General features: G+C 35.8%; 3 protein-coding genes and 1 long non-coding RNA gene across 6 annotated transcripts in view; 2 read left to right on the top strand and 2 right to left on the bottom strand.

Moving 5' to 3' along the window:
• The first annotated feature begins 28,427 nt into the window (after nucleotides 1-28,427).
• On the top strand, nucleotides 28,428-62,845 carry LOC129263620 (kinesin-like protein KIF21A). Of its 2 annotated transcripts, XM_064100636.1 has the most exons (22): nucleotides 28,428-28,610; nucleotides 29,255-29,480; nucleotides 30,466-30,525; nucleotides 31,995-32,087; nucleotides 33,123-33,248; nucleotides 33,581-33,757; nucleotides 36,112-36,227; nucleotides 36,888-37,083; nucleotides 37,932-38,124; nucleotides 40,696-40,765; nucleotides 43,108-43,254; nucleotides 43,889-44,014; nucleotides 44,762-44,946; nucleotides 45,961-46,155; nucleotides 46,618-46,820; nucleotides 51,483-51,659; nucleotides 53,299-53,538; nucleotides 55,047-55,310; nucleotides 58,969-59,070; nucleotides 60,042-60,207; nucleotides 60,446-60,494; nucleotides 62,711-62,845. In XM_064100636.1, the coding sequence occupies exons 1-22, from the start codon at nucleotides 28,528-28,530 to the stop codon at nucleotides 62,814-62,816; spliced, it is 3,300 nt and encodes a 1,099-aa protein (XP_063956706.1). In that variant the 5' UTR covers nucleotides 28,428-28,527; the 3' UTR covers nucleotides 62,817-62,845. The 2 variants fall into 2 exon arrangements, with proteins under 2 accessions (XP_063956706.1, XP_063956707.1); XM_064100637.1 differs by lacking the exons at nucleotides 28,428-28,610; nucleotides 29,255-29,480 and adding an exon at nucleotides 29,846-29,872 and having other exon boundaries at nucleotides 62,711-62,844.
• Nucleotides 62,846-68,133: 5,288 nt separating this feature from the next.
• Nucleotides 68,134-68,987, bottom strand: LOC135154379 (uncharacterized). The gene is made up of 2 exons (XR_010293778.1): nucleotides 68,718-68,987; nucleotides 68,134-68,331 (listed from the first exon to the last, which is right to left on the bottom strand). It is a non-coding gene; the product is annotated as an uncharacterized LOC135154379 (long non-coding RNA).
• Nucleotides 68,988-75,135: 6,148 nt separating this feature from the next.
• On the top strand, nucleotides 75,136-112,386 carry LOC135154463 (kinesin-like protein KIF21A). Its single transcript, XM_064100608.1, has 11 exons — nucleotides 75,136-75,318; nucleotides 76,593-76,777; nucleotides 81,744-81,818; nucleotides 86,000-86,110; nucleotides 87,365-87,501; nucleotides 87,818-87,998; nucleotides 92,430-92,591; nucleotides 93,895-94,012; nucleotides 94,817-94,987; nucleotides 103,082-103,281; nucleotides 109,352-112,386. Exons 1-11 carry the CDS (start codon nucleotides 75,136-75,138, stop codon nucleotides 109,401-109,403), a joined length of 1,575 nt encoding a protein of 524 aa, XP_063956678.1. The 3' UTR covers nucleotides 109,404-112,386.
• A 13,195-nt stretch (nucleotides 112,387-125,581) lies between these two features.
• The window catches only part of LOC129263072 (uncharacterized), a 12,481-nt gene continuing 3,241 nt past the window's right edge, over nucleotides 125,582-134,821 (bottom strand). The window contains exons 1-2 of one of the 2 annotated variants that reach the window (XM_064100634.1): nucleotides 132,530-133,107; nucleotides 125,582-129,939 (exon numbers count right to left, since the gene is read on the bottom strand). In XM_064100634.1, the coding sequence (XP_063956704.1) occupies nucleotides 127,000-129,732 (2,733 nt within the window). In that variant the 5' untranslated portion in view covers nucleotides 129,733-129,939; nucleotides 132,530-133,107 and the 3' untranslated portion in view covers nucleotides 125,582-126,999. Of the gene's footprint in view, nucleotides 129,940-132,529; nucleotides 133,108-134,821 lie in introns of those variants that run through there. The other variant, XM_054900999.2, reaches the window with a different exon arrangement.

Genomic DNA, 134,821 nt, shown 5'->3' with positions numbered 1-134,821 from the left:
GAAGGCTGGATCCGCCCCTGCATCGAATTAATTAAAATATATGAGCTAATAACGATTGCCCCTTTGAACCAAGAAAAAAGTATTCTAATTTTTATATGTTACTGTACATGACTTGTAGTTATGAAAGAAGAAAAAAAGTTTAAAAATAATCCTAAGTGCGTTAAGTTTCATGGGTCATGTGAATGGGGTAGATAAGCAGTGGTATACAGATGAGTGGGGGCTTGGGGGCTCTTGCCCCCGCCCTCCTACCTCCAAAAAATATCAAGACCAAAAAAGAGAAAAGGAAAGAAAGAAGGGTAAAATATGAAATTATTTTTTGAATAAATTATGTCAATATCTATCACAAATTTGATTTTTGTTGCCAATTTTTTTTTTATAGCGCGCTTGTAACTTCTTTTACTTGATATATACGACAAATCTAGCCCCCTCAAAATTTTTGGCTTATTATGCCACTGTAGATAAGTCTGCCGATAAGTCCTTTTTTTCTTTGTTTTTATATTGCCCTTTTCCTTGTGCCTCCTAAGCCCCCACCCATCTGTACGCCACTGCTTTTCTACCCCACTCACAAGACTCAAGAAACTTAAGGCACGAAGGATTATTCTTACAACTTGTTTTTTTTTTCCTTCATAAGTACATGTACAGCAACATAAAAATATTGTTTTCTTGAAAAGGCCGGGCAATCGTTAACACATAACACGGGTCCTCAGGTGAAAGGGCACAGAAAATGTTCGTAAGGGGCACTTTCTTGGGTAAAAAGGGGCACTGATTCGAGAAAGGGCACTAACAAGAAGGTATAAGGGGGCACTTGCTCACACATAAAACGGGTCCTTCTCAGGTGAAAGGGGTACAGATCACGTTCGTAGAAGGGGGGATTTGGGGTAAATAGTTGCACTCATAATGAGAAATGGCATTTGCTAACACATAAAACGGGTCATTATCAGGTCTAAGGGGTACAGAACATGTTCGAGAGGGGGCATTTTTTGGGTAAAAATTGGCACTTAAACGAGAAAGGGAACATGGTAACGCCTAAAACGGGTCCTCCTCAGGTGAAAGGAGCACATACATTCGTGTGGGGGCATTTTTCTTGCGCTAAAAGGGCACTTTTTCAGTGCTTCAAAAAGTGTGGGGACGGGGGGGGGGGCACTGTGCCACCAGCCCCCAGGATCCCTAACCTAACCCTAACCCTGCTGCAAATGAGTGAATCGTCGAATAAGCGCGGTTGTCATATCAAGAACCAATCTTGTCCAATTTTTCTGCGCAACCTGATTTTGACATTAAAATTTTAAACTCGTCTTGTTCAAGACGAGTATTTTCCTAACATACACAACCGTCATTTGCAGTTTATAATCATCTCTAATCACACTTTGATCAAATCGCTTCGACACAATATAAAAAACATACATAAGAACTGAAAATATTAAAGAAAGATACTAGGTTTCGGTGTTAAACCATCAACAAGGATCAGTGTGTTATGCGAATGAGCACACAGCGACAAAGTAAAGCAATTTGGACACTTCAAGGTAATCTTAGCATGAGTGGCGGCATCATGAGTTTTAAATTAAGGGGAAAGGCCCTCCCCCCACTTTTTTCCAAAACCGTGTACAAAAACGTACAAAAACGTACTGAAGCCCCCCAGCCCCCCCCCCCCGCTTCCGCGGCCCCTGAACATATCAGGATGCATAAAAAAAAATAATGATATCTCGAATTACGAGAAGAATTTTTTGTTGACTTGAAAACTGGATTTTCAAGCCCCATTTGAACAGATTATTTTTATTTATTATTCCAATCAACAGCATAGGCGGATCCAGGGGGGACAAAAAAGGAACAAAGGGGGGAAGAAAGAAAACAAAAGAAAACGAAGGGGAAATAGAGGAGAAAAAAGAAAGGGAAAAAAGAAGGGAAAGAGGAGGAAGGCGAGTGAATAAAATAAGATGAGATAAAGACTTTGGAAAATAATTATACAAAATATTTTTTTCATGTCACACTAGGTCCCTTTATGAAATTTTCGCTCGCGCTTCGCGCTCGCATTGCTTTTTAGGTGATTTACATATCTTGCTTAATATGGAGCTTAAAATATCAAATTTTGAAGTCAATATACAAAACATATTTCAGCTCGGAAATCGAGCTTTCATTGTTTTGTTTGATTCACAAATTGATTATTAAAAAGTGCTCTGTAAAAATCTATGGTTTATGGTCTGAATATTAACATTTTCTGCTCGCGCTGCGCGCTCGCAAAATTTCATTCGTCAGGTACCTATTAATTTCCTGTATTCCATAAAGTTCTAAAAATATCACTATTCAGGTCAGATTGCCAAAACGTATCAGCTAGCGGTGCACGTTCGCATTTTGTGAGTTATGTACATGTATATCTAAATATTATTTCTATTAACAAACTTAAAATTCCCATTTCATGACAGTTTGTCAAACATTTCGGCTCGCGATTTGCGCTCGCATTGATTGTTGAATTATATTCATGCAGCGCATCTTGTTCATATTTACAAAAGTGCATTAAATTTCCAGCTTTCAGGCCATAATATCAACAGATTTCTCGCTCTCATTAGGCTCATTATAGATTAGTAAATAAGATATTGATTGAGTAATCAAATTGTCCCTTTTTTCAGAATGGAATATCGACAAGATTCATCTCGCGCTTAGGTAAAGAAATAGGAAGATAGTCATCATTTTCATAAGATGGCATGTTCCGGTCCTATGTCAAAACTCAAAGTGATAATAATGAAATATATCATCTATATTTTAACTGTGATCCATACATCCAACTCACAATTTTCCTACAAAGTGCTTGAAATGCAGAGCTTAAATTGACTCTTTTCCAGATCGGAATAACAAATATTTTTAGATCGTGCTTCGCGCTCACTTTATTGAATTTCATGACAAAAAGGTATTTAGAATGCCCAGATTCTGGGTCAAAATCTGAAACACACGCGCGCATGTTTATTCAGATACGCAGCTTGTTCTCTATTTAAATCATTATCCAGTTTCAGATCACAATATAAAAAAAATTCTGCTCGCGCTTTGCGCTTGCATTCTAAGAAGATTTCCAATTACTCATCCTTTTCATGATAAAAAAAAAACTTATATAGAGTGTCCCATTTTAGGTGTAAATCTCGAATTTTCAGCTCGCGCTTCGCGCTCGCATCAATTATTTTAGTTATATACTTATCCTTTTTTTCACGATTAGAAAAAGCGTGCTTAGAATTTCAATTCTTCAGATAGAAATGTCAAAATTTTCAGCTCGTGCTTCGCTTTTGCATTATTTGATTGTTGAAATATTAAAAAATTTTCACGGCTAACTGCCTGAGCAGCTGTTAACAGATCATTTTTTTATCAGATCAAAACGTAATAAAAGAAATTTTGCTCGCGCTTCGTGCTCGCAGTAATTATTTAGTTGGATACACATATCGTTTAGGATCACAAACATTGCCCAGAATTTATAAATTTTAGGACAAAATACCTGAAATAAAAAATAGCACGCGCTTCGCGCTCGCACTATTTAAATAAGGCAAAAATCACATTCGAGCGGCCGATAGGGGAAATTTTTTTGTTTTGAATGATATTTTATTGTCTTCCTCTTTCAAATCAATAAGTTTACAATCACAATTCATATAAATACAGATTCTTTGCATGTATACAATCAATAAACAATCAAACAAATGAATATATCAATATCAATGAGATTACAAATATTTAAAAAATGATTACAAATGAAATTAAACTGCCAAATTTCTCTTCTATAACAATGTGAAAGCAGAGGGGAAAACCCCATATCAATCGACAAAAAAAAATACTTTGTAAAAGATGACTTTTTTCCTGAATAGAATAGAAATAATCTCTTTTGCACATATTAATTGTACAAGAGTAAAAAATAAGGATAAAAGATTATTTTAAAGGTTAGAGGAAAGTTATTATCCTAAAACGTCCCTACACACCCACCTTACCCCCGTACCCCCTCCCCCCTCATCTCTCTCCCCGGACACTCACACAAGCTCACTTCAACTCACCGCCACCCACAGCTTCAGAGTAACACTATCCAAAAGGCGCACACACCAAAATAACCATTCAATACGGCACAGAGTGGGGCCGAGGCCTTGAACTTTCTTTTCATTTGCATAATTTTCGAATATTGTGTGCTCACTGATGCATTAAACATCGGGATTCTCATAAAAATCAAATCAAATGAACTATGCAAGGAGGTTTTTTGACAGATATCCATAGTTACAAATTGCATTTTTTCCAATAACGTAAAAAAGTGCTAATTACATTCCACATGTTCATTCAAGCGTGAATGTTTAATTAAACGCCTTTGAATCATTGAAGCGTATTAATTGGTCATATGAAAATAACGAAAAAGTTGAGGAAAGATCATTTTCAGTTACCAAAATGAAACATTACATGCCTATGATATTTGAAAGTCGTATTTTTTGTTTCAATCAATGTTCATTGAACCGTGAAACGATGAATATTGTTGAAGATACTCTTCCCAAAAATAACTGTCATCATAATCTATCATTTTTATTGATAGAAATGTGTAAAAAATCCAATTATAGCAAATTTGGACTTGTGTTTATTCAACCCTGACATTTAGCCAAAAATGTTGTATCGTCTTTTAGAAAGTACCTTTTACAAGCCTTCTGACAATTTTTCATGATGAGAATGTGGAATTAGTTCCAATAAAATGGAATCAAAGTAATGATATTTGGCTTGTGACTTTTGAAAAGTGACATTTTTGCCTTTTGACGGTGCTCACTGAAGCATGACGTAAAATACGTCCATAACATTTTACTCAGAGGATAGCTTATAAAATTACCTACACGCTCATGTAAAAATATATTAAAAACTCGCATTGGTTCGGAAATTATTGATGTTTGTTTAGGGAGGACTTACTTTTTTTGTTGTGTATATATCAACTACTCAAGCCTCTTCAACCTTTTCTGGTTTACCGTCTTTTTCAGGACTACGCTCGATCATTTAAACAAAAAATTACTCGACTATCAACTGTCCACTTCATCCCCCTATCAATTTCACTTCTTCCTCTATATATCCACTTTTTCGAAAACTCCACATGATGTACCGTCAACCACATCCGCTATTGGAATGTATAATTGTTTTCTTCTAAATAATGTGACATAATGTACATTATGAACTGCGGTAGTTTGTTAATCAGTTCATGATTATTCACAAATGAATATTTCCTGGAATTTGATATTCATCATTTCCTAGTTATGGTCACATTTTCCCCAGAAAATATGTAAAGAAAAAAGAAGATTTTGAAGGAGTCATCCAAAAGTGCTTCCCAGCCATACAAAACATGCAAAAGAAAACACATAAATCGAGTAATGTTTTAAACTTTAATGATTTTCAGAAAAGTTTTAAATTGTTAGACAATTAAGCTTGTCATATTTCTTTTTCCTCCAGTTACAAAATATGAAACGTATTGCCCATGCATGGATAATCAGGGACTATCTCCAATGCTGATGTCAGAAATGATTTGCATAGAATGGGGATTGAAGTGCTTATCGACGTCTGCCACGTCAGAACAGTATGACATTTTGAATTTGAAAAGACATTCATTAGAATTTCTTTTGTTTCTGTTGTTACGCTTCTTCTGCTTAATACACTCTTGTTCTGACAGGAATTACTTGAAACTTATGATGATTGTGCTCTCTCGCGTCGTCCGTGTATGTAAATGTACCTAAATAAATGTTTATGAAAGAATATTGCATGAAAAATGTAATTTCTGGTATTTTGAGTCAATATAAGCGTAATACGTATTTTAATTGATCAGACATGAAAACCACATTCCGAAGCGATCGTTTTGCGCGTATTTCATAGGGCCTCATAAATTATGAGTATAGTCTTTCGTAGTGAATTCTATGTTTAATTCTCAAGAAATTTATTTTTGAATGCTCCTAGAAACGCAACTTTTATACTCCATTTTTACACAAAGTCCTTACCGTGGGGGTCCCACACCCTCTCCCGCTCGATCGCTTCGGTATCTCACGCTGTCAAAAACATTGTGCCCCCTTCGGGATTTTGCCCCCCCCCCTAAAACTGAAAGTGTTCCGGTGCGCCTGTGCAGTATAATTTCACAAAATTAAGGATGATTCGAATAATAGCCCTCTAGATTTGGATCTTGGGGTAACAGTCGATAACCAATTGAAATTTCATCAGCATGTGTCTCTAGCTGTTAATAAGGCATACCGACTACCATGGGCAGAAATCCCAGGGGGACAGGGGGGGGGGCGCGTCCCCCCTACCATTTTGGAAAGGGGGGACATAATATCAAATGTCCCCCCTGCTATTTGTGGTCTTTTATTATGGAAAAAATACATAATTTAAAATCGAAATTATACACATGTATCCTCGAATTTCGAAATATATATAAACAGATAGTTTTTGTTAAGAACTTGGATAGGAAAAGAAAGGCATATACCGACCCGACTATTCTCGAACTCGCATCTAGCCCTATATGCCAGCGAAAGAGTGATGACATTGATGACATCGATGACCATTATCAATTTCATTACTAATAAAATTGACGAAAAAAGAAAATCGCCTCTGGACACTTATAAGTAAATTTAGTGCATAGATGGTAAACGAGAATGTTCCATATATACCCCGTAAAACATACCTTTGTTAAACAAATTCATTTTCGTTTTATTCCAAATTTGCTTGGAATATAAGAATATTTTCATTGTTCGAGTACTCAGTAAAAAGAATAGTTTTCATGAGTTATGATTAATCTTTCTCAGTGAATTTTAACTATGTTTAATCCCCCAAAATTTGTTTTTAAATACTCTATTAACGAGACTTTTATATTCCATTTTTACACAAAATTCTTGTCGTGGGAGGGGTCATCATAGGTAGATCAAGGGGGCGAAGCGGCGGCGGCCCGCCCCCTATTGGCGGCGCAGAATAGGAAGGTGAGGAGAAAAATAACAAGAAAGATAGGACGATCGAGGAAGAAAATTAAATGATGGAAGGGGAGGGGAATAATTGAAAAAAAGAGAAAACTTTCAGGTCATAGTATGAAAATAAAAAATTCGCTCGCGCTTTGCATGAATGCACAGCCATCTCTTTATTTCAAAACGTGCTTAATTTTTATTTTCACTTTTTATATCGAAATATATAAAATCAAATCATTTATTTAGGAAGATATATATCTTTTTCATCATTTGTAGGTTTAAATCTTTAAAAAAAAATAGCTCGCGCTTTGCGCTCGCATTGCTTTTTGAGATAAACTGCTTGTTATTTATTTTCAAAAGTGCGTGAAAGATCCAGTTTTCAGATCTGAATATTAAAAAAAAAAAAATTTCGCGCTCGTATCAGTAATATGATTGAGTCAGATACGATCCTGTTAATTGCTATAAGGTGTAAAGAAGATGACTTTTTGGTTGGAAAAAAAAATCAGGATACGCATCGCGCTCACATTAAGTTCAAGTTCAAGTTTATTTAAACCAATAAAAACAAGAGACATATTACACAGTTTTACAAAAAAATGAGAATACATGATAGGTTTGGGACCCCATAGTCCATAGAAGCAGAGCTTGTAAGAGGGGCCCTTTTAACATTACAACAAGAATGAGATGAAAAAATATATACAATGATAATCTAGAGAGTACATAAGAAAAATACATTCAAAAATCCACACACACACACACACACATATGGTTTATCAAGAATCAATTTAAGATATTTTGTAATCTTTCATGAAATTTAGTTACATAGCTACCCTGTCCTTGATTTCAAAATATGCTAATAATACAAATTTTAAGGCCGGAAATGACAAATCTTCAGCACACACTTCGCGATCGAATCTAGTATTGTTTAGTAAGATTCCTATCCTGTTCATGATTTGAAAAAGTGTTACGATTGTCCAGTTTTTAGGTTAGAAAATACAAACTTTCAGCTCGTGCTTCGTGCCCGCATTAATTGTTTAGATTCCTATCCTGTTCATAATTTTTTTTAAAGTACTAAGAATGTCTAGTATGTATGTTGGAAAATCAAAAACTTTCAGCTCGCGCTCGCATTAATTGATTAGATTCCTATCCTGTTCATATTCTTTTTAAGGTGCTATGAATGTCCAGTTTTTAGGTTGGAAAATCAAAAACTTTCAGGTCGCGCTTCACGCTCGCATAGTCGCATTAATTGTTTAGATTCATATCCTGTTCATATTCTTTTTAAAGTGCTATCATGGTGCTATGAATGTCCAGTTTTTAGGGTGGAAAATCAAAAATTTTCAGCTCGCACTTACATCTATTATTTAGTTAAATTCCTATTCTGTTCATGATTTGAAAAAGTGTTACGAATGTCCAGTTTTTAGGTAATTCCTATCCTGTTCATGATTTGAAAAAGTGTAACGAATGTCTAGTTTTTAGGTTGGAAAATAAAAAAACTTTCAGCTCGCGCTTCGCACTCGCATTAATGGTTTTCAGGTCGCATGATGAAATATCAACATATCTTTAGTTAGGAATACCCCGTCTTCGAAATATGTATATATATATATATATATAAATATATTAGGTGTGTGTATAATGTATGTGTGTGTGTGTTTGAGTTAGTATTACTATTCTGTAGAACATAAAAATGGAAAACTCAATTGTGTCCCCTTTACCTTCAAGGAGAGATTTCCGCCCATGCCGACTGCTTGGAATTGTAAAGAGAACTTTCACTCAGCTAAACAAATCTACCTTGCCAATTCTCTTCATGACATTAATTAGGCCACATCTGGAATATGGAAGCGTCATCTAGAACGGTAGATTTATAGAACATGCCAAGAAGGTTGAGAGAGTACAGCTATATAGAGGCGAGCAACAAAACTAGTGAAGGATTGGAGAAACTTCCCATATGAAAGGAGACTCGGGGAACTTAACATGATTGTACTCACTCTATTACAGGAGGAGATCGAGATATGATAATGGTCCACCAGATTATGCATGGATTGGTCAACATTTCTCCAGACCATTTTTTTTCCAAGTCGGATAATAACTCTACAAGAGGTCACTCCATGAAATTATTGAAATCCCATAGCAAACTGGATGTGAGAAATAAGTCTTTCAGTAGAAGAGTAGGCCTAATCAATGACTGGAATAATCTTACAAATGCCAACAACAGACACATTTAAAAGAAATATTCATATATTTTGGCAAAATAAGCACTTTGAGCTTTGCAAGCTCATGAAGTACCCGGGGGGGGGGGGGGGAGTCAAATATATTGCTGTAAACATGCACGCGTGACCAAAAAACGCGTTTAAAGGGGTGTTTTTTCAGTTTTGGACGCGGTCCGCGCGTGGACTCGTTAAGGGTATAAAAAACACCGATTTTCAAGAAAAAGGGTGGTTTTGAAAGACTGGTCAATGGTCATTTGCGGGGTCAAACGTATTTAGGGTATGTTTTTTTTCCCCAAAGCTTTTTTTTTAAAGACTATATAGCCAAACGTGTTCAAGGTTTTTTCCCAAGCTTTTTCCCCGAGGTCATATTTTGGCGACAACTTGTTTAGGGGCCAAAATATGTAAATAAAGCCCGCGAAAAACTTGTTTAGGGGGTTATTTTGTGTTTGGAAATTCCTTGGTCACGCGTGTGTACAACAATATATTTGACTGCCCCCCCGGATAGTATAGTTTTCAGTGATCAATCCTACGAGAAGCGACCGGGAGTTAGAGGCTCGCACCTTTATCCCGTACCAGATGATGACTTCCTAGTCTGAAACGCACTGTATACACATGAAGAGTTTAGTTGTAAAATGGGTTAGGTCCACTTTGGACCATTCCGAGAAAAACCATCTTTTTTATTTTCACTTATACTGCATTATTCTTATGAGAAACTAAATTGTCATGATGTACTACCCTATCATGTGAACATAAAATTGGGTATAAAAGAAATCTACCTGTCGTCAATTTTTTTATATTTATTCTTAAAAAAATTATCATTGTGGACCTAACCCCTATTGCAAGTAAACTGAAATGAATCCAATCTATTTTGATTTAAAAAAGTGATTTTTGTCTCGCCTGCGTAGCGGAGCGAGACATAGGTATCACTATTCCCGGCGTCGTCGGCGTCGGCGTCGTCGTCGTCAACAATTGTGTTGTACATCCAATAACTTTCTATAGCTTCGAGGTGGGATCACCAAATTCATACCAGAGGTCCATCTCCTGAAGGACAGGTCAAGTTAATGTACAAGTTTATCAATAAACAATTACCGTTACCTTTTAATAACATGTTTGTAAAAAATGATACAATTCATAAGCACTTCACTCGCCAGGCGAGTTCCTTTCATTTACCTCTGAATAGAACATCGTTTGCACAGAAGACATTTGTTTTTACTGGTCCAAAATTATGGAATTCTTTTTCAAAGGATATTATACAATGTAATTCTATACAAAATTTCAAAGGAAAACTTAAAAAAAAAATCTTCTGAATTCATATTAGATTATCGTTTTTTTCCCAAAGTAATGTAATTCAGAACTTAATATGTAAATGTCTTTATTAATTTCTCTTTGTATATATGCTTAATCGCTTTACGATATCTGTATACAGTGTATACTGAATCATTTATTTTTATTTGTTTATTTTTTATTCATTATATATATATATATATATATATATATATAAATATTGTTTATTTCTTTATTTTATCTTATTTTTTATTCATAAAATTTACTTATAAAAGGGGGCCTTCACCTTACAAGCTCTGCTTTTTAGTTGGTCTCCTTCCCTTTCGATTTCATGGTATTATTATATTATAAAAAATGATTTAAATGTTATATTTTGTAAATATGTATATTGAACTATCATTGTAAATGTAAAAAGATTGAAAGAGAAAATAAATGAATTGAATCGAATTGATAGTTCGAATATGAGTCGAATTTGAATAAGGTCAAAGGTCAATGAACTTTCCATGACTGGCACTGTGCTGTGTTGTACACACAATAACTTTCTATAGCTTCGAGGTGAGATCGCCAAATTCATAACAGAGGTCCATCTCTTGAAGGTACAGGTCAAGTTCGAATATGAGTCGAATTTGAATAAGGTCAAAGGTCAAAGGTCAATGAACTTTCCATGACTGGCACTGTACTGTGTTGTACACACAATAACTTTCTATAGCTTCGAGGTGAGATCGCCAAATTCATAACAGAGGTCCATCTCTTGAAGGTGCAGGTCAAGTTCAAATGTGAGCCGAATTTGAATAAGGTCAAAGGTCAATGAACTTTCCATGACTGGCACTGTGCTGTGTTGTACACATAATACCTTTTTAAAGCTTCGAGGTAGCTGGGATTGCCAAATTCATACAAGAGGTCCATCTCTTGAAGGTGCAGGTCAAGTTCGAATGTGAGTTGAATTTGATTAAGGTCAAAGGTCAATGAACTTTCCATGACTGGCACTGTGCTGTGTTGTACACACAATAACTTTCTATAGCTTCGAGGTGGGATCGCCAAACTCGTGACAGAGGTCCATCTAAGTCATATAGCATAGTTTCTTTGCCACTTTTATTCACGTTTTCATGTGAATTTCAAATTTTCTTTGTTTTCATCAGAGCGACTAAAATTGTGAAGTTTTGAGACAGAAAACAATAAAATTTTATGAACAATGGACTTAACCCCTCAGTTTGGCAAATGAGCTTTTTTTTTTGTTTGCAAAAGGGATTAGGTCCAGTCAATCATTTTTTTTTGTTCTCCTATATTGCAATATTCTTATGCGAAACTAAATTTTCATGATACCCTACCATGAGAACATAAAATTGGGTATAATAGAAATCTACCTGTCTTCATATTTTTTGAAATATTGTTTTCCAAACAAAATTATGTGTGGACCTAACCCCTTTTGCAACTAAACTGAAATGGACCTAACCCCTTTTGAAAAAAAGTGATTTTTCTTTGCCATTTTAGATCCATTTTTAATGGGACTTTCAACTTTTCTTCGGTATCATCTTATAGGGCTACTAAAAATCTATACATTGAGACAAAAAAAAAAAATCAAATTTGATGAAAAATGGACCTAACCCCTTTTGCAAGTGAGCTCTTCACATTTAGCCCGCATGCACTATCGAAATATTTAGCTATATTGTGTGAAAAACTAAAATTATAAGAGCGCCATCTTGCGGTAGAAGCATATCAGTTCTAACAAGTGGTCTGCGCTAGCTAGCTAGCTAGCTAGCTGGCAAGCGCAAGTTGTTTGCAAGGAAACGGGAAATTTGGTTTATTCTTATTACCGTTCACTCCGTGTAAAAGCCGCCGCTGCCGTGTATAGGAGCTGTGACTCATAGGCAAAACGCTTGGCTGCTGTCGGGCAATCTGTATTCTATTGCCTTTCCGTATTTTATGCAAGTCAGTCTTCAAAACGTTTCGATCAATGAGTTTTTATGTTCATCAGCGGAGCACCATTGTTGAACCTGCTGGACGTAGGCTACCGGTACCTGGTTAGTTGGTCAGTCGCCTCTCCGCCCCCGCCGGCCCCGCAGTCAACCTACCTGCCGCAAGATTCAAGAAGCGTAACGTTATGTCAGTGTTCACAATCGAACAAGTGCGAAGAGATTGAATCGAATTGAGTCAATCTATTATCTGTAGTCATTCCCGTAACGAGCAGTTAACATGCCAGAGAAACAAGATGACACAAGTGTACGAGTGGCTGTTCGGTGAGTAGGCAACGGCCGACCCAGTCCCAGTCCCATGTCCCATGCCCATGCCATGGTTCAGTTCTTTTTTATATTTATTAGACCGGGGTACGTATAACGACATTGGACAAATGTTGAAATCTTTGCCTCAGAAAAATGTAGCCAGTGCTTTTCACTGACTAATTTGCTTTCGGCCAATCAGTTGCAAGATAACAATGCAATCAGTAGAGGTGCATGGCCAGTATTAACCCAGAGAGCTCCCGCCCGCTGCGCGGGCGGGAGCCCAGAAGCTTACCGTGTATTTTACCATTGTCACCGGACTAGGGTGATTTATGGTCTAAATATTTCTCCAAATGAATTGTGAAAACGGAAAGTATACAATTACCACGATTATATGGATGAAGGTCTAACGAGTGGCAGATTCCTGACATCTGGGCACAGTCTGGAACCTCAAAAAAACGAAAAGTTCTCTCCTTCTACCCCGTCTCGATCGGCCATTTTTGTTAAAAATCGTAACAAAATGGCCGATCGAGACTGGGTAGAAGGAGATAACTTTTCGTTTTTTTGAGGTTCCAGACTGTGCCCAGATGTCAGGAATCTGCCACTCGTTAGACCTTCATCCATATAATCGTGGTAATTGTATCCTTTCCGTTTTCACAATTCATTTGGAGAAATATTTAGACCATAAATCACCCTAGTCCGGTGACAATGGTAAAATACACGGTAAGCTTCTGGGCTCCCGCCCGCTGCGCGGGCGGGAGCTCTCTGGGTTAGGCCAGTATGGGAGACTGTCTCCCATGGCCATGTGGGAGACAGTCTCCAAATCCAATCAGAGACATTTTGTAAAGAATTTGGGTATCCACTTTCAGTTTCCAAGACAGTCTCCAAGACTCCAGTTTGGGAGACCAATTTCCTTTGTTCACATTTGCTGTAAAACGATTACCTAGACGGCAAATGGAAATGTGATAAGCAGAATCCTCATGAAAAATTACCCCTTTTCACCGTCTACTTTTAAAATTCCCCTTCTACCTTAGTTATGATAACAGATAAGGGTAAATTCTTGTCATCCACATACAAAACAAATGGGCTTCTGACCTCAGTGAGACAACATTTTGGATGGAAAAAATTATGTTCTTGTTAGTGTTTCTTTTCTCCTTTTGGCTTTGCAAACCTCAGATATGGGAGATTGTTTCCCATATTGGAGAGAGTCTCCCATATTGGCCGTGCGCCTCTGCTGATAGTGGTTGTATATAGTTGTGTATTTTTATTATTATATTAATAATAATATCAGTAGAGGCGCTGGTCAGAAAATTGGGATCGTCCCAGTTTAACAGAGACTCTCAGTTTTCAAAGATTTCTCCACACAAGAAATCAAGGAAAGTTCATTCACCTGTCGGGTGCCGACATCAGTCGAGCACGCTAGTCAATGTAACCATATCGGGTTTCATAATAAGATTATTGGAAGTTGGCAAGTCGTGAAAAAATAGATGGTGAAATGGGGGGAATTGAAGTCACTGTCACTGAATCTATTTTTAGCACTCCCAATCCCCGTAATTGCAGTCTATGTTCCGCAGGGGTAAGTGAAAAAACTCCCCATAAACAAGGACATTCTGAATTTATCAAGACATGGTTAGTTTGTCTTGGTTTATAATGACATCCTTGTTTTCTGGGATGATCCCTATTTTTTGACCAGCGCCTTGAATATGAAGCAACTTTGAAATTTAACGAGTGGTACAATTTTATGTCTTAATCTATGGTGACACAACATTTTCTCTGTTGACAAGTGCTCCGGGCTTTATTTTGTGTAAGATATAGGGTTAAGGTTGCAATAGGGTTTGTGTTTGGGTTTTTAAACCCTTAAAAGGGTTAGGATAGTGTATAGTGTTAAATCCAGGGTTAAGTTTAATAGTCCTTGAACCATAAATTAAGCACAATTCCTTGGGAGCGTTAAAGCACACCTCCTACATGTAGGGGAGCGTTAAAATACACTTTCTTGGGAGCGTTAAAGCACACTTCATAGGGGAGTGTTAAAGCACCCTTCATAGGGGAGCATTAAAGCACACTTCATAGGGAATGCTCCCTAGGAAGTGTGCTGGAATGCTCCCTAGAAAGTATGCTGGAATGCTCCCTAGGAAGTGTGCTGGAATGCTCCCTAGGAAGTGTGCTGGAATGCTCCTAGAAAGTGTGCTGGAATGCTCCCTAGGAAGTGTGCTGGAATGCTCCCTAGGAAGTGTGCTGGAATGCTCCCTAGGAAGTGTGCTGGAATGCTCCTAGAAAGTGTGCTGGAATGCTCCTAGAAAGTGTGCTGGAATGCTCCCTAGGAAGTGTGCTGGAATGCTCCCTAGAAAGTGTGCTGGAATGCTCCCTAGGAAGTGTGCTGGAATGCTCCCTAGGAAGTGTGCTGGAATGCTCCCTAGGAAGTGTGCTGGAATGCTCCTAGAAAGTGTGCTGGAATGCTCCCTAGGAAGTGTGCTGGAATGCTCCCTAGAAAGTGTGCTGGAATGCTCCCTAGGAAGTGTGCTGGAATGCTTCCTTAGGTAGTGTGCTGGAATGCTCCCTAGAAAGTATGCTGGAATGCTCCCTAGGAAGTGTGCTGGAATGCTCCCTAGAAAGTGTGCTGGAATGCTCCTAGAAAGTGTGCTGGAATGCTCCCTAGGAAGTGTGCTGGAATGCTCCCTAGGAAGTGTGCTGGAATGCTTCCTAGGAAGTGTGCTGGAATGCTCCCTAGGAAGTGTGCTGGAATGCTCCTAGAAAGTGTGCTGGAATGCTCCCTAGGAAGTGTGCTGGAATGCTTCCTTAGGTAGTGTGCTGGAATGCTCCCTAGGAAGTGTGCTGGAATGCTCCCTAGAAAGTGTGCTGGAATGCTCCTAGAAAGTGTGCTGGAATGCTCCCTAGGAAGTGTGCTGGAATGCTCCCTAGGAAGTGTGCTGGAATGCTCCCTAGGAAGTGTGCTGGAATGCTTCCTAGGAAGTGTGCTGGAATGCTTTCTAGGAAGTGTGCTGGAATGCTCCTAGAAAGTGTGCTGGAATGCTCCTAGAAAGTGTGCTGGAATGCTCCCTAGGAAGTGTGCTGGAATGCTCCTAGAAAGTGTGCTGGAATGCTCCCTAGGAAGTGTGCTGGAATGCTTCCTTAGGTAGTGTGCTGGAATGCTCCCTAGGAAGTGTGCTGGAATGCTCCCTAGGAAGTGTGCTGGAATGCTCCTAGAAAGTGTGCTGGAATGCTCCCTAGGAAGTGTGCTGGAATGCTTCCTTAGGTAGTGTGCTGGAATGCTCCCTAGGAAGTGTGCTGGAATGCTCCCTAGAAAGTGTGCTGGAATGCTCCCAGAAAGTGTGCTGGAATGCTCCCTAGGAAGTGTGCTGGAATGCTCCCTAGGAAGTGTGCTGGAATGCTCCCTAGGAAGTGTGCTGGAATGCTTCCTAGGAAGTGTGCTGGAATGCTCCCTAGGAAGTGTGCTGGAATGCTCCTAGAAAGTGTGCTGGAATGCTCCCTAGGAAGTGTGTTGGAATGCTTCCTTAGGTAGTGTGCTGGAATTCTTTCTAGGAAGTGTGCTGGAATGCTCCCTAGAAAGTGTGCTGGAATGCTCCTAGAAAGTGTGCTGGAATGCTCCCTAGGAAGTGTGCTGGAATGCTCCCTAGAAAATGTGCTGGAATGCTCCCTAGGAAGTGTGCTGGAATGCTCCCTAGGAAGTGTGCTGGAATGCTCCATAGGAAGTGTGCTGGAATGCTCCCTAGGAAGTGTGCTGGAATGCTCCCTAGGGAGTGTGCTGGAATGCTCCCTAGGAAGTGTGCTGGAAAGCTCCTAGAAAGTGTGCTGGAATGCTCCTAGAAAGTGTGCTGGAATGCTTCCTACTAAGTGTGCTGGAATGCTCCTTAGGAAGTGTGCTGGAATGCTCCCTAGGAAGTGTGCTGGAATGCTCCCTAGGAAGTGTGCTGGAATGCTCCCTAGGAAGTGTGCTGGAATGCTTCCTACCAAGTGTGCTGGAATGCTTCGTAAGGAAGTGTGCTGGAATGCTTCGTATGATGTGGAGAAAGTGCATGCATTGTGTTAAGGCAAACCAGAATCTTATGACTTGGGTAATGCTTTGATAGTTGTTCTGATCAAGCCAGTTATAATCAGATTGAGTGACATACAGTTGATGAAACAAGGAACCATCAGGCATTTTCTTCAATGGTGGGTTTTTCAGAGATCTGAATTTGCCTGACAAAAAGGTGTTTTTATGCTTTGAATAAAGGTGATATTAGAAAAAAAATATCAGAAAATTGAAAATGGTTTTACTGGTCCTTTTTCATATCAATTGACAAATCATTTCACACCTGATCATGAAAAGAAAAGAAAAATAAGTCATTAGGAACCATTAAAAATAAAATTCATGCATTTCATATTTACCGGGACATAACATTTGGGGCAGCTGCTCGTCTATGATGTCACAAATCCAAAACTTTAATTCTAATAAGTTTCTTAATCTTTATAATGGATTTTCCGCAAACCTTCACCAATATTTTTTTCATTTTTTTCTGCTATTTTTACAGCAAACTTTTCTTCAGGGTGAACTTCCCTTTAATGACTTTCTAATGAAATCATTGTTTGCTCCAACTACTTTCCTTTCTTAGTCAACTCTTTGAGTACACAGACTGATTCTCATTCACACAGGGGAAACAATCACCATACCCACAACCACAACAAATCAATCATTTCCTCCATACATGTATTAAAGGCAAGATCATCGTAATAGTGCACCCTGGAATACATTATACCCAGATAGATGGCGCTATAATGGGAAACGATCAGTCAGGCGGTCGCACAGTGTCCACTTCTGTATTGAGGATATGTTTCCATGAGTCTTCCTATTGGTTAGGAGGGCTACCACTCGGAACCAATTGTGATTTTTATTGGTTTGTCTGTAAAGAGATGGGCAGGAATTCACAGAGATACATACATGTACATAATACATGATAGGAAAAGATCTTTAGAATACCGATTTGTGACAATCATAGTAGGGGACACATCCGGGCGATTCTATACCTGTCGTACGGGACATTTCGACTTTAATTTTTACTCTCTAAACTGAATGCTTGAGCAATAAAATGTTCTTTTTTGTCAATGATAAAGACATAGTGGGTAGTTATGTGAAAAACTGATAACCAACAATTTTTTTTTGATTTTGGGTGAATTAAAAGTGAAAATGTTGTGTGCCGTACAGGACTCAGAAATGTCCCATACGACACGCAACATTTTCATATTCACCATTGAACAGGATATTTTTGTTGGTTGCCATTGTTTTACATGACAACCCAGTACTAGTACTTTATTATTACCACAAAAAAATTGAAGTTCCTCGTTTGTTTGGACAGCAGGTTGAAAAATGTTGTGAAAATGGCTGATTTTTCTAGCATGGAATCGCCCATCTACTAAAGAGAAATTACAAAATTGATGACAGTTTTCCAGAAAGCCACCCCTGGGCCCTGTCTTCCAATATGGCTGCTTGTGATGTCAGTGTGGGACCCCTCTCTTATAATGTAACATTTATTCATCAATAATTTTTTTTTCTTTTACCTAAATATATACTCAAACTTTATACTCACGTAGGCCTACTGTAAAATTTGCATCCCCCATGCCGCCAAGTGTAATGTTGTAACTTTCTTCAATGTTCATTATCCAATTCCAATGTCTTTATTCTCCATTCCATTTTACATACCTATTGTTATATGGGGATTGTTGGACAATTCTTAGAACAACATTTCACTTGTACTAAAATGTACAGTAACAACCATTTGACCTCTTTTAATTGACTGTTTGCAAAGCTCTTCTGATTCACCATTGTGTAGACTGCAATAAAGGAGGAATAGGAAAAGGAGACCAAATTAACATTAATTTCATGAATGATTTGTCTTCAGAGCTTCGACCCTGTTTATTTCAGTCTCAAGTCGTTTTCACTATGACTCATAATGTGTCCTCACACACTCACTGCTTAGGGCATTTATAATCAGGCATGTTCTCACTGCATAGGCATGTTCTCACTGCTGTGAGAACTAAGTATTTACTGTACATGCACATGTAGATTTCAGATCCTGTGCAAATGATTATACAGTGAAAAAAAAACCCCGTCCAATGAAAAGCAGCCATTTGCAGACCTTTCTTTGATCATAAACATGTCCTTTTTTTAGGTCTTCATTGAATTGAATTGAATTGTATATATGTACATGTATTGGAGTCCATGGTCCCAACAAAAAGTTCATTTGAATAAAAGGAGAAAAATCCAACAAGCATATAACACTCAAAATTTTATCAAAATCGGATATAAAATTAGAAAGTTATGACATTTTAAAGTTTCGCTTAATTTCACAAAACAGTTATACTTCTGTAAGTACATCCTGGCCGGTATGCAAATGAGGAGACTGATGATGTCATGCACTCACTATTTCTTTTGTATTTTATAAATATGAAAAATAAAATATTCAATTTTTCTCCTCATTGTCAAGTGAAACAACGATAAATTCCTCCCTGAACATGTGGAATTGGCATTGTTTGATACTACATGGTTCAGTCAAGTTGGTCCTTATTGTCAAATCTATAAAAAAATGAAATATTGTATAATTCAAACAATAAAAAACAGGACTGTCTCATTTGCATGTCACAGAGTTGTGCATATCACTGTTTTTTGAAAAAAAAAAAACTTCAAATTGTCATTACTTTCTTATTTTACATCCGATTTTGATGAAATTTTCAGCATTATGCTAGTTTGATTTTCTCTATAATTTATTCAAATCACAATTTTTCTGGGGTGGACTTGACCTTTAACATCAAAAGGAACATTGCCAGGTTGTGTGCTTATGGCTGACTGTACCCAGGTACAAAAACCATTTAAAGAGAAAGGTATGAACATGCCCTTGCAGCTGTGTGTGAGTGAAAATAGAATGGGATATCGATCACTTCTATCAAACCAGTAAAATACCACATGTTTGAAATAGGCACACAATGATAGAAGTCTTCCCAACCAATTTATGACTAGAATGGGCGAGTTACTGGACATTGCACGTGGGGTGAATTGCTGTGTTATTTTGTAAAGGTTATAAATATGAGGCTGTTCTCAATACGTTCCTTAAACTAGTTTACTGGAAACTAGTCTAGTGGAAACTAGTTTAACGCGTAGTGAGAACGGTCAAAGCGGCCTTGGAAGCGATCTTCCAAACCAGTTTGGAAAACCACCTCGCGATGTAGTTTTCAAGATCGCTTTGCCTCGCTAAACTGGTTTTAGCGTAAGTGAGGACACAACCGTTCTTCGGGAAGCGATCTTCGCACATTTTGAGCGCGCTACTCCACACGACAGGTGTAGAATGCCTATGCTGCGGTTTCGAATTTCGCGCGAAACGTGTCACCCCACTGAGAGCGTTTCCATAGCAACAAGAGCGCTTTACGTGAAGTGATTTTGAAAACCACTTTCGTGTGATCAAGTGTGAACGCTAGCAAAGCGATCTTCCAAACTGGCTTTTTGAACCGGTTCCCAGTAAACTAGTTTTAGGAACGTAGTGAGAACAGCCTCTAACTTGACTTTAGAGTGAATCTGAATGGCTTTACAATAGTTGGAGTACTTAGGAGGGGGCACTATAGATCCCTTTATTTCCCAGCCTCCATGAAAAGCATTTTAACTTTATATGATAATGCTAATTATTATAATAATGATAATAATAATAATAATAACAATAATGATAATGATAATAAAAACTCTAATAATAATAGTTACACTTGTAGGGCTTCATACTTTGGCTTCTAAGCGTTTTACATTGAAAGTATTATTATATACACCGGTCATAGGATCCGTCACTGTTCCACACATAAAGTGCACCATCTCCACTTCCCGGGGAGTATCCTGGCCATGCAACCGTTTATCAGTGCACACTGCCAATCTAATCGTATTGACTTTCACATCCTATCGGGTACCCATTTAACACCTGGGTAGAGAGTGACAAACATAGATAAGTGCCTTGCCAAAGGACATTAGCGACGGGTGGGATTCCAACCCACGACCCTTGGTTTAAGAGTCAAGTGACTGAACCACTATACCACGACACCTCCACATATGTAGGAGAGACTAAAAATGATGAAAATACAAAGTAATGTGAATGTTTGTTTAGTTGAGTTGTAACCTGGGTAGATAATTAGTGACAAGAGAGTTTGGTAAAATCCCGGGGGGGGGGGGGGTTACTTCCATTCACGAGTGGATACCATGCATGACCATGAGATCTCAAAAAGCACCCTAAACATGTATTTTCCATATATGCTGAAAATGCACCCCTTAACAAGTATTGGCGTGTGAAACCCTACCCTTAACAAGTATTGGAAACAAAACGATACTATTGGCAAGTATTTTCTGAATTGAACCCCTAAACAAGTACAGCGATATTTCAATGTTATGTGACGGACGTCAGTCGTCGGTTTTACCTTTACCTACATCATTGGGTTTAGTACAGCCCAACTCGCGCAAATCGTACTCTAAACACGTAGTGTTGACTTCTGGGGCAAAAAGTACATCCTTTTAATATAAAACATTTTAGTCTTGATTTTTTTATACCCTCGCAAATTTGACCCTAAACACGTAAATTTCCTAGCGAAATAGATACCCTTTTTTCATTATTTCAGTGTTTTTGACACCCTTATTATGTTACGTACGTAACATGCCCTTTCTTGAAAAAGACATCCTTTTTACGTGTTTTTTTGGTCGCGCATGGTATCCACTCGTCAATGTATTAAAGTGACCCCCCCCCCCCCCGGGTAAAATCACCTGAGGAATAATCCTATCTCTGGAAAATATTATCATTGTATCCATCCATGTAATGATATGAGGATGAGTGTATTGGCACCACTCCAATCATGTCTTGTTATTCAGGAAGTGATTATCCCTATATAGACATGCCATTCAATTAAAACTGAGACATGTTAACAGTCTCTGTTCATCACAAACCTTCTTCATACCGTTTCCAATGAAGGGTGGTTCTAAAGCAATTACAGTAGTAAGAGACACTGAATAGGTCTTTTCCCATTTGAAATGGGATTTTTGATACATGTTACTGGCCCTCTACACTCACCTGATCATGGCGTGTATTCAGGGGAGTGTTAACTAATTGACAAAACTGCTCTGAGCCAATCAGAGGCAAGGATTTCAGTAACTTATAACTAAGTAAGTTCAAAATCACTTTGATCCATGAAATGCTCCCATGGATGTAACTTTCTTTACATTTTGAATCTATTAAGGTGTGTTTATACAGGCTCTAATAGAAAGCAACCCAGGAAGTGATTTATCACCGACATTCAACCCCCCCCCCACCACCACCACCACCCAGTCGAGTACTTTCAGTTTCCTTATTAATTAGCAACAAGCTCAATCCAGCTCACTACAAAAGGATCTGTGAACTGAAGCAAAATGTTAATCTGGGCTCCGTCTCGCAAAGAGTCGCGATTGATCTGATCAAGCGCAACTACAGAGAGCCAGCAATGCCAACATCTAAAATGCATGTTTGTTCTAAAACCTCACCATAAGGAGGCGCGATAGCTCAGTCGGTAGAGCGGGGGACTCGTATTCCGGTGACCCGGGTTCGATTCCCACTTGGTGCGCTAGTGCCCTTTGGTAAGGCATTAATCCTCAGTACCAGGTCCTTCGGAGGGGACCTTAAGCCGTCGGTCCTCTGGTTGCTTGCTTATAAGCATTCATGCTTTCTTAGCAATCAGGTAAAAAATCACCACCAAAAACCTCACCATTGTAATCTTGAAAGTGTGCTTCCTCTTTGTTTACAAAGGACATTGTGCAGATTTCTGGTAGGAAAATGATGGCGATGATTGATTTCTATGTATAGTTGATGTTGATTGGATTAATCACAACTAAAGACTGGTACAGAGGATCAGTCTTGTGTGAATTGATCCTGAGTGTGAATGGGGTCATTCCTCTTGATACAAGTACTGGTACATATGTTACATAAGATCAGTCATTAAATTGCTCCAACCACCACTATCTGAGAGTTATGGACTTGGAAGTTACATGTAATTATGTTACTCTGTAGTCTGCTGTGCAAACCCTTCAATAAGGGTCTGAATGTGTAGCCTACATATCCTTGTGTGCTGAATTCCCCTGAAACAGCAATACATGTACACATGTGCTTGTCTTTGCTTGGAGACCCACTTGTTGATCAATCAGGGACACCGTTCCCACTACCTTCCTAAAACTAGTTGAATGAAAACTAGTTTAGTGGAAATCTTGGAAGCTTAAAGGTCAAGTCCACCTCAGAAAATTGTTGATTTGAATTAATAGAGAAAAATCAAACTAGCACAACGCTGAAAATTTCATCAAAATCGGATGTAAAATAAGGAAGTTATGACATTTTAAACTTTCGCTTATTTTCCTCAAAACAGTGATATGCACAACTCAATGACATGCAAATGAGAGAGTCGGTGATGTCCCTCACTCACTATTTCTTTTGTTTTTTATTGTTTGAAATATAGAATATTTAAATTTTTACAGATTTGACAATAAGGACCATCTTGTCGGAACCATAAAGTGAATAGGCGATGGTAATTCCACATGATCAGTGAGGAATGAAACTTTGTTTCAAGGACAATGCGAAGAAAATGGGAATAAATCATATTTCATATAATAAAATACAAAAGAAATAGTGAGTGAGTGATGTCATCAGTCCCCTCATTTGCATACCGACCAGGATGTGCATAGAACTGTTTTGTGAAATTAAGCAAAACTTTCAAATGTCATAACTTTCTTATTTTACATCCGATTTTGATGAAATTTTCAGTGTTATGCTAATTGGATTTTCCTCTTTTTATTCAAATCATTTTTCCATTGGGGTGGACTTGTCCTTTAAGTACATATAGATCATGGAGCTATTAAACGACGTTCTCCCACATAACTTCTCTCCGAGCTCAGTTTTTTTTCAAAATTGAAACACGACTTGCTGTTCTTCTAACATCCATATCTCTTCGTACGGATTCCTGATGTACGTCTTTTATGTATGGTTGATCCCCTTTTCATACATACCAAATACGTCACAATCTGATTTGACTCAACAAAATTACAAACGGAGGAAGTTGGAGATTGGTCATTTTAGGTACATGTCTGTCTTTCTTACGTAGTTAAATCTTTCCCTGCTCGTACATGTTTTAGAAATTATAATAAGGTGAAAAAGCATACTTTGAGCTTTATTTTCATGCAAAAATCATTTGCGTGTTTACAATGGTCTTGATAATATAACGACGAATCTGCGGGGCATTTCTCTGGCGATTGTCGCATCGTGGAGTACCCTCCGGTGCCCCACGTACCGTACTCCTATTTGTGTAAGTTGAAAGTGAGTGTAATGAATGACGGGAGCTCCGTGCTCGCTCAGCTCTTGTCTCTGGATCGTTTTTGGAAAATAGCAGGGGCCGCGGAGCGAATAAATTTAATTTACAAACCAGTAAACAGGAGAACAAAGTACAAAAAATTGTTATTCTACATAATAAAGAACTTAAAAATAACATGTTTGGAACCACAAAGAAGTATACCCAGTTCTGTGTCAGGACGATTCATTTTAAGTTACAAAGTCATTTGGAAAAATTTACAAGCAAAGTTTTACAATTTTTAGTACAAAAAATAATTATGATTTAAAAAATATAGAGAACAAAATAAAAGATGATTACAACTATTGAATTCATATATTTGGTTTAATCTAAAGAAAAAAAAGAAGGCTTCCAAAATATAAAGTGTCCGGACACCCGACCCCCCCCCCTCATTTCTAAAACATTCTATTTCTATTCTAAATATATTTAGAAACACGAAATATCATTATGATTTTTGTTAGATTATGGGATTTTTTGTTTGTTTTAAGATTGTACTTTTTTCCTTTCTTTCTTTCATATCCTTTTTTCTTCATCATCCTATCCTTCCTCTTTGCCCATTTTTTTATTCCATCTATCTTTATTCCCTATCTTTCTTTCCTGATCTTCTCTCTCTGTTCATTTTTCTTTCTTTTCTTCTTTGTCTTACTCTCCTTCCTTTTTAAAATGTCTTTTTTCCCTTCATTTTTTCTTTCCTTATACTTTTCTTTGCTTCCTTCTCCCTTTTCTTTTCGTTCTTTCTCTCCTTCCATTATTTTCTCTTTATTTATTCTCTCCTCCCTTTATTTTTCCTCCCTCTCTTTCATCCTTTCTTTTATTCTTTATTTTATTTTTTCCTTCTACTTTGTGTCCTTTTTTCTTTCTTTCCCTCCCTCCCTTCCTTCCAGTTTTTCTTCTTTCTTTCAAAGAATGAAGGAAACATTTTTCTTTTATTCGTTCTTTCTTTCCTCCTCCTTTTTTCTTGCTTCTTTTTTTCTTTTCTCTCCCTTATGTTTTCTTTCACACATCTTCCCTTCCTTCTTTTCTTTTTCTTTCCTTCTTAATTCATTTCAAAGAATGACGGAAGCTTTTTTTTTCTTTTATTCTATCATCATTTTATTCTAACATTCCTTTTTTAAAATTTTCCTTCATTTTCCCCTTCATTTTTTATTTCTTTCCTTTCTCAATTCAACTCTTTTCTTTCGCCTTTTCATTCCCTCTTTCATTCTTTCGTTCACCCCCCTTCAGATTCTGTACATTTTTTCCCAAGTCGAACACCGTGTAGCCTCCTTTGTTGATCTTTTTTTTAAAGACCTGGCTCGGTCGATCCGCTCATGCAGCGTACTTTGTCGATTGTCCCGTATTTCTTTTTGTGAAATCTGGTCACCTTGCATTCAGCTGGTTCCAAAACCAGATTTTCGTCTTCGAAATCGTGAGCCGCCATGTTTGCATAAAATTCGTGAAGCCGATGTGAAATGCATTATGGGTGAAAACGCATTATGGGTGAAAACGCTACTGCGCAAGCGCAAATCCGAGCTGTTGACCGCGTCGCTCAACTTTCCTTATCTGATTTACGAGCGGCCTGTGTAATGCGCCGTGAGGGACCCTGCTGAGAGGAGATTAGCAGTGCCGCGCATGGGGCAAAGCGTTTGATACCCCTTTCATAAACCCAATAAAACCCAATTATGCGGCTAATAGCAGCATAATTTGGTCGTAAAATCAGAGGAGGACAAGAGTTATCCGCATTATTCTGATGCTGCTATTATCCGCATAATAGCGGCATCGGGACAAGATTTTGAGTTTATGAACGTATTTCCAAATAATGCGGATAATTGCCATGGTGCGGTCTCAAGGTCACCCTTTTCCAACACAACCGCATCGGAGGGGGCGTGTTTAGTTGTCATGACGATTATCCGCCTTTTTCAGGACGGGCGCTCGTAAAAATAATGCGGATGATTTTCGGAGTTTGTGAACGCAATTTTTTTTTAATTATCCGCATTACTCTTAGGCGGCTAATTGGAGGATAGGTTTTATTGGGTTTATGAAAGGGGTATATGAGAGTCAGATCTCCTTCTGTTAATAGCTCTATGTATAGATCTTGGATTAGAAGACTGTCACACTACGTGAGCATGAGCTACATGGAAAACTTATAAACAGCATCCATCCTAGTACTTATAGACCTAGTCATCTTCATGTAGGCTAGATAAGTACTGTTCATGCTTCATACATGTATAGAGTATAGAAACACCATATTCCTTTATATTCATGAGTGATTCCCTGACTGATAATAGGTGGTATCAAACCGCCTCGATCATAAGAATCCCCGTTAAATTACGAGAACTTTTTAGGCTAAAAAATACCCATTAATTATTCATGCATTCACACCGTCCCGAAACATACCCTTTGGGATAATTTCCTGAAGTTACGAGCATGCGCAGTATGGTCTGTATAAGCAGGCAAGGCGCGAGATTCAAAATCACTAGCCCAGCAGCCACCCACGGCACCCGCGCCCAACGACACTCTGGGCTAAAAGTTCCCGTAAATTGCTTTCACATTGCCAAAATACCTGCGACCTTGGAAAAATCCCCGCGAAAGTTCTCGTAATTTCGCCAAGTACCTACTATTTAGCGGGTATTTTCTTTCGGGGAAATTACGCGTAGTTTGCTTTCACATTACCAAAATACCTGGTATTTTCTGATCGGGGTAAATTTCCCGATCAGAGAATACCTGGAACTGAAGAACTTCGAGGCGGTCTGAAACCACCTACCGATTTATTGCACTTGCCTGGAGAGGGTCATATTGTGTGAATGGATTTAAGGAGTTATTGGTTTGTTCAGAGTATTTAATGAAGTGTGTTGTTGTGAAGGCTCTCATATTGTCAATATACTACATGTAGTACTAAGCTCTAATGCACACAATCAGATGACAATGATTGTCAATGTGTTAAGAGTACAGATAGAGGAGTGTTAAAAGGGAGACATCAGTAATTGAATTTAAAAAATATAAATATGGGTTGAAAAAAAAGGATAATTCACAAAACTAGCTGTTTAATTACAAACCAGACAGGGAAGGGTATTCAGCTCTGATTCATGTAGTGGGTTGCATGAATGGACCCCCTCAGGCCCCTTCTCAACAAATACAAGCAATTACAGAGCTGCCAAGTAGTACGATTTTTCCGTATTTAGTACGTTTTTGCAACCAAAATACGGCAGTACGTTTTTTCTTTAAAAAATATGTTTTTTGTATTAAAAAAAAAAAAAAAAAAAAATCGAAATTTATTGAGAAAAATAATATCTATATGTCTCTATTTCATAAAACGTACACAAATATGGTTATTAGATCAATGTAATTTCAGGTAACTTGTTTTTTTTTTCAATCATTTTGTAAAAACCAGGGTGAGATATACACAAGTTTCAAGTTTCAATCTGCAAGAGCAGTGCACATTTTGGCTTGCATGCAGCTTGAGCGCCGTGATGGGCAAGTGCGCCAAGCATTTTATTATGAAATACACTTTTTTGGGGAAAAATACAAAATATTTATCTCACACAGTAAAAATACTGATTTTTTTGTCAAAATACTGATTTTGGGAGATAAGAATACTGAAAATGCAAAATACAACTTGGCAGCTCTGCAATTATGATAAAGGGCGATTCCATGCTAGAAAAATCAGCTATTTTCGCAACATTTTTCAACCTATTGTCCAAACAAACGAAGAACTTCAATTTGTTTTGTGGTAATAATAGAGTACTACTAGGTAGACATATGAAAAAATGACAACCAACAAAAGTATGCTGTCCATGGGTGAATTAGAGGTGAAAATGTTGCGTGTCGTACAGGACATTTCTGAGTCCCGTACGACACACAAAATTTTCGCCCTTAATTCAGCTATAATCAAATATTTTTTTGTTGGTAATCGGTTTTTCACATTTCTACCCACTACAACTTTATTATTGACCAAAAATTATTTTTCATTGCTCAAGCAATTAGCTAAGAGACTAGAAATTGTCGACAAAATGTCCCGTACGACACGTATTGAATCGCCCTAAATGTAAAAAAACAAGTCAAATAAGAAATTAATAATGATAAAAAATAATAAGAAATTAATAGTTAATAAAAGTAAAAAAAAAAAAAAAAAAAATTATGATTATAAATAATGATATATATGTAACTGGGCTTTTTGTTGTTGTTTCAGTTTATGGTGCATGTCATTCAGCTGTGAATATTGATTCCGGCTTAATTTGCAGTAAATTTGAGATAATTATTCTGAATATATATCAATTCAATTCTGAGTATAGCGCTGCATTACCACAACAGACTCATCACAGATCACTTTACTTTCTTATGTTACATCTACGTCTATTATCAGCAAATTGTATTGAATTCCGTATGAAAGCTGATCAAGTGAATACTGACTTTGAATTATTTATTTTATTTATTTTTTTGCTGATCAGGATCCGTCCTCAGCTAGCAAGAGAGAAGATAGATGCTTGTCGTGTGTGTACAGCAGTGAGTCCAGATGAACCTCAGATTATTCTTGGACCTGATCGTATGTTTACATATGATCATGTATTTGATATGGACAGTGAACAAGATTCCATCTATCAAAGAACTGTACATGATCTCATTGAAGGGTAAGTCCCATGTATGTATTTTGCTGTCAGTTGAGTCCCACATATGTTTTTTGTTGTATGTAAATTGGGTCCCACATGTTGTCCTTTTCATCAACTGGAAGGACCAGGAAAAACATCTTTATTTTTTTAAATTTTGATTTTTTATTCATTGTTGGATATTTTTGTGAACCTTGCAAACTATGATTCATTGTGTATTTGTGTTATTTTAATATTTGTGTTATTACCGCTGTATGTTATTCATCAGTATTACATGTATTTCTGCAGTCCCTCATGTTTTATGAGTGTGGTTAATTGCAGATAGATTGCAGACTTTTTGTGAAAAAAAGACATAACGCACTTCATATCCCATATGTTTTTACATGCGTGGATATTTAATTTTTTTTTAACTGTTACCCAATTTTAAAATGCTAAAACCCAAATTAAAAAAAAATTACATCAGGTAAGATTAGTTCTTGGTAAATCATAAAATTAAGACACTGATCCCTCTAAAAGATATTAATATAAATCCCCTAAAAATTACATATTTTGTGGATAAATGTTTCCTTTGCCCCCAGGTTCTTTGAGGGCTTCACTGGTAAAACAGTTGTATATGGGTGGGGACTGGGTTTGAGTTTATGAATGATATTCTTTGTCTTTTTCCCCAGGTGTTTTGAGGGCTACAATGCAACTGTCTTTGCTTACGGCCAGACAGGAGCTGGTAAAACATATAGTATGGGGACTGGGTTTGAGCCTGGACTAACTGAGGATCAGAAAGGAATCATACCACGAGCTGTAAGGCATCTATTCACAGGAATTGAAGAAAGGCAAAGAAATGCTGCTGATAAAAGTGAACCTCCTCCTGAGTTTAAGATCTATGCAGAATTCATGGAGGTAAATAGGGCACTTTCTCACTTTGAGTTGTGATCAATTGAGTGAACCTCCTCCTGGCCCGTATTCAGATTTAACTTAAACTCAGGTTTAAAGTTGTGGTTTAGTATGGGAAGCCAAAAGTATCAACATTTTTTTTTAAGTTGTACGTTTCTTATGTTTACTATGCTCTTTCCTGATTCATCGATGGTGAAGATAATAATCTATTTATACTTCCTAGACAATTATGAATGATTTGAGAGCAAAATGAGCTGAAATATGATATCTCTTCCGTTAGTGATTTATGTAACAATTGGCTATCCATACTTAAACCACAACTTTAAACCCGAGTTTAAGTTAAACCTGCTATCAGAATACGGGCCCCTGAGTTTAAGATCTATGCAGAATTCATGGAGGTAAATAAAAACAAGGGAACTTTCTCACTTTGAGTTGTGATCAATTGATTAAAATCAAAATCAAATTGAGACTGATAATGTTCTTGAATAGTCAAGATGTACACACTTCATTTCATTTGTCACATGTATTCATTGATTGGTGGAGGTTTCATAAAGAGTTAACTGTGATATTATAATTTGCTCCAGTAGAGTTTTGTTCATGTTAGTGCTACCAATTACGTATGAAAAATATAGAAAATCCTCTTATCATCATGTGATAAGATCATAATACTCACTACAAAAACATTCAACTCACACTCTACTGTTTGTGAAACACCTTCTTGTTTTAACTGATGTAAATTCTTCCCATTCATCCAGTTTTGTTCAGTATGAAGAAAAAAAAACCTGGAAATAACAACTCTCTGTGCAGTTCGGCAAATTACCAATTGTTTTTTGGGGGCGAATCATATTCCCGATGAAGGACAGTCCCTTATAATGTTTGAGATTCAGATGATATTAGATATTGTGCGCACTGAGCTACATGTATGTCCAGTTTCTTCTTGTTTTCTGTTTTCTATCAAGTTTAATCTTTGACATTCTTTGTTCTCATTTAGTTATACAATGAAGAGATTCTAGACCTGTTTGATTCAGCAAGGGATATGGAATCTAGTAGGGTAAGAAAACATTTATTTTGATCTGATGCCATCCACCTCTTTCTCTACGGTTACACTTCGTATTTCCGAAGGTTCGTAATTCCGAAGGTTCTTAATTCCGAAGGTTCGTAATTCCGAACCACATAAATTGCCTATACCTCGATGTTCGTTAATCCGAAAACGAAAAAGGGTTCGCTAATCCGAACATTTGTGGCGTTATTCCGAAGGTTCGATAATCCGAAAACAAATTAAGATTCATTGTTCCGAAGGTTCGTTAATCAGAAAAAGAAATAAGGTTCGTTGTTCCGAAGGTGCTTTAATCCGAAAACAAAATAAGGTTCGATGTTCCGAACGTTCGTAATTTCGTAACGAACCTTATTTTGTTTTCGGATGAACTACTCTTTGGAATTACGAACCTCAATTCGATTTCGGACTAACGAACCTTCGGAATTACGAACCTTATTTGGTTTTCGTATTAACGATCCTTCGGAATTACGAACCTTCGGAAATACGAACCTTCGGAATAACCGAACCTTCGGAATTACGAAGGGTCGTAATTACGAATGTATGCGTTTCTCTACAAGCCTCTTTAATTCTTTTCTTACAATCCTCCCTGGATTACTTTCACACTAAATACTGCAATTCCCTGGCTTTCCCCTTCTTTTCATTTGCATGGCCAGATAGTCCTGTACTGTAGGTGTGGTAAGCTCACTCCCAAAAATATTGTGAGAACAAAAATGGACTATACTTTAACCGTGGACTCTAAGTGGGACTTACTTGCCATTTACAGACCTGCCTACCAGTACGTTTTAGCCGTATTTAGTACATTTTTGCAACCAAAATACGGCAGTACGTTTTTTCTTTGAAAAATATGTTTTTTGTAAAAAAAAAAAAAAAAAAAAAAAAAATTCAAAATTAAAACTAAATCGTAATTTATTGAGAAAAATAATCTCTATTTGTCTCTATTTCATAAAACGTGCACAAATATGGTTATTAGATCAATGTAATTTCAGGTAACTTGTTTTTTTTTCAATCATTGTGTTCAAACCAGGGTGAAGATATACACATGTTTTAATGTTTTTTTTTTTCATCTGCAAGAGCAGTGCGCATTTTAGCTTGCATGCAGCTTGAGCGCCGCGATGAGCGAGTGCACCAAGCATTTTATTATGAAATACACTTTTTTGGGGAAAAATACAGGTTTTTTTTATCACAGAATACAGTTTTTCATTCCCAGAGGTTGGCAGGTCTGCATTTAGCCCCACGTAAGGAAAATTCACTGTGTGTTGGCAGTTCCTTTAAGCCCAATTCAATAGAGTTCTCATGCGTCCAGACAACATTGATCATTTTATACTGCGTTGCTCACATAAATAAAATTGTTGTGTTTTCCTTTAATATTTGAATGGCAAAATGAATGATAATGAGGAAACTAGAATTTATTTGTTACAAATGTATTTGAATGTGACTATTGTCTGTTTGTATTTTGTGTGTAGAGTAAGAAATCTCACATCAAGATTCATGAAGATGCTGGGGGTGGGATCTATGTGGTTGGCGTGACAACACGGACTGTGACATCAGAACGAGAGGTAAACTGCTGCTGAGCATACTGTGCCAAGTTTATTTTCAGACAATGATAGGATATTGTGCAATTTCCCAACATTTTTTCAGCTCCATTTCCTTTTATTGAACCTATAGTGAGCACTGAGAAATATCATGGTGCATGAATGTACCAATCCCAGTCTGAATGCAATTCTTATAATACAGTAAATCCCAATTAATTGAAGATCTACTCATAATACTATATACAGTATATCCCAATTAATTGAAGATCTACTCATAATACTATATTCAGTATATCCCAATTAATTGAAGATCTACTCATAATACTATATACAGTATATCCCAATTAATTGAAGATCTACTCATAATACTATATACAGTATATCCCAATTAATTGAAGATCTACTCATAATACTATATACAGTATATCCCAATTAATTGAAGATCTACTCATAATACTATATACAGTATATCCCAATTAATTGAAGATCTACTCATAATACTTTTCTTCTTAACTTTTCTTTTTATGAAATTAGGTTTTATTTTCATTTTTTTGACTCTATTGAATAATATTGTTCATTATTTTAGGGTTCCATCACAATAAAAGGTAGTGTTAAGCCTTGACTGCCATATCATTTTATATTGCACTAGTCCATGTATTTGCTTGATTTGGCAGAACATACATGTACTTGTAGTCAATTTGATAATATGAGGTTCTAGGTGTTTTATCAATAAAATACTAAATAATAATAATAATAATAGGCATTTATATAGCGCCATCTATGCTATTCTGAGGTTTGTTATAATTATTATTATTAACCTGGTTTTAGCTCGAGCTGCCTTTCAGCGCTCAGTGCATTCAATGAATTAATCCTACTGGGTACCCATTCACCTTACCTGGGTTGAGTGCAGCACAATGTGGATAAATTACTTGCTGAAGGGAAACATGCCATGTGTGGGATTCGAACCCACATCCTTCTGATTGATAGACCACGGCACCCCAAGTAGACTTACTGATATTGTGGTTAACAATTGTATCTTGTAATCCTATTTTTTGCCAGACATTGCAAGCTTTACAAGGCGGGGCATTATCAAGGACAACAGCCAGCACAAAGATGAATTCACAAAGTTCTCGATCTCATGCAATCTTTACATTACATATTAAACAACAGAGGCTTATTAAAGTGGTAAGAAAAAAAAACATTGTCACAAATGCTTTTTAACTAAAAAGTTTAACTGAAAAGTTAAACTAGAAATGTGTTGCCATGGTAATGACATATGGCAATAAGTCTAAGACAAATCTTGAGCACATTACTTCCTCAGTTTTTGTCCAATGCATGTTATACTTGGTTCACACTGTGGCCATAGAGTGAAGAGTCCAAGGCACAAAAATGAGTCAGAAAGTAACATTTCTATTTCAATGTATCATTGGTTGGGATTTACCCGTTTTCAAATTTTAAATGTAAAGTGGTATGCTAGAACCTTGATGTGTTTTATATTTGATTTGTTCAATTTATAGACAGCTGAAATAGAAGATGAGAAAGAAACAGAGAAGACTGAAGGCGATGGGATGAATGAGTTTGAAATGCTTACCGCTAAATTCCATTTTGTTGATCTGGCTGGCTCCGAGAGATTGAAAAGAACAGGTGCAACAGGGGATAGAGCTAAAGAAGGAATATCAATCAATTGTGGATTGGTGAGTACATTTTATATATTAAGTAAGAGCTAAGGAAGGAATATCAATCAGTTGTGGATTGGTGAGTACATTTTAGATATTAAGAGCTCAAGAAGAATATCAATTGTGGATTGGTGCGTACTTGTTAGATATTGAGTAAGAGCTAAAGAATGAATATCAATCAATTGTGGATTGGTGAGTACATTTTAGATATTAAGTAAGAGCTCAAGAAGAATATAATTTAACTGTGGATTGATGAGTACATTTTAGATATAAAGTAAGAGCTAAGGGAAGAATATCAATCAATTGTGGATTGGTGAGTACATTTTATATATTAAGTAAGAGCTCAAGAAGAATATCAATCAATTGTGGATTGGTGAGTACATTTTAGATATTAAGTAAGAGCTAAGGAAGGAATATCAATCAGTTGTGGATTGGTGAGTACATTTTAGATATTAAGAGCTCAAGAAGAATATCAATTGTGGATTGGTGCGTACTTGTTAGATATTGAGTAAGAGCTAAAGAATGAATATCAATCAATTGTGGATTGGTGAGTACATTTTAGATATTAAGTAAGAGCTCAAGAAGAATATAATTTAACTGTGGATTGATGAGTACATTTTAGATATAAAGTAAGAGCTAAGGAAAGAATATCAATCAATTGTGGATTGGTGAGTACATTTTATATATTAAGTAAGAGCTCAAGAAGAATATCAATCAATTGTGGATTGGTGAGTACATTTTAGATATTAAGTAAGAGCTAAGGAAGGAATATCAATCAGTTGTGGATTGGTGAGTACATTTTAGATATTAAGAGCTCAAGAAGAATATCAATTGTGGATTGGTGCGTACTTGTTAGATGTTGAGTAAGAGCTAAAGAATGAATATCAATCAATTGTGGATTGGTGAGTACATTTTAGATATTAAGTAAGAGCTCAAGAAGAATATAATTTAACTGTGGATTGATGAGTACATTTTAGATATAAAGTAAGAGCTAAGGAAAGAATATCAATCAATTGTGGATTGGTGAGTACATTTCAGATATTAAATAAGAGCTAAGGGAAGAATATCAATTAATATTGGATTGATGAGTACATTTTAGATAAAGATTTCTGTTAAAGCTAAGGAATGAACCAACAGTGCATTAGTAGGACTAAGGTTATATATGAGGTAGAACTTTAAAGGAAACATGCATTCACGTTTCCCTTGTACTAACTGGTAAGATGGGAGTATACACATACAGAAAAGTATTTATTGTTAAATGACCCCATTGATTCCTTGACACCCTTAAAATAACTCTCCCTCTTTATATATATATAGGCCTACAGTAATAATAATAATAATAAACAGTTCTTGTATAGCGCATATCACAATTATGAATAATGTCTCTATGCGCTCCCAAAGGACTTGGATATTATCAGTAGTCAGGTCAACCATATGAAAATTATGAATTCAGTTCATTCAGTTGTCAGACCCCCTTTTTTTGTTTCGTATAGGGTTCAAATCGGTGATTATGGGTCATATAATCACTGTATATCAAACTATATGATGATATGATAGCCCACAATAGATAACAGTGGTGGTCTTGTAAATTGAACTGATTTTTAGAACATGTTGATATCCTTGGGCACACTTTATGATTTCAATCCATATGATCAATGTTCATCTTGACATTGTAAATTTTGTCGTAGAAAGCTTTGTAGTTATTCTCTATTGATATAAAATGTATATATTGAATAGTTTTGCTGCCTCATTAATATGTCATCTTCATCTTGATCTAATTCAGAAAACAAGTATTTTTACTATGCAGCTTGATTCAGTTTGGTATTAATAGATCACTAAAGTAAAGTATGTTTATTTCAGCTTGCTCTAGGTAATGTGATCAGTGCTCTTGGTGATCCACTAAAGTAAAGTTTGTTTATTTCAGCTTGCTCTAGGTAATGTGATCAGTGCTCTTGGTGATCCACTAAAGTAAAGTATGTTTATTTCAGCTTGCTCTAGGTAATGTGATCAGTGCTCTTGGTGATCCACATAAGTAAAGTATGTTTATTTCAGCTTGCTCTAGGTAATGTGATCAGTGCTCTTGGTGATCCACTAAAGTAAAGTATGTTTATTTCAGCTTGCTCTAGGTAATGCGATCAGTGCTCTTAGTGATCCACTAAAGTAAAGTATGTTTATTTCAACTTGCTCTAGGTAATGTGATCAGTGCTCTTGGTGATCCACTAAAGTAAAGTATGTTTATTTCAGCTTGCTCTAGGTAATGTGATCAGTGCTCTTGGTGATCCACTAAAGTAAAGTATGTTTATTTCAGCTTGCTCTAGGTAATGTGATCAGTGCTCTTGGTGATCCACTAAAGTAAAGTATATTTATTTCAGCTTGCTCTAGGTAATGTGATCAGTGCTCTTGGTGATCCTTTAAAGAAGTCATCTCATGTTCCATATAGGGATTCTAAATTGACAAGATTACTTCAAGATTCTCTAGGTGGCAACAGGTAAGAAAATGCTTCATTGTTCCTCTGGGGTGATTCATCAAGTTAACAGTTCTTCAATTTCAACATTTTAATCCAGTTTGATATTTTTCATAATCTAATTGTTATTGGATATTCAATCGCATTTATGAAAACATGAGAGAACAATTGGTTATCTCATTTAGTGTAAGAACTCCTCAGTTATTTATGAGGTCAAGACTTGTTTTCATGCAGTTAGTTTCAAGTAAAAAAAAAAAAAAGGGGAGGGGAGCAAAATCCCATATACATATCCCCTAGATATGATGATAATAATAGCTGGATTTCTACAGTGCTTTTTGGCTGAGGATACAAAGTGCTGCTATTATTACCCCGTCTTTAGCTCGAGCTACCATTACCGTATACTACTGGTTGTAGGTATGTCTGTGTTATCTCCCAGCTATTCAGTGATGATGGCTCGTATTTTTCATTCTAATTCAGAATAAATGTAGACATTTAATATACCAGCTGATAATGATTCATTGATCACAACCTATCAGGGTCCTGAGATCTTAAACTTCATTGTATATTTGACATGATATTGGTGATGTGTGTTTGTTTCTTAGCCGTACATTGATGATAGCCTGTGTGTGTGTTTGTTTCTTAGCCGTACATTGATGATAGCCTGTGTGTGTGTTTGTTTCTTAGCCGTACATTGATGATAGCCTGTGTGAGTCCATCTGATCCTGACTTCATGGAGACCTTGAACACGTTGCGATACGCCAACCGAGCAAGAAATATCAAGAATGCAGTCATTGCTAACCAGGACAAGACAAGTCGTCAGTTAGCTCTACTCAGAACAGAGATTAAACGACTACAAGATGAACTGAATGAATACAAACAGGTCAGATTTATGGGCATAAGAATCTGTAGAGTGCATTTGTTTCTCATTGTATGCAGTAATCTTCATGATATTTTTAAATTCAAACTTGTGTAATGTATTGTGTAGTTCATGTAGAATTATTTTATTGCAAGGCACACTTACACAAAAGAATGAAAGTTGTATGAGTTATATTGTGCATGGTGGTTCTGTTGAAAGGTCATTGAACTCATAATAGATATTGTTCAAGGCTAACTATGAGTTTTTCTTGTGTAAATGTCTGATAGGTCACATAGCTGGTCCTCAGGTGCTTTGTGATAAGTTTATTCATACAGAATAAGTATCCTCTTGAACAACAAGGAGCACAAATAGGATGATAATCAGGGTGCCATATGCTCGTACAACCTTCTACCAGAAATCATTTTTTGTCACGGGCTCAATGCATTGGAATGAATTACCCGAACACCTCCGATTCATAGAAGACATTAAGCAATATAAACGGGAAATGGTGATATGTAATAGGGCCTAATGGTGGAATCTATTCTTTCTTTTCACTTTGTATACATCTTATCTCTTTTCATTGTGTATATACAATTTTCATTTACTTTTAGGTAACATTTGTGCAGTATCATATTTCATTTATTTTGTTATTTTCCATAGTTAACTATGATTATTTTATTATTTGATATGTAATATTTGTATTTATGCTATACTATATTCTTTGTTTATATTTGAATATGTCACCATGTTTGATATTTTTTACGAAGGGCCCCAACGAAAACCAGCTTGATGCTGACTGGGCTACCCTTCTTTTAAATATTTGAAATAAATAAATAAATAGTAAAAATATGATTTTTACTTCATTTTGTTAGGGTAAGAGGTCGGTGAACTCTGATGGAGTTGAAGAGATCAATGATCTTTTTCATGAGAACACAATGCTTCAGATGGAGAATAGTAATCTCCGTCAGCGAATTAAAGCTTTACAAGAAACCATTGATGGTCTGACGGCTAGGATTGCTTTATTGGTTGCAGAGCAAGCTAGATATGGCATGTCAGCTTCTACAGGTCAGTTACATTAACCCTCTTCTTCAAAGTATATTTATGTTATTTTACTCATGATGTAAAATGTATCTAAGATAAAAATGAATTGACAATATTTTGTCAAGAAGTGCAACAATTCCAGGCCTGCCAACTACTGTACTCCTTTTTTCCAGGAGTTACCCGGTTTTTAGATTTTTTATCAACCAAAAAGAGGAGCACTCCGTTTTTCCCAGCCATGGCGTCATTTCCTTCAGCAAGGAATTCATCCACGTTGTGCTGCACTCAACCCAGGTGAGATGAATGGGTACCTGGCAGGAATTTATTCCTTGAAATGCCAGCGCGCTGTAAAAGGCTGCGGGGCTAAAGCCAGGGTAATAATATCCAAGTCCTTTTGAAGCGCATAGGGACGTTATGACATAATGTGATATGCGCTATATACAAGAACTGCGTTATTATTATTCCTTTTATGTATTAAAGATAAAAAACAAATCAACCATATTGGTTTGTGTATGGGTGTAAGAGTAACATAGATTTTCAACACTTGTATTTTCTCAATGATTAATTAATAATAATTAAAAAAAATGCCCCAAACATGTCTGAATTAAAAAAAAAAAAATTAGGGAGACACACCTGACAGGGAGCAGAAACATTCCAGCCACGCGATTTTAAGACTTCTTTTTTCATTTTCAATTGTTGGCAGGCCTGCAATTTCTAGTGCATGGAAAATGATTTCCAAATCTCAATCTCTCTTGTTCGCATGTCATAAAAAAATTATATTTCTCTTTAAGATCTACTTTACACTTCATCAATCTTGTCTTTCCACCTCAAATTTAACCATAAGCAGCTCAGAATTGATTTTGAGACTGTTTTATAGTTTAACAAAGCAGATTTTAAACTTCAAAATGATATATACATTTAGCTTGTTAAAATTAATCTACATTTAACCCACATAAGAACTTGATTTAATGAAGAAGAATTTTAATTCATTGGATTCTGTTTGAACTCACTATCTACATGTAGCATTTTTGTTTGAGCTGCTAGCAGTTGAGAAAAAATTTGATTACAAGGACACTTTTCTTTTTTTTGGTTTAACATTATACTGGTCAATACCTAATACTTTATCAAATAACGTGAACTTTAAATAATTGTATTTTTGAAGACAAAACTGCTTTTCTCTGTAAATTACAAAGAACCAATACTTGTCAACTCATTTTGGTTTTTGAGGTGGAATGTCACAATTGTTTCTGTGTTGTCTGCTATTATGATCAATGGTGAACTATGTTTTTTGGTTTGATGATTTCACACTCAATGTACCTTCTGTGATTATTTCCTTTTATCTCTCTCTCTCATTCTGTATCCTTACTGAACTGTTCTTTACATTCCTTCTCTCGTCTTGTGGGTTGGTCCTTTTCAGATCGGTCTCGTTACACCATGTCTACAGACTTAGGTGAATGTTTGTAATGTATCTCTGCATGTTCCTTTCTTTACTTATTATATATCTAGCATTCTTAGACTCAAATTTGTAATGTATATGCATGTTTCTTTCTTTGCCTACATGTATGTTGCTGACAGTCTTAGATTATCTTTTTTTCTGTATCTCTGCTTGTTTTATTTCTTTACCGATCTTGCATTCTTGACACTTACTTTCTTAGTGTATCTCTGCATGTTCATTCTTTAATTACATAGCTGGCATAACTGGGGGGGATGATCTCGGCCATCAATCGCGCAATCGCGACGAAAATTGGCATGAGCGTTACCCATGGCATTATCTTCAAAACTGTAATATCAAATTCTGTGAAAAATCTCATTGCTCATTAATTATGCTAATTTATGCGTAAAATCATAAGTTTGCTCTAATAAAATATTGCCCCTAAAATGCAAATTTTTGTTTCACATACTCTAGATAGGCATCTGATCAAATTTATTTTTCAAAAATTTCAACATCACATTTATTTTCTTATGTATTCTATTTTTTTCAAAATTTCTTATGTATTTCTTTGTTTTTCGACTTTTATGTTTTTTATTGTTTTTTCAATGGAATTGTCAGGGACTTTATTTTGACCATAAAAAAAGATAAAATTAATTGATTTTTAGCAGTAAAAGGAAAAATAATGACACATTTATGAATTTTGGCTAAAAACACTATTTGCATTGGATTTGTACATAAATTCATGTTTTTTGGTAATTTTGGGTCTGCATGCACTTACGAAATGTTGTGTAATTTCGGAATTGCGTACCTGGGGGTCACAATTTTGGTCTCAAAAGTTGCGTGAGACTTGAAAGTAAAAAGTCAGTGAGTGACGCGGTCAAAAAATTTCACACGGCGGAATTATCGCAAAAAATGTTGAGGGGGGGGGGCTGAATCAGCCCCCCAGTCTTGTTATGGTTAATGCTGCATCAAAGCCAAGTTGGTATATTACATAGGAAACATTTTTCGTCTAAGTTAATCAGTCAAACTCAAAGTGGCTGCTCTTATAGATGACAGAATGATGGCTGAGCTGGAATTAAACTCACAACCTTACAATCACAAGTCTGATGTTCTAATCTCTAGATTACATGACTTATGACTAGACTATTTTTGATGTTTGATTATAGGTGGTACTGATGGAGATGATGAAACAATGTTAATGATGACAGGATACATCAAAGAGGTAGAAGAATTGAGGTAAGATTTATTCATTTTAACTAAGAAATTTTTCTATTCTATTTCCATTTGTGTTTCAATATTTTTATTATCAATATTTTTTCTCAATTTGGGCAATTCTCGCTACCCCAAATAGCGATTTCGCCGAGATCCTGGAAAATCCCTGTAACGCGCATTGCATTATGGGATAGCTTTTCGGTATTACAACTTCCTGTTCGGAAGTCCAATGCACTGTTTTGCCATTCAGATCAACAGTACCGTCATGCACAACAACACAACGTCGCTTTCGCTCGGAAAGTTCGTGATCACAACCCTCTCTTTCACGATACAGTTTAACGGCCTTTTCTGCTAAAGTCACTAATTCTGCCCGACGCTTTCCATTGCACGGTATTCTTCTGTCAGTTAAGATTTTTTTTATCCATTTTGTGGTCGACGAAAAATTGAACGGAATGAATGCTGTATATATTTAGCGTCTAGTCGAATACGATCGTGATGGCAGGCCGGTCGCTAAATGCAAAATTTTAAGATATTAATTTTTTGTTTAATTTTTTAATAACCAAATAAAATCATGAATAAAAATTATTTTCACGTGAAATATATTTTTTATTTGTATTTATAATTCAAATAGAATCAAAACTGACCAAATTAAATAAAAAGTATTATAATCTGTACATATTACGCTGATTGGCATCGATTTCAGCGTGGTGGAAAACTCAGTATTGCGAACCTCGCGCGAGCATGACTCTGAACCGGAAGTGGTGATGACGACCCGACGGAGTGAAAATTATCTCGTCTCGCGCATTATGAGATTTTTGTTCCTATTTGGGGTAGCGAAAATTCAATCATAACAGGCATGCCAAATTAAGACAGTTTAATAAAACACCAATTTATTCAAATTTTACAGTATTAAAGAAGTTATTGCTATTATTAAGATTTATTCGTCTCCTGTACAAGTGTATTTTCTGTGCAATTTTTGTTCACTATGTCTGATGAACTCAAAAAGCTGTGCACACAGGAATCGGTAGACTTGCTTAGCCGGGGTAATATAGGAGCGCCTTGAGCACCTAGCAAGGTGGATACGTGCGCTATACAAATCCTATATTATTATGATTATTAACTCAGCAAGACTGTTTAATACTGCGTGTTGCTTCGAGACTGTAATATATGTGAACCTATTTCATTCAACCCATTTCTGTTTGTATTTCTCATCATGTTTCCTGTACCTGATATTTGGCAATGACAGGGGCTTTTGTATAAAAATAATTCAAGTTTATTTCCATTACTGTTTCCGAGCTTATTTCACTTTTCATATTAATTCAAAGTTCCTGTTTGTATCTCATGCTGTTTACTTGTGTGACAAAGTGATTTCCTGTAGCTTGAAGTTAAGAACAGCAATAGGGATGACACAAGTATAAGTTTTATGATGATTCCTTCTCAATATGTGAGAAGCGATTGAGAATGCAGTGCAAAAGTAGATGCGACTGGATTAGCCCTACTTACGGTACGAGCAGACCGGAATTTGTTTGGTAGTAGAATTTCTAGTTGAATGCATAAAGTGAATGGCTAATTCATGCTGTGCTACATCCAGGTTATTTTCTATAGGGGCTATTCCACGGTTACTCACGTTACATTTGGAGACACCTTGACTCATACTTGGAGCTGTAACTCCATTATTATTATTATCTCTTTATCACAACATAGTACGCAGTCTGACTATCCTTTGTATAAAAACAAAACTTTGGAAATTTCATTCTGCTCCTGGCAAATCTTTGAAATGTGTCGGTTACTCATGTTACATGATTTGGACATGCATAAAATGAAAAGTGGACATAAGTGAACAGTGTCCTCATGCAAGGCTTTTATGAAAGTTGATTATATCCATTTCAAAGAAGTATATTAGGGAGACAAATTTGTATATAATTCAAAAAATAAAGAACACATGGTTTTTACTAGGGGTGCAGATAAAGTGGTTACTCACGTTACGGTTCAGATGGGCTATATGTACAAAGACACATTGAGCTCATGTCCACCAACCTTTGGAATTGCCCATAGGGAGAATTGTATATTCAGTCAGAGAGAAGAAAGATTGAGCATGTGACACAGGTACCAATTTCAGGGGTTTCTAAAAAGACAAAGAAGAAATGTTAAGTACATCAGAAAATAATATGATGAACAATCAAGAGTTGTCATGAATGTTGGAGTGATTTCTTTGCTAGTCTTGATGTCTGACATTCATTGTTGTGGCGGGGGGGGGGGGGGGAAATGGAGGACTTGTAAATATGCCCTTGGTGTTGTTTTCATAGCTATATCACTGAACTAGTTTTCATACATTTAATGATACCACTGTATCTATTTCTTGACAGGGCCAAGTTGGTTGAGAGTGAGAGTATGAACTCTGCTCTAAGAAGGAAGAATGTTGATTCACCAGTCAGGGTCAATTCTAGAGGATCAGTAATGAGTCCTTCCCATGTATCACTTAGACCAAGCTCTGCCATCTTTACTGCACCTATGTGAGTATGTCATTGGAGGAGGAGATAGAGAGACGGGGGTCAATACATGTTCGAGGAGTACTCCATTGGGTGAAACAACATTTGCTCTTGCGGCAATTGCTCCAGGCTTAATTTTGTCTAAGATAGGGTTTTATGATAGGTACGGTTTGGTTTAGGATAGGGTACATGTATAGTGTTAAACCCAAGGTCGAAGTTGGTCATTTGATTAGTGTTTGGAATTTAGAGCGGAGCAATTGATGCCGGAACACATTTTTAGGAACCCATCATTGCCTTGGAATTAGTCAGTGGAAGAGAGAGAAAGAAAGAAAGAAAGAGAGAGAGAGAATGAAAGAAAAGGACATACATGGTAGGGGGGAGGGAGGGAGAAGGAAACGGGTAACTACCATGGATAATTCTTCCATTCCCATCTACTGGTTTAGACATGATTGTATATAAACCTTTGTGCTTCATGGTGTTCATCTTCATTACTGTAGAAGGCAGTAAAACAGGTTGAATTAAGCTGGGCTATCAGATAGTAAAAGTCCTTGCAATTGAGCAGTTTCATAATTTAAGGAATAAATCTCTGGATAAATCAAAATATATTAGAAATATTATCAGTAGTAGAAGGGTTTTTTTGTGTGAATCTGCCCTACAGATTTGAGAATGAATTTCATGGTGATGTTGACGTGAGGGTTTCTTCTGTTCTCTCGGATGCTAAGAAACAAATAGAAGTTGATCAAGAAAAGATAAGACAAGTTGAAAAGAGAAGACATTCACATGGGTAAGTTAACTAGGTCTATTCCTAATCTAGTATTGATTTGATTTATTGTCCAATAAATGAAACTCTGTTCTTACTGGTGAAGAATGAATTTAGGTTTACAAATTACCCTCTCTGTCTCTCTTAAATACAGACAATTCTATTCTTCACCATTGAATTGTGTTAATTCTTGCAGATTGTGGTTAGGCAAGTAAAAGGGCAATATGATACTATCGATTGCAAAAATGATACCAGTCTAAATTTCACATTCTACAGCATATATTTTCACGCTGTTTTTGGGATGGAATAAGGGCATGTTCCATATTGCCGTTCCTGTAACCAAATTTGGAATTTGGGGCAATTTGCCCTTTATTATCAAATTTCTACAAAATACTGAGTTTTTATTTGGTAATTTTGGAGACATCACTTGAAAGTGCTTTCAATACTCTCTTAGAAAAAAAAACAAAAAAAACACAATAATATTGGCCATATTGCTCTTACTTGTTGACCGATGAGATATGATTGTTTCATTTTCATTTCCACTGAAGCATAATCTATAAACCTTTGTTGATCATGGCCTGATCGTTCAAATTTTGATAGTTGAAATCATATCCTTTTATTTGATAAACAATTCTTAAGATTTCAGTTGATTTGATTGATTAAATCTTATGGACAACCTTTGCATTTGAGAAAGGAAACTTTCATTCAAGTTTTATTCAGCGGAACACTTTCCAACATTAGCAATTCCGATTGAACTTTATTTCTTGACAGGGGTAGTGAAAAGGACATGGAGTCATGTGAAGAGATTACAGACGAAAGCCATGAATCAGTTCAGGATCATGAGATGGAAGGAACAAAAGATGAAGATGAAGAGAAAGAAGAAGAGGATTCCGATGATGAAGATGATGATGAGAAAGACAGTAGTAGTAGCAGTGATTCAGAAACAGATGAAGAAGGTTAGTATTACGAAACCCATTGAACCAGGTGGGTGTTTCATAAAGCTGTTTGTAAGATACAAATGACTTTATGCACGACTGGTAACCCTTTCTCATGCCAAGTGATATATCCCTTTGTATTTGAGTTAGGACCTAAGATCATATTCCAGTTGTGCGTGACTTTACGAACAACTTTATGAAACACTCACCAGGGGCCCGTATCATAAAGGACTTGCTACTGTTGTAACTTTGCCATTATGGCAACTACCATGGAAACCTTGATTGTAATTGGCTGCTGAGCCCTGTTTCCATGGTAGTTGCCATAATGGCAAAGTTACAACAGTTGCAAGTCCTTTATGAAACGGGCCCCAGGAGTGGAAGTACAGTATGTCTTTATGTGAAACGTAGATCCAAGAAAAACTAAGCTTTTTCAAAATTGAAATGAAAAGCAGAGAAATTTTCATTTTTGCCAGTGCTTCATAATAACATGTTTACTCAGGGTAGCTACTTCAGTTTGAGAGGGCCCTTCTATTATTATTACCCCGGCCTTAGCTGGGCTACCTAGGCGCTCAAGCATTCAAGGAGTTTCTTGAGTGCAGTACAATGGGTGAATTTCTTCCTGAAGGAAAACAGGATATGGCTTGGAATCAAACCCACGTCCCTCAGATTGAAAGATGAGAGTAATAACCACAAGACCATTACGTCTCCCCTTCACATTTAATTGAGATATTTATAGCGAATCTTTATGCATATTAGTCTTGTTAAATACTTTTTTATATTTTTCACAGAATTTTGTCTTCTGTGTTGTGTGTATTATTACGCTATTTTGATAAAAAAAAATTATGTTGATACCATTTTCTAAAAAGGTGTTTTGGAATCTTTCTATAAGGCATGCTGGGTAGTTAAACACTTAAATTTGATGATGAGGGTTATAATTGCTTTGATACATACAGTACAGCTAGTATGTCTAAAGCACCTTACAAATATCCAGATTGTTATAACCACTTTCTTTTGTTTATCTTTTTTTTTTACCAGAGAATGCGCAACTACAGGAGAACCTTGCTGAGATTGCTTGTGAAATCACCATCAAACAAAGGCTAATAGAAGAACTGGAGTTAAGTCAAAAGAGACTTCACACTATGAAGATGCAATATGAAGAGAAACTAGGCTCTTTACTCAATAAGATCAAAGAAACAGAAAGTGAAAGAGATAAAGTCTTGGAAAACCTGGGTGAGTTCTCATAGAACAAGGTGGCCTCTTCACTTAAAGCAATACCTTTCTTCCAGTTAATAATGTACACAAAATGGCATTCTTGGGTGCAGATTGAGATATTTCCAATATGACTGTTAGGTATTTCATTGAATGACATGTGTAAACAGAGAGAGAGAGAAAAGAAAAGAGAGTTTTTTTTATAATGAAGGGTGCAAAGTTAAGACATCCATCAAGGTTATATACTAGGGACAGTATTATTTACTGACCAAGGCTTTTAACCCATACAAGATGTAGAGAACAAATAGGTAGAGACATATCAGAGAGCTGTAAGCAAAAGATTCATAACATTTATAAAATGTACCATGATCTCTAGTTTTCCTTTCTATTTGTACTGCTGAACCCCATTGTGTACCTCCCATTTATGTCTAAATTTCAAGTTATTTAGCTTTATCTTTGATTACATTTGACCTTTAACCCTAGGATCAATGGCTGAATCAAGGACAAAAGACAAAGCTGAAAAGATCCGCAAGGAATTTGAGATAAAACTGAAGAAACTTTCAGAGGAGAAAGATAGACTCACTAAGGCTCAGAAGGAACATAACAAGATTTTAAAGAGCAAGTCACAGTTTGAAAAACAGATGAGAGGGCTCAAAGATGAGGTCTCTAAAATGAAAGAAACAAAGGTAAGAGATCCCACAAGGTTATATATTAGGGACAGTATTGTTTTACCAGCCAAGGCATGGTAGGAATATAAAATACATGAAACTCACATGTTACATATTGTAGCTAGACTGAAAAACACAAAATCCGATTACAACTGCCTTCTGAGAAATCAGTGTCTCAGTCATACTGCTGAAACCTTCTCTAGACTGATCCAACCTATTACAATGACATATCATCAGGACTGATCAAACCTATTACAATGACATATCATCATGACTGATCAAACCTATTACAATGACATATCATCAGGACTGATCAAACCTATTACAATGACATATCATCAGGACTGATCAAACCTATTACAATGACATATCATCAGGACTGATCAAACCTATTACAATGACATATCATCAGGACTGATCAAACCTATTACAATGACATATCATCAGGACTGATCAAACCTATTACAATGACATATCATCAGGACCGATCAAACCTATTACAATGACATGTCATCAGGACTGATCAAACCTATTACAATGACATATCATCAGGACTGATCAAACCTATTACAATGACATATCATCAGGACTGATCAAACCTATTACAATGACATATCATCAGGACTGATCAAACCTATTACAATGGCATCATCAGGACTGATCAAACCTATTACAATGACATATCATCAGGACTGATCAAACCTATTACAATGACATATCATCAGGACTGATCAAACCTATTACAATGATATATCATCAGGACTGATCAAACCTATTACAATGACATATCATCAGGACTGATCAAACCTATTACAATGACATATCACCAGGACTGATCAAACCTATTACAATGACATATCATCAGGACTGATCAAACCTATTACAATGACATATCATCAGGACTGATCAAACCTATTACAATGGCATCATCAGGACTGATCAAACCTATTACAATGACATATCATCAGGACTGATCAAACCTATTACAATGACAAATCACCAGGACTGATCAAACCTATTACAATGACATATCATCAGGACTGATCAAACCTATTACAATGACATATCATCAGGACTGATCAAACCTATTACAATGACATAACATCAGGACTGATCAAACCTATTACAATGACATATCATCAGGACTGATCAAGCCTATTACAATGACAAATCATCAGGACTGATCAAACCTATTACAATGGCATCATCAGGACTGATCAAACCTATTACAATGGCATCATCAGGACTGATCAAACCTATTACAATGATATATCATCAGGACTGATCAAACCTATTACAATGACATATCATCAGGACTGATCAAACCTATTACAATGACATATCACCAGGACTGATCAAACCTATTACAATGACATATCATCAAGACTGATCAAACCTATTACAATGACATATCATCAGGACTGATCAAACCTATTACAATGGCATCATCAGGACTGATAAAACCTATTACAATGACATATCATCAGGACTGATCAAACCTATTACAATGACAAATCACCAGGACTGATCAAACCTATTACAATGACATATCATCAGGACTGATCAAACTTATTACAATGACATATCATCAGGACTGATTAAACCTATTACAATGACATATCATCAGGACTGATCAAACCTATTACAATGACATATCATCAGGACTGATCAAGCCTATTACAATGACATATCATCAGGACTGATCAAACCTATTACAATGACATATCATCAGGACTGATCAAACCTATTACAATGACATATCATCAGGACTGATCAAACCTATTACAATGACATATCATCAGGACTGATCAAGCCTATTACAATGACATATCATCAGGACTGATCAAACCTATTACAATGACATATCATCAGGACTGATCAAACCTATTACAATGACATATCATCAGGACTGATCAAACCTATTACAATGACATATCATCAGGACTGATCAAACCTATTACAATGACATATCATCAGGACTGATCAAACCTATTACAATGGCATCATCAGGACTGATCAAACCTATTACAATGACATATCATCAGGACTGATCAAACCTATTACAATGACATATCATCAGGACTGATCAAACCTATTACAATGATATATCATCAGGACTGATCAAACCTATTACAATGACACATCATCAGGACTGATCAAACCTATTACAATGACAAATAATCAGGACTGATCAAACCTATTACAATGACATATCATCAGGACTGATCAAACCTATTACAATGACATATCATCAGGACTGATCAAACTTATTACAATGACATGTCATCAGGACCGATCAAACCTATTACAATGACATATCATCAGGACTGATCAAACCTATTACAATGACATATCATCAGGACTGATCAAACCTATTACAATGGCATCATCAGGACTGATCAAACCTATTACAATGGCATATCATCAGGACTGATCAAACCTATTACAATGACATATCATCAGGACTGATCAAACCTATTACAATGACATATCATCAGGACTGATCAAACATATTACAATGACATATCATCAGGACTGATCAAACCTATTACAATGACATATTATCAGGACTGATCAGACCTATTACAATGACATATCATCAGGACTGATCAAACCTATTACAATGACATATTATCAGGACTGATCAGACCTATTACAATGACATATCATCAGGACTGATCAGACCTATTACAATGACATATCATCAGGACTGATCAAACCTATTACAATGACATATCATCAGGACTGATCAAACCTATTACAATGACATATCACCAGGACTGATCAAACCTATTACAATGACATATCATCAGGACTGATCAAACCTATTACAATGACATATCATCAGGACTGATCAAACCTATTACAATGACATATCATCAGGACTGATCAAACCTATCACAATGATATATCATCAGGACTGATCAAACCTATTACAATGACATATCATCAGGACTGATCAAACCTATTACAATGACATATCATCAGGACTGATCAAACCTATTACAATGACATATCATCAGGACTGATCAAACCTATTACAATGACATATCATCAGGACTGATCAAACCTATTACAATGACATATCATCAGGACTGATCAAACCTATTACAATGACATATCATCAGGACTGATCAAACCTATTACAATGACATATCATCAGGACTGATCAAACCTATTACAATGACATATCATCAGGACTGATCAAACCTATTACAATGACATATCATCAGGACTGATCAAACCTATTACAATGACATATCATCAGGACTGATCAAACCTATTACAATGACATATCATCAGGACTGATCAAACCTATTACAATGACATATCATCAGGACTGATCAAACCTATTACAATGACATGTCATCAGGACCGATCAAACCTATTACAATGACATATCATCAGGACTGATCAAACCTATTACAATGACATATCATCAGGACTGATCAAACCTATTACAATGGCATCATCAGGACTGATCAAACCTATTACAATGGCATATCATCAGGACTGATCAAACCTATTACAATGACATATCATCAGGACTGATCAAACCTATTACAATGACATATCATCAGGACTGATCAAACATATTACAATGACATATCATCAGGACTGATCAAACCTATTACAATGACATATTATCAGGACTGATCAGACCTATTACAATGACATATCATCAGGACTGATCAAACCTATTACAATGACATATTATCAGGACTGATCAGACCTATTACAATGACATATCATCAGGACTGATCAGACCTATTACAATGACATATCATCAGGACTGATCAAACCTATTACAATGACATATCATCAGGACTGATCAAACCTATTACAATGACATATCACCAGGACTGATCAAACCTATTACAATGACATATCATCAGGACTGATCAAACCTATTACAATGACATATCATCAGGACTGATCAAACCTATTACAATGACATATCATCAGGACTGATCAAACCTATCACAATGATATATCATCAGGACTGATCAAACCTATTACAATGACATATCATCAGGACTGATCAAACCTATTACAATGACATATCATCAGGACTGATCAAACCTATTACAATGACATATCATCAGGACTGATCAAACCTATTACAATGACATATCATCAGGACTGATCAAACCTATTACAATGACATATCATCAGGACTGATCAAACCTATTACAATGACATATCATCAGGACTGATCAAACCTATTACAATGACATATCATCAGGACTGATCAAACCTATTACAATGACATATCACCAGGACTGATCAAACCTATTACAATGACATATCATCAGGACTGATCCAACCTATTACAATGACATATCATCAGGACTGATTAAACCTATTACAATGACATATCATCAGGACTGATCAAACCTATTACAATGACATATCATCAGGACTGATCAAACCTATTACAATGACATATCATCAGGACTGATCAAACCTATTACAATGACATCATCAGGAGTGATCAAACCTATTACAATGACATATCATCAGGACTGATTAAACCTATTACAATGACATATCATCAGTCGGTTTGGAGTCAGTTTCATTGGCGTGATTGTAGCATTGCACAGGAGAGTAAAATATAGGATCTAGTTTAAGAACAAAATTAAAGAGTCTTAATCAACCATGATGTTTGTCTTTTAATAGGTGAAGCTGATGAAACAAATCCGAGAAGAACAACAGAAGGGTCGTAATAAAGATCAGCTATCAAGTAGAGAGATACAAAGATTAAAGAAAGAATCTAGGAAGAAAGAAACACAGATTAAAACATTGGAAGCTTCAGCTAAACAGAGGGAACTTATACTTAAGAGAAAACATGAACAGGTGAGTGAGACAGAGAGACAAAGAAAGAAACTACAGTGCATATAAAAAAAACGGGACAGTTTTGAAGTCTCTAAAAAATTTGTTTCAAATTATCATATCTATATTTTGATGTTAATAGATGCTTTGATATCTTATCTTTGAAATGCAATTTAAAATAATATATTTTGTTCATGCTTGAGCGAACATGGGACGTTTTTGTCGGGGGTTCAAAAAGAGGCTTGCGCCAAAATGGCAGAAATTAGAAATTTGATGATTACACTTTTTGCCAATCAGCAGACTTCCTCTTAATCTTTTCATTATATTTCCATAATTTTCAAATTATGCTGTCAAATTTCATTTACAAATTTATCTATTTACCTGAATTATTTTGTTTTTCATTTAACCTTCTTTTACCTGTGAATTTTCCTTCATAAGTAAGAAAAGAAGACTTTTTTCAACCGAAGTAAGAAGATTTACATTATTAATTGGGAGAATTTGCAATTATTCAAATCCTTTTATTATGTGAAACAAATTATGTTATGGTACCTATAAAAGACATGAATCCTATTTTCAAGGGGTTATTGAATCCTTCAAGTTTAATTATGTGCTTGGCAGGACAAACAGGAAAGGATTCATGTCTTTCAGTGGCAATGGTTTAGCCTATTGAGTCGATTTTGAAGGAGCAAGATAAGGCAGATCGGGTAAAATGTATTAAAAAGTTGTGAAGCGAGCAAGCAAAACATTTCCACTTTTTTTAATTAAAATATCAAGGAATATCAATATCAATCAAGGAAAACGTATTTTTCCTCAAAATACACAGAACAGCAACAGAAATTCTTCCAAAATTTCAACAAAATATGAATATCAAATGGCCACAAAACCCCAGAAAACATGATCTCACGGCGCTACAATCATGACAATTCACACATCGTGACTGCACTCGATATCATCACACTCAATCGTACCCCGCGCCCGTACCCGGCCGGCCGGGTGGGCGCCGGGTTGGGCTTTACATGCATACATCGGTCGATCAACAGGGTCGTGTGTTGTTGCCCTCTACATTCGAAGATGTAACAGCACGATATTGAGGTCTTAAAAAATCCAAAATGGCGGATTGGCGAAAGTCGTTGACTGCGGATAACGATGTCCAAAAAGCCCCAAAATTATCGATGAAATTTCATTTAACTGTAAAATAATGCTAATAATGTGAAAGGTGAGGTTGTATTCTTTTAAAATGTGTTTGTCAAAATACTTTGTGTATCCGCATAGATCCGATTAGAACGGATTCTATTGCGTTTTTGGTACAGAGGCAGATACAAATTTTGACCAGCGCGAGTGTTGTGATATTGCTTTTCAATGTGTAAACGGAATTGTCACTTTTCCGTGTATACAAAGTCTATGGGGAAATGGAATTTCCGTTTTCTGACATGCTGAAACGGAATTTGAGATTTTCTGAAACGGAAAAGGCAATTTTTTTAAACGGAAAATCACTATCCCTAGAATACATGGAATGCTCTATTGACTACATGGCCTCAATGCATTGGCCTTTGGAAATTCTTGTGCCCTACATGTACATCCTATGTCCTTTCTGCGGTGTAATTTAGAAACTTGCTATCAAGGAGAATGGACATGCCCTTATTATTACCCTCTATCATTTCAGCTTGAGATGCTGCGTAAGAATCAGAAACCAATGTCGGACAAGGTCGCTGGAAGAGTGTCTAGGCCTGTGAAGAAGCCCTCTACAGTCCAAACAGAGACAGCTACAGGAGGTCAAAGGTCACTTAGCAGGAGAGGAAAGGCGAAGGTTGACACCGGCCGACCTGCCAAACATGAGAGGAAAGGAACAAGTGAATACTCATCAAAAACGGCCAAACAGAAGTGGAATGTGATGGAGAGAAAGGTATTTATTTCAGCTACCATGTCCATTCTTATAAAGGTTTTGCTGACTCTCATGCCATAATCACACTCCTCTTATTTCTGTCTTGACCATCCTTCTCATTCAGACCTACCATATTACTTTCCTTCTTTACCACATCTTTCCATGTAATATTTGGTCTTGCCATACCTTTAATGCCATCCACTTCCTGACCATAAGCTCTTTTCACAGGGTCATCATCTACCCTCCCCAACACATGACCCATCCATCTCAACACACTTCTCTTTACCACTTCCACAATACTTTCTTCCAAGTCAAACCTTCCTAGGACCTTTCTTGTATTTATCAGATCATGAACATATTTTGTATGTTCTAACTGAAAATACCTTCTATTGCTTTCACATTCCATGATAGAGAATGGAGTTAGCTCTAATAGAGGTACCATACTCAGTGAGCTCTAGAAGACAGTGAATCCGCTACCGCACTAGGCACTGGTCCGACAGTCCCAAACCAGTAAAAATTGCTGTCGGGCAAGTAACTTTTCAGAATTAGCCGGAAAAACTGATACAAATATTTTCTCCTCTTTTGGTAAATTATGAAAATGGCTCTGGCATATTTAAAATGGCTCTCTGTTTCATTGTATTTTTTTTTTCTTTTAGGGGGGGGGGAATAAAAGACAGCAAAATAAACTTGGTCCTTTTTTTATAGGTTTTTCTCTATTTTGGGGACCAGTAAATTTAAGGTTCGGACCCGTAAAAATAACAAAATTGATAAACTGGGTATCTACTGGTCCGATGTGAACAGTTTGGACCAGTATGGACCTACCACACTACATCTTGATGCATACTCCTTTACAATAAAAAAAAGAAATATATTTTGGTTGAATTTATAATGGCCAGGGGTGCTTGGGTCTTGAGCTGCTGCTGCACAACGTGGCTGTGACATATTATTTGTAAAACTCAAACACAAATTAATTGAAGGTCAAATCTCAAAACAAATATCAAAAGAGCATGTGGATTTTTAAAATTAAAGATACATAATGCCATTTTAAAGTTTGCTTGATTTCACAAAACAGTAACCAGGGGCCCGTAAAAAACACCAAGTTTAGCAATGATCGTAGAATATTTTTTAGCGATTGATTTCATTGACTACATTGTAAAATCAATCATGAAAATCAAGCATGCGATTAAGTACTATCCTTTGTGTTACGGGACCCAGGTAACCATCCCAATATTGAATATTGAATCTTTTGGAACAGAAGAAATCTGCTACTAAGTGAAATTCAGCATAAAAGAAGTTAATAATTGTAGGTTTTAGAAAAATATAATGTGAGAGTGGGTGTTGTGATAAAGTTTGTGATTCAGAATCACTTTTAAGGATTATGTTAACCTAAGGTTTGAAGCTCAGATGTATTTTTCACTAAGGTCATGGAAACGACTGTACATGTACAAGAGAGGAAACGACTGTACATGTACAAGAGAGGTACGTGATATGGAAATTGAATTGAATTATAAGTTGTGTTTTCTTTGTAGATCACAGATATCATAGCAAGACGGCAAACACTGTCCTTCATGGAACGAGATATGGAACGGTTTATCCATCACAGACACAAACTAAGCAAGAAGGTTGAGAAGTACCTGACTAAGAGAGATGAAGCTTTGAAGACAGGCAACAATGATCCTAGTATCCTAAAAGATTTAGGTGAACAGATAGATGGATTAAATGATAACATAGAGTACGTACAGGAACAGATTACAGAATGTCAAAGTGGGATCATGGAAGTCATGGAGGGAAAGGTAAGATAGACAGTAAGGAGAGAGAGAGAGAGAGAGGGGGGGGGGGGGTTGACATATTTGCTCATGTGATATGATCTTCAGTCCAAATTTATTATGTGATTTTTTTTTTCATGACAATTTGAAGGTTATTTTCTATAAATAAGCACAATTCCATGTCAAATGGGGAAAGTCCCTTTGGGTACAGTGTAGTTGCAGTCTCTTTTTTTTCTTCAAAACATTCAGATATAGCAGGAATTGATTGAATCATGGCACCATGGATGAAGGAAGGAATGAATGGATGGATGAATGGATAGATGAATTAATAGATACATTTAGACTGATACTTATTAAACACGATACATATATACTAAGTTTCCCATTTCATATAGAATGGGGAACCTTTAAATGACAATGAAAGACCACGAATTGGCAAGGTCTGAAGTTCAGATCTCTCCAAGATCACTGAAATTTGTGGTCTTTGTCGAATGGCTCAAAAAATCGCCTGAAAGAATTTTGAAATACAAACAGATACATGTACTTTCCTTCATGTCTTTCTGAACTTAGACTAGTCCTACAGTGATTCCCCCCTCCGAAAAAAAAACACAAACAAATAAACTGAGACGGTCTAAAGATGAGACCTTTGAAAGTCAATGAATCAATGAATGCTGAAAGACCACTGAAAGACTATATCCTGCAAGTCAGCTGAAAGACTATTTTGAACTATTTCAAAAAGTTTTGGAGCCCATGGAGACCACGAAGACCATTAAAATATTGGTTAGGAATCATATGAGACCTAAGAGATTATTGGAAGTTCATTAAGAAAGATCAAGCAAGTTAAATGGTCTTACAGCAGTTTTACTCATTGTGGAATGGAGGTCAAACTGCATTTACCATGTTACACATATATATTTAACAGCTTTTCAATTGCCCAATAATAAAGTTCTGATATGGTCATAAAGTTATTTATTCCTTGTTTTTGCTTCATAACAAAGGATGGTTCATGGGTATGTAAACATTTGTCAACAGATTCATTGTCTTTTGTTGTTGTATATTAATGTACATTTCTTTTCTCTGTTTGATTGAAATAAGTTGTCCCAGCTTTTCTTTAGACTCCCGAGACTTGTGATCATTTTTTTCAGTTTTACTATGTGTGTCAGTGGATAACTCACAAATCTCTTAATATCTTTATCAATTCAGGAAAGAAGGAAAATCATCTTCTGTTTGAATTGATATCACCTTGAGCTTATAGTCCTTATTTTTACATAATATGTACATATGTATAGTAAATATTGTATGTATGTTTTACACTCTACAAGCATAGTCCTCATTGACACCAGTCTTGAGAACAATAGTGAGACTTGGTCTTAGGCGCTGGCCTTGGCCTTGGTCTTAGGCCCTGGCCTTGGCCTTGGAGGAAGCTCCTTGAATGAGACCGGGAAATATTTCATAAGGCAACAATATGTCAATAGATGACTATTTTTTTTTCATGGAAAAGTATTTATAGTGATGTAATCATTTAGCCTGGTCTTGTCCTTGGATTTCAGTCCTGTACATTGAACTCTATGTATTGATAAAATGTACCTTGTAAATTTTGCTTACTGCATTATTTTGCTGTTTCTTAATCGTATTAAATATTCTTTCATTTATTGTTTTCCTCATTATCTAAATGTTCATGTTTAATCACTACTCAGTCAATATATGCATTATTTACCATTGACCAATTATTTTACATCTTTATGGTAGAATATTATGGCATATTAATTTCATATTGGTTAGAAAAATTTCCATTTTCATTATGATGATTTGACAAGTCCAAATCTAGATACAAATAGAGTACCGAAGTGTGACATCATTAATTTTCACTTTTTGCTTTTCAGCATTTTTTATACCATATTCTGGTAGAGCATGATGAAAAACTCCCACAACCCAAATATGGTGGGAATCGGTCCGCGGGGCCCAAAGATATGACCTCATGAATACATAATTAGCCCCATTGAAGTCAATGCATTATTGGCCTGGTTCTAAAAGTTAGGAACAAGGCCAATGATACATTGACTTCAATGGGGCTAATTATGTATTCATGATGCCATACATGTATCTCAGGCCCCCTTGGACCGATTCTCACCAAATTTTGGAAGTGGGGGCCTATCATCATGCTCTACCAGAATAAGGTATCAAACATGCCGAAATGCCAAAAAAAAAAATTGTGACGTCATCACTTTGGTAATCTGTAGCAGGTTACATATTTGCAGCATTTCTAGCTAGTTTGCCTGACGGAGACATTGGGCCGTATGCATAAAGACAAGCAATTGCTTATAAGCAAATGCTTTAAGCAAAAGCAAGAGCTGGTCAAGCAAAAGGGCAAGTTCAAGCAATTGCTTAAATTCGTATGCACAAGCTTTTGCTTGTGCTGAAACCTTTTGCTTGCACTGCCTAAGCAATTGCTTATGTGTTGGACAAAGGATCGTTACGGTTGTGCGAACATCGCACAGTAGGACGACGACGCTTCGTGCCCGACCTGGCAGCTGTATTTTTTTATTACGCAAATAGGGGGAAAACAGCGCAGAGCATCAGGGGGGTTTCTGTGTAGATCGATGGACAAAAATTGCCGTAAAGCAAGCAATTGCTTATCAAGACAAGTAAAAGGTTTGTTTTATGCATACGGTTTTAAGCAATTGCTTGTTTGGTAAGCATTTGCTTACGAGTGGTATGCAATTGTTTGTGCTTGTAAGCAAAAGCTTTTGCTTATAAGCAATTGCTTGATTGTGTGCATACCGATTCAAGCAAAAGGCTAGCACAAGCAATTGCTTGTTTTTATGCATACGGCCCATTGCGTAGCCTTTGCGCATAGTGATATGCGCAATATAAAAATGGATTAGTATCATAATTGATTTAGTCAGAAGTAGATTTTTGACCAATCAAAGAGCATTTCACCGTTTTACAAAGGGTTATATGACTGATCTGATTAACCTCAACTATGGCAATCCATTAATGTCAATTTTTTTTATCTTTTGCAAAATGTCCTTGTGTAACTAAAGAGGAGCACACTGGATTGTCAAGACAATAATACCCCTTTCATAAACCCAATAAAACCCAATTATGCGGCTAATAGCAACATAATTTGGTCGTAAAATCAGAGGAGGACAAGAGTTATCCGCATTATTCTGATGCTGCTATTATCCGCATAATAGCGGCATCGGGACAAGATTTTGAGTTTATGAACGTATTTCCAAATAATGCGGATAATTGCCATGGTGCGGTCACAAGGTCACCCTTTTCCAACACAACCGCATCGGAGGGGGCGTGTCCAGTTGTCATGACGATTATCCGCCTTTTTCAGGACGGGCGCTCGTAAAAATAATGCGGATAATTTTCGGAGTTTGTGAACGCAATTTTTATTGAATTATCCGCATTACTCTTAGGCGGCTAATTGGAGGATAGGTTTTATTGGGTTTATAAAAGGGGTATAAGTTCTTAACAGGTTGTCAAGGGCCTTGTAACAGGTTTTGTAATTGATTGAATTCTTCAGTGAAATTAGCTCTCTGGTTGATTTGTTTATTGTTGTTTGTAACTTTTACGGCGCGTATCATTCAGTAGTGAATATTTGCGCCAGATTTGTATTTGTGTATTTCACAATATTAGACTCAATCCCAGGCTTTTAATTCCTTTTTCCTTACAGGAGGAGATAGATGCTGTTGATGCAGCTGCTGTAGTTGAACAATGCTCCTTGAGAGAGGCTAAATACATGCTGGAGCATTTCATTAACCTAGCTATCAGCAAGGTGAGTATGCCATGCTCCTATTTTAGAATCATATATATTTTTTTCTCCATTTCAAATAGATTTGGTTGCCATTCAGGCGTTCCCATTTATCTCTCCTTTGTGGTCATGAAGTCAAAGTTAAAATTTCATACTCCTGGAAATATCTTTTTCTTGCGATAATTATTAAAAAAAAGGCACCTTTGAGTGATAAATCATTCAAACTTAGCTCATGTATTAGGGGATATGATCTGAGTAGATCTGGGGAGCGTTTCATCAACATTTTCATCCGACAAGTTGTCAGATCTGACATCTTTCTCTGATGTTGATTGGCTGAGAGGTACTGTTACTATGGTAACTGTCGGATAAAATGGGACTTGTCGGATAAAACGTCCGACAACGTCCGACAAGTCCTTTCATGAAACGCCCCCCTGGGGTCACAAGGTCAAAGAGGTCATTATTTGAATATTATTGATGTGAGGTCTGTGATATATTCTTGGTCTGGTAGTAGAATGTTATAACTCTCTCACATGCTTTGTACCATTGTATGAAAGTTATCATTATGTTATCTTTACTATCAATGGTAACTACCATGGTAACAATGCACAACCATTACGAAGGATTCCATTGAATTGAAGACAAAAATAAAGAATAGAACATAACATTCTAATAAACGGAACATGTTTCGAGGTGTCGCACCTCATCATCAGCCTGAAAATTATAAACAGAGTCATTGGTATTTATACAGTTAGGATGTCAAGTAAAATTTCAAGAATGTAGTTACATAAGATTACAAGGAATGAATTCAATTGTTAAATGGAGTGAGGTAAAAACAAATTTTTTTACAGTGTCTATGGATTTATCAGATAGGGGTGGGTTAATTAAATGGATAACATTATTTGGTAATTGTACACCTGTTGGTTTAGTTGAGGTTGTTTCCATTTGATGAAAAGCCCTTCTTTTATTTTGAGTTGAATGATTTGAATTGATTACAGGGTTTGAGTGCTGCACAGAAGGAGTCTCAAGTCAAAGAGTTGACAGCAAAGTTACATCAAGAAGAACAGAATAGCTTTGTACAACAGACATTACTACAACATATGATGAAAGATAGAGAGGGAGAAGATCTAGAATTAGATGGCCTTTTTAATCATCCTAATAGAGGTGAGAAAAAATGATATTATTGATTCAAATGATAATAAGTAAAGTGATTATAATAATAGCTGTTGTCAACATATTAATGATAATATTAGTAATCAATGATAATGATGACTTTGATAATTATAGCTGTAATAAAGAATTTGCATCAGTCCAAAGTAATTAAAATATTGTGCGTAATTCAGGATTACATTGTAACTAATATTGAATCACTTTAATTCCAATATTCACCTTTTTTTAATAGATAGCGAGAGTAGCAGCAATAGTTCAAGGGCTCCCTCACCTGATATCAGGTAAGTCTCATGTACAACTGGAAGTCAAATTAGGGAAACCAGCTTATTAATGACAGCAAAGGAAAAAAATGACTTGGCATTATTGATATGAAAATAAAATATAACTTCAAAATAATAGTATTATTATTTTGTCTTTTTAGGAGTCACTCTTCTTCTATTTATCCATGACTTTGCCTAATAACTGTCACTATTCTTCTCTGTATTCTCCTTCTTATCATTCTTCTTCTTCTTTTGATCTTAATCCGTCACGTTTTCCTCATTCCTTTTATTCCTACAGAGGTACATTCTTAGTTTCTTACCTCAATAACACAAGTCCAGTGTATTTTGTGTGATAAAATCTAAATTTAATTGCATTTCCACATCGTAAGTTAATGTGCATGATCAAAATTTCTTGTACGTTTAAATAATGTGATATAGGTAACCGACCATAATTTGTTCATTTTTATTTGAATTCGGTCAATATGATCTCAAAGTAAGGTTGATTAGGACATTTGGAAAACCATTATTTGGTGCTTATTATCATTCTCAATCTTTTTTATATTCATAAGCTGAAACTGATATTTGATCTTATTAGATTAGAATTCTTGCTGTGTAAGTTGAAATGAAACCGTTATCATTTTATAAACTTTGATAGTGGTTTATTCATTTCCATAATAGATCATCAGTCCTTTGTAATATGAAAACTTTCACAAACACCCACATGGAAAATACTTTCTACTTATTCTTTGCTACATTTTAATGTAGTTATCATGGTGTAATAAAAACAGTAAGAAGTTTGCAGTGAACAAGTAACTGATATTATGAGCAATTTAAAGGAGAATGAAACTCTTGGAGCAAGTTAGCTTTTGTGAAAGCAGAAAAATCAAAGAATAAGATCAACAAAAGTTTGAGTAAAATAGGACTAGCAATAGAAGAGTTATGAGCATTTGAATGTCGAGATCACTAATGCTATGGAGATCCTCCCATTGGCAATGCGACCAAGATCTATGATGTCACAGATGAACAACTCTCCCCTTTTGGACACTGAAAATATACCCAAAAACATATCTTTTTGCTCATTCTAATCATATGCCAAACGATTCATCAATGATATAATGTTGTGAAACCTCTGTACTTGTCCTCTCATAAAGAGAACACCTCACCTTGTGATAGACTCTATAAAAGTGAGAATATAAGTGAAATAAGTACTAAAGTAATGAGGGAGTTGTACGTGTGTGACATCACAGATCTTGGTCGCATTGCCAATGGGAGGATCTACATGGCATTAGTGATCTCAATATTCAAATGCTCATAACTTTCTTATTATTCATTCAATCTTCCTCAAACTTTCAACAATATGTTTCTTTGATTATTCTATTTGATATGGATTCAGCTGGTTTCAAGGGTTTCATTCTCCTTTAATTGTACAAAGTCCTCATCATATTGAGGTGAATAAAATTTTTTTTTTAAACGCATAGGTACTCAAAACTGTTCCATAATTTTACTGTATTTTTACAAAACATGAGGTTGGTGTTTCAATAGAAAGGTTTTAGAAATTTTCAAATGACTTTAGTAGCCCTTATGATTAGAGACTGTTGTGCTTAGTAATATATCCCTATCTAACTCATTTATCATCTAAGAACATGTTTCACTCATGTGTAAAGTTTAACAGCTTTATGAAAACCTACCTGGATGGTATAAATTAGTCATATATCACTGTGGTTTGTTCTTAGGGGCTATTCATCTACATTTCTTAGCACAGGTCACCGGTAATAAGTAATTTACAGTCAGCTTTATTAAATGGCCCTTAGTCCTCAGTTCATCAACTTGATTTATCTTAATGCTGAATCATACATTTATTCCTTGTATGTATCATAAATTTGCTCTATTATCATGCTTTAATGGAGAAGAAACTATTTTAGTCATTTTTCAGTGTTATGAATGATTGAAGAGTCCCATTGAGTTAAAAAGTTGACCTAGTCATGTTTTTTTGTCACAATTTGCTTTCAAAAGTTAAAGCACAACTTTATTCCCGAGTTGAAATCTAACCTGGGTTCAGGTTGCATGTTATGGTTTTTCTTTTGGACTGTTGAAACACTCCTGATAAGTTTTTCTGTCATTATCCTGTTTTGTTTCTCCCCCCCCCCCTTTCACTTGATGGTTAATTTTATTATACTCACTGGATTGGTTGATTTTATTTGGACCACACCCATCTCATGAATATTCATATTAAGTAGACCAATTTTATTTGGCATTGCATGTTTTATTGCTCTCATAGTATTTGTGATTCAACTCTGTGGGGATATTATAAAGAAAGCCAAACAGAGGAATAAGAAGAAATGAATAGACTGTATATCTCAATGGGATGCATAGGAATCCTTTACACCAATCTGATAATGTATATTTCAAGCAAGAAACTATTTGTTTTTGTGAATTATCAATTAGTAGCTACTTCTCCATAATTAGGTCTATGACTCAAAGCCAACAGTTGTCAAGGCCAGGCTCTCTGTTTCTAGCCTAACTAGTAATGTTCTCTCCCAAAAAATTACACATATTTGTATATTTTGGGCTTGTTCTTAAAAAATAAACTATGGTAACTTTGCCATTATGGCAACTACCATGGTAAAAAGGCTCAGTAGCCAATGACAATCAATGTTTCAATGGTAGTTACAATAAGTTAACACGATAGTTGTAAGTCTTAATGAAGTGGACCCCAGAAGTAGTAACTCTACTCTCATAAATTTTAACTCTAAAAGAAGATACAAGAATTTCTTTGAGACCATTTCTTTTCAGAGTTTTGGAAGTTTCATGCAATTTACATAGCATACATGTATTGTGCTGCTTCAGTGAACCACAAACTTTAAATGTTCTTCTAAGTTCAAACTGAAATTTATGCTTTACAAATAAATCCACTACCTGGGTAAATTTTGATTAATTTTGACCAGTTTTCTAAATATCCTTTTAATGCTTAGGATCTACTTGAAACCTTGATTAAAATTTCAAAATCAATATTGTCCAACTTATTGTGGCTTTTTAGCCCTGCACCCACTACATGATTCGTTGAGATTAGCTTTTCAAAGAAATTAAAATAACACTTGACATGAACATTCCAACCATTAAAATCTTAAACAAGCATAGTTCTGAAAAGTGCAATGAATATGGACATTGTAATGATGTAATCATGTGCTGCAACTTGAAGCATTAATTTTTGGTCTTAAAACCGACCTCAAGGCTTGAATGAAGTGCAATAATATGAGAGGTCTGTATAGTCCATGCTTTTGTACCATCAATAGTACAATTGAAATCACATTTGAAATCACATTTGTAATCACATTTGAAATCACATTTGTAATCACATTTGAGCCATGTTTTTTTTTCTCTCAGTTGACTATTAACAACTTATTCGAAACTTATTATTTTTTTATTCTTGATTTTTTTTTCTTCTTTTCTTTTTTCTTCTGTGCCATGGCATTAGTGGAATATGGACAGTCACAATGATATTAAAACTGTAGATGCACAACCAATGATTGGGACTGGTTTTGCTTGTAATACTAGAAATAGTAATAATTCTACAATTTACTTATGCTAATGATTTATTAACTTAGTCTATGTGGGTATTTGTCCATATACCTTTATGTACATGAACAGATGATTGTCAGATCAGATTTATGCATGTTAGATGTAAGAAAATCTTATGTGTGCATTGCAGGCTGATTTTGATATATGTGTATATCAAGTAAAAAAAAACAATATTACAATCTCTATGGCCCGAATTCACAAAGGTCGACTAAAGTTATACCGGGGTTAAATTTAGTCGGGGGTTAACTAATACCGGGGTATAAAGTTAGTCCACCGCGCTATTCACAAACGATGGACTAACTAATCCATGGACTAACTTTAGCACCCGGTGCTAAATTTAACCCACGGCTGAGTTATACCCCGGTGATAACTTTAGTCCATGGATTAAATCATGGACTGAAGCTAGCATACTATTATAACACTGCACTGAGCATGCTCAGTGTAATAAAGCAGTACTGAGCATGCTCAGTGCCGTATTTGAGAGTTTCGTCTGCTAGGGCCATATGAAATGTCGCCATTGCATCACATGAGTTAGGAAGCAGAACTCAACCCCAAAATCATGTATCAGCAGCATGAACTTGAATTTCTTAGCAATGAGGTGTTGACAACGAACATTGTCATTAGGCCTACTTATTTGTTAATATTTACCAACTTAGGTTCGGACTAACGTTAGCGCTGCCTGCGTGCGAGCTAGCTCGACTGCGCCTGCAGCATCGTACCGTATGGAGAAGTTCAAACTCCGTCAATGTACGGTATACCGTGCGGTAGGTGCACTGCAACGTGAAGAAGTTTTAACCTTTTTTAGACAGCTGCAGCAGCCGGCTTTTTCGAGGGGGTTTTACACATTTTTTTTTCAATTTCTTATTTCTCAATTGGTTAGTGGAGGCAACGGAGTCCAGCGGAACAATGACAGAGACCAAAGTTTTTTTTTTTTTTGCCTTTTTGGTCTAATATGAAGTCCAGATCGATCGCCATCGTATTACAGTGCAGTTAGACGTGGATCTAGGCCTATAATAGCGTGCCGTAACTTAACTGCGTTTTAGGCCTGAGGAAGTTACTTAGATCTACGGAAAAATAAATATAACGTTACACGCCAATTACATCTAGATCAAGTGCACATTTGTTTTAATTAAATCATAACCAATCTGATTGTATAATCCTACCTACCTTATCGAAGTCCGGTGGAACTTTGCCCGGAGCTAGCTTTGATAGAAAATGGAAATATGGAATTGAATCTTTGTTTGGGTTATGTACTTGGTAAATGGTGGGGCCAGCGTCGCGTGGGGTGAAGCGACATGACCTTGATCTGATCTCGCGTCCACAAGCGTGCCTCTTTTCCTTTCCCTCAGAATTGACTTTAGCTTTCCCATTCGAAGTAATATTTTCAATTCATTTATTTATTCTTGTCTTTTTATATGGTGTATCTCGATAAATTGATTTAAAAAAAAAAATTAAGCGAGCAAAATTTCTTTTAAATTGACATTAAAATCCTAGTTTGTGTTAGATTTTCACATAATATCAAAAAATATTCTATTTCACCCTCATTTCTTTTATCTTTTTCTTGGTCGTGATTTTTTTTTTTTGGGGGGGGGGGGCAAGAGCCCCAAGCCCCCCCCCCTCCCTATTCTATACGTCAGTTCTACCAACATCTCTAAAAGGAGCTGAGATACTCATTAGTAGCTCCTCCACACTCACTGGTCACTCTTGCAATCGCATTATTCCCAACCTTAACCTATATACTCCAGTTTGCTTTGGAGGGGGGGGGGGGGGGTCAAGCTATTCACCATGCTTGCAGTATTTTTTTCCTTAAAGGAAACACAATTTCCTTATCAGAAAAATAAAGACTTATCAATCCTGGATAAGTGTAAAGGGTATTCCACCCAATCACAATAATATATTTGAAATTGGGGAAATATCAGTGGGCTAAATATGGCATATCAGGTAAAATAAAAACTTGCGAGCAAGGAAAAATATTCAAAATTGTAATATCAAAATAATCAAATATCCAATTTTGTGATAGATTTGACATAATATTCAGAAAATAATGTGTTTCACCTTTCTTTCTTTTCTTGGTAATATTTTTTTTTTTTTTTTTTTTTTTTTGGGGGGGGGGGACTTTTTTCCATGGTCAGTGGTCCATGGTCCGCCCTCTATACTTTCAAACTGAAGGGACTAAATTTCCTAAAATAAAATAACTTTTAAACAAAGATTTATGCTATAAATATAACACCACAGGCAATTCTCTCAGTGACACATGTAGCTACCTTTACTCCTTTCATTTCTCATTTGCTTCAATCACATGTACATTATTGTGCATCTTAACGTGCCAAATACTTTTCTCTCAATTAAGTTCTATTATAAATAATTTTGCATTATGCCTTACAACAAGTTTCTTGAAGTATATCCTCCTGCACAAGCAAGCAATCACTTGACTTTCTTCATACACAACCTTAACCAACATACCATTACCACCACCCCTGTCTTACACATAACCTTAATCTCTCCTTAGCACAATTTTTATCTGAAAGTAAATAAAATAAGACTTTCTTATATAAATTTATTTTTTGCCTCCTGCAAGAACGATGAACCATGCAGCATATGGACAGAATTGATAAAAGAATTTCATTTTTGTTTTCTCCTGACACAATTACTTGAAAACGATATAAAAGGACAAGTCCACCCCCACAAAGTTGATTTGAATAAAAAGAGAAAAACACAACGAGCGTAACACTGAAAATTTCATCAAAATCTGATGTAAAGATATTAAGTTATGACATTTTTAAAGTTTTGCTTGACTACAAACTTATATGTACATCCCAGTCGGCATGCAAACTATTTCTTTTAATTCTACGAGATGAAATATTCAAATTTTCCCTTCATTGTCAAGTGAAACCAAGATTAGTCGTCCCCCCCCCCCCCCCGAACATGTGGACATCATTGACTGTCTCATTTGCATGTCACTGATCTGTGCATATAACTGTGTTGTGAAAAATAAGCCAAACTTGAAAATTTCATAACGTTCCTATTTTACAACCGACGCGGATTTTGATGAAATTCTCAGCATTATGCTCGGTTGATTTTTTTTTCTATTAATTCAAATCGATTTTTTTTTCTGGGGAGGACTTGACCTTTAAAATCAAAACTTATATGTACATGTGTAGTAGACAGAGCAGTTTATTTAGTGCATTACTTTTTAAGGTAGATTGAAATTCTTTACATAATGATATAAATGATATGTTTACGTTTTCAGAAACTCTGAATGAAAATAGATAAACAACGGATTAAATAAAGTTTAATGAAGATTTTAAACTCTACAGCTAAAGCATGGATATCACAAGTAATTTGTCAAATATCTTTCTGAAAGAAATTAAAAGATGATTCTATAAAATAGTAATATCAAACAAATGATAATAGCTTGCAATGTATTTATAGTGCTTACTACAGAAATGTATCTTAGGGCCTATGAAAATAGGTGAAAAAAAGGATATTCAGCAATAATGATGTCTTATAATTTAAATTTGATAAATTAAGAAGATGCAAATGCTAAGGAAAAATGAATATTTAATTAACAAAGAGGTTTTGAAATTGAAATCATGAGACTTAAAACATTTATTGTTGATTAAAACAAAATTGGTATAAAATAGACTTGAATCATAAGAAAGACCAAGTCCATCTCATGCCAAACTTAATTAAGCATGAAAAAAATGTTGCTTATAACTCTCATGTCCCTGCTTATACATTAGCCCATCATATGTGTCATTTATATCCTGGAATTCACGTCCCAAACCTTTTATCAAACAAGAAAAATGTTGTGAACTTGGGTTTTTAAAAAGCAAGATGGTCATTTGATCACTAATGATAAATTGGAATGCATGAATACATCCTATCAACCAAGCACTAGCGTACCTACGGGGGGGGGGGGCACTCTGCCCCCCCCCCCTGACGAGCCACAACCCATGCAAAGGACGTATACCTGCCCCCCTGACGAGCTTGAACACCTTTTTTTTTTGCTTGTCAATTTTTTTTCTGGTACGAAATCCTTTATTTGTGATTGAAGACCTTTTTTTTTTAACTTGTAAAATTTTTCGGCCGAACGGTTTTGCCCTCCCTGTGGAAAATCCTAGGTACGCCACTACAACCAAGCTACCATTTTTTATCACAAGTGTCCACTTTCATGCACAGATAATCCAATGGAATGCTTATACCCGTAGCACACCGTCCTTTTCTATTGACAACAGAATGCAGGCAGGAATTCATCAAAGAGGGGAGCAACGGATACCTGCAATAAGGATAAAAACAAAATGAATATTAGAAAATTTGCTCTTCGGTATTCTTTCTGCAAATATATCTTCATTGATCAAGCAATTAATACCTCCTTTACCTGAATAAGCAAAATGCATTTTTTTTTCTTCTATTTTTCATTTTTCCTGCAATAGGAAAGTTAGCAGATTATCTATATTTTTTTCTTCAGTGAAATCTTTAAAATTGTCTTATTTCACATATTAAGAGTATAAAATTACAAGAAAATTTGACCAACAACAAGATTGAAACTTGATAAAAGACAGTATGTAGTAGGGGCCAATATATTTTTCTTCATTATCACATACCTCTAGTAGGTGTTGAATACAGAGAATATCACATTAAAAACTGAGTGAGTATACAAACCTATACATTTACAGAAGACCTGTTCTTCCTGCTAAGTACAGGGCTTGTTCCCCATCAGGACTCCTGATGCAGACATGGCCTGGATTGGCCCCAATCGATAGCACCTATGACTCTTGGAAACCTGTAGCAATCATCAAATTGTCGCTGGGTGGTTTGAATTTCTCGTCATCGGAATCTGCATTGACTGTTACTCCTTGCTATTGCCTCAGAAAAATCTTTGATGATTCTGCACACGGATGACTGTGATATAGTTGCTTCGTCTGCTTGCATCTTCTCAAAGGTACCTTTAATTATCGAATGATAAGTGATGTTATGTAATTGGTTTATTGATATGAAAGCCAATTGATACTTTACCATTTACGTTTGCAAACATTGTGCTTCTGTTATGACCTGATTTTTATGATGCACTGGAACTGCTTAAAGAGATTTTTCTTCGATTCATTAAAAAAAAACTCTACTGCAATAACAATCCATGCAAAATGGAGAATATCTCTGTTAAGCTGAAATGACATACCAATATTTCTTTTTGGGTGGTTATAAATCATCCTTCATGATAATTTCCCACTTGAATATGACATATTTGTATTAAAAAATGTTGCTACATTGTAAAAAATGAGAGAAAAATAAAATCCCCACCTATTTCCAACCCAAAGGGTTACATGTTTCATTCCTACAAAAACCTTTCTGTGAAATACCCCCAACACTCCCCCTCCCCTGTAAGGGATTACTAGTACTCCTGGCTGAAAGCAGAAACAAAAATCATACAATTTGGATGATTAATAATGAATATTAGGTTTTGCATTAATTATTTCTGTGAAACATGTGCATGTTTTCATGAATATGCAAGAAATAGCCTGATGATGTCACATCCACACATTTTCCACACATGAATGTACAAGGGTTCCATGATATTTGCTCTGGCGACAATTACTCAATGGAAAATCTGCATGCTAAGCAAAACATAAAACTTAATTTTCATGACTAGATACTTCCAATCCTTGATCCTTACATTATTCTGAACTCGCAATAACTATCTTAAATATATAATCAGCAGTCAACTCCATTTTTACATTCCTGGAGGAAAAAAAATAATGATTATGATTTCAGATCACTAGAGAACAAGTGGGGATATGAATATTGCATATGAGATACACAGAACTGTTTCCCCCAAGTTATGTAAAACTTTAAAACTGAATCAATTCATGATTCTCCATCCAATATTGATGGTTTTTGCTAGTCGAATCGTTCTTTATCAAAATCTCATCATTTTTGGCCTGGAAAATCACTTTCATAGAACATAATTTGACCCCCCCCCCCCAATTACCCTCTGCTTTATAGTTCGCACATGAAAACTCACCAATGACATAAAACAAAGTCCTGTCAAAACCTGTAACATGACAGGCAATGTGTGGTTCTCTCTGTTGGTACCCCACTCTGAGAGGTTCATCCTCATAGTATTCAAATGGATTCTTCCTGTCTCTTAATCCATGCTGTGGTCTTTCTATGTGTTGCTGAATCTGCATGGAAGTTAAAAGATTGTGTTTAAGAGTCACCATGAATGGGCAATTTACTCTTTGAATTTCATTTAATTCAAAAGTGTTTAAAATGAGGAACAAAATGTGAAAGATTATACAGAAATCCTTTAAAAAAGATAGGATAAAAATTCTAATTGACATGAGTAGCTTTTCTATTTACCTACTTGTAAAAGTGAAGAAAAAAAACCTGCCAATTGCTGCTGATCATCATCATTGATCAAACCACGCACGTCATAGAGATGCTTCTATGAAAACTGATTTACTGAATCACTTTCAATTGGCTTTAATAATGAAGGCAAGGCACTAATTTTATGGAACTTTGTTTACACAAATAGAGGTTATTGCTTGCGAGTGACTTTCGAATAACATATTTTCATGAATCTTCATCAAAGTCTCATTAAACCTTTTTTTCTACCCCCCCCCCCCCCGGCATTCATCAAACTGACAATGCTTTCTTTCTCTCTTTTAAATAAATATTCAACAAAATGTCAGGATTAATTGGAGATCAACAAGCCTAGTGACCAGTAGACAAATATATATGTTAATAACACACAAGTAAGGTCCCCCCCCCCCTCTTCTTTTTTGTCAATTACTATGACAAGAATGAAAAAGTAACATACATGTCACATGATACATTTACAAATTACAATTACATGATGAATTCAAATCCCAGAAATAATATTTTATTAAAAAAGGCCATTTTAATGACATTTAATTTTTTTTAAAGGACAAGTCCACCCCAACATAAACTTGATTTGAATAAAAAGAGAAAAATCCAACAAGCATAACGCTGAAAATTTCATCAAAATCGGATGTAAAATAAGAAAGTTATGACATTTTAAAGTTTCACTTCATTTCACAAAACAGTTATATGCACATCTCGGTCGGTATGCAAATGAGGGAACTGATGACATCACTCACTCACTATTTCTTTTGTATTTTATTATATGAAATATGAAATATTTTGATTTTCTCGTCATTGTCATGTGAAATGAAGTTTCATTCCTCCCTGAACATGCGGAATTCCAATATTTTAACATCTTGTGGTTCAGGCAAGGAGGTCCTAATTGTCAAATTCGTAAAAATTGAAATATTGTATAATTCAAACAATAAAAAACAAAAGAAATAGTGAGTGAGTGACATCATCAACTCTCTCATTTGGATGTAACTGACTCGTTCATATAACTATTTTGTGAAAAATAAGCGAAAATTTAAAATGTCATAACTTTCTTATTTTACATCCGATTTTGATGAAATTTTCAGCATTGTGCTTGTCTGATTTTTCTCTATTGATTGAAATCAACATATTTCTGAGGTGGACTTGACCTTTAAATATGAATTGATAAGGCATACCTCACTCTCTTGCAAGACGGCACAGCAGTTCAAAATTGTGAGCCATGTTTGCTTTGTCTTGATTGAGCACAATCTGCAGAGTATGTATGGTCTGTTGCTGATATGGAAGAAAAAAAATAATGAAAAAAATATTTATTCATCAATCATACTGCAATGTCAAGGTATATCAAAGAAAAAAATAATAAAGCAGCTACAAATGTAGATTGATAAAATCCGCTGTTTCAGAGGAGTCGTTCAACAGTTTCTGATTTTTTTTTGGTGGGACGGGATGCTGCGGAGCCACATGAAATCTCAGGGGAGCATATCCCTGACAGAAATAAACCTATTTATCGGTCTACTACAAATGTAGAGGACTGAAGATCAAATGCACTTGTCTGTGGTATCATGTGAATATAACATTGGGACTCCTTGTGAAAAAAAAATACTTGAAACAAAGAGGGTGGGGTAGAGTTTATAATAACCCCCAAAAGAGAGAATTTTCAAAGTTAGACCTCAGTTAGATCTACTCAAATAATCAATTAGGCCTAGGATTTCCATTATTTTTTAATGTTTTGACGACACCGTAAATCTATAAGTGATCGCAAATGCAATGCCGAAGGTCAGTAAAACTTAGTTTTAGTATAAGTAAAATCAGCTCATTTATAGCTGTTGGAGTAAACAGCGGTGAGTGGAACCCAATCTTTATTAAATATTTTTTCAAAAAATAATTTAATCAGGGCTTAGCCTTAATTTAGAGTTGACCCTTATTAAAATATTTTTTTTACTCCAACGATGTTGTAGGACTAACTCTAACATGGCTACCAGGTAAGCTTCAAAGCTTGACCATCTATCCAAGCCAAGAAAAAGCCAGCCCAGAGTAGAATGTCTAAGTTAGACCGGCTCTGTATTGTAGTGTTTAAAAAAAACTTATTTGTATTGCTGCTCTCCTGGCATGCCTGGACTTGCCTTGGCCTTGCTTCAGACGTTCAGTCTCAGACAAAATTAGATGCACAGTAGCTGTGTTGGCAGGGCCAGGAGGAGTGGCAGGGGTATCGTAGACAACAACAATTCCATGAAAATCACACGAAATCGAAAATCACTGCCTGACATAACTAGCAAATAGTATCGACCTTTCAATCACGACTACCTGGCCTGTGTAGTGTACGCTAATTGCGTCTCGCACTGCAATGCTCATAGATATGAACGCACACAAAAGTACATGGCTGGGACTGAGCAGCTTAGAGACGCGACGATAACAATGATTCAGATACCATTTCAAGTTTTCGAGTATACCTTTTGGAAAGTTAAAGCTATCAATAATAGTTACAGATGGAACTGAAGGCTCCGTCATGATTTAAGCTCCAAAAATTATGTAATTTACTTACAATCTCGGTCGAAGTCGTGAAATATGAAGCTTTAGATAAGCCGATCACACCGAATCTCGTCTCTGTCCAAAAAACTTTTTTCTTGCAGCAAACTTTTCCGCAATCGAAATGCTGCTCTCTGATTGGTTAAAACAGTGGACTAACTTTAACCCACCGATTTAGTCCACCCCAAAGAGCTGACTAAGTCGTGACGTCAAATGACGCGTTTTATACCCCGGTATAACTTTAGTCGACCTTTGTGAATCGCAAAAGTTAGCCCCTAGGTGCTAACTTTAGTCCATGGATTAAAATGACGTCAAATGACGCGTTTTATACCCCGGGTATAACTTTAGTCCACCTTTGTGAATTCGGGCCTATGTAGATAAAGAGATTGACTCATTTGTTGCATACATGTATGGGCCCCGTCAACAAAGAGATATGATTGATCTGGTCATCTTAAGGCGACCGCACACCTTACGACTGGTCTCCGACCCGATTTTAGAATAAATGTAGTAGAATTTGATGCTAATATTGAGACTTGGAATATCTTACTGTGTAATGTTCTAAATCATCGTACGAATACCTATGATCAAATTTGTGACTATGCTATCATCCTTCTTAGAATAAAAGCGAATTTAATATCTAGTCGTAATGACGTCATAGCAGTCGTACGATTGGCTACGATTTGAAACCAATTTGGACTTTACTCTGAAATAAGGGCTTGCAATCTTTCAAAATGGTTATAATATTATTATTTCAATTAATTTTAACCTCAAATAAAATGATATGTTCCATTCACATCTTCAGAAAATGAGAAAAATGCGATTTGTTCCAAAATCGGGTCGCAGACCAGTCGTAAGGTGTGCGGTCGCCTTTAAACTATATGGAAATCCAACATTGTCATAATTTTTTCTCCAGGAAATTTGCATGATGTTTTTTTTTGTAAACAAAGAGAAGCATATTGAATTTTCTAGAAAACATGAATGTATTATTATACATGTACATTACATCTGTAAAATATTTTGAACAAACATGCATTTTAGATGTTGCTGGCTTTCCATATTTGTGGTTGATTGGATCAATCATAACTCTTTGTAAGACGGGACCTTGGATGTGTATTATAAACCAAATAATGTATATTTTAAACATTCACATGACACTTGTAGATACAGACTCTTGGTACATCATATTTAAAGATGTTTTTCAAAATAATTTTATGATCGTTACCACAGCTGGAAGTTGACGTGTATTAAATCATTCATATGTTCTGTATCAAGACTAGCCAACATTATTATAGTAGTTTATTAAAGGCCTCCCATTGTGTTATTGATCAGGTTCATTTATGCTTCAACATTGTTTAATCTTGCTTTGATATAAAACTAATCATTGTATAGAAAATTGTATGTAATAAGAAAACCAGAGAATACAGAACAATAAAGAGAGAGAAGAGAGAGTAATAAGCGTTGAATTAATTTGAATACATAAAAGAGGGGGTGTTTCATAAAGAATTAAGTGCGTGACTTAACATCATGCGTAAATGACGATGCGTTGTGTGATATGCAACTCACAATGTACTTGATTAATAAGCAGTAGAGCGCGTCCTCTTGATCTGACCAATGCGGTCATGCCTTTTATACCGTATGCAATTCGGCATTTAAGTGCAATTCTAAGTCATACTTAAATATTTGTGAACACCCACAGGCCTACATAACATAAAGGTATGTGATGAATTACTGATATGAAAGAACCGCTGTGATTGGTGCATGAAACAATGACCTTGATGAGCAAATGGCATCTAACAATTGATTACAGACCTTTCAATTACAAAACAGAATAATCTAGAAAGAGAGAAGGGGAATAAGATGGGGGAGGGGGGTGGTAATAATATAGTTGTCATCCATAGATAAATATATCATAATTCAATGGTCTTTCTTGTGATCAGTCTCATATTACTCTGTAATGCATTAACATACAAATATGCATACATCAAACATACTTATTTGCTTTTTTTAAATAGAAAACACAAGTATAGTAGATCATTATTGCTGCACATGAACTGTATCTATTTATTTTGCCTGTAGTAGTAATAGCTTAATCAGTTTGCTTCATAGTATATCATTAATCTTATTTCTACCCAATTTTTCTTTTTATCTTTATTTGTTTATGTATTTCATATTGGCGGCGTGCATGGCATCACACTTGACTGCCCTCCATACTATCCATGGTTATAACTCTATGGGATTTGGCTGCTCCCTGTTCAGTGCCTTGAATGCATTAGCAGTGAATGTGCCTGATCACACCACACTACCACATACAGGAGCAGTGAATTCATCGATTCCTGTACCCACCCAAACCAAGGCTAAAGACAAGGTATGACTCATCTTCTCTATTTATTCAAAGACACTCTGCCTTTCAATATGTTTAATAGAGTACAATTATTTGCTGACCACAGGTTTGTGAAAGGTAATGGAAATGCCTGTAACGGAAACAAATTGGGGAGATTCCAGTGAGACATTCTTCGGCTAAGCCTATTTAGCTTTGGGCAAGTGCCAGGCCAGGGAAAAGTAAGATAAATGTTTAATCTCTTAGTGGGCCATATTTCTCATGAATTTTGTAATCTGATTGGTTGATTTGTTTGTGAGACAAACCCGTATTACTTATTTTACTGAAGACCAAACAGGTTATATGAGCCTGTATTACCTGTTTGATGTTTAGCTGTTGTTGTTTTAACGTTTTCATTGTTACTTGCATACCCAGTGCCGATTTCAACCACGTAATATGAGACCGTATTACGTGCGTATTCAAGCATCGCGTTGCGCACTCCTATTTGCGCATCAATTTCATGTGAAGATCGCGTTCTTTTTACTGTGATCATTATGATGACTTCCTTTCAAAGAATACAGTACTCTCAAAATGCAGGGTTTTGCAATTTTTTTCAGCTCTTCTATTGATTTCCCCTATTCAGCAATAATACAAGGATACACTTAAAAGAGATAAAATCGTTACACCCTGCTTGTTGCACTTGTCCTCTGGCCTCATGGAATATGGGACAGAACGTAGATATTTCCCTTACTACCTCAATAAGCAGGGTGCTACTAATAATTCCATTAAAATTATGCATTTGCATTACATGTCTGCTTATAAATTAGAGGCTATGTTAATATGCCTTCAAAGGAAAATAACAAAAACGGATCTAAGAAAGTTTGAAGAAGATTGAATGAATAATAAAGGAAAATTATGAACACTTGAATATTGAGATCACTAATTCTATGTAGATCCTTCCCTTTGGCAATGCAACCAACATTTGTGATGCCACACACGTACAACTTTAATGCATATTTCACCTCAATTTTTCTTTTTTTCTCTCTTTGTTAGTCATATCATTAAAATAAACAAAAAAGAGAAGTTTTGCTATATGTTTTCAGGGTCAAAATGTCAAGAGAGTGTTGACATCATAGATCTTAGCCACATTGCTGTTGGGGGGATCTCCATAGTGATCTCAATATTCAAATTCTATTAACTTTCTTTTTTCTTAACCAATTAAAATTAAACTTTTGTTGATCTTATTCTTTGAATTATTGCTTTCACACGCTAACTTTCTTGAAGAGTTACATTCTCCTTCACTCTTTGTAAAACGCCTCCAGGCAAGAAGACGAACAGCTACATCGGAGGAGCTATTAGGATTCAAAGGTTCATCTGACTTCACTCCTGACCCTGCTGTAGGTGTGGTCATTGAGTCTGATGAAACATCATCATCAACAGATACCGCTTCAGTAGATTCATCTCAGGTTCTACCATCAAGTCATATACCAATCAGAAAAGATGGCAGGTAAAAATAGCTTATCAAGTTACTCAGTTTGTTAGTTATTAGTGATGGTCCTCAATATAAACAATGCTATGTTGAGGGTCTACCCTTTAGTCATATATCAATCAGATAATAGGAACTAATTACGATAAATCTTGTTGACAGTTACTGTAGATACTAGAAGAGAAGAAAAAAAATCAGTGTTAGGTGTAGTTTTGATGCACATAAATCATCAAACAAAACTGTGTATATCAGTTGTCTGAAAACTTTGGAGATAAAGACAAATATTTAAGATATTAATTAGTGCAATACTGTACCTTGGAGAGTTAAGAATCAGTGTCAGACAAGTGTAAGCCCCCCCCCCCCCCCCCCGCAAAACAATTGTATTGCATTATTGGGTCATTGAAAAATTCATACACCAATCAAAACATGATAGATAATACTATGTATTTAAAGCCTGAAGTAAAACTTAAGACCAATAGTTTGGTTCACAAATTCTTCTCCCCATACTGGTCAGAAATGTGTCAACCTTGGCTGCATTGAACCATATTGTGAACTCTGTTCAAATTCTGGTCTCAAATTGAGGTTTAATATGGATAGCCAATTACTAACAGTAGGGGAGACCGGGGTTAGTTGGAACATTTTCCCCTACTAATGCTAAACCTGCCCGCTTCTATCTCCTCCCGAAGATCCACAAACCTGGCAACCCCGGTCGACCCATCCTCTCAGGAAATGGTTCCTCAACAGAGAATATCTCCCTTTTTGTTGATTACCACATTAAGCCCCTTGTCTCACGTGCACCCTCTTACATCCACGACACTCCAGACTTTCTCAGGAAACTAAATGACATCAAGGACCAGATACCCGAGACTGCGATCATCGGCACTTTCGATGTTTCTTCACTGTACACCAGCATTCCCCACGACGAAGGTATCCAAGCATCATGTGAAGCCTTGGCCGCCAGTGGCCATTCCAGTCCCCCCATATCCGATATCAAATCTCTGATGTCTCATGTACTAACAAAAAACAACTTCACATTCATGGGCAAGCACTACCTACAGATATTCGGTACAGCAATGGGCACCCGGATGGCTCCTTCATTCGCCTGTCTCTTCATGACGAAGCTGGAACAGCAGATGTTAGATTCAGCCCCCTGTCGCCCATGGATTTGGTGGCGTTACATAGACGACATTTTCTTCATCTGGACCAGGGATGAAGACAGCCTCAATACATTCATTGACCACATCAATTCCTTCCACAGGACCATCCAATTCACTTCTGATTTCTCCCAACAGGAAACCCACTTCCTTGATGTTACAGTCCAGAAAAAGTCTAATGGTATCACCACTACCCTATACTCTAAACCCACAGATACCCACCAGTACCTCCACTCATCCAGCTGCCACCCCCGTCACTGCAAAACCGGCATCGTTTACAGTCAAGCCCTCAGACTTCGCCGTATCTGCTCCGAGGACCCTGATTTTTCCTTCCATGCCAGGAATCTGCAGAAACATCTCTGTGCTAGGGGCCACGGGGCCAGGGCAGTCCAACTGGCAATTAACAAAGTTCGTTCTCTCCCCAGATCTGAAGTTCTCAAACCAAAAAGTGACAAGGAGACCACCGACAGAATACCGCTTGTGACCACCTTCCATCCCAATCTACCCCCTCTCCGCAAAATCCTGTTTGATAACCACCACATTTTACACACTTCTGATCGTCTCCAACAGGCCGTTCCCGATACTCCCCTTCTAGCATACCGACGCCCACCGAATCTCAGGGACCTCATTGTTCGTGCTGAAGTGCCCTCCCTCACTAACCATTCTTCTCCCATACAGCATGGCACCTTCAAATGCACCAGCAACAGGTGCATCATATGTGAAATACACCTTCACGAGGGCGATACTTTCACCAGCAACTCTACCAGCCTGTCTCACCAAATCAAGGGCAACATCACATGCACTACCACTAATGTTGTATATCTCATCACTTGCAGAGTTTGTAGGGTACAATACATAGGGGAAACCAAGACCACACTCAAGAAACGATTCTACGGGCACAGATCCACCGTCAACACAGCAAAGCTGGACACTCCAGTTGGCCGCCATTTTAACCTCCCCAACCACTCCATCACTGACATGATGCTACAGGGCATCGAATCTTTAGGTACCCGTCCTGACTCAGTCCGTACTAGCAGGGAGAAGCTCTGGATGAGACGACTTCGCACCACCCAACCTCATGGCCTGAACATCCAAGAGGGGAACGACTGATTTTTCTTTCCTATCCACTTTCAATTTATATATACATATAATTTTTCCCCTCAGCTCTTTTGAATAGTTACATTATAGTTTCTTACTCTACTTTCCTCCCATATCTCATACAAGCTCAGCTCCAATTTTTCCTTCCTTATTCAGGCGATATAATAATTATTATATATATATATATATATATTTGTTTTTTCTCCACTCACCTCTTTTAGATTTACCACATTTGCTTATTTACATGTATACTATGGTTTCTTCATAATACACCCCCTCTCTTCTATATTTGCTTTTACCTTTTTAGGCAATTTGCTTCCTCTTTTTCACATATACGAATTTTTTTTCTTTCCTACTATATAGTCTTATGTTTTTTCCCGTCACACCTAGCGGATTACCATATCAGTTACACCATATGTGTATATATTTATATATTTTTTCATATACATTTCTTTTTTGGATATATTTATATACATATCACTTATAGATACATATTTACACTTACCTTCTTCTCTTAGTTTGTTTAATGCTTTATCATATAAACTTATATGTCTTTTGCACATTATCAGTTGTTCCCCATTCTTTTTCTTCTTTTTTCCCCCCACTCTTTTGCACCAGTTTATTAAGCCTTTCTTTGTAACCTGTTTGACCCACCTCTCACTAATTCTCTAGTTATTCATCCCTCTATCACTGTTTTGTTCCAGATCCTGTTTGATGTTGCCTGCCTCATTATCTTAATCCCTCTTGGCCTTACTTACACTAACTTCCCTTTGTGTCTGCCTACTCCTTTTCTTTCATCCCCTTCACTAACCTGATTGGTCTTCTCTACTCACTAATGCCCCTTTTGTCTCCTTGTTTCTAGTGTTGCTGTAGCTTGTTTGTGGTCTATATTATGGTTGTTTCACTTTATATGTTTGTCATTTTGCCTCCGACGAAGATTCTGCTAGGATTGAAAGCTTAGGCCCCTTTTTGACTTTATAATTTGGAACATTTTTGACAGAAATGGCTGTAAAATCCAAATAGATTTTATTCGAGAAACAATCGATATATCAGCTTGAAGCATATATCTCAGGGCTTCAAATGTACCCCATTAAAATTTGTAACTCCATTATGGTTACTGAAAAAATCCAACTTGAACAAGAACATCGCAAACGTTCCAACTTACCCCCATATCGGGGTAAGTTGGAACATGGTATGGGGTAAGTTGGAACACTGCATGGTCAATTAAGAATTATACTTAAACTACTTAAAACTGTAATATCACATGGTTTTAGCCTATTTGCTTTATCTTATTCAAGTTCAAAATATTAAAGTGTGGATTCATTGAAATTTATGCTTTCTATTATACAGCCACTCACACAAGCAGACTGTGTAGTAGAATTCCGCATATTTGGGTGCATTTGAGTTTACATGCAATTAAGTGTGCAATTTCATGTACTTCTGCATCAAATTTATAAGACAAAAATTAATTGTTTATATTTTTTTCATAATTAATTATGCAAATAAGCATATAAAATTTTCCTGAAATTTGCTTTTTTTGGTATGCTTTTGCCTTGAACTCTATTTATTAAGCTAGTAGAATGCTAATTTTTGGTGAGAGTATCAATTTTCACATTTATAACAAATATCCACCAAAAATTTAAAAAATATAATTTATTATGTATTTTTTTTTTTTAATTTGTATTTTTGTTTTCCGAACTTTGTTTTTTCCGATGGACTTTGTCAGGAGTCTTTTGCGATCATAAATAGTATAAAATGAATCTATTTGAACCAGCAAAAGTAAATCATACATTTATGACTTTTGGTTGAAAAATTATGATGTTTGATTATGATGTTTAGGGTAAGTTGGAACATGTTCCAACTAGCCCCTTCAACTTTGTTCCAACTAACCTCGGAGGCCCATTTGATATTTATAAGCTTACAGCACAAAAAAGAGACTTCACCATGGCATATTAATAACCTCATTTTGTAGCTTGGTATAAGTGTATATTATACCCCCAAACTGGCCAACTTGATCTATAAACTTCTCTGAGATAATCAAACATTTCTGAACGAGAAAAAAATTACTCAGAAGGTCAAAAAACAAAAATTTGTTTCTAACTTCACCAGGCTTGTTGCACATGTGTTGTCTGTAATATGGTGGATGGCTCTTGATAATGACAATAACTTGAGGGCAGTATTGCAGAAATTTATTTAAAGACGTTAAAGAAAATTACAATGTTTCAACTTACCCCATGTTCCAACTAACCCCGGTCTCCCCTACAGGTTCCATTTATAAGCTCATCTCTTACTCAGAATAATTATTGAATTAGTTTTCTTTGCCACTGTTAGAGCATACTGAGCATAAGGAACACACAATCACTGCTTCTCAAGATTTCAGCACAGAGTTAGACCATGGGCTAAGTTGAACTTGACTTGAGAATACAGATATTTATGTTTGAAAAGCCCAGTAGAAAACACTATTCTATTTCATAAAAGGAAGTGTATTATGGTTTTATGTATATTGCAATTGACTTTTCCCCACAAGTATTCATGTACCAATTTAATTGTTCTTCCCCTCTAACAGTTATAATCTTTTGAATTCCAAAATGCACAGGTAGTAGTAAGAAATTCTCTGATTATAATTCTCTTTGCCAAAGTTAGGGATAGCAATGGTCATAATTGATGTGAATGTATTTATCATTGTTTGGTATAGATGGGACTTTTAACACTCTCCTTTTCATATTTCTATTTAGAATAGAGAAGCTTTCACCTGCTCTTCGAAGGAAGAATATAACACAACTTCAAGCTTTATCTAACCCTAGCTCTGTGTAAGTAACAATGAATGCAGAAAGTCTTTCCTCTGATATACATCTGAATATCTTGCTGACAATTAGTGAGGAAACTTTTTTTTTTGCAATCATGAAATTAAATTTGGTGCATTCAGATATTGGTTCACAATAAGATCAGATTTCACTTTTATCTGACAGGACTGAAAACAATTGGGCATCTGATTTAAGAACAGATCACCAGACATTTGTAAATTATATACCGGTTTAACTCTAAGAAGACGGGGGGGGGGGGGGGGGGGCTGATTCAGCCCCCCTTCTACATTTTTCGTGATAAATCTGCCGCGCAAATTTTTTTGACCGCGTCGCTCGCTGAATTTTTACTTTCAAGTCTCGCGCAACTTTTGAGACTAAAATTGTGACCCCTGGGTACGCGGTTCCGAAATTGTGCACGCAGACACCCAAAATTGTTCAAAAACGTGTATTTGTGTACAAATCCAATGCAAATAGTGTTTTTAGCCAAAATGTATAAAATTTATCATTATTTTTCCTTTTACTGCTTAAAATCAATTAAATCTATCTTGTTTATGGTCAAAATAAAGTCCCCAACAATTTCCATTGAAAAAACAATAAGAAACAATAAGTCGAAAAACAAAAAAATACATAAGAAATTTAGAAAACAATGAAATACATAAGAAAATAAATGTGATGTTGACATTTTAAAAATAAATTTGATCAGATGCCTATAAAGGGTATGTGAAACAAAAATTAGCATTTTAGGGGCAGTATTTTGTCAATTTGAGCAAACTTATGATTTTACGCATAAATTAGCATAATTAATGAGCCATGAGATTTTTCGCAGAATTTGATATTATAGTTTTGTAGATATTGCCATGGATAACGTGCGTGCCAATTATCGTCGCGATTGTGTGATCTATGGCCGAGATCATAAGGGGGGCTGAAACAGGCCCCCCCCTACGTCTTCTTAGGCATCGAAATAGCCCAGTCTATTTAGGGTCAACACAACCAAGCTACAAGTATGTAAAGGAATGCAATTATAATAAATTCACCGTGATCATAATATGTTACATTTATCTTTTGACAGGATAAGGGTGAAAACAAGACTAGAGAGATTAAAACAGTAATGTAATTCTCTTCTTCTCATCATGGTTGACTTCATGGATTTATTCATTCAATGTTGTAACATTAAGCATGATTTCATGCCCTATTTATTTTCCTGAAAATCAGCCAGTGTCTTGGATTGTTTAGTCATTTTTAGTGCTGTAGGGTACCCTGGTTTCCTCACAAAGTCTGAAATCATTTTAATGTGTCTTTTGTTATTGTTTACGATGCTATTATTGTGATTATAACATGGCACTGCGGCATGGCATATGACAGCTATTTTCACAGGCGCTGAATATATGTATGTACACTCGCTCAAATCATTGCATACATAGTGTACTAGTACCAGCAATGTCCATGTTGAACGTATTTACTTCAGGTGAATGTGAGATAGCCTTTCACAATGTTTTACCTTGGTGTAGAATGGTAGCATCATCACAAGTTTAGTGGTGAGGGATAGGAGGTGTACCTCGCAGCAATAGGATGGTTATATCATATAGTGAGTCCACCTCTTTTGAAATCGACCACATTGCGTGCATTAAAATTATTGCTAATTACAAACGCTACGCAAGGGAGAGTAGGCGCAATGTGCATAGGAACAATAAGAATCAATTTTTTTTAGAGAAAAAGAGGGAAAAAAAGGTAGAAAATTCTTAAATTCATCAAGTTTATATTGATCAGTCCCGAACCCAATGCAAAATCGCTTTTCATACCGTGAAATCATAAAGGAAACGGCTTTAGAAGTCAGTCGTTAAATCATGTACCAGAGCTCGTGATGGAAGTAGTGAGACAATCAACCAGCGTGATGACATCATAGATCTTGCTTGGAAGAGTCAAAATATTTTGCCAGCATGATAAGAATCCGCCGTAAAATCAGTGTATGGCGGGTGCTCAGTCCTAAATAAGGGGTGCAAATTAGCAAATTTGAAATTGTCGCATTCGTTGGTTGCCAATATCTACGTGCATAGAATCTGAGTCGTCTATCTAAACGGGATTCTGATCTGCTAAATTTTCTGCACAAATGAGATGAAAACTAGGTAAAACTGAAAAATATTTTCGCAGATAGGATGCTTAGAAGTTTAGGTGGTTGATAAGGGGTAGGTCCAACCATATACCATTATCCTAAAGTTTTCCAAGAGGCCAAAAGCTATTGAAAATCAAACAGTTCCAAAAAAAATAATGTTATAAGTGGACTGTCGAAAGTCTATAATGCCATATTGCTCTATGCCTAGTTAGCTTGTTTATTCATATTATTGTTATTATAAAGTCTTAATTATCCAGGGTAGTCTCATCAGTGACGTACACTGTTCTCCCAGAGGGCCCTGCTACATTTAAACACATACAAACGAAAAAAACAAAGGACAACAAATTAGAACGATACAAACAGAATAAAGTTTAGCGAATTGTGTCTTAAAACCTGGAATAAGATCTTCGGTTTCTCCAATAAGATGAAATAAATGATTGCAAGGTTGCAGCCCTTCTTACTGTAGATGGAATATTATTCCACAGAATTAAACCGTGTACTGAAATCCTTTTCTTTCCCTTCTCTGTTTTACACTTTTGTATTATGATCCCATTACTATCAGCATTTCTGGTACGGTATGAGTGGGTGTTTGACAGTAATAGTGTAAGGAATGTAAACTGAGATGTGTACATACCCTTGGCTCAGTTATTATCTATAGCTGTGGTTTTATTTGTAGACACCATATCGGTATCATATAATAGGGGATCCATGGACATTAAATTATTTCATGCCTTTATCCCATCCACCTTCATTAAATGTCTTTTGTCATACGATATATTCCAGGGAGTCCATTCATCATGTCAATATTGAAAACCATTGACCACTTTCAGGTATGTTTGGGGGAGCTGCATTATTCCTTTTCTAGTCCCTTCCAAATTGCCCATTACATTTTCTGTTAACACCCTTTTTGTCTCACCTGCATAGCAGAGTGAGACTATAGGCGCCGCTTTTCCGACGGCGGCGGCGGCGGCGGCGGCGTCAACACCAAATCTTAACCTGAGGTTAAGTTTTTGAAATGACAGCATAACTTAGAAAGTATATGGACCTAGTTCATGAAACTTGGCCATAAGGTTAATCAAGTATTACTGAACATCCTGCCTGAGTTTCATGTCACATGACCAAGGTCAAAGGTCATTTAGGGTCAATGAACTTAGACCATGTTGGGGGAATCAACATCAAAATCTTAACCTAAGGTTAAGTTTTTGAAATGTCATCATAACTTAGAAAATATATGGACCTAGTTCATGAAACTTATACATAAGGTTAATCAAGTATCACTGAACATCCTGCATGAGTTTCACGTCACATGACCAAGGTCAAAGGTCATTTAGGGTCAATGAACTTTGGCCGAATTGGGGGTATCTGTTGAATTACCATCATAACTTTGAAAGTTTATGGATCTGATTCATGAAACTTGGACATAATAGTAATCAAGTATTACTGAACATCCTGTGCAAGTTTCAGGTCACATGATCAAGGTCAAAGGTCATTTAGGGTCAATGAACTTTGGCCAAATTGGGGTATTTGTTGAATTACAGCCATAAATTTGAAAGTGTGTTGGTCTAGTTCATAAAACTTGGACATAATAGTAATCAAGTATCACTGAACATCCTGTGCGAGTTTCAGGTCACATGATCAAGGTCAAAGGTCATGTAAGGTCAAAGAACTTTGGCCACGTTGGGGGTATTTGTTGAATTGCCATCATATCTCTATAAGTGTATTGGTCTAGTTCATAAAACGTGGAAATAAGAGTAACCAAGTATCACTGAACATCTTGTGCGAGTTATGGTAGTTTTCAAAATCAGCACTGCTGCTATATTGAATCGCGTGATGCAGGTGAGACGGCCAGAGGCATTCCACTTGTTGTTTCCTTTCATATCCTATTAGGTTCGGCTGATTCCCTTTGTAATTTGTGAATGACTTGACATATGACTTGGCAACTCACTTGGGGACCTTTCTTTGTAGATGACTTAGCACCTAAGAACATGTTCCAGTCGTGTGTAACTTTATAAATTACATTTATGAAAGACCCATCTGATTGTGGTTTATATTTAAGTGTAAAATTTGTTTGTTTCAGAGACCATACTCCAGACCATACACCTCCTGGATCACCTCCTCCTTCTAGAACTGGTAATGTCTTCTCAAGGCTGGCTCAAACCAATTCACCTGCTCAGTCTCAGAAAGATAGGTAAGCACTCCAACTATCTCAAACCAATTAACCAGCTCAGACTCTAAAAGATAAGTAAGCACTCCAACTATCTAAAACCAATTCACCTGCTCAGACTCTTAAAGATAAGTAAGCACTCCAACTATCTCAAACCAATTAACCAGCTCAGACTCAGAAAGATAAGTAAGCATTTCAACTATCTCAAACCAATTCACTTGCTCAGTCTCAGAAAGATAAGTAAGCACTCCAACTATCTCAAACCAATTAACCAGCTCAGTATCAGAAAGATAAGTAAGCATTTCAACTATCTCAAACCAATTCACTTGCTCAGTCTCAGAAAGATAAGTAAGCACTCCAACTATCTCAAATCAATTCACTTGCTCAGTCTCAGAAAGATAAGTAAGCACTCCAACTATCTCAAACCAATTAACCAGCTCAGTCTCAGAAAGATAAGTAAGCATTTCAACTATCTCAAACCAATTCACTTGCTCAGTCTCAGAAAGATAAGTAAGCACTCCAACTATCTCAAACCAATTAACCAGCTCGGACTCTAAAAGATAAGTAAGCACTCCAACTATCTGAAACTAATTCACCTGCTCAGACTCTAAAAGATAAGTAAGCACTCCAACTATCTCAAACCTATGCACCTGCTCAATCTCAGAAATATAGGTAACCACTCCTGTCTCAAACTTGAGCATAGACTTAGGAACAGACATGAAGGCTGACACAAACACTTTCTCAAGCTCATTGATTTGTTCAATAAAATGCAATTGTTTATCATTTCTTGATGTTTTGTAATTTTGTGTATTTTTATGGATGTGTGTTTTGTTTTGTGAAGCATTTGTAATTTCAATTTGGTGGAATCTCACAATATGGTGCGCCATCTATCGGTTGCAGCGATCAGGCCAAATTCCTATTCGGGGTCTACACGGCACAAGCAGCGCTAGTGTACTGTACTGTAATGCCTCAAAATGAAAACGATTTGGCAAAAGTGGAGAAAGAATTCACCGAAAACGTTCTCTTTTTTGCAAAGAAATATGCAGAAAATTCTTTCCCACGTTCTTGACCATAATAAAGCCGGTTGAGCCACGTCGGCCAGAGGAGCATAATTGCATGCATGACTAGTGCACAGGTGTCGACTTTTCCCATGAGCCATTGCAAAGTTTGGCCTGTCCACTGCAACCGATAGATAGCGCACCGTATTGTGAGTCCACTGAATTTTCAAGGTACGATGGTAATGCTTAATAACCTAATATTGAATGTTTTATTATGCAGAGGTTCAATCATTCCTGTGATTAATAAACCTACTACACCTCGTGCTCCATTAGTGTGTTCATACACAGCTGAAGGTCATAATAAAGCAGTCTTATCAGTTCAAGCCACAGAAGAACTACTATTCAGTGGATCTAAAGGTAATTCTTTCATCTACATTGCTTTAATCCATACAGGTACATAGCTTTCATTCAGAGTCCAATTTTTTATTGCTCCTCAAAATGGCAACCATCATTAACCATATGGCTCTGGAAGCAACCTCAATAGGTCTTTGACCTTTGTTGCTTCCCCCTCATTCTAAATATATTTTATTAATTTCTCTTTTATTCTTTATTGTATTTTGTATATTTTGTGTTCTGATGTTTTGTGATAATCTACTGTAATGATGTCTTTGACATCTTTTATGTACGAATGTGGAAATAAACTTATGAACCTTTTGCTCTCTACCTTTGTTAGATCGGAGTGTGAAAATCTGGAAGCTGGAGACTGGGAAGGAGATTGCTACTCTCGCTGGTCATACTAATAATGTAGGTGTAGTGAGGTATTGTGAGAAACTCAAGCTTGTATTTAGTGTTTCTACTGCATTCATACGAATATGGGATATCAGAGATACAACCAAATGCGTTACTACACTAAGGTGAGTTGTCATCTTACAGATCTTATTCTTTGTCTCTTTCTTCATCTTCTCTTTTTCATCTCTTCTTTCCTCTTCTTTATCCTCATCATTCCTCTTCTTTATCCTCATCATTCCTCTTCGTTATCCTCATCATTCCTCTTCTTTATCCTCTTCTTTATCCTCATCATTCCTCTACGTTATCCTCATCATTCCTCTTCTTTATCCTCATCATTCCTCTTCTTTATCCTCATCATTCCTCTTCTTTATCCTCATCATTCCTCTTCTTTATCCTCATCATTCCTCTTCTTTATCCTCATCATTCCTCTTCTTTATCCTCATCATTCCTCTTCTTTATCCTCATCATTCCTCTTCGTTATCCTCATCATTCCTCTTCGTTATCCTCATCATTCCTCTTCTTTATCCTCATCATTCCTCTTCTTTATCCTCATCATTCCTCTTCTTTATCCTCATCATTCCTCTTCTTTATCCTCATCATTCCTCTTTTTTATCCTCATCATTCCTCTTCTTTATCCTCATCATTCCTCTTCTTTATCCTCATCATTCCTCTTCTTTATCCTCATCATTCCTCTTCTTTATCCTCATCATTCCTCTTCTTTATCCTCATCATTCCTCTTCTTTATCCTCATCATTCCTCTTCTTTATCCTCATCATTCCTCTTCTTTATCCTCATCATTCCTCTTCTTTATCCTCTTCATTCCTCTTCTTTATCCTCATCATTCCTCTTCGTTATCCTCATCATTCCTCTTCTTTATCCTCATCATTCCTCTTCTTTATCTTCATCATTCCTCTTCGTTATCCTCATCATTCCTCTTCTTTATCCTCATCATTCCTCTTCTTTATCCTCATCATTCCTCTTCTTTATCCTCATCATTCCTCTTCTTTATCCTCATCATTCCTCTTCTTTATCCTCATCATTCCTCTTCTTTATCCTCATCATTCCTCTTCTTTATCCTCATCATTCCTCTTCTTTATCCTCATCATTCCTCTTCTTTATCCTCATCATTCCTCTTCTTTATCCTCATCATTCCTCTTCTTTATCCTCATCATTCCTCTTCTTTATCCTCATCATTCCTCTTCTTTATCCTCATCATTCCTCTTCTTTATCCTCATCATTCCTCTTCTTTATCCTCATCATTCCTCTTCGTTATCCTCATCATTCCTCTTCTTTATCCTCATCATTCCTCTTCTTTATCCTCATCATTCCTCTTCTTTATCCTCATCATTCCTCTTCTTTATCCTCATCATTCCTCTTCTTTATCCTCATCATTCCTCTTCTTTATCCTCATCATTCCTCTTCTTTATCCTCATCATTCCTCTTCTTTATCCTCTTCATTCCTCTTCTTTATCCTCATCATTCCTCTTCATTATCCTCATCATTCCTCTTCTTTATCCTCATCATTCCTCTTCTTTATCTTCATCATTCCTCTTCTTTATCCTCATCATTCCTCTTCTTTATCCCCATCATTCCTCTTCGTTATCCTCTTCATTCCTCTTCTTTATCCTCATCATTCCTCTTCTTTATCCTCATCATTCCTCTTCTTTATCCTCTTCATTCCTCTTCTTTATCCTCATCATTCCTCTTCGTTATCCTCATCATTCCTCTTCTTTATCCTCATCATTCCTCTTCTTTATCTTCATCATTCCTCTTCTTTATCCTCATCATTCCTCTTCTTTATCCTCATCATTCCTCTTCTTTATCCTCATCATTCCTCTTCTTTATCTTCATCATTCCTCTTCGTTATCCTCATCATTCCTCTTCTTTATCCTCATCATTCCTCTTCTTTATCCTCATCATTCCTCTTCTTTATCCTCATCATTCCTCTTCTTTATCCTCATCATTCCTTTTCTTTATCCTCATCATTCCTCTTCTTTATCCTCATCATTCCTCTTCTTTATCCTCATCATTCCTCTTCTTTATCCCTATCATTCCTCTTCTTTATCCTCATCATTCCTCTTCTTTATCCTCATCATTCCTCTTCTTTATCCTCATCATTCCTCTTCGTTATCCTCATCATTCCTCTTCGTTATCCTCTTCATTCCTCTTCTTTATCCTCATCATTCCTCTTCTTTATCCTCATCATTCCTCTTCTTTATCCTCATCATTCTTCTTCTTTATCCTCATCATTCCTCTTCTTTATCCTCTTCATTCCTCTTCTTTATCCTCATCATTCCTCTTCGTTATCCTCATCATTCCTCTTCTTTATCCTCATCATTCCTCTTCTTTATCCTCTTCATTCCTCTTCTTTGTCCTCATCATTCCTCTTCGTTATCCTCATCATTCCTCTTCTTTATCCTCATCATTCCTCTTCTTTGTCCTCATCATTCCTCTTCTTTATCCTCATCATTCCTCTTCTTTATCCTCATCATTCCTCTTCTTTATCCTCATCATTCCTCTTCTTTATCCTCTTCATTCCTCTTCTTTATCCTCATCATTCCTCTTCTTTATCCTCATCATTCCTCTTCTTTATCCTCATCATTCCTCTTCTTTATCCTCATCATTCCTCTTCTTTATCCTCTTCATTCCTCATCGTTATCCTCATCATTCCTCATCGTTATCCTCATCATTCCTCTTCTTTATCCTCATCATTCCTCTTCTTTATCCTCATCATTCCTCTTCTTTATCCTCATCATTCCTCTTCTTTATCCTCATCATTCCTCTTCTTTATCCTCATCATTCCTCTTCTTTATCCTCATCATTCCTCTTCTTTATCCTCATCATTCCTCTTCTTTATCCTCATCATTCCTCTTCTTTATCCTCATCATTCCTCTTCTTTATCCTCATCATTCCTCTTCTTTATCCTCATCATTCCTCTTCTTTATCCTCTTCATTCCTCTTCGTTATCCTCATAATTCCTCTTCTTTATCCTCATCATTCCTCTTCTTTATCCTCATCATTCCTCTTCTTTATCCTCTTCATTCCTCTTCTTTATCCTCATCATTCCTCTTCTTTATCCTCATCATTCCTCTTCTTTATCCTCATCATTCCTCTTCTTTATCCTCATCATTCCTCTTCTTTATCCTCTTCATTCCTCATCGTTATCCTCATCATTCCTCATCGTTATCCTCATCATTCCTCTTCTTTATCCTCATCATTCCTCTTCTTTATCCTCATCATTCCTCTTCTTTATCCTCATCATTCCTCTTCTTTATCCTCATCATTCCTCTTCTTTATCCTCATCATTCCTCTTCTTTATCCTCATCATTCCTCTTCTTTATCCTCATCATTCCTCTTCTTTATCCTCATCATTCCTCTTCTTTATCCTCATCATTCCTCTTCTTTATCCTCATCATTCCTCTTCTTTATCCTCATCATTCCTCTTCTTTATCCTCATCATTCCTCTTCTTTATCCTCATCATTCCTCTTCTTTATCCTCATCATTCCTCTTCTTTATCCTCTTCATTCCTCTTCGTTATCCTCATAATTCCTCTTCTTTATCCTCATCATTCCTCTTCTTTATCCTCATCATTCCTCTTCTTTATCCTCATCATTCCTCTTCTTTATCCTCATCATTCCTCTTCTTTATCCTCATCATTCCTCTTCTTTATCCTCATCATTCCTCTTCTTTATCCTCATCATTCCTCTTCTTTATCCTCATCATTCCTCTTCTTTATCCTCATCATTCCTCTTCTTTATCCTCTTCATTCCTCTTCTTTATCTTCATCATTCCTCTTCTTTATCCTCTTCATTCCTCTTCTTTATCCTCTTCATTCCTCTTCTTTATCCTCATCATTCCTCTTCTTTATCCTCATCATTCCTCTTCTTTATCCTCTTCATTCCTCTTTTTGTCATTCCTCCTCATCCTTTTCTTTCTCTCCTGTCTCTTCTTCCCACTTTTCATTCTTCTCCTCATCTCTCTTCTTTTTCTTCATCCTCTTCTGCTTTTTTCTGCTTTACTGCTTTCCCCTTCACTTCTTAGTATCCTCCTCCACTTCCACCCCTTTTTCATTTTCTTCTCCTACTTCTGCTTCTGTCCCCTCTCCCTCCTCTATCCTTTTTTCTTCCTTTCAATCATTTAAAGATTTGCTTGTATTGGGGGTATCTGTTGAATTACCATCATAACTTTGAAACTTTATCCTCTTCATTCCTCTTTTTGTCATTCCTCCTCATCCTTTTCTTTCTCTCCTGTCTCTTCTTCCCACTTTTCATTCTTCTCCTCATCTCTCTTCTTTTTCTTCATCCTCTTCTGCTTTTTTCTGCTTTACTGCTTTCCCCTTCACTTCTTAGTATCCTCCTCCACTTCCACCCCTTTTTCATTTTCTTCTCCTACTTCTGCTTCTGTCCCCTCTCCCTCCTCTATCCTTTTTTCTTCCTTTCAATCATTTAAAGATTTGCTTGTATTGAATAAATTGACTACAATCATTGTTTTGATTGAATCTCTTTTTGTATTGAATAGATTGTCTACAATCATTGTTTTGATCTCTTTGTAACAGTTCATCTGGTATGCAGCTTGATAAGACTGCTGGTAGTAGTTCATCTAGAACAGTTACTCTACCACAAGGAGAGACACAGATCAATGATATCGCTATCAATCAAGATGGAACTAGACTATATTCAGCTGCTGGTAATATAGTAAGAGTATGGGATCTTAACAGGTAAGTTTTCCTCAGATAGGATGTATAATCATAGGATGAAATGATCAAGCAGCCTTAGAGCAAGGATAGTTTTCAATAGGAAACATGTTTATATGACAGTACAAATAAGAAATATTAAAATTGGCCTAATAAAGGCTAGTTGAAGGGGTATTTAGGCATACTACTTTGAATATAAGCAGGAGGATGGGGCTTTAAAGGGATTTGAAGGAAAGAGAAATGGGAAAGCAGAGTTAATGTGATGTAAGTCTGCAATGTGTATCAATGGGCAGACTTCATATACCAAGAGAGATACATGTATGGTGTTTCCTTCAACAGCAAGTAATCTTCAGTCAATATGTAGGATATTTTGAGTTCTCTTTTCCATTCTTTGAATATTGTCTTTTTTAATGTACCCAATAACTAAAGGCCACCGCTCACTTTACGACTGTTCGCGATCCGATTTTGGAACAAATCGCATTTCGCTCATTTTCTGAAAATGTGAATGGAACATATCATTTTATTTGAGGTTAAAATTAATTGAAAGAATACTAATATAACCATTTTGAAAGATTGCAAGCCTTTATTTTGGAGTAAAGGCCAAATTAGTTTCAAATCGTAGTAAATCGTAAGACTGCTATGACGTCATTACGACTAGATATTAAATTTGCTTTTATTCTAAGAAGGATGAAAGCATAGTCACAGATTTTAACATAGCAATTCGTATGATAATTTAGAACATTACACAGTAAGATATTCCAAGTCTCAATATTAGCATCAAATTCTACTACGTTTTATTCCAAAATTGAGTCGCAGACCAATCGTAAGGTGTGCGGTTGCCTTTATGCATTGAAGAATGGAAGCTTGCTGATATATTAGTCTGTCTTCTCAAGTTCAATTTGATTTACACATGGTCTAACTTTGTGCTAAAAAAATGGTTAAGAAAGATATTTCAATGATTCCCAGACAGCTATTAATAAATTGGGTACATAATGAATTGAACATCTACTTTAAGAGATTGGTAACACAGTCATACTATAACTTAAGACAAGAGTTTAAATTAAACGCGATGTCAGGATCTTGTCCATTGTGATTTATTTTATCTTTCCTTTATATCTTTCGTGTCAGCTACTTTGTGAGCTTTTTTCAAACCTTGTATTATCTATTCAAACCTTGTATTATCTATTCAAACCTTGTATTATCTATTCAAACCTTGTATTATCTATTCAAACCTTGTATTATCTATTCAAACATATTCTTGAATGCACAGGCCTGCTGTATTATATGTTCATTGCTACATTTTGATTTTATCATCATTCTTTTGTAGCTTTCAGTCAATGTGTAAGTTATTTGGTGGACCTTCTGCAGCAGTAATGTGTCTGGATGTAAAGACTACACCTGAGTTTGATCAAGTCTTTGCTGGATCCAAAGATCATTATGTCAAGGTATGGACTCTTCACAGATGAACTCGGCTTTCATACTGTCAAAATTTATCTCATGTTGATTGTCAATTGGCAACAATTGTTATTTTCTTATTAATGTTTATACATCAAAAAATAATTATTGATATTATATTACTCAAATTTATTTAAATAAATAATTTGCTCAAAAAGTTGCCAATTTGATTTTAACAGTGATTTTGTTGTTATCATGTTGCCAGTTTAGAATGTTTATTGATTACGGTAGCTCAAGTGGAATGGCTTTTATTCAGGAGTGGTAACGCATAGTGTAGTGTGAATGGTTTTAAATCTGAAAATATCTTGATCTTATGATGACCAAATAACAAAACATTAACTGTTAGCAATCCAATACTCACTTGAGTAATGTATGTATTATCGGAATAGATATTGGGGTCACAATGACAGAGGTCGTTGATAGAAATTTTCAAATTTGGGATTTTAATATTCATGACCAGGTAATGGCAAAAGTAAAAATTTTCACTCTGTGACAGTTGAGAATCCATTTAGTTTATTGATAAATGTGTTTAGTTCTTTATCTGTTCTGTATTTTTTTACAATGTGTGTAGTACTTTTCTTCCACAAAAAAAATTGCTAAAACTCACAGGATACATTGTACTTAAAGCTCTAAGCCTCAAGGATACTTTTTAATGGAATGGACAGTTTGCAGTACAACTATATGAAATGTTTGAATAATCATCATACTTTTAAAGCAAGCATTTGTGATTGTTTTATTAGTATCAAGATATAAAAAGTGTGCCTCAAAAAACTTTGATGTGTTGTTTGTTTTAGATGTTTGAGGTCGAGCCGGCTGCATCTGGTTGTCTGACTTCATCATTCAACTTTGACCCTCCTCATTATGATGGTATCCAGTCAATGGCTATCAAGGGGAATTCCCTATTCAGTGGTTCAAGGGATGCATGTATTAAGAAATGGGACTTGGAACAAAAACAACTTACAAAGGTATGTATCATCTAATGTTAGCTAACTAACAAAGGTACGTATCATCTAATGTTAGCTAACTAACAAAGGAACATATCATCTAATGTTAGCTAACTAACAAAGGAACATATCATCTAATGTTAGCTAACTAACAAAGGTACGTATCATCTAATGTTAGCTAACTAACAAAGGTACGTATCATCTAATGTTAGCTAACTTACAAAATTACGTATCATCTAATGTTAGCTAACTAACAAAGGTACGTATCATCTAATGTTAGCTAACTAACAAAGGAACGTATCATCTAATGTTAGCTAACTAACAAAGGTATGTTTCATTTCATGTTAGGGTGTACAATTTGATCGGCAATCAGGTTTTTGAAATCAAATAATAAATCTGTCCATGTACTGTTCTGTTGACCGATTGGTAGGCGATTGATATGGCTGCTATATGGATTAATGGTCAGACAACTCTTGAAAGAAAGACATTTATTCAAAACGTTAAATCTTATCTTCAACAGGCAAGGTCTAATGTATAAACAACATTAAATCTCATCTTCAACAGGCAATGTCTAACATATTTACAACATTAAATCTTATCTTCAACAGGCAATGTCTAATGTATTTACAACATTTAATCTTATCGTCAACAGGCAATGACTAATGCATTTACAACATTAAATCTTATTGTCAACAGGCAAGGTCTAATGTATTTACATCATTTAATCTGATCTTCAACAGGCAATGTCTAACATATTTACAACATTAAATCTGATTTTCAACAGGCAATGTCTAACATATTTAAAACATTAAATCTTATCTTCAACAGGCAATGGCTAATGTATTTACAACATTAAATCTTATCTTCAACAGGCAATGTCTAATGTATTTTACAACATTAAATCTCATCTTCAACAGGCAATGCCTAATGTATTTTACAACATTAAATCTTATTGTCAACAGGCAATGTCTAATGCATTTGGAACATTAAATCTTATCGTCAACAGGCAATGTCTAATGTATTTACAACATTAAATCTTATTGTCAACAGGCAATGTCTAATGCATTTAGAACATTAAATCTTATCTTCAACAGGCAATGTCTAATGCATTTAGAACATTAAATCTTATCATCAACAGGCAAGGTCTAATGTATTTACAACATTAAATCTTATCTTCAACAGGCAATGTCTAACATATTTACAACATTAAATCTTATCTTCAACAGGCAAGGTGTAATGTATTTACAACATTAAGTCTTATTGTCAACAGGCAAAGTCTAACATATTTACAATAATCAAATATACCATGCACTATTTTCGAAGTTCCAGTGAAATTATGGATTCCTCGGTGGCAGGAATAGTACTATTTTTTGAGGGGCTGCGCCCCTAAAAAAATAGATTCCTCGGTGGCAGGAATAGTACTATTTTTTGAGGGGCTGCGCCCCTAAAAAAATAGTACTATTCCTGCCACCGAGGAATCCATAATTTCACCTGGTACTTCGAAAATAGTGCATGGTATATTTGATTTATATCCTACAATTATTACAAGAGAAAAAATGAGATGTCAACTTACCACAATTGCTCATTTGGATTTTTCCTTTTCACACAAGCAAACGATGCAAATAACGACGAAAAACTTGAAGTAAATAGAAACGATGGAAAACTGGAAAACTGAACGATGCAACAATAACGATGAAAACTGGAAAACTCTTAACATATTTACAATTTCTATTGTTTTTGTGTTCTAGTTATTTGTTGTAGATGTTCACAACACACCCATGAAAATTGAATGAGTGTGGTTGGCTGCTAAGCAGATTCAGAGAAACATTACTACTGGTGGCAGTATTTGCAGTGGTACCAGAAGTAGTCGACCTGAGAGGAACATCTTGATTGGTCACATCTTGCAGGGGGTAAGAGTTCAGAATAACACTGAGAGCTCTCTCCAACTGACTGTCGGTGAACATATCCTCGTTGTCAAACATACAGTCCAAATTGTCCGATGTTGATGGTTTGGAACGATTATTGGTTGACATAGGCACAGACTCTGGCTCACTTCTTTGTTGTTGAATTATGGAAGAAAGAGTGTGGGACATGTCTATCTTTTGTTGATCGCTTGTTCATGCATAGTTTTTTATTGACGTTTCAGATCGATGACCGGAGACGGTCATGATGTGTCGCGAAGAATATCCTGCGTGATCTAGGATGGTGATGCTCGTGGCACGGAGCGAATGGTTGGTGTAAAGCTTCGAACACCCTGCACTCTCGCTGATTTTCTTCATCATTATTTGAAGAGAATTATTGCCCAAGGGCACATTGTCATACCAGACCTTATCATCACCCTTAACACGAACTTGCTTTGGCCTTTGCCAGAAGCAGTCGCAGAGAGGGTTTAACTTGGAAATGTAATACTTCAAGTTCTTTACTGGGCAACGAGAGTTTCCAGCGATTTCGTGCATCTGTCCACCCTGGCTCACATCTTCATCTGACTTGTGATTTTTTGTTGACATGTCTTTCATAGTGAAATAGTCATGTCCATTTTCCTCATGTAGAACAAAATCACTGCATTTCATTCCTCGCAAATTTTCCATACCCCGATTCGCGAAGTACATCATACAATCTAAGACCATTTTGTGTTGCAGCTGTCTAGGGTTGGAAATGTCAAGACTTTCTTGAATTAGTTTTATATCAGCATCAGTGATAGCTGGGTAGTGCTTAACCGACGCCTTTCCCTTTGATTTGAGCTTCAACAATATGGCTTTGAATGTGCGATTAGAGAGAGCAAATTCCTTACCTTCCTTAATGTTTATTCCTCTTGAAGTCAAGAAATGACGTTGTAGAGCGAATCTGATACCATGCATTGTCTTCGCCGAGTAGTCCAGGCCGTTCTTACTCCGTGCACCAGCATAAAATCGCGACAACAGTTTATCCAGTTCAGCGTTGTTGAGATCTTCATAATTAACGTTGATGATAGTGCAGTATTCGTTGAAAATTGCCAACCCGTACTTGATTTGTTTTTTTGTATTCTCCGAATCTGTCGAGGCAATAAAATCTTCCAAATCCCCATCTTCAACGAGATTGAATCTCGGCTCGTCACTGGGCGCAGCCATTGTTGTTTATGTTTACATGCACAGCTGATCGACGACCTTTCACCGCGGCGGCCGCGCAAGCTCAGTACCAAAATTAAGCGATCGATCGACGGATATCGATAGCAAAATATCAAGTTTTGCGAAATAATGACGTCAGACCTCGGTATATCCAAAAATATATCGAGGTCTGACGTCACGCAACATCATAGTTGAAATATATTCGGTCACATGATGCTACTTGAACCAATCACTATACAGGATTCACTCTATGTAGGATATAACATTAAATCTTATCGTCAACAGGCAAGGTCTAATGTATTTACAACATTAACTCTTATCGTCAACAGGCAAGGTCTAATGTATTTACAACATTAACTCTTATCGTCAACAGGCAAGGTCTAATGTATTTACAACATTAACTCTTATCGTCAACAGGCAAGGTCTAATGTATTTACAACATTAACTCTTATCGTCAACAGGCAATGTCTAATGCATTTAGAACATTAAATCTTATCATCAACAGGCAATGTCTAATGCATTTAGAACATTAAATCTTATCGTCAACAGGCAATGTCTAATGCATTTACAACATTAAATCTTATCATCAACAGGCAATGTCTAATGCATTTAGAACATTAAATCTTATCGTCAACAGGCAATGTCTAATGCATTTACAACATTAAATCTTATCATCAACAGGCAATGTCTAATGCATTTACAACATTAAATCTTATCATCAACAGGCAATGTCTAATGCATTTAGAACATTAAATCTTATCGTCAACAGGCAATGTCTAATGCATTTAGAACATTAAATCTTATCGTCAACAGGCAATGGCTAATGCATTTAGAACATTAAATCTTATCATCAACAGGCAATGTCTAATGCATTTAGAACATTAAATCTTATCGTCAACAGGCAATGTCTAATGCATTTACAACATTAAATCTTATCATCAACAGGCAATGTCTAATGCATTTAGAACATTAAATCTTATCGTCAACAGGCAATGTCTAATGCATTTAGAACATTAAATCTTATCGTCAACAGGCAATGTCTAATGCATTTAGAACATTAACTCTTATCATCAACAGGCAATGTCTAATGCATTTAGAACATTAACTCTTATCATCAACAGGCAATGTCTAATGCATTTAGAACATTAACTCTTATCGTCAACAGGCAATGTCTAATGCATTTAGAACATTAAATCTTATCGTCAACAGGCAATGTCTAATGCATTTAGAACATTAAATCTTATCGTCAACAGGCAATGTCTAATGCATTTAGAACATTAACTCTTATCATCAACAGGCAATGTCTAATGCATTTAGAACATTAACTCTTATCATCAACAGGCAATGTCTAATGCATTTAGAACATTAAATCTTATCATCAACAGGCAATGTCTAATGCATTTAGAACATTAAATCTTATCGTCAACAGGCAATGTCTAATGCATTTACAACATTAAATCTTATCATCAACAGGCAATGTCTAATGCATTTAGAACATTAAATCTTATCATCAACAGGCAATGTCTAATGCATTTAGAACATTAAATCTTATCATCAACAGGCAATGTCTAATGCATTTAGAACATTAAATCTTATCGTCAACAGGCAATGTCTAATGCATTTAGAACATTAAATCTTATCGTCAACAGGCAATGTCTAATGCATTTAGAACATTAACTCTTATCATCAACAGGCAATGTCTAATGCATTTAGAACATTAACTCTTATCATCAACAGGCAATGTCTAATGCATTTAGAACATTAACTCTTATCATCAACAGGCAATGTCTAATGCATTTAGAACATTAAATCTTATCGTCAACAGGCAATGGCTAATGTATTTACAACATTAAATCTTATCGTCAACAGGCAATGGCTAATGCATTTAGAACATTAAATCTTATCGTCAACAGGCAATGTCTAATGCATTTAGAACATTAAATCTTATCATCAACAGGCAATGTCTAATGCATTTAGAACATTAAATCTTATCATCAACAGGCAATGTCTAATGCATTTAGAACATTAAATCTTATCATCAACAGGCAATGTCTAATGCATTTACAACATTAAATCTTATCTTCAACAGGCAAGGTCTAATGTATTTTACAACATTAAGTCTTATCGTGAACAGGCAATGTCTAATGCATTTAGAACATTAACTCTTATCATCAACAGGCAATGTCTAATGCATTTACAACATTAAATCTTATCATCAACAGGCAATGTCTAATGCATTTAGAACATTAACTCTTATCATCAACAGGCAATGTCTAATGCATTTAGAACATTAACTCTTATCATCAACAGGCAATGTCTAATGCATTTACAACATTAACTCTTATCATCAACAGGCAATGTCTAATGCATTTAGAACATTAAATCTTATCATCAACAGGCAATGTCTAATGCATTTAGAACATTAAATCTTATCATCAACAGGCAATGTCTAATGCATTTAGAACATTAACTCTTATCATCAACAGGCAATGTCTAATGCATTTAGAACATTAAATCTTATCATCAACAGGCAATGTCTAATGCATTTAGAACATTAACTCTTATCATCAACAGGCAATGTCTAATGTATTGAAAACATTAAATCTTATTGTCAACAGGCAATGTCTAATGCATTTAGAACATTAAATCTTATCGTCAACAGGCAATGTCTAATGCATTTACAACATTAACTCTTATCATCAACAGGCAATGTCTAATGCATTTAGAACATTAAATCTTATCATCAACAGGCAATGTCTAATGCATTTAGAACATTAAATCTTATCATCAACAGGCAATGTCTAATGCATTTAGAACATTAACTCTTATCATCAACAGGCAATGTCTAATGCATTTAGAACATTAAATCTTATCATCAACAGGCAATGTCTAATGCATTTAGAACATTAAATCTTATCATCAACAGGCAATGTCTAATGCATTTACAACATTAAATCTTATCTTCAACAGGCAAGGTCTAATGTATTTTACAACATTAAGTCTTATCGTGAACAGGCAATGTCTAATGCATTTAGAACATTAACTCTTATCATCAACAGGCAATGTCTAATGCATTTACAACATTAAATCTTATCATCAACAGGCAATGTCTAATGCATTTAGAACATTAACTCTTATCATCAACAGGCAATGTCTAATGCATTTAGAACATTAACTCTTATCATCAACAGGCAATGTCTAATGCATTTACAACATTAACTCTTATCATCAACAGGCAATGTCTAATGCATTTAGAACATTAAATCTTATCATCAACAGGCAATGTCTAATGCATTTAGAACATTAAATCTTATCATCAACAGGCAATGTCTAATGCATTTAGAACATTAACTCTTATCATCAACAGGCAATGTCTAATGCATTTAGAACATTAAATCTTATCATCAACAGGCAATGTCTAATGCATTTAGAACATTAACTCTTATCATCAACAGGCAATGTCTAATGCATTTAGAACATTAACTCTTATCATCAACAGGCAATGTCTAATGCATTTAGAACATTAAATCTTATCATCAACAGGCAATGTCTAATGCATTTAGAACATTAACTCTTATCATCAACAGGCAATGTCTAATGCATTTAGAACATTAAATCTTATCATCAACAGGCAATGTCTAATGCATTTAGAACATTAACTCTTATCATCAACAGGCAATGTCTAATGCATTTAGAACATTAACTCTTATCATCAACAGGCAATGTCTAATGCATTTACAACATTAAATCTTATCATCAACAGGCAATGTCTAATGCATTTAGAACATTAACTCTTATCATCAACAGGCAATGTCTAATGCATTTAGAACATTAACTCTTATCATCAACAGGCAATGTCTAATGCATTTACAACATTAAATCTTTTCTTCAACAGGCAAGGTCTAATGTATTTTACAACATTAAGTCTTATCGTGAACAGGCAATGGCTAATGTATTTACAACATTAAGTCTTATCGTCAACAGGCAATGTCTAATGCATTTAGAACATTAAATCTTATCGTCAACAGGCAATGGCTAATGCATTTACAACATTAAATCTTATCGTCAACAGGCAATGTCTAATGCATTTAGAACATTAAATCTTATCATCAACAGGCAATGTCTAATGCATTTACAACATTAAATCTTATCTTCAACAGGCAAGGTCTAATGTATTTACAACATTAAAGGAGAATGAAACCCTTGAAACCAGCTGAATCCATATCAAAGAGAAAAATCAAAGGAACACATTGTTGAAAGTTTGAGGAAGATTGAATGAATAATAAGAAAGTTATGAGCATTTGAATATTGAGATCACTAGTGCCATGTAGATCCTCCCATCGGCAATGCGACCAAGATCTGTGATATCACACACGTACAACTCCCTCATTACTTTAGTACTTATTTCACTTATATTCTCACTTTTATAGAGTCTATCACAAGGTGAGGTGTTCTCTTTATGAGATGACAAGTACAGAGGTTTCACAACATTATATCATTGATGAATCGTTTGTCATATGATTAGAATGAGCAAAAATAAATGTTTTGGGGTATATTTTCAGTGTCCAAATGGGAGAGTTGTACGTGTGTGACATCACAGATCTTGGTCGCATTGCCAATGGGAGGATCTCCATAGCATTAGTGATCTCGACGTTCAAATGCTCATAACTCTTTTATTGCTAGTCCTATTTTACTCAAACTTTTGTTGATCTTATTCTTTAATTTTTCTGCTTTCATAAAAACTAACTTGCTCCAAGAGTTTCATTCTCCTTTAAGTCTTATCGTCAACAGGCAATGTCTAATGCATTTAGAACATTAAATCTTATCGTCAACAGGCAATGTCTAATGTATTTACAACATTAAATCTTATCATCAACAGGCAATGGCTAATGTATTTACAACATTAAATCTTATCGTCAACAGGCAATGGCTAATGTATTTACAACATTAAATCTTATCGTCAACAGGCAATGTCTAATGTATTTACAACATTAAATCTTATTTTCTACAGGCAATGTCTAATGCTCATAAAGACTGGATATGTGCCTTAGACTTCTTACCAAGTTACAACTGTCTGTTAAGTGGCTGTAGAGGGGGCTATTTAAAGCTGTGGAACATTGAGACGTGTACCCCTATGGGAGAGATGAAAGCTCATACCAGTCCTATCAACTCCATAGCAACCAACTCAACACATGTCTTCACTGCTTCAAGGTGATTTTAATCGTCCAATCAAATGATATCCCCTGGTCATGTGACCATTACTGAATCCTCCTCCATAATACAAAACCATTAAAGATCACAGATTTTCAGTAACAATATGAACGTCTGACTCAAGCCACCATTTAAAATCTTTCAAAGTCACTTGGGCAATGTTTTTAGTCAATTTTTTTTTGTCCCGATAAGTTTTCAGATCTGACAACTTCTCTTGATTTTAATTTGCCAAGAAGCACCGTTGGCAATTGTTTGATAAAACAGAGTTTGCCAGATTAAATTTCTGACTAGTCCTTTCATGAAACACTCTAATGGTTAATGTGTCCTTATTTGTTTGGATATTACAGCCCCCAAAATGTTCTCAAACCTTCAAATCATATCAGTTAAACTTAGATTCAGCATATGTTTGGGCCTTGATGAATTTACTTAAAATCGCATATTGATATCTTTAAAGGACAATTCCACAACCCCAAAAAGTTGATTTAAATAAAAAGAGAAAAATCCAACAATATGAAATATTGTATAATTCAAACAAAAAACAAAAGAAATAGTGAGTGATGGACATCATCGACTGACTCGCCTAGTTGTGAAACTTAAAAAAATCATAACTTTCTTATTTTACATCCGATTTTGATGAAATTTTCAGCACTATGCTAGTTTGATTTTTCTCTATTTATTCAAGTCAGCATTTTCCTTGGGTGGACTTGACCTTTAATAAGGAACAGAATAAACTTGGCATTCAGGATCGTGAATCACGATAACAACAGTAATAACATGATGCATGCCATAATTGCATCATGATTTTAACTAATAGTATCTCTCCGGTGAAATCAAATGCACATCCCTCAAAATCCTGCCAAGTTTCCTATCTGTATAGTAGATACTACATAGTGCTAATATGAGTGATATATGTATAACATTTTCATACTTGTACATTTGATGTGCATATTTGATGTCTTTGGTATGCTATAAGGCTTGTGTGTGTTTACTTTCTGTTTTGTGTATACTATTTTAGATTAGTGCTTGTTATCCATAATAATAGTTGTCATTCCTCTTTTTACATTATCTTCATTTTGTCAACTCCCATATCACAATTCATTTTTACATGATGTGTATTCAAGTATTAACCCTTATAAGACTGGGGGGGGGGGGCCTTCAACGTTTTTCACGATAAATCCACCGCGCAAGTCTTGTGCAACTTTTGAGATCAAAATTGCGACTCCCGGATATGCGGTAACAAAATTACGCAAAATTTCGTAAGTGCATGCAGACCCAAAATTGCTCAAAGATGTGAATTTTTGTATAAATCCAATGCAAATAGTGTTTTTAGCCAAAATTCATAAATGTATTATTTATTTTCCTTTTACTGATTGAAATCAATCAAATTCATCATGTTTAAGGTCAAAATAAAGTCCCAAAAATTTCCATTGAAAAAACAATTAAAAAACAAATAGTTGAAAAACAGGGATATACATAAGAAATTTAGAAAAAAATAAAATGCATAAGAAAATAAATGTGATTTTGACATTTAAAAAAAGTAGATTTGATCAGATTCCTATTAAGAGTCTGTGAACCAAAAATCAGAATTTTAGGGGCATTTTTTAGTTAATTAGAGCAAACATTTGAATTTATCCATAAAATAGCATGATTAATTAGCAGTGAGATTTTTCGCAGAATTTCGATCTTATAGTTTTGTAGAATATGCCATGGGAAATACACGTGCCAATTTTCATCGTGATTGCACGATCGAAGGCCGCGATCATAAGGGGCACTTCCCGCGTCTTAGGCGTGTCGAAATAGCCCAGTCTATTTAGGGTTAAAGTTGTGTATTGTCTGTTTACTAGGCTTTTTCTATGTATTTCTTTGTGCGCTTACTTGTCTGTATACGTATTGTTATCTCATTTCTTTGTACTTGTCTCTATGTATATGTATTATCTCATTTCATTTGTGTTTTTTCTCTCCCTCCTATCTTTATTTAATTGTTCATGCTTTGCATAAATGCCATCACCTGACTACTCACTTGACTACTCACTTTGTCACCTGCTACTCACTTTGTCACTTGACTACTCGCCTTGTCACCTGACTAATCACTTTGTCACTTGACTGCTCACTTTGTCGCCTGACTAATCACTTTGTCACTTGACTACTCGCTTTGTCACCTGACTAATCACTTTGTCACTTGACTACTCACTTTGTCACCTGACTAATCACTTTGTAACTTGACTACTCACTTTGTCACCTGACTAATCACTTTGTAACTTGACTACCCACTTTGTCACCTGACTAATCACTTTGTAACTTGACTACCCACTTTGTCACCTGACTACTCACTTTGTGACCTGATTACTCATTTTGTCACCTGATTATTCACTTTGTCACCTGACTGCTCACTTTGTCACCTAACTACTCATTTTGTCACCTAACTACTCACTTTGTGACCTGACTACTCATTTTGTCACCTGATTACTCACTTTGTCACCTGACTACTCACTTTGTCACCTGACTACTCATTTTGTCACCTGACTGCTCACTGTAGTATCTGACTATTCATTTTTTCACCTCACTTCATGAAATGTCACTTGACTTTACCATGTAACCATTATTTATTATAATTTTATATTATCTCATTAAAATGTCATGAAATCAAATTCCCTAGTCTAATTTTATTGCTCCATCATTCTGTTTACTTATTGAATGATTTTGTCCACGGTCACATCCGCTATGTAAAATCAAGAGAAATGTTCTTTTGATGCCTTTTTTATTGCATAATGCATGTTGAAATACATAAATCTGCACTTCTTATATATGTAGTCCTTGCTGCTTGCTTGCTTTATGATTCATCAATATGTTTGCTTTATCTCTCTCTCTCTCTCTGTCTCTCTATTGCTTTGGAAATTCCCATATCCCACCCATCCCTGCATGCTTTGCACTGTCTGCTGCTCTCGTGTGTTCACCTTTCTGCTATCCCGATCTATGTTGGTTGGCTGGCATGCCTCCCGTTGTTATGGAAACAGTGACATGATCAAATTATGGAGAAAGTCTGAAAACACAAGACTATCAAGTTTATAGCACGCTGAACTGGTTTATAGTGTGGTCTCAATATATCTCTGCATATCTGGGTAAGATTGTCTTATTAATACTGGTACAAGAATAATCACCAATGATGAAGGTGATGGTCAAACTGTCATTTTTAGGCAAGCTGAATATACATGTAAACATCTTTCCAATGCAAATGGATACATATCAATCTCTTCCCAATAGTGTGTGTTTGTTTTACCTCCCCCCAATTCATTGATAGTTTAGATAGTGACCTCTGTAACCCAAAAGGGTAATTCCTTGCATACAATGAGCTAAGTTATCAAAGTCTAGTCAGAGGCCAGTTTGTCTGATATTCCCTGAATGGAAAAGCTTTTCACCAAAATAATCAAATCAATATTACATTAACAGGGATGCAAACCTGGGGCGGTATTCTGAAAATCGTGTTAAATATCATTTTATCTCTGTGATTTAACGCGCCCCTAACATTCCCCAAAATCAGTATTATGAAAATTATCTGCGTGTTATCTCATTTTGTGTTATCTTCAGCTTCTCCAACTCTGCATCTATTTAATCCAATCAAATGCGCTGTTAAAGAAAAGATCGCACAGAATTTTCAGGGGAAAATGTGTGGTGACACGAATCCTGCATTGTGACATAATTTTGTAAGCGCATACAGCTAAATAATGGTTAGAGTTATATAGAGAGTTATGATGGGGAGGGGTGATTAAGAATGGATTATTTCAGACAGCATGGGTACAAAATAATAGGAGATAGAGGCCTTGATCGATTGTAGATTGGGCATGGGGCGATCATCCTATGAAACTATGGGGGCAAACATATTTATTTGCCCCCCAAAAAAAATTTGAAAACTTGAGAAAAATATGTAATGTAAATTAAAAAAGCATGAAAATCACTTTAGAAAAACAACTTGACATAGAAATATTAATTATCAAACATACAAAATTGTAATTTTTGGGGTGAACCCCGCACACAAAATTCTTCATTATAATTTGGAGTGCAGAGCGATCAGACAAATAATTTTGATTTTTTTTTCACTTTTGCCCCCCCCCCTTCCATAAATATAGATTGACGTCCCTAGAGGCAGGGAAGTCATAGATTAAGGATAACCTACAATAATTGAGAGTTCAAAATTCTAATAATTGGAACTATGAAAAAAAGGGAAAAAGTTTGGGAATATCAAAGAAGAGTTCCCAAATCCCACGTACTTAACAATTCCATACTTTTTAATTTCTGTTTGTTTCTTTTAGACGATTTTGATTTTCTTCCTCTCCTTTTTGTCCTTGTTAGCTCATCTGGCCCGAAGGGCCAAATGAGCTTATGCCGTGGCGTGGCGTCCGTCGTCTGTCATCCGTCCACAATTTCAAAATGCTTCTTCTTCGCCATTTTAAGTCCGAATTTAATTCTGTTTGCTTTATATGATAGTACTAGGTGGGGGATTCAAAACTTCTACACAGAATTTTGAAATTCATTAAATATGCTAATTTATGCGCATTTTTCAAAATTCACAAAAAATGCTTCTTCTTTATTTGTTGACCGATTTTGAATTTTTTGCTTCCATCTGGTAGAGCTTCATGAGGTTCACCAAACTTCTCCACAGAATGTTGACATTTTGACCAGAACAATTTTCATGCTAATATATGCGAAATTAATTTATGCATATTTTTAAAAATTCACATAAAATGCTTTATCTCTTTAATTGTTGACCGATTTTGATTTTTTTTCTTCCATCTGGTAGAACTTCATGAGGTTCACCAAACTTCTACAAAGAATTTTGAAATTTTCAGTAGAAAATTATTTATGCTAATTTATGCGAAATTTATTCATAAATCACAGAAATGCCTCTTTATTTGTTGACAGATTTTGATTTTGTTTGCTTTATATGATAGCTCGAGGTGGTGATACAAAATTTCAACACAGAATTTTGAAACTCATTAAATATGCTAATTTATTCATATATTTTCAAAACTCACAAAAATTACTTATTTATTTGTTGATTGATTTTGATTATTTTTGTTCCATCTGAGAGCTACATGAGGTTCACCAAGGTTTTACACAGAGTTAAGAAATTTTGACTAGAAAATTATTTATGCTTAATTTATATGAAATTTATTCATAGATAAAAAAAAAATGCTTCTATGTCATTTCTTCATCAATTTCAATTGTATATCCTCAATTTATGTCACCAATGTCAACTGGGCTGAAATTGAAATTGTGTTAAATTTAGTTGCGAGATGCCGCATGAGCTCCACATCATTGATGTGCTAGTTTATGATTTGGCAAAAAGTAACCAAATAAATAATTCATGAGCATATAAAGAAGATAATGATTTTTAGATAAGCCAAAATAAAGATGAACTTGAAGAGTATTTTCACAGGAAGTTCAAGAATAGTAGAGAGAAAGGTAGATCGAGGGAAAATGGAGCTGGAAAAATAAAATAAAATTTAAAAAAGTTCTGCCGTATGATAGCTATGTGCCAGTATATGTTCTTTAGGATTGCGTCTACTAGAAAAAGTGCAGCCATTGTATTCCTCAACTTAACCTCTCCAGTGTTAAACGTTTGTGTTATCTTTGAACAAAATTTTTGCCAACACCATTTTAAGAGTACCAAATTTTGTGTTATCTTCCACCCTAACACCGCGTATAGGGGTTGCGCGTTGCGCACTGCATACATGTATTTCATGACTGTGCGCGGTGTTAACACTTGGGCCACATGTTTTTCATTCCTACATGATTTGCAGAATACCGATTGTATTAGCTAACACCATTTTCAGAATACCACCCCAGGTCATAAAGAATTGTAGTAATATCAGGTATGAAAACAAATTGTCATTGCAGTATTGTCAATTTTCTGCTCTACACTTGTATAGAATACAGTTTTGGAGTGCATAACAGTTTGATGAAAACCTGTAGTATTTATTAGAAATGAAATGTATGAAATATTGCAAAACAAGAAACACATATCTCTGTAATAACCAATAATGTCCGATTGTCTTGTTTTTCTCTTTTATAGTGATAGGACAGTGAGTGTGTGGAAGAAAAATGGGGAAGCAGATCGCACATGACCTTTGACCTGATGATGACATCACAAAGGGCATCATGATGTTCAACCATAACTGCAAGCTTGATGAGTCAAAACACATCCTAACTGGTTGCATCCAGTTTTCACCGCTTTGATTCTCAGTGGTTCTTCTATATACAGTGCTACATTCATGCAGTGTCGATATGAGATTGTGAAATACCTGCTTAGTTGTTAGTATGAAACTAATAACTATATGATTTCTAAATTGCCGAAATCAAATGCAAGAATTATAGTTATGAATATCACAAGTGCACTATTATACACACTGTTTCACTCTACATGCCACCTATACATCAACATATATGTATAATCTAAATTTAGTCATTTATTCTTTCATGTGGAATGTATGCCTAGAAAGATGTACAAAACAGGATGAAAATGATATTAATACATTAAAGGGGAAATGTGACCCAAGTAGACAAATTATGAAAAGGAAATGAGAAGATTAGGAAAGCTAATTGGTGAATATTTTAACAAAACTTGACACATAATAAGAAAGTTAGGCAATTTTTTACTTGTGAGAAGCTTTGATTCCCGTTTATATTGGGATTCGAATTGGCTTATGGTGATGTAATTATGATGTAAGGTAAGGATAACTGAGGATATACATGCATGTTCATCTTATTCAACACTGGGGAAAAAGTGCTTAGGAGAAAACCACACAAATTCCTGTTAATTAAATTAGACAAATAGATGTGAAAAAAACAAAAATGAAATCACCAAATTCCAATTTGAGATCGACATAGTTTTCGAGAACAGTTTTCGGAACTGAAGTGGCTACCCTGGGTAAAAATGCCGCTATTATTATTATTATTATTATAGTCTTAGTGATCTCATTTTGCAAATAGTCATTACTTTCTTATTGCTTATCCGATTTTCACAACTTTTTTTTCATTTATTTTATTATTTTGTTACCATGGCTGGATTCCCCTTTTCCACATCGCAGGTCTGTAGGGTGTATGCTATATTGCTGTGACACCAAGTTTACCAGCACCAGATTTATTTGGTCCAGAGTTAATATGGTGTTGATACAGTATGGTGTAAGTGTTGTCTTAGCTGTTAAATGGTGGCATACTCCCCAAGGAGTGGATAATGTGTATACAGTGTGCAATCCAGAATGTGAAGACCAGGATAATGATATATCTGGGGATGTCCTTATGATCTGACAGTTACTATAAAAGTTACATCTTACTTTTCGGATATGCTGCAATCTGGCTTGGTGCAAACAGCCCAGCTAGGCATACCGGTGAGATGCGCACAACTGTTTTTTTTTCTTGTTGTGTACACTCTCAATGGAACAATCTTAAGATGAGGGATGTTATATTACTTAACACCAATACCAACTAGCTCTGAACACTAAACCCAGTTTAGAAGTATGCAATCAATGTTTGTAGATTGACAAATAGGAAATAGCGCCCTCAATTGTTTGTAAATATGAATATTATATTTTTTTGTTGGAATACCATCGTTTAATTCTTCAAAATTCTAAGAAATCATGACAGAATAGATGTTGACAAGTGTAATATATGCATGCTGTAGAAAGAGTTTATATTTATTTTCTATGTGTATATGTATGTATATGTTAGTGCACATAATATTGCTTGACAATGGCACATATTGGCATAAAAGTGAAAAATCCCCCCCCCCCCTCTTTTTCAGTATTCCTCTCCTTTTTTTGTTATCCATTGTTGAAAGATGGAGGACCAAAATGATCATTTTCTTTCAACAATTTCAATTTCTTTGCAAGTACATTGACATTGCTATATTTGAAACACATAGGCACACCTACATAGCCTCATGTACAATGCTTTATCATGTATTGAACCACAGAGACCATTATTGCGCAATTATTTCAATCTTCTTGCAATTTAGAAAGTCAAAAAGGGGCCTAAGCTTTCGATCCTAGCAGAATCTTCGTCGGAGGCAAAATGACAAACATATAAAGTGGAACAACCATAATATAGACCACAAACAAGCTACAGCAACACTAGAAACAAGGAGACAAAAATATATTCTTGCAATTTGTCAGATATTGCACAATATATCAGTTAGTAATTATACTTGCTGCAATAAATGCAGTATAATTGAAATGGCTTTTACTGAGCTACTATTGCATTTCAAGTAATGTAACTCCTGCCAGGTTCTCATTTATGTCAAGCGGATTGAGTGCAATTGAGCTCTCAACATATGAGCTCTGTTGACCCATGTGTGAACAAGTCTTTGTTTATCGGCTACGCAAGTAACGCAATCATTCCATGCAAACAATCAACATAGACAATAGCTACAGTGTTTTATATGAACCCTTTGTGTGTTCAGCATATATAATATGGATTGTCTGATCCCCAGAGATGTTATTAATGAAGCTTTAAGCATATTCCAAAATATTTTGTATAGATTATAGTAGAGAAATATAATGTATTTATTATTGTTTGAATGAGTTTGTTGGCATATTCTATTGTTTGATTTGCAAAAGCTGATAGAAAAATATCTCTCTAATTTCCAGGTAGATTGCAGCTGTATGTATTATGATAGTTCCACATTAATAAGTGAAAATAAATGATATGCCTTAACCCGTGGAGCTGTGAGTTATGTCTGACAATCAATGAAGACTGGATATAAATAGTGTGTGATTCTGCCACATAATACACATTGCCTGATTTTACATGATTGTTTTATTTTCATTTTCAATTCAGAATGTATTTCATTATGCAATAACTATCGTTTTGTAGATAATTATATTGCCATGTTTTGTAGATTCACTTTTCTGTGATACAGACAGGCAAATAAATTGCACAGGGTTCTTTGGAAAGGGATGCTCCGGGCTGAGAATATATATATCTACATAAAATGTTATAAATGTTATAGAATTTCATAAATAAATTTCATTCATTAAAAGTGGTAAAATAAATAACAGAGACCCAAGTTTTCTAAACAGTTCTTAACATCATATTCTAATTTCTTTTGTGACATGTATAAAGCAATTGTAAATAGTGAAAAAAATTGAAGGGATGCTCCAGGCTGAATATATTTATATTTCAATAAATAAAGTAAAATTTACAGAGCAAAATGCTGAAAATCTGATCGACATCAGATGACAAATAAAATTATTGAATATCCTCACTTGTTCTTATGTATTTTATTATGAAATCAGATTTATTCAAAAAATTTCTACCAAGAACTAAAAACAATTGGATTGACAACTGATTAAGTGCATTTGTTATTTTTTGCTGCAACTTATTTCATCATAATGGAGACATCATTTACACATGTATGAAAAAAGTTAAGATATTATGATGTCATGTAATAACGTAAGAAACAGGAATGTGGGGATGTGACATCATCAGTCCACCTAATGAATATTCATGATGACATGCATATTTTTTCACATAATTTGCTTAACTTTGTTATTTGTTATCCGATTTTGATGAAATTTTCAGCATTTTGTCTTGTCTTTTCTTTCCGTTAATGCCCACGATCATTGATTATTATTATAGCATATGAACGTCAAGATTGACTTGACCTGAATTTCGTCGGGACCGGCAGGTGCAAGACACCGGGTGAACACCCTACTCTTTGACGAAAAGATTATTGGTTTTAACGTGCATAGGTTGTGACTCTCCTGTACACGGGACCAACATTTGCGTCCTTTCCGATAGACGTAGTGTTTTCCAAATGAATTCACACCTGCACTGAATACAGTGGTGAGGCACGCTAACACACAAAGCTATGGCATCAGATTTTTGGTAGACTCGTTTAGGCATGAGCTGGACTCGAACACCTGACGTTGAGATCTAGGATCTAACCGACTGAGCTACACTGCCTCCATGCTCTGTGAATTTTACTCTATTTATTGAAATATAAGAATATATAGCCTGGAGCATCCCTTTAATGTTTTTCTAAGATTTCACTATTTACAATGGCTTTATACATGTCAAAAAATGAATTAGAATATGATGTTAAGAATTGTTTAGAAAACTTGAATCTCTGTTATTTATTTTACCACTTTTAAAGAGTGAAATTTACTTATGAAATTCTATAAAATTTGTAACATTTTATGTAGATATAAATATTCTCAGCCCGGAGCATCCCTTTCATTTCCATGCAGATAAAGCTTAGAAAATAATTAGAAAATTATGAACCAAAAGATCATCATTAAACTCAACTTTATTCACACAGGACAAAATACATTTAATTGCCAGTCATCAACATACATTCCTTTCTTTAGATGTTGTTTATTGGGGAAAAAGTCATATTAGAAGATTTAGGGCACTACTTTATATAGGTTGTTATTATGGCAAAAATATAACTATATATATATATATATATATATATATATATATATATATATATATATATATATATTCTCTGACAGTTACCATAGTAACAGTGATAAACCAATTGGTATCCATTATTTTACCAAGAGTTTGTCAGTTTATTAAAAATGTAGAGCTCCAACAACTGTTTTAAAATAGTTGCCAATATTTTGAATCAGGACGCATACTTAGATGGACTCAATGAATTGGACAAATAAATTTGCCAAAATTTTGAATTTAAGAATCAGTAAAGAAGTAATTTGATATGTTGACAATGATATATTAAAGCAGTATTGAACAATCAATTGATTTGGCCATTTTGGTATGTACATGTTTTGTTTTACTGCAATGTATTTGGTAGCGGTGTGATTGAAACCCCTTTGGTGATATACACATCTGTATCTGTGGGTAATTATTATTGGACATTCAAATTCAGTTTCTCTCTTCTCACCCCCCCCCCTCCCTTCTGAAATACAAGTAACTTTCCCTCTAAGTCAAATCTCTTGAGACCAAATAAAATCTGATTTGGACAGAATTTGACTTAGAAGATATATAAGACATATCCTGGTCTGAAATAATACTTTGAGTAAGGTGTTTATTTGACTTATCATATGTAGAGTCTACTGTAGCATGATAATTACCATTGTTACTTTGTGTATATCTTTATATAATATTGACTGGACCTTAGGGTAACTTCCAATATATTGCCTGCAAATGAATCATATTGGCCGGAGTCTATATAAAAAGGAAATATGGTTCTTTTAACTGCAATATATTTGATGATCCCCGAAAGAATAGCCAGTCAATATCTTTATTATAACCTATATCAGACATCTATATCAAAATTGTGAAAATTGAGATATTTTGCCCTTTAAAAGTGTGATTCTATTTTGTCATGTTGAGCAGGGCATTGTGGTGTAATGTCTCGTCCCTGGCAGGCTTCGTGCGCAGTATCTATATTATGTCTTATTAAAACATATTACTGCTGCTCGGATCAACATCTCTTTCTACACATCCTTTAAATGCCCGGATGTGAGACCAGGGAAAATACAAAGGTACACTTTGCGTCGTCTCTGTATGAAAATTCAATATGCGCATAGAGACCGAGCAAAATACAAATAATGTACCTAACCTTTCCCGATATTCATGAAATCTTGGGCAGTACCGTTTTTTAAATGACCGCCTCAGATGTCTGCTATAGGTAATAATGTTAAATATATTTTGTTGCTGCAAACATCCGTCTACTACATGGTTTAGCTCTTTCATAATGAATGGTACATTGGATTGCATCATTATACGATCACATAATCTTTTGTCGGTGTGTGTGTGTGATGGTATCAAATACTATTGACCAATGTTTTAATACATCTATTGGCATTTGTCTACATTCAAGAGCAAAGAGACCTACACAGTATCTTCTCAGATTGAATCAATAGATAGAGTCTAGTTGGTTTCTTCAGTCCTCTTTATCATCCCCACATTGGACCAAGTGTTTGACATTAATTTCATTTTCTGTAAAACATTCAAATAATTATGTACACTGAGATCAATGGACCCAACAATTGCTTGTTTTGTTCTTTGTATTTCCATTTCATGATTTACCTGTTCTATTACCTTCATTCATTCCAAGTGTGTTCTTTCAAACAGCTTTGCTAGCGGAATGACCAGAAACTGTTGCCAAATGTTACCAAATTGAAAGAAAAAAAATTAAACATAGATTATAGCCTTGATAGGGAATGTATACTGCAAAATCTTTGGTGTTAAAACTGCAACACCAATAGTTACAGAGGAACACAAAAAGCAATAAACAACAGTGTTTCATATGCTCCTGTTATGAGCTCAAGTTTAACTCAAGCCTGAGTGATAATATTATGGGAAGCCAAAAATATCATTATTAGGTTATCCTATTTTGTATTGTTTTCTCTAATGGCAAAGGACGTTGTTTTATAAACCTCACAGTTTGAATGAATTAAGCAGATAAGATGAACCCCTTCTGTTAGAGACTAGTGTCATAATTAGCTACCTATAGTCAAACCACAACATGAGAGTGTAATATATTAACCTTTGTGTTATTATAACACTTTAGTGTTCCATTCCAGCTTTTTTTTTGACAACATAGTTTTTTGTATTATTTTTTTCTTTTAATTCATGGATTCTTCTATTGAGGATCATTACATGAAATGAGTTTATTGTGGAATGGGGCCTTGTCTGATATAGCAACATGAATTTTGTCCTCAGGAAAAAAGTATGAAGTTATCAAACAAATTGATATCACTTGCTTCCATTTGCCATGTGTGGTGTAATCAAATGATGTTACCATGTGTGGTGTAATCTGATGGTGTTACCATGTGTGGTGTAATCGAATGATGATACCATGTGTGGTGTAATCTAATGGTGTTACCATGTGTGGTGTAATCAGATGGTGTTACCATGTGTGGTGTAATCTAATGGTGTTACCATGTGTGGTGTAATCAGATGGTGTTACCATGTGTGGTGTAATCAGACTGTGTTACCATGTGTGGTGTAATCTAATGGTGTTACCATGTGTGGTGTAATCAAATGGTGTTACCATGTGTGGTGTAATCAGTTGGTGTTACAATGTGTGGTGTAACCATTGGCTGCCACCATGTAGTGTTACCATATTGGTGTATCCATTGGGTGTCATTATTTAGTGTATATTTTGTTTCTTCCATACCAATTAATCATTAAGACCTAATGACAAAACCTTGCCAATGCTGATTTTTTTTTTAATTCTACATTTTATCTATTTATTTCAGATAATAAATGCACAAAATGACAAACCCATTCCTGATTTATTTCCAGGTACATGTATATCCTAAAAAAGAGGATAAATTGTAAAACATAATGTCCTATTGAACTTGAATGTTTACAAAATCACACAATCTTTGAAAAAAAAACATACCTGTAACAAAACACTACATAGACAAATATATCACAAAGCATGCCAGTCATAATATCTTGAATTCTTTTTATATATCTATAAGAGGCCTTATTTTCAAAAAGTTTCTCAGTGACTCACAAATATCTTTAATGTGAAAATTGTTTTATATTGAATTTTTTCTTGGTTAATTACCTAGTTTTTGCAATGTATGTTTACAAATATTTTTTATTCATGTCAGCTGCAGAATATTTTTTTCATGAATATTCATGTTGAAGAATTCTGCCTTTTCATGAATATTCAAGTAAGCACAGTAATATGTACATGTAAGCTGAAGATTATTGTCTTTTCATATTCATGTATTAAAGCTGAAGAAAATTTTCTTGTCATAGATTTACATGTTAACAGCTAAATATATCTTCTTTTCATGCGATGGTGAAGATTCTACATAAAGCTGCCCTGTGTCATGAAACTAAGTTTATATAACAAAAGTTAAAAGTTAATGTCAAATTTGCTCTGTCCTTCGAATTATTTCAGTAGCTTTCAACAGATGCTTATTATTGGTAATATACTAAAGATTTTCATGCAGTAAACTTCACTGAAAGTTTTGAAAAATATATCGTCTACTAATCAACATGTCTTGAGCAAAGTGAATGTTGAATTAAAATTTGCCTAATATAGGGTGGAAATTACTTTAAGCCTTTTCAGGGGTTGACAAAATAATGCATGAAGTTTCACCCCACAAAAAATAGCCAATATAAGAGGGTCTTGGCTCTGTAAGTACCTTGTATTATGTTTGCATTCTTTAATAAGAATGAAATATATAAAATATAAAATCAACCATTTGGATTTCTTTAGTATTTCTTTGTGTGTTTGTGGCATACTGTAGTCTTAGCACTCTCAAGTACGTACCAAAATAGAAAGTAGATTTTCAATGATGGTATAAGAGAAAACTCTGGAGATTCAGCTCCACCTTATAATCGATGTGTACAAAGAATAAACAAATGATTTTGGTTTTCTACATTCGTACACCCCCCCCCTTGAAATCCTTCTGCTGCCTTTTCATGTGGAGTGGCCATAATTAACACTCTTTTAATCTCTTTGAAAATTAGAATACAAATAATTTGTTTATACAGTGAAAGAGGATTCATCAGAACTTCCCCTGGCATACTACATGGCCATGTGAAGCGGGTTTACTGGGGTGTGTACCAGCACCTCTTGCATGGAATTCAGGTTGATAAGCAAATGGAAACTAGAAATATCACTGAAGGTGATGCGCCCTATGTTACCATCGAAACCCATTTTCCAACACACTTGGAAAATTAATCTTGCATGTCCTTACCCAAGATGTTTGTTTCAACAAACTGGAGCAACAACAAAAAAAAACCCAGAAATATAACAGGCTGTTACCATGGCAACACAATATGAAAGACATTCAGAAAAGGGAATTGCATGTTCACCCAAAGACCAATGTCAGTGCCAACTTTCATGAGTACTGGCCAAAAAAAAGGAGGAGGGGGGGGGGGGTATTTTGATCCACAAGGAGTTTTCCTGGGTTTTAGCTATAATATACAGTCATGGTAATACAATTTATAACAAGCGAAAATTGTGTTTTGCACTCCTTAACTCAAGACCTATGTGTGTGCCAAATTTCATGAGAATTGGTCAAAAAGTGAGGAAGTAGTTTGAAACGCAAGATTTGTACCCAATTTTTGGCATAAAATACCTTTCTTTTTATCTTTGCAGCTTTTATTCGTCACAAAAACAAAGTATACAAAACATATGGTTGCACTTCAATCAAACAGAACATTGATACAAACTGTGTATAAGTACATACAACGTATTCTAAAAAAAAATGTGTACTCAGAATAATTTACAAGCAACTTGTACCCTAGTCCCGCCGACAGGATGATCCACTAAACCGAAAAAGAAAAGGGGTACGGTAATACCCGTCGGTTCACTGTCGTCCTGGCGGCATCGCCGGGGTATAGCGCAACACATTTTAATGTATTAACATGACCGGAAGTATGACATAAAAAACACCACTACAACAGGCGCGTAGCTAGGGGGGGGCGGTGGGGGCGGTCGCCCCCCCCCAAAACGTCCCCAAAAAGAAAAAAAGAGAAGGGAAAAAAGAGAGGAGAAAGGGAAAAGGGAAGGGAGGAAAGGGAAGAAAGGTCGCTTTGTGTTTTTTTTTCTTTTTATTCTTTATTTTTTTCTCAAAAGAGAAATTCCTTCACTCTTGCTCTAAATTTATATGTGAATTTTGCTTCCGCGCTGCGCGCGGTTAAATGACAATATTGAAGTTTTCCATTGTTTCCCCCACCCTTTCTCTAGCCCTGTTCTTCCACCTCAGATATATGTGTTTCTTGCCAGTTAAAGTTCAAATGTATAGATTAGGGCATGGAATTAGAGTAAGGTTAGGCCGAAGTATATGAAGTTATCTTTTTTTTATTGATCGCGCAACTTCTGGTCGGGTCGGCTCCGGGCGGGTAAAATCTTTATATCAATTTCTGCCGTCACCTCCATAAAGTCAACTTCTCCCGCTTTTCAGCTCATTACTAAACAACCATAAATAAACCAAACAGGTTCCTAATTTTAAAAAAGGAAGGTATAAAATTCGTGTCGTATTAAATAAAAAAGTACAAATTTTTTTAAATCAAATTCTATTAAACGTCATGTCATTTTCCTGCACATTCATCTCCTGTCCTGTTTTGCGCCCTCAGTTTGAAATTTTGAATGACACTTAAGTTTCTTTATAATTCAAAATGAAGCGCTTCAGGATAAGTCAAAGAAATTAGGCATCATTTTTTTATAATTTTTATAAATTACAGAAGTTTTAACTTTTTGCGCACTATTTTCCTTGTAATGAAGTTCAATAATCTTAGAAAATCAATTGAATTAGAGCCGATGGGGTATTAGAGATATCTGCATTTGATGAAACGCCCGCCCTTTGAAATGTCAGAGTTTCATTGCTCTGCGCGGGGAGGAATATCTTCCTCCCGGCATATAGACTTCTTCTCCTCTGTTTTGCGAGTTAAAGATATGCACTGTCGCTAAATTGTTTGTAATCAAATCTGATTTTTCCAAGGGAAGTATTCAATATATCTTTGAGAATACCCTTTTCTCGGCGGGACCCTTTTCATGGCAAAAAAAATGATTAAACGCTTTAGCTTCCGCGCTTCGCGCGGGGTTATTATTATTTTAATTTCCTCCATTGTATTCCTTTTTTGTGCGTTCACAATCACTTTTGAAAACAAGGTTCAAAATCACAATATAGTCAACTGAATTGGAGCTGAAATGGGTACTAGAGACAAGAGAGACGGCTCATTTTCATTTTAATTTATGAAACCTCCCTGCACCCACCCCCTAGGGAGCGCGCTTCGCGCGCTCTGTAAGTGTTGGCACGCTTCGCGTGCATTTACCGCCCCCTCCAAAATGAAATCCTGGCTACGCGGTTGCACTACAACATGAACAGAAGATAAAACCAACTCACAAAAAGACGATTAACACAAAATAATCTACAGTGGTTACAATTTATGCAATGGAAAAAAGAAATGATTATGTTTTGCCATTTTACATTGTGTTTATTGAGTTTGTTGTTCTTTTTTGCAATGATTTCCTCAGTAACTTTATAAGACAAAATATAACAATTAAATTGCTTCAAACTAGGGAGAGTCTCTTGGTATTTACATCGCATGCTAAGGTGGATTGTTTTAATGGTTCTAGTAATCCAAATAAAATAGTATTTCGTGAAAGGAAATAATTAGGATTAAAATCAGTCACTCTCGTACGCAACGCATTCCAAAAGGATGCTATTTTAAGGCATGCAAAAAACATTAAATGACCCAAAGTCTCGGGTGTCGCATTGCAAAAAGATCATAATGCATTGGTTTTATTTCCTATTTGTGTGAGCCATTCATTTGTAGGTATTAAGTTGTTTAAAATTTCATGTGATTCGAAGTCTGGCGTCAATAGTGATTCGTAATATAAGAGTGAACAATTTGGAAGTCTGTTGCCTATCGATGTTGTAAAGTTGATTAAAACGAGTAAACACCTTGGAGGTTTCGGAGTTATCAATATTTAAAAAAGTGCGATAAAATTGCTTAGTCGATATATTCTGAATTTGTCTAAATGCAGATTCACAGAAAAGAGAAGGGAAATCCCCAGGTTCTTTTAGAAGATGATGGTAGTTTTGTTGTAAAAAGAAAACTTTCCATTTTCCTGGCCATATCTTTTTATAGCAATCTAACAATTCAAAATACTCCGTAAACTTTAATCCCTTTTCTTTCGCTTCCCTCCAGCGTAGTGGGCGTCCAAATTCATCTAACATATCAGTAATTTTAGTGAATCCCTTTTCTTTTATGTTTGGTTTATAAATAGATTTTCCTTTAAATGTGATATATTGATTGTTTCATATAAACTTATTGGTAACATCTATTTTCCTTTCCAATAAACACCATGTTTGTAAAATGTCCATCAACCAATTTGACACTTCAATATTCAAATATTTCATATCAAAATTACAATAAAAAATGTATTCTCCACCGACAGGTGACAACAATTCTATACATATATCTTTTTACTATAATACATTTTTACTATGGCAACACAATTTCCAAAACGTGCCAAAAATATATCTTGCACATCTTTACCCCAAGACCAATGTGTGTGCCAAAATTTCATGAGAATTGGTTAAAAACTGAGGAAAGTTCGAAACGCAATATTTTTACATAATTTTTGCTATAATATACTGTTAACATGGCAACACAATATCCAAAACATGTGGAAAATATATCTTACACATTTTTTTTTCTTTCGCTTGTCAATATGTTTCCTTACCATACAGTGATATTTATTTATTATTTGGCTTGGCTTGTCATTTTTTTCTGATTAAAACCCCCGTCACCCCCTATTAGAAAATCGTACCCAGGGCCCTGAAATACCACCAATGTTGTAAACTATTTGTGAAATTTACAACAATTTTTGTCTCGCCTGCATAGCAGAGTGAGACTATATATATAGGCGCCGCTTTTCCGACGGCGGCGGCAGCGGCGTCAACATCAAATCTCAACCGAAGGTTAAGTTTGTGAAATAACAGCATAACTTAGAAAGTATATGGACCTATCATAAAACTTGGACATAAGGTATCACCGTATCAAGACATTTCCTTCCTGGACATCCACCCCCTAGGACATTTACCACCCGGACATCTATACCCCCGGACATCCACCCTTAGGGCATCTACCCCCTAGGACAAGATCCCCTAGGACATTTACCACCCGGACATTTATTTATTTATTTATTTATTGATATATTCATATTCCACAATCATCAAAGTACATTTATAATAAATCATTTTAACACTGAAAAAAATGCATAACACACAGGATTGAAACGTAGCAATGAAATGAAAAAAGTGGAGGGGCCTACTTAAAAGCAAAGCTTGTAAAATGTAGACCCCCTATCAAAATTTTATACAAGGGTAATATGATATAAGTAGAGTAAAATAATCAGCAAAATTCTATAAAATTATATATAAACACTGTAACACAAATGTATTTACACTATATACAAAATTAAATATTGACTTTAAAATAATCAATACTACCGTGGGTAAGTATGAGGTAGGATTAGCTATCTACCCCAGGCACTAGCGTACCTGATATGATGAAGATCTTGAAGAAACTGCAGCTTATATATACAAATTTTAAGTATTCTGGAAGTTTCTAGTATTGTCTTCAAGAACATTCTCCTTCTTTCTGGAGCAATCATTCTGGAAGACTCTTGAATGACCTCAGTGAAATTAACATGTAAATAACATAGCTAATCCTATTGTTCTTTTCACTGCAGGCTGGCTATTGTGTAGCAATCTATTGTTTAGCAGTCTGTATTGTCTCTCTTGGGACATTCCAGAGATAACAAAGATTATTCAAAGATTACTCATGTCCAACAAAGCTGTATTGGAATATTCTTGACCATTCTATGCTATAAATATCCTTAAAGAGGAAAGAACTAAATAAATGAATGTAATTGCTCTTACAATTCTTCTTATATATACCAATATTAACTGATAATGTAGTATATTCCGCCTAACCAGCCAAATGTGTCACCCCCATCTTTCTTACACCCTCACATGTTTCTCCCCCTTCCCCCTCTCTCTCTTCCCAATCCTCTTTCCCGCCCGTTGAAAAATATCAGACCCCCCCCCCCAAAAAAAAAAGAGAGAGAGAGAGAGAGAGAGAGGGAGAAGAAGTTCCACCACCAAGAATAAACTTAGAAAAAGAAAAAGAAGAAAAGGAGTATTAAAATGTGATATAATTTTCTAAACATAATTATTGTCACAATCTATCACAATAATAGCTACTTTTCTTAGAGTAAGAGGGTGGAAACTAATGCTCTCTCGCATGTTCAATCGCTTTCAACTTTTTTGGCAAAAATTTCGCTCTACAGTGCGTCCCCCAAAAACCTATACACTTTTGAAATGGCTACCAAATAAAAAATATATCACTTTGGGGGAAAGACTTTTATATATATGGAAAGCCAATAAAGCAAACTTTCAAATGACACCAAAAAGTTGGAAAACTATTCATGCTTGAGCGAGTACTCCACACTGAAACAAAGGGTATGAAATAGGCTGGGCCGAAATTAGCCTTCCAATTTCTTTCAGGTTTTTTTGTTTGGAACTTGCAAAGTTGAGGGTTTTGTGATGAATTAATGATCAATTGTGATCAGTTTATTGTTTGAGAAAATTTCATGTGTTATTTAATTGAAATTTAATGCATGAGTGATCTTAAATTGCAAATTTTTAGTGCAGCATTTTGACTTTATCATGTGGATCTCAGCAATGTGTTCATGAGAGTCGGGAGAATAGGGAATAAGATAGGACTCAAGTAGGTGAAGTACGTTGATGGGATAAAGGTCAACAGAACATTTAGCAACCCCTCCCTCCATTTTTACCCCTCTCCCCGCTTCTCTTTTCCTGAGAGACTAAGCTTGGCTAGGCTGTGCAGGAATTAGCCTTACAGTGTTTTGAGAGGTTAGTCCTTTGGAACTTGCAAAGCTAAGGGTGTTATGCTAAATTAACGAGTGAGATAAGTTATGGTTTCTTAGGCAAATTTCATGAGTTAGTAAGTTGAAATTGAATGCATGAGTGAACATGAATTGTAATGTTGGTGTAGCATATTCATCTTGTGGACCTCACCAGTGTGTTCGTGAGAGTCAGAGTAATGTGATGGCACCCGTTACAAGCAAGAGATAGGGTAAGACTTAGGGCATTCCTACCCTTTGTGTCCTTTCACAAATTAAAAGTCATATGTACCCCCCCCTCCACCTCCATTTCCCCAGCTCCTTCTCTGTCTCTCTTCCTGCATTGTAGCCTATACAAAACTTAACTGCCAAGTGACCAGTGGCTGATGGTCAGTTATTTCTTTTTTCATTGAATGATTACCAATAAATTGACTGATTATGATGATTTATGAAATAATATATTGAAAAAAAATGAAAGTTTGATTGGTCACATTGCACATTGAATGAGTTTATTTATTGATAAATTGTTGATTAAATGATTGATAGGAATAAGTTGATGCCCTAATTCAGAATTTATCATTAAATCAACATTCTGCTCTGGACTTCACGTGTACATGACAATAGCAATCAGTCTCTCAACAGAAGGGGAGAGAGGGAGGGGGGGGGGGCTGCATGTTCTGTTGACCCTTATTCCATCAATCTACTTCTCCCATTTAAGTCCTATCTCACCCCCTATTCTCTCGATTCCCATGAACACATTGCTGAGATCCACATGATAAAGTTGAAATGCTGCCAAAAAGTGTAAATTGTATTCACTCATGCATTAAAATTCAATTTGATAATTTATGAAATTTGGTCACGGTTGGTTATTAGTTTATTACAACACCCTTAAACTTTGCAAGTTCCAAAGGATATGTCTTTTAAAAATGACAGAAATTGGAAGGCTAATTCCAGCCCATCCTATTTTTCATACCCTTTGTTTCAGTGGGCATTGCTCGCTCACATAGTTCTCCATTTTTTTGGTGTCATTTGAGAGTTGACTTTATTGGCTTCCATACATGTGTTTTTCCCCAAAGTGATATATTTTTTATTTGGCAGCCATTTCAAACGTGTATAGTTTTTTTTTGGGACGCACTGTATATGCCATATGCTTGGCCCCTCAAAATCTTTGGTTCATCAAGCCATTGGCGTAGCCCATTTAGATATGACAAAATTTCAAGATTGTGTTCAGTTTTACCAAATCTTTTCAGAATATCATTAAGACTAAAAACATTCTTGTTGGACAAAGAGAATAATACAGGGAAAATGGAATAAAAATCAACCTTAGCTGTTTTTTTAGTTAGCTATTTTTAAAGTATGAAAATTGTTAGCAAAATTGCAGTAAGACATGTCAGAATTATTCCTGTCATCAAATCACTATAATCTTTATCAATATCATTATTACCATCATTATCATTAATATTAGTCATGTTTACAACACATTACCAATAAATAATGTTATTTTCATCACTGCTGTTTTCTTTGTTACATAATATGAGATGATAATTCTTGATAATGGTATAATTACAATTGATGGCACTGCTAGTACCCTCACTGCTGCTGCTGCTGCTCATGTTATGTTTGCAAGATTTTGCATTTTCCATGTACTCTGCGAAAACTAATATAATAAAATAATATTGCAGAAATGCGATTCTAAATGGTCAGGCGGACAGCCTTTGTGTTTATGCAAAGTAGATGGTCAAAACATCGGAAATCGGGAACATGTCTCATCAGATTCAGCACATTTGAATATTGTGAAATAAACCTGTTCCCCGATTTTACCCCAAAATGCCTCTAGGATTCACACTTTCCAATATATCTCTTGTCTAATACACAGTCTGTGTCAAAGAAGAAGGAGATCAAACAAAAACCACTGTGCTGTACATTTTTCACAATTTATTTTTCGTTATATATTTCATACAAATTCAATTGTGTCCTTTTTTAACAACTTTGTTAGCACAATGAACATTTTAACACTTTATATTACTTCTAGGTTGTTTGTGTCCGATCGATCATGGGACACAAAAGTGACAAATCAAAATAAATAAAACGTTTATTTCAGACATTTACAGAATTTTCAAGTTTTGTTCTGTGATAAGGAATTTGTATTTTATACTTTATTTCATTCTTTGGGGAAGGTCAAGGGAGTAAAGAATGAATTTTTAAAAATCTTTAATTCTCAGTTCCGTGCTGATACTGCTTCATCTAATGGCTCAGATTTCTTGAATCTTGCATCCTTCTTAATAAAGCATATACATCTACACCCCTAACATGCCTAAGGATTGGTCAGAATAATGATCGTCTTGGTGAATGTGTCCGACCAAGAATAATGGAAAACAAAAACTTATTGGTAAACATCTACCAGAATTTCAGCTAATATTAGCCATTTTATGTGAGAGGAGGAGAGCCAGAGAAAGAGGAAGAGAGAAGGGGATAGGGAGAAAAAACAACAACAACAAACCCCAAAATAGTCGGGGATTCTCATGCACCCTATTGATATATTTTTCTAATTTACATTTTTGTATTCATTCACTTGACACCTTGAGGAATAACAAAATGTAAGTTACAAAAATATATCAATAGGGTACATGGGAACCCTACCTCCCAACTAAACTTAAAGTCGCGAGATTATGATGATTAAGCCAGATAAAACTAATTACATGCACGTATATATAATATTTATATACAAATAATTCGGTGACGCCAACGCAAGGGCTTAAATTGCTACGTAACGTAAAATATCAATATTTTCAAACGTTCATCGTAATTAAAAAAATCCGCTTATGCACATGAATTATTAACAAGGCTGTGATCACCCAATAACTTACAAGTAGGATCCATGGCAGTCTTATAGTTACCATAGTAACAGTGCCTCTCAGCCAATCAAAACCAGGGAAAGAAAGGGTCCGTTGCAGAAAGAGTTGCGTTTAAACGCAAGTCAAAAAATCAATTGCAAGTCCCAAATGCGCGCTGTTGATTGCTTGAAAATCAAGTTGCGCACGATTTTTAGAGTTGCGATCGATTGCAACTCTTTCTGCAACGGGCCCCAGATGTTGGATGAAAATGTTAATGAAACGCTCACTAGATGTCACAATGCACCTTTAAGGTTTAATTCATACTTTTCTTGATGCAAATAAATACCTATGGGGTGATATTCTGCACCTTACAGGTGCTAATTTGCACCTTTCCAAAAAGGTACAAAGTTGCACCTTAAAGGTGCGCCATCTGGTCTGCACCTTTTAACGTGTTAAAGGTGCAAAGTTTAACCTATTTTTCTTTGTGGAATGATATAACATTATTTAAACAATGTCAGCAAAATGACTCCCTTTATTCGTATTTGCCTCCTTGTTCTCTACCTCAGGTATATCAACAGTTTCTCCGGTAAATCCATTTCTCATTTGTACCAAGATATGATCAAGTTTCTCTGTTATTTCTACGGTATCGTAGCCTCCAATCGCTTTCAATTTATGATTACCGCTATATAGCGCTGTACCCTCTGACATGCTGCGTAGAAGCTTCGGATCTGATTTATCTTTTCTATTTTGGCTTTTATTTTCGTGAATAGTTTCTTTTGTTGCTCTTCTGCTTCCATCGTTATCAAGACTTTTTGATTTCTTCACTTTAGCGTAAATTGGCATGGTTCGTGACCGTTGTAAAGGCGACTCTTGGACCTGGTTTGGTCGGGATAACCGATCGTACCCTGATTCGGTGGTTAAATCCTTTCCGATTTTAGGTTGGTTTTGCATATGAGCTTTCGATGAGGAATATGCTGAGACATCTTGATAGTTATTTCCTGTGGCAATACGCTCTGGAATACTGTCCAATCTCTCACAAGCTATGGAATGCCTTTTGTTTGGGTTTTGGTCGATATCTTTATCAACGCTAATAATCTCCGCGTAGTCCCCACTGCCGCCACTTACAAGAGATAACCGTCGGTTTTCGTTTTCACTTGAATTGGCTTCCGGTATTTCGAGAGCAATTTCAGAATCGATAGAGCACTCCGGTGTTTCTGCACCATGTTTGTTGTTTTTAAACGACCAGGGCCACCGATTCCCAAAACTGCTCTTAGATTTGCCCTTCAAGTTTTCCTTTGTGTTCCCAGAGTCCGATTGGCCAACATCAATAGGAGTCTGATCATTGACTGAAACTGTTCGGGGAAGTGTCCTAGCAGGAAGCGGTGGGGCAGTTTGATTTCTCGTAGGTGCTCGAGACATTGTTGCCGAGCGTTCTCCTGACGGGAGACGACAAACACCCATATGAGCCTCATCACGACCAGACATGCCTTTGAAAATGAAACGACCCTCATGTGACACTACATCAGTCACTGCATATGCACTTGCAGACATAGTCCTTTGGTGGATCATAGGCAACCCTTGAATCCCATCTTGAATCTGATCTGAAATCACCGTTGGTTTCGACTGAGGTCTTGCGTATTCATTAGGCGTACAAGGTGGCCCAAATGCTGATAACTCATCAGCCTCAATACTTTCCCTTTCCACTTTCTTAAACTCATCTACATCTTTCGCCACTTCGTTTTCATCTGGTTCAAGTGTGACATAAAACCGGTCCAAATTACCTACGGTGTCCGAGCATGTCGATAGTCGCTGCGGATCAGTTCCGTTATGTTCTCCTTCTATACACCTTTCCATTTTCTTCGTTTCAACGAAGCCCATTTCATACTGGCCACGGTTACCATTAATCTGCGTGGCCTCAGAATGTTGCATATTCATATTATGCTTTCGCCTTTTGCGAACAAAAAGAATCATGACCAATCCAATAGCACAAAGGAGCATAGTTACAAGGGCTCCAGCAATGGCGGACACAACAACTAGAATTGAGAGATTGGTTGGGGAAGTATCACTTATCTCTCCTATAGGCTGAATGGAGAGGTGAGCTCCCTCATTCGATGGTGATATTGTAGTGTATTTCACGACGGTTTGAGATTTGCTAGAAACTATTCGTGTCTTGGTTGGTCTCGTGGTACATTGGTCAAGAGGAGGCGATGAAGAGCCCTCAACGTCAGGAAATAATTCACTGGGATCAAAAGGTTCAATCCTAGCTTGTCCCATACCACGGAAAGACCCTTCAAGGGATGAAATTACACATGATAACGTGGAGCCAGCGTCATCTCGACTGATCATTAGATTTAAAAACGAATGACCTGTCCCATTAGGTATGAGCTCAGAATTGTGATACCACTCAAATAATAAATTATTTGGATCATAGTTTACCGGTAAACAGATGAACCCTTGCCGAATACCAGGTGGGTGCTGGAACAAAGGTGGATCTACTACAACTTCGACCTGACGTTGCAGCGGTGTATAAGTGCATTCAACCTGATTCAAGATCGAATCACGCAACTCACATACAAATGTTCTATTGATGTCATCGACAGACATCAACCGATTATGAATACATGGGGACTCTGGACATGCTACTAGAAGAGTTCGTATTCCATTTTCCATGAAAATCCAGGCCAGTGTTTGCGGTGGAGAACCTGCTGGCGTTGCGCATGTGAAGCGTACTAACGACCCAACGTTGAATATGTTTGGAGGTGATATTGCTTTAGCCGAACATGCGTGTAAGGAATCTTCAGGACGGGTCCTTGGTTGAACGGTGAGTCTGGCTTTTCTTGAATCAAAAGAAACAGAATCTTGTGTGATGGCAGAGCAAAAATATTGTTTCTGATCCGACATGGTAACATTCTTAATAAAGAGGTTGTAGACACCCTGGTTAAAGTCTCCTTTTATTGAGATCCTCTGTGTCAATTCACCGTGTAGGGGAGCATAGATCTGTGTGTCTTCGTTCTCGGATAAAATCCCGACGTAACCTTCACCGTCAACATAACGCCAGTACAGATTGGCATCTCCATGGTCAGCTACACTACACCAGAATGTGGCAAGCCCGCCCTCTACGACATCAACATCCCTAGGTTCTACATCAAAGTTAGGGACTGCAGTTGCAGGCAGAAATGAGTTTGAAATCACGGTAAAAATTGCCAAAAGCATCATGCTCACTTTCATTTTTTCCATCGTTCATTTTTTTTCTTATCAAACCAAAGTCATCCTCATTTGTTTATATCCTTCAGAAATGTACGAATTTCAGTTTTCCGCAGAAATCTATTATACAGCAATTAGAAGGTCTGAATTAGTTGAAGTGAGCATCAATAATTTACAAAACACAGGGGATTCCTGAAAGTAGCGACGACATGTACAGAATCCCGTGGGTAGTAAGGTAACCTGGAGAGAAGAAGATAAAGAGAGAGAAAACAGGAAGTGAATTAAGAGACAAAACATGGATATATATCAATATTTATCACAAAATATTATCATTATCACAATCATAAAGCCCAGAATTGCCTCTCCCCACAGTACATATCAGAACTCATAAAACCATACAAACCAAGACGTAACCTTCGATTATCCTCACAACATCTTCTCACTGTTCCCTCCAAACATACAAATACATATGGTAAAAGAGCCCTTTCCCTATCTGCCCCTGTACTCTGGAATTCTCTACACTGTAAAAAAACCCCCGATTTTACAGAAAAAAGGAAGATTTTGCAGAAAGCAATAACAGGATTCTGTAAATTCTGTAAATTCATAAAACATGAATTTTTCTGCAATTTAACAGAACAGGTATTTTTAAAAAGGGGAAAAGCGTGTTCTCTTTCAGGAAATTTGTAAGGTTCCATACACCAAATACCAATTTCCTGTAAGATTACAGGTGTTCTCGAGACTCTGCTGCAGGAACTTCTTTTATTTTAAGGATAAATTTTCTAACAGTGTACCGTTGAATATAAGAACTGCACCAGCCTTCCCCATATTTAAATCTATGCTTAAAACTCACTTATTTTCAAAATAATGTTTATAATGTTCAATATATCATGTTGTTAAATATTGTAAGTTTTCATTTCATTAATTGTGTAACTTTTATGTATTGATTTAATTTGTTCTAATATGTATTAAATGTTTTAGGTTTAAGGTTTAGGTTTATTGGATAATTTAGGTAACATTTAATGTATAATTTAGTATTTTAATATATTTTGTAAAGTGCATAGAGAGTCTTTCGACTACTATGCACTATATGAATTTTAAATATTATTATTATTGTTATTAAACATATAGGAGTTGATTTAGATAATAATCATAGTAGCATTATATTATAATTGAAATCATATGATAATAGCGAGATGTAGTTTATTGTTTTTTTATTCCGATTTTCATGACAATAATATCTGAATCTTGCTATATCTGTTGAAGTACGAAATTTTGATCGATTTAGCTGGTTTAGTTGAATGTATAATCCATTCGTTTTTTATGAACAAGTTCATAAAGATTTTACAAAATATTCAATCAAACCCCACTGTTTGACATTGCAAGCCCCTGACAAACGGTAACCGCCATCAAAAGGATATTTAAATAACTGAATGAAATAAATGAATTTAGAAAAGTAAAAAAAAAAACAATAAGCACACAAATAAAAATGTGATACAAAACAAATAATAAATGAAAAGGAAAAAATAGAAAAAATAAAATATTACACAAAATGAAACCAAAAATGATTATTAGATTGACAATAAGAACTACTGTCACATCCCCCAAGATAAATTTATAAAACAAACTTGCACAATTTAATTTTGAATGCGGATCAATGAGTGGTATGAAAAAGTCTCCGAATTCTGAATCGAAGACCAGTCGTATTGGGTGTGTGGTGACCTTAACTTTTACTGAACTCCTATAATTTCGCTCCATATCATGAAAACATTGGAAGAGGGGTCTCCTCGCACTCAGATCTCCGGCCCGAACGGGGTTAAAGTATTGTAGAAAAATATCTTAAATCAACATTATTCTTATATGTATTTTATTGTTTTATGAATTTCTTATGACAGTATCCTAAAGCTTTAGATTTTTTGCCCGTCTTTACCCCAAGACCAAATATGTACATACACACCAACATTCAACCCCCTCCACCACCTCTTTAGCTTGTTTGTGCATCTGCATTTAGATATTTGGTGCATTGAGTTGTCAGGACAAACAGAACATCTGTTCAAATGAGGTTTGAATTTAAGAACTAAGTGAATGCAAAATAATGCACTGCTTTTGAGTTTTACACCGGCACTAGTCTATATATCAGACTACACTTTAAACTCATAAATTCTGACATTTTCACCAATTTTTTCACTGTTCCTGCAGCCAGATTTTATGGAGCATACATTTTTGTTTATTCTTATACATGAACAAAGGTCTGGAGAAAAAAAACCATGCTTGTGTCCACCGTGTCAACAAGTAGGGTGTTTTTGACGCTAACAGATCAGACTAATAGGGTCAAACGGTCTGTATTGTAATTTAACTTGACCCTGTCAGTCCAGCGGGTGCTCAATCAAGTAAATTGTACCGATTTGATATACTTTTCTTTGCCGAAATAAAATGATAATAATAATAGACAGATCAAATCTAGTACGTTATGACCAATGGAATACTATCGTTCGGTTTGGTATAGGCTATTATGGTGTGGCATAAGGTGGTTCAATCCATAAACTGGTTTAATAATAAAAATAATTAATGAAAATGCATATTTATCTGTTTATGTTGCGATATTTGCAATGATGACCTATATAAAAAGCTCAACTTTGCTTGAAATAAGTTACAAATCAATATTAAAATACGAGCATGATGGGATTAGTTTTGTTGCACCGAGCATCATGAACGGATAAGTTAGATTAAAAAAAAAAGACTTGTGTTAAAGATAGCTAGTGAATCATTGACATAAAGAAATAAATCATGATATAAAATCTGCAAAGTGCATAAGACTTGGTTGAATTATTACAGGTATCATTTCCCAGACATCCGTCCTTTCTCTGTCTTCCTTTTCTTGTTTCCTGGGTTTGTTCTTAACTAGTGACCTTAAAAGGTCAGCTTCGTCGAAATCAGTAACCTCGTCAATGGGTCAAAAGTAGATATTGTTTTTGCTTGATTCCGTATGCATAAAAATGAGTAAGCCAATGTTGCTGCTAGTAAGTTCAAGCAATCGCTTTCTGACTGGTAACATTTCCAAAAACATTTCCAAAAGCGTATGCATGAAGCGAACATTTCGGTTGTGCGTTTAAAGACTTGCTTGGGTTTTTCAAGCTTCGTCAGAACAGCTTGAGCGTTTGCTTGATCAGGGCGTTTGCGTTTTTTAGTCATCTTCATGCACCTGAGAGGGAAGCCCAAGGTGTACCGTAGCCTGCATGTACATGTTTTCTTCCTATTTGAATTTATCCAAAAGAAAAAAGTTAGTTTGACACCACGTCTGAGGAAAAGAAGAGGTATTTTTCAACAGCTGCCTAGTCCTTTTGCGTTCGAGTCCTGCCTTTTCTGTGAGTCGTGTTCGCACTGGCCGTCCAGCGCCCTGCAGTGTGACGTCGCTATTGTTCAAACCGCGAGCAATTGCTTTCTGAAGGCAAGAAAAGGGTTCAAGCACTGCAAAGCCTTTTAAAGCAATATGAAATAAAGAAATTGCCGAAGCATGATATTTTGCTTGGCTAGCTATTGCGTGTGCTTGAAGCAATTGCTTTCCAGCAATTGCTACTTTTTATGCATCTGACCCGGTGGAACAGTAGATATACATGGGGAGCAACGCCCCTCCGTTCATAGATTGGGTCAGATGCATAAAAAGTAGCAATTACAGGCAAACAATTGCTTCAAGCACAAGCAAAGCGAAAGCTCACGCTTCAGCAATTGCTTTTTTATTTCGTATGCATAACCCTTTTATTGCCTTCAGAAAGCAATTGCTAGCGGTTCGAATCATATAACAACGTTACGCTGCAGCGCACGACTCACAGGAAAGGCAGGACTCATATACGCAATGACGGTGGCAGTGCAAATTGCCTTTTCTTTCATAATTATAACGTCTTTTCCTCAGACGTGGTGTGAAACTAACTTATTTTATTTTTGATACATTCATAATATTTGGCATCTGATTTTAAAATTATTAGGAAGAAAACATGTACATGTAGGCTGCGGTACACCTTGGGATTCCCTCTCAGGCCGTGCATAAACATGATTAAAACGAAATGTTCGCTTTATGCATACGCTTTTTATTTAGCAACGGCTTAATCCTCAAGAAAATGCTAGCAGTCAGCCATTGCTTGAACTTACGCGCAAAAGCATTTTTCGTTCATTTTTATGCATACGGAATCAAGCAAAAGCCTATAAAAAGCAATTGCTACTTTTTATGCACTCTCAAAAATCGTGTTATCCTCAAGCCCTTATCAGCACACAGAGTCAGACCCACCCCCACACAGATTTTTAGCATTTACGCTTAAAGTGTCTTGATACATATTATAGCCCCAACACATGATGAAATCAAATGTCATACAGGGGCCGCAGAAGCGGGGAGGGGGGGGGGGCCTTCAGCCCCCCACTTTTTTTTTTCCAAAACTGTGTACAATAACGTAAAAATGACCATAAGATTGTGATTTTTTGCATGGTCAGCCCCCCACTTTTGGCTCGACCCCCTCCCCACTTTGAAAACCGTTCCGCGGTAACCTATGTAATATTGAAATATATATATTCTTTTAAAGTGAACAGTGTATTTTTTGTGTGAAATATATATATATTGTTTAAGGGAAATATATTTCATTTCACAGTGAAATATGTATTTTCGAAAAGTGAAATATATACATGTTTTTAAGTGAAATCTATTTCATTTCAAAGTGAAAAATAACTTTTTTTTTCAAGTAAAATATATATATATTTTTTTGGAGAAGTAAAATATTTTGTAGAGTGAAATAGATTTTTGTGAGAAGTGAAATATAATTTTGTGTAAAAGTGAAATGCATTTTGGCAAAAAAGTGAAACACATCTTTTTGATAGAGTGGAATGAATTTTTTGAAAAGTGGAATACATTTTCAAAAGTGAAATATAAATTCCTTTGAATGAAATGGTCTAATGGAAGAGAAACATATATTAATTCAAGTGAAATATATCTTGAATTGATTCCCTATGGGTGTGCCATAGACAAATGAAGTAAGTTGACAAATAAAAATAATGGCTACTCCCCAGCACCCCCCCCCCATACGGATGCGCACATACACAAACCCCTCTCCGCTACGTGCCCAACACCCATTACTGTAAT

The sequence above is a fragment of the Lytechinus pictus genome, chromosome 6 (genome assembly GCF_037042905.1).
Source record: "Lytechinus pictus isolate F3 Inbred chromosome 6, Lp3.0, whole genome shotgun sequence".
NCBI classification, from domain to species: Eukaryota; Metazoa; Echinodermata; class Echinoidea; order Temnopleuroida; family Toxopneustidae; genus Lytechinus; species Lytechinus pictus.
Note: the sequence above shows the minus strand (reverse complement) of the source record. Positions and strands in the feature narration are given on the sequence as shown.

Bases quoted from the DNA above. Each gene is read 5' to 3' on its own strand.
- LOC129263620 (XM_064100636.1), top strand. From the start codon at position 28,528: ATGTTTACATATGATCATGTATTTGATATGGACAGTGAACAAGATTCC. The intron at 51,660-53,298 runs GTGAGTGAGACA...CTATCATTTCAG, and splicing joins TTAAGAGAAAACATGAACAG to CTTGAGATGCTGCGTAAGAA. The intron at 60,495-62,710 runs GTAAGTCTCATG...CATATTAAGTAG, and splicing joins GCTCCCTCACCTGATATCAG to ACCAATTTTATTTGGCATTG.
- LOC135154463 (XM_064100608.1), top strand. From the start codon at position 75,136: ATGGCATCACACTTGACTGCCCTCCATACTATCCATGGTTATAACTCT. The intron at 76,778-81,743 runs GTAAAAATAGCT...ATTTCTATTTAG, and splicing joins CCAATCAGAAAAGATGGCAG to AATAGAGAAGCTTTCACCTG. The intron at 94,988-103,081 runs GTATGTATCATC...TATTTTCTACAG, and splicing joins AACAAAAACAACTTACAAAG to GCAATGTCTAATGCTCATAA.